The 144,179-nt window shown below is 39.8% G+C and overlaps 3 protein-coding genes and 1 long non-coding RNA gene across 12 annotated transcripts in view; 2 read left to right on the top strand and 2 right to left on the bottom strand.

Annotated features, from left to right (window-relative positions):
- ADSS1 (adenylosuccinate synthase 1) overlaps positions 1-28,920 on the top strand; it is a 31,526-nt gene extending 2,606 nt beyond the window's left edge. The window contains exons 2-13 of the mRNA XM_064512010.1: positions 12,253-12,355; positions 14,047-14,109; positions 14,908-14,958; positions 15,305-15,371; positions 16,596-16,703; positions 17,047-17,128; positions 18,112-18,238; positions 19,070-19,224; positions 20,357-20,481; positions 22,454-22,551; positions 23,960-24,109; positions 25,560-28,920. Coding sequence (XP_064368080.1) covers positions 12,253-12,355; positions 14,047-14,109; positions 14,908-14,958; positions 15,305-15,371; positions 16,596-16,703; positions 17,047-17,128; positions 18,112-18,238; positions 19,070-19,224; positions 20,357-20,481; positions 22,454-22,551; positions 23,960-24,109; positions 25,560-25,612 — 1,182 coding nt within the window. The 3' untranslated portion in view covers positions 25,613-28,920. The remainder of the gene's footprint in view (positions 1-12,252; positions 12,356-14,046; positions 14,110-14,907; positions 14,959-15,304; positions 15,372-16,595; positions 16,704-17,046; positions 17,129-18,111; positions 18,239-19,069; positions 19,225-20,356; positions 20,482-22,453; positions 22,552-23,959; positions 24,110-25,559) is intronic.
- Positions 28,921-36,020: 7,100 nt separating this feature from the next.
- LOC135328444 (uncharacterized) lies at positions 36,021-39,829 on the bottom strand. The gene is made up of 2 exons (XR_010389303.1): positions 38,310-39,829; positions 36,021-36,729 (listed from the first exon to the last, which is right to left on the bottom strand). It is a non-coding gene; the product is annotated as an uncharacterized LOC135328444 (long non-coding RNA).
- A 79-nt stretch (positions 39,830-39,908) lies between these two features.
- Positions 39,909-41,882, top strand: SIVA1 (SIVA1 apoptosis inducing factor). Its single transcript, XM_026112529.2, has 4 exons — positions 39,909-40,162; positions 40,378-40,584; positions 40,988-41,144; positions 41,650-41,882. The coding sequence occupies exons 1-4, from the start codon at positions 40,045-40,047 to the stop codon at positions 41,705-41,707; spliced, it is 540 nt and encodes a 179-aa protein (XP_025968314.1). The 5' UTR covers positions 39,909-40,044; the 3' UTR covers positions 41,708-41,882.
- An 18,657-nt stretch (positions 41,883-60,539) lies between these two features.
- AKT1 (AKT serine/threonine kinase 1) lies at positions 60,540-134,395 on the bottom strand. Of its 9 annotated transcripts, none has more exons than XM_064512002.1 (15): positions 134,265-134,394; positions 132,665-132,739; positions 127,111-127,286; positions 95,199-95,327; positions 88,464-88,575; positions 85,150-85,297; positions 83,239-83,370; positions 83,010-83,075; positions 81,209-81,277; positions 80,338-80,463; positions 79,201-79,329; positions 74,708-74,922; positions 67,863-67,950; positions 62,841-62,943; positions 60,540-62,155 (listed from the first exon to the last, which is right to left on the bottom strand). In XM_064512002.1, exons 3-15 carry the CDS (start codon positions 127,154-127,156, stop codon positions 62,076-62,078), a joined length of 1,443 nt encoding a protein of 480 aa, XP_064368072.1. In that variant the 5' UTR covers positions 127,157-127,286; positions 132,665-132,739; positions 134,265-134,394; the 3' UTR covers positions 60,540-62,075. The 9 variants fall into 9 exon arrangements, with proteins under 9 accessions (XP_064368072.1, XP_064368074.1, XP_064368073.1 ...); XM_064512004.1 differs by having other exon boundaries at positions 134,246-134,332; XM_064512003.1 differs by lacking the exon at positions 134,265-134,394 and adding an exon at positions 133,958-134,190.
- Between the last annotated feature and the right edge of the window lie 9,784 nt (positions 134,396-144,179).

The following is a 144,179-nucleotide window of genomic DNA, read 5'->3' as shown; positions in this document are numbered from 1 at the left end:
AGCTATACTTCTTAAGTAGTCCTTAGCAAAGTGAAAGAGAACACTAGAAAATGGATGACTAAAAATGAGGATGTTTGTTTATATCTTCTAAAACAACATCTGAACTGTATTAATTCTTTATCATGGTAGGATACTCTTTGGTGTAACATTTTTATAGTGCTTCTTTTCCTATTCTGAATAGAATTAAAATTCAGGGCTAAATCTGAATTTCAAGAGCCTTCTAAAAATAGTAATTCACCAGTATTTCTATGGAAGGAAGCATAACTTTTATTAAACACTTCTCTAGTATTTTTAGCATGTGGATTTAGTAAGGAAAAATTCTGTGACAGCTAGATTGAAACGGAGGAAATGAAATGGTATTTCCCAGGATACTATAAAAAAAGGCAAGCAAGTAAATAGTAGTAGGGATCCTTCACAGGCAGAGGGAAAGTTTCTAAATATATTAAATAAAGAAAATTCTGCATTCAAATCCTGGCCTCTAATTTTACTGTGTTTTCAAAATTTAATTTCACATGAAAAGTCTTGAATTGTTCATCATGTTTTAGTCTTTCTCAATACTTACATTGAGTCCTGTAATTCATTTCATTTTTAGTATTAGAGAAACTGACATTTAACAACTTCATATTTAGATTAAATTTCTAAGTTCTTGTAAAGTAATTGATTTCAGTGGGGCTAGCACTTCACCTGTATATTCATCAAAATCAAGCACTCTTTATGAAGAGGTTATTTCAATAAGGATAAAAGGTCTTTGTTCATATGTTCTCATAGATCATGCAAAGCAAAACTTTTTTTCCGGCTACTTTCATTAAAATACAAGATACGTGGGCACAAATACCCAAATAAACAATCAGAAAAGGTACTTTTAAATAAATGAATGACTGCAGACAGTTTAGGGTAGTTAGGTAACTGACTATGTTTATTCAAGTTAGGTAATTAATGGAGAACAACTAAAACATTTTCCCCCTAAATTTTACTTTCACCAAGCAAAGACATTCAGAAAAAGAGGAAGATAAAGGGGCTAATACTTCTTCCTTATTGTGGCCTCTTGAGGCATAGAACTGTCACATTTGTCATGTGCAATACTTCAAATCCCTACTGTGTTTTCAGGGAATGATACAATCAAAGAGTTCACCTGAAGATCTTTAAATAAAACGTGTGTGTGTGTGTGGCTTTTAATTGTTTGAATATCAGGCATAAAGAGGGAAGTTGACTTTTTTTACTTTACTTCTTGTAAAACAAGAAGTTCTAATATAAGTTTAAATAATTTGGTTGCATAGAAACAAATTAATGAAGAGGTTTGACCTTGTTCAAAATGTGGTTTCAGAGAGTGATTTCTGTAGTGACAGCTCTCATTCCAGCCATTCTTTTCTCACTTCACTGCCATAAGTGAGAAATTACTTTCTTCTGTGGCTACCTTCAAGACTAGAGTTTGTGGCAAGTTGTGTTTGTCTGCCTGTTTTTTAATTGGATAACTTCACAGATCTGGTTTAGAGCATGACCAAGGTGATGGACCTCTGGAGGCACTTAAACCTCACACACAGCTTATATACAGAACTGGTATAATAGCTTAATGTGGTGTTCACGGATAACTGAAGATAGCTGGTTGGTCAGTTCTAGCTGTTTCCTTCAGAGAAGCTGGAACTGCATAAAACACATTCTTAATGATTTTCTACTGAAGATATTTGCTGTACACATTTTGTATGGACATGAATGGCAGAGGAAATAGTATGCATTTTCATAAATGGTATGAGAAGTGTTATGCGTCCTTGCAAAGGCTTGAAAAATGACTTATGAGGTACTCTCTTTTATAATATAGGTGTGTGACAAGAATGTCCAAGTGTTACTGTTATAATGGAGGGTAAATAGGGTAAACAGTTCTGTTCTTCCTGATGAAGTTTTCTTGTGCAGAAAAAGTCTTTTTAAATTTTTCTTTTGTTTTTCAACAAAACATCCAAAAACGTTGGAGGAAAATGCCCCATAAAATATTCTATAAAGATTTTGAAGGCCAGGAAAGAGAAAAACATTTCCCAAAAGCTCAGTGTGTAAGATACAAAAAATACTGCTACTAAATTCTTAGTAGAGACCCTGTGATAATCATCGTTACGTGTGGTGGATTTGATTTCAGTTGTAGATTGACAAAATAGTTGCAGCACAAGTGCATGTCTTCCCTTCATTTCACACTGCAAGCAGGAACAATGATTCAGCAGCAGTGGGCTAGTCCAAGAGAGTTTTCAGATTTTCAAGCCTTGGTTTGGCACTGCTGTTGTAGTGCTGTTTATGCCAGCGCTAGATGTGTCGGACACGTGACACTGAGCTTCTGGAAGTCTGGAAACAATCTGCCTGATATTATCAGCATTCTTCAGTGGCATCAAAGAAGAAATGCTAAATTATAAGATCGTGATTGCAATAGGAATAGCTGGTAGATGAGAAGCTGGAAGAGGTCTTTACAGCTTAACAAACGTAATACTGAACGTGCTTTTATTTCTCCCTAAACATAGAGGGAACAATTGAAAAAGTATCTGTAACCAAGTCAGTCTGCTTTCAGGTTAAGAGTGGTGTCAGTTTTATAAAGAGATCATCTCTTTTTTTGGAGACAGAAGGACAAATTTGATGTTAATGTAATTGATGTTAATACTGAAGAAAAGTTGAGGTGATTGAAACAGGTAACAGAAAAATGTTTCTGTTAAGATGACTTGTGCTTGACTAGTTTGCAGTCATTCAGACAGGATAGATTTAACCAAATCAACTAAGGATGTTGAGTGACTGATTTCTCAATGCCATAGATTAAGAAAGGTTAGTCGGTCAGAGGAGCCTAATAAAGTTTTATGTTTGAAACATAATTGCAAAACTAGAGAACAATCTAGGCAAGAGAGAAAGGATGTGCCAGACCCGTAAGACAGAGGTAAGGAAACTGGCAGTAGTGTGCAACAGTGATTTCTTTGATTTAGTTTCTTAATGGATTTGTAACGAATACCATAGATAGTAGAAATGGTACTTTGAGCAATGTGAAGGAATATACTGTGGGCAAGTGATCAAATCATGAAAATCAAACATGGCAGAAACACCAGGCAAGAGGATTTTGTCCTCTGTGGTGAAGGTAGGAGGTAGGAATACTTCCTTTATTCCTCTGTTACACCACTGATGCAGTAGAGCGAAGCAGGCACACGTTGTCGTGACTGGCCCTATTGATCTTGAGTTATTGGCACTTCCATCCCATGTTTGCAACTGGAATTAAATGAGGGCATTTTTCTGTGCTGAGTGTACGAAGCTGCAGGGGGCTGTGGGCTACTATTTTTTTTGTGCGTCTGTATATGTATCATGTGTTCTTCACCTTTAGGTGAGAATTGGCCATAATGTTTAGTATAACTTCTTCCTGTGTGTATGTAAACACTTTCATTTCCTCATCATTTAGTGCTTATGATCATCACTGAAGAGACTGATGACCTTGGAGTCATCAGTGTGCAGTGACTACAGAACTGTTTTTGTTTTTCTCTGATGTTTTGTCAATAATCCTGTTTGCACACACGCATGCATTCATAAAGACGTATTGTTTCCTAAGTAATTTTTTAAGCCTCCCTGCAAATAAGCCAGTAGGTTTTATTTTGTTGTTCAGTGCAGAAGGGAGATGGTTTGTTAAACATGGGTATTGGTTTCTTCAGTTGCAATAAAGAAATCCACCCCTTCCGAACCGAAACCCTTTTGCAGCAATCTGTCACTTTTAAGATATCTTACCCTAAATTTTATTTTCATCTTGCTCATACCTGCTTACATGCTACACTGTATCGTTTGGGGATTTAGAACCACATGGTGACACTGATTGCTATTTTAAACTAGCCTCTCCTTTGGGTATCGGCAAGATCACCTCAGGGCCACCAGGATTATAAATACTGTATGAGAAGGTCAGGTTTAAAGTTTCGAAATCTCTATAAGAAAGCAGGCTTAGTTTCCAATCCCCTTTATAAAACCTGATGAATTTATTATCGTGTATGAGCATCAAAAGAAAACAGCTGAAAATTAAGATCAAATGACGTGTTCTGTTTCATTCCTGCTGTAACTCACAAGCTAATTTGTTTGTCACAGACTTGTTTACAGATATAAGAAAAGTTATGTTCATATCCTTGGATCATATTGCTTCCCACAGGGACATGACTACACTTCAAAAGAGAGGACTGAAGATGAGCTGACATCTATAGGCTGTTCATGTTTGACTTCCTTTATTTTAGGGATTCTGCTGCCCTTAATCAGAAGGCTTTGTCCAGTATAGCATTTTGAATCAATATACTTTAATTATTTTTTTGACATCATCTGCTGGAGTTCAATGTGTGTTTTATTGCTGTAGTGGTCTTTTATAGTAGAATTTTTACATGGTTTGACAAAGCCTTACATTTAGTTTGACAGAAAATAACTAAAGGTTAGGAGTGTCTAGTCTGCCCACACTGACTGCTGTTTAGAACCAGAGTGGAATTGGAGGTGGCTTTTCAAGTTCATTTTTCAGATATTTGGGAAGAGCTAGGTCTGCCTAGACGTTGGGGCCAATTTTCATTTTTAATAATATTACGTTACTAGTGCAAAATATGACTGATCTGCAGTTTAGGTTTTTACATTAGAAATACTTTGCATATTTCTTTAAAAGGTCAAAGACTTTGCTCAGCTCTTCTGAAGGGTACTTCTATTTACAATTGTAGTAGTTATCTCATTAGGCTGTTGAAGATCTCTTTTCATTGGAATTAGTTTCTGAAGAGATCAGTATTGTAATTAATAAGGTGGATTTTGTTAGTTATACTAGACAGTGAGAAGGGACACAGCAGAACAGATATGGGAATTAGATATATCTGTTTTATGCAGTGTTGTTCTTATTCAGAGCTAATATTGCAAATATAACCCTTGGAGAGAGAGACTAACTAGATTCAGCTGATCTGTGTCAGGAGGTAAACACTTGCAACTCACTCCAGTTCTTTGTCACTACTGTAGTTTAAAAAATCACTGCTCCTGGAGTTCTTCTGGTCTAAGTATATTTCTGATTATTCCCCCACCTAGATCTTTCCAATGATTTGGGTTTTTTTTTTTTAAAAAAAGTTCAGTTTCTTGGAGCTGAATTGGGATCATACTTAAACTGGAAGAAATTAGATAAGAAAAACTTGTAGCAAAGGAATCGGAGCAAGTGCCTGGGGCAGCAGTCTCCCAGCCTGAAGGTACAGCACTTCTAGTCTTCTAACAAAAGCTTTCATAAGCACATGATTTTTTCTGTAAGGGTCTGAGTGTTCAGAGCACTTAATGCATTATATTTGTGTGTTAGGTTTTTTTTTTTTTTTTTAACCGTTGACAGTCCATAGTATAAATAAGAGAAGTACCACGCAAGTCAATAGATTTACACTACTCTAAAATTCACGTAAAACCAGTTATTCTGACAATGCTTTAGCTACATTTATTCAAGTCAACTCCAGGCAATTATTAATGTAAATTAGAAGTAGCCATCATTTAATTAAATTGTAAAGCAAAAGAAGAAAGAAGAAAACTAATTTAATGGTGTTCTTATTTATTCAGAATCAAGTATGAAATACTATAAATGCAGGAAAAATGCTCAATCCAGATAAGAAGATGGAAAAATTTCATAGTATGTTTCATAGCATAATAAAAGGTGTTTGGCCTGCAGATGCAGTTAAATGCCCAAAACTGCTTTACTTTGATGGCTGGTAGAATTAGTGCTGGGATACATATTATTCACGGAGGTGGCCATGAATCATAGAATGTGTTTTCAGATCCAGACTTCCCCAAATTGTTATGTTGCAGCTGCCATTCTAATTCATAGATTATGGATCCATAGATTATAATTCCAGAAGGGGTCATTTTGTAATCTTGTCTTGACTACCAAGGGCACCGTGTTCTAGTAGCAGTTGCACCACTGCGAAAAGGAGAGGTAATATGATCCCTCTACTACTTGATATTCCCATTTATACATGCAAGGGTCATATTAGGCACGTAAGCCAATGTACTGTAACTGTGTTCAGGTGCCTCTGTATACTTCCTAGCATAGAGAGTTCCCATCCAAAATTTGACCTACCTTTTTGTTTCTAAGTTATTTGTTTTAAATGTCATAACAAATTATATATTTTTTTCTCATACCAATTGACTGCAGAGCTCAGATTGCTGTGTACTGATGGTTTAGCACTCAAACAATATTTATGTCAGCTGCAAATCTTCAGTAATCAGTTTCTTTTATACCTGTGACATTGAGTAACATTGTTAACTAGTAGAGGGTGAGAACTGATCACTGCTGGGAGCTGTCAGAAACATAGCTGCTTGATGTTCATCATCTAGTTACAGTTACATTTTGAAGCTATCGGTCAGCTTTTAGGGCAGTTAATATGTGCTGTGATGATTTTCATACCTGTCTAGTTTGTTATTCAAGTTATGTCCAGGCAGTCTGGGGAGCATTGAGTAAATGAAAGACCTTGAAAGCAACAGTGCACTAACCAGTGGAAGCCAGTGCTGCATCTGGAAACACTTCTCCCACCACGTGTGCCCAGCAGGCCAGAAGAGCCATATGCAAATGCACATACACAGCTGAGACCATAGGCAAAATCCACCATATACTGTACAGATTGCAATCTGTTGCACGCTGCCTGGCTGTTTGGAGCAGGCAGAGATGCATCTGAGCATCAGGATACACTTTGCCTCGATTCAGACATATGTAGCATGAGGTTAAATGGGGGCAAATAGTTCCTGCTGCAGATGCTGAACAATGTCGTTATGGCTCTGAATGGAAATTCTTTGTTCTGCCTTGGGATGTTTCGCCTTCAAAGAATAATAAAAGTGTGTGTGTTTGTGTATATATATATATATGTATATATAAACATAAGGAAACACCAATTTTGAAATCTCGGGACACTCTGGAAGGTGGATTTGTTGCGCCGTGGTTTTTGCAAGTGCTACTAAAAAAATAAGACCGCATGTTCCTCTCTGTCAGCCTATTCATAATAACTATTAATTCCTTGAAAGACAGTATTTATACCTGCATACAGTTAATGCTTTTAAGATGTGATAGCTTCTCAATGTATTGTGCTGTTACAGTGTTTGTGTCCACATACTATAGAGCTTTGAGATGCAAGAATCAGTTACCGCAAAAAGGTTATCGCCTAAAAAGCTTGGAAAAGCATATTATAAATAAGCCACTGTACTAAAAAAAGTATATTTTATGAAGTAATGTGAGCTCCTATAACTCCTTCTTACACTAGCACAATATGTAGCTTTACGTTCTCTCTGTGATTATTTGAAGAAAAGTCCAAAAATACAGTCTAATCTTTTGAAGAACTCAATTTTATTTAAATATAATAAAATGTATACATTCTTAAAAAAAATGCAAGTCTGCATGTAGGATTATTCTGCTCTGCAAATAATGCCTAATACATTGCCTGTTGCTTAACTCAAGAAAGCAGCATGTTACAGCTCTTTTTATTAATTTACACTGAAGTTTATCTTCCAACATAGAATATGACAGGCATTGCTGAATTTAGATCACATTGTTGGTGGTCTGCTGGTTTTTAGAAGGGAGATATAACTTAAAGTGGCACAAAATAATAGAGATTCCTGAGGCAGAATATACTGAAGTAATACATGTTTAATGCTATTAATAAAGCCTCAACTTCTAGAGCTTTCAAAGTTAATAAAAATGGGTTTGTAAGTAACATAGGCTGTTTTGAAATGCTGACTGCTGACTTTTCCACTGCAGGCTATGAATGACTTCAATGAAAGTTGTCTTTTCCTAGGTACGTGATTTAAATGTGAAGACCTTTAACATCTGCCAAATACTGTTAGGAACGAGCACTTACCAGCTTTGAAACTTAAAACTAATACAACTGGTACAAAGAATAAGAGCCATTTCCTGTAGTCAAAAAGTACTGCTGTATCTAGGCAAGGCCTACAAGAGAGGGATTTTGTGTGTGTTCTTGAGATGGCCTTCCTAAATGATATTTACCTTTTCTTATTACTACAGTGAGATAGCTGTCATGTAGTTCTTGGCATGCTTAATAATTTCTAGTTCTCTAGTCCTGTTTCATCAGCTTTTGCCTCTGTAATGTACCTGGTGGGTTTCCTGCACTTGTTACAGTTTTAGCAGAATCACTAGCAGAGATATATCTTTGCTAGTGACTCTACAACCTAAAGGACACGAGCGCTACAGAACATCTCAGAATTACTACAGGAGCAGTAAGGAATATTTCAGGTTGAAGTGGATACTAATGCTTAATATGCTGGCATCATCCCAGTTACTCTCTTAAGTTCTTTCAGAGCTTCAGCAGCTCCCTTAATGGTTCCTTCTTGGGAGCAGAACTTCCCAAACCAAAGTAGCTTAATGGGAATGTCCCTGCTTTCAAGATTTTGGGAACAAACACTTATCGTTATTTCTGGTTATACCATCATTTCACAATATAGATGATGCCAAAGTGGCAGGGGTGATTAATCTGTCTGGAGAAGTCACTTTAGCCTTCTACAAAGTACTGTCACTCTGTGCATTAGTGCTGACACTGCTATCATGAAATACCATTTGAGAAGAGGAAGAGAATTTACATGGTTGAGGTATCCTGGGTAGCTTTCTCCATCTTCCATGATGTAATCATGATGTAATCATGTAATCTCCATCATGTAATCATCTTCCGTCCTGTAATCAGAGCATTAGATAGCCCATGCTATCTAATGTGGTATATTCATCTAATGTATTGAATGCAAAAGAGTGGCAAACTACACAAAAGTTAGTGTAATCAGGCCCGTTCAGCGTGAGAGAACATAAATGAGAAATTCTCCTTCTCCCCTGATAAGGGGCAGCATCTTTTCTGTAACTGTTTGAGGCTAACTGATCCTGTCTCTCACTGTCAAAAATATCATCTTTCCACATGGTAGTGGCTGATCACATGGCCCTGACTTGATTGAGGAGCTTCTATCAATTTTATAGGCGTAAGACTTTGCCAATATAGTTAACATTCCTACCAAATGCAGGCCCATATCCAAGGCTGTGGATGGGTCTCTGCTCCCCTCAAGCCATCATTTGAAAGATGATCCCACTCTAAGTGAAAATCTTGGAATCCTGCATTTGGTCTGAGCCAGTTACCTCCTTTCTTTAACCGTGCTGGGGGTCGAGTAGCTGTCCTTGTAAATTCTCTTGTTCTTTTGAGTCAGGGACTAGTTACATTCAGTTCTGATTTTTGCCTCCAGCAGTGTGTTTAGCTGGAGCAACATGAGGTTCATTACAGCCTTCGAATCAAATTGTGCTACATAGGTCCAGTTTAGAAAATAAGTACCTACTATTACCAAAGGTTACCAAGATATATTTAATAAAAAGAGATAAATGCTGCAGGCATACAGAATGTACAGTTGTCTCACTGATTTAAGTTGAGATGTGGATATTCCCTGTAAGAGCCAAAGCTCAGAGCATTCAAGAATTGATATTTCATTCAGGTATCTCTCTGGAAATGCGTTTCAATACTTTATTTGGCCCTCAGCCTTAAGGCTCCATTTGTACTTTGTTAGCAAAAGAAATGGCTCTTATCCACCCTATGCTGACTCTCAAAAATTAGGTAAGATTAGCCCAGGAAAAAGACATCTTTGATAACTGAGGTGTCTGACTGCCAATATGCTGCTAAAATATCTATGAAGCTGAGCTTGAGAAATGTATTTCATGAAGATGACCAGGTAATAAACAGAAAGCAGTCCTTCAGGCCGGATATATGTTTTGCATGTTTGATCATCTCTTTGGGGCTATTCAATACTCCACTCCCATTTTAATTCTATTAGTAGAAATTTAATAAATACAGTTGTAAAAGTATACTCAGAAAACACTGTTTTAGGAAACACAGACCAACAAGGGAAGCATATAAAAGCAGTTCTAGAGCTGTCAACACTAGCTTTAAATTTGAAAAGTGCTATTTGGTAAGATCTGTCACTGTTATCTGTCCATCGGGACCAAAAGGTATTCCAAAATTTTGGCAAATACAGGCTGCATGATACCTGCTGATATTTCTGTGCTTCAGTTTTTTTGAGTTTTTTATAATGTATGCCAGCTTTCAGTGCTGATTAAGAAATTAAAATTAATGTCCTTTCTTAAGGATTTGCTAAAGAAAGGGACAGAGTTTGTTTGGATGTGAGTTGTTCAAGAAACATTTAGAAATCATAAACTGTCTTTTATAAACACACCCTGGTATATCCCAAATTCTAAAATTTTATCATACAAGAAAATACTTCTGACTGTAATTTAGGAGTGATATTATCTCAAATTGTGAGTCCTCAAGTCTGATCTCATTTATTCATATTCCTGTTGATTAATAAAAGCAGAGTATAACTATAGTATTAGCCACAACTACTACTTTAAGGAGCCCGATTCCCCATATTTTCAGAAAGTGTGAAAATTGGTGTTTGTAGTAGAGACTGTTAAACCAGATGGAGTTCATTCTTTCAAATTTGTTGTTCATCTTGTACAGGCAAACAGAATAGAAAAGCTAATTGTCTCAGAAGCAGAAGTTATGTAGGCTCTTTCCCAAGCCCTATATTTCTATAATAAAATAAGCTAGCGTTTCAACCACTGCAGTCCATCCAATCCCTGGCCACTCAAATATCATGTAAAAGAGTCTCCTGCATGATTTTTTAGCCTGCAAGATAGTTTGGTACCTTTAACTAAATCCTGATTCTTACAAGCAGCTTATTATATCTGAGAGGCAAGCTAAATACCCAAGAAGACATTCTTCATTAACAAGACACTTGGGAGTCCTTCCCAGCCAAATGATCAGCTATGCAGCAGTTTCCTAAATCAAATGAAATTTGTGCATGTGTGAATTATCCATGTGCCGAGATATAGGCCTGTTACAACTCATACTCAGCCCTTCCATATCAGGTTATCTTTTTAAAAATCATTGTTGAGCTCACACCTTCCAAAAGTTGAGAATGACTTTTGTCATATTTAAAGGTGTATTTCTTAATGCTTCCTTCCATCCCTTGGCTTAAAAAAAAAACCCAAAACACTCGAGCTTTTCATAACCTACATCATTTATTTGCTTTATGTTGTGACTAGAAGTTTCAGTGTATATCCATATTTTGAAAGGAATATCAGTTGCTATTTTCCTGTGTATTACATGCAAACAATTAAATGAAACTCTGGAATAGTGTGTGTTAGATTATCAATTGTTATGGCTGGGTATCCTTTCTCGCAGAGTTAGCATATAACAACTTCGCTCATCCAGACAAAGCTCTTTGTTTGCACAATCTCCGTTCTCATTTCAGTAGATTCCACCATTCCAGACATGTCTACATCATTCAGACTTCATAGCAGATTCACTAAGATTTGTAGTCCTTTCTGGAAAAAAAGAAGGCCTGTAGCACCAGAGCAGACCAGTGTCAGGTTTCAGTCAGGTTTCTCCAGCCTTATCAGTAGGGAAGAAGTTGTGTCACTGCAAAACATCTACATCTAGAAAACTGGACCTTTAATTTTTAAGCCTCTTTGCTGTTTCAATTTAAATCAATTCATAACCTTGATTTAATCACCTCTTTGCAAGTTTAGCAGTTGTCTCATCATCCTCTCTTAAAGACCTTTTGCAAAGATCAATTTCCTGAGAAAATATCAGCTGCACTCTTACGTTTGGTAGATGATCACACAAGGTGTGATTTCCAGCAGACTCTATAAAAGTTGTTGAACTTGTTGCTGTTGTTGACTGGGAAGATCCTCCCTTGCCTGGGAGATTCTGTGAAGCTGCAAAGGCTATACATGCTCCCAACTTTCTATAGACCTTCCATCTTGAACACCCAGGGCAGCATTAACCATTTTGTGGGTTGGCAGGAAGAGCTTCCATTTGAAGGAAAATATTGGGTGTTGTAGGCTTAACACCACAGACATCACAGTGCACAGAAGATGCTCAAAAAGGCATGTGAGGCACTGCTTCATGGGTGGTAGATAAATTAAGTTTTGTTCCCAGAACGCTTCAGTTCTTTTTTAGTTCCCACTCCGCATTTGTTCTGCCCCAGTCCTGCCTTAACTTCACAGTATTAACCTACTTCCCAATCCTACACAGTGCTGCTGAAATCTTCAGGCCTTTTAATTGTCCTAAGCCCTTTTTACAATACTACAGCTTACTAAGAAACTGCAACAAGGTGGAGAAAAGAGTGACCTAAGCCATGAAAGCATAAATAAAAAAGAATACCTTGCCAAATCATTTGCTGAGAGTTTAAAGGGGTGGTAGAAGTCCATTAATCTTGTGTTTCTTTCTGTTGCAGGGTGGGAATAACGCAGGCCATACTGTGGTTGTTGATGGGAAAGAATATGATTTCCACCTATTTCCTAGTGGCATCATTAATCCAAAGGCAATTTCTTTTATTGGTAAGACACATTCTGTACTTACTAGAGGAAATAACGTGGGTAGCTGCAACCACAGCAGCAAGCAAAGGACAACTTACAGATGACTGTCAGTGGGATTTGCTTTAGCTTCAGCTGTTTGGCTTTTATTTCACCACTGCTTTAAAATGAAGAGTTATTCTACATTCAGTGTCATTTTAGTCTCTTACTAGAAAGATGAAAGTAAGAACCCCTCTTTTTATCTTGGTCTTTCTTACTATGCCTCACAATACAAGTTTGAATCCTGCCCTCTACTCGCACATTCCTTTTATACATTCAGAAATATGAATGCTCTACTTTGAGGATGCAAAAACTAGCACTTAGGCTAAATAAATAATACTGTATAACTCTAGCTTTTCTTTCCTGACTTTCCAGAAATAGGCCCTAAGATGCAAGGATCTGCTTGGAAGGTCATGCTTCAGTTTCTCTCTTTTTGCTCACATTACCAGCTCTTTTAGCTAATGTCATATTTTACTGTAATATTTGTAAGATCAGGTTGCAAATGGCATCGTAAAAAAGTTTGCATTCCTTACTGGACATTGCAAGTCTAAATTCTTAAGATTTTACTTAGCCTTTTTATAAATAATGATTATCTTTAGTACAAACTGCACCTTTCACAAGGATGATCTAAAATATAAATAAATATAAATAAATGCATGCATAGGTTTTACCCCAAATTTGGTAAGTCTGTTTCTCTTCAAAGAAATTGTTTGTGGTATTTCAATAATCTATGCTCTTTTGGCCTAATTTATGTATCTGAGTTTTAAAATCTGGCACTGGGCATTAAGAGTGTATTTAAGTGATAGGAAAACTGAAATGTTATACTTGTCCAAAATTAGGATGCTTTCTGAAAGAAAAAATATGTACAGAATATGCAAGAAATGAATGTAAGCTTTACTGAGTCTCAGATCTCTAGTTCCACTTTTGCTCCATTTGATAATTTCCAAACAGGTGATTGAAATATATGAAACACTTTTGAATTTTTTTTTTCTGATGAATATTGTGTATTGTCTTGCTTTCCAATTCACCCTTCTGTCAGTAAGCAAGGAATAGAAGTAAGTTATCCTAAATTTAGGCTGAAAGAAACTGTTGTGGGTATTTCTGATGTTCCCAAGAAGGAAGTAGCAGCTGTTTTCAGCCCACTACATCTAATCTTCCACATCTCATCAGTATACTATGTATTCCTTGTGGATTTTAAATTGAAGCTCAGTAGCAGGGAGAAAGCATTGCTGATGTATTACAGCACAATTTTGAGCTGAGTTTAAAAATCAGGTGAATATGAAAAAAGATTAAATACTATAACTCAGACTTGCCAGTGTTGTGAGGCCGCTGATTTCTTTGAGCTTGCACCAGTGAACAGTTGAGACTAAAGACCTGGTGCAAAGTCCACCACAATCAAATAAAGGAAGCCCCTTAGTTCAGCTGGTTTTGGAGCAGCCCTACACTCAAATCTGAAATAAGCAACTTCTATATTTCTGATTTCAGCAGGCTTGTAGCTTTTTACCCAAAATGAAAATTTATCTATAAAAGTTCTCAGGAGCACTTCATGAGAAATGTGAGAAACTTAGTCTTACTTTTTTAAATAAGATTTTAGACAGCAAGTGTTTAAAGGCATTACGTGCTAAGAATGGGTATTTTACTTCTTGCTTTAAAATAAATCATTTATGTTCCCAAAGGTAATGGAGTGGTTATACATTTACCAGGCTTGTTTGAAGAAGCTGAAAAGAATGAAAAGAAAGGTTTGTATCAAGTAATTTTTAACCTTTCCTTATAATGGCATCTATTTGAGGGCTTTTTTAAACCTTAGTTTCTGACCATAAATATTCAGCACAATAACATTCAGGATTTTAAATAATGAAGAAAACAGTTTTAAAAATATTGAATTGTTTTGTAGCCTTTAGACAGATTTTCAAAAGCAATGTTTTCGTAGAATTTCATGGATTTTATGGCATTTGATACCACATTAAGTAGAAGATAAAATCCTGAAGTTTATGGCAAAGCTTCCCTTGATCTCGAAGTTGACAATTTAACCCAGAGTTTCTTTGTCCCAGTTTCTGTTAGCCCTGCTTTGAGCAAGGATTTGGACCAGATAACCTACTGGCGTCCCTTCCAACTTAAATTATTCTGTGTTTCTATATGTAAATTCTATACTTTCTGAGATACAAACAGACCTTAAGTAATTTATCACATTAATAATTAAGCAAGAAACTTATTTCCTTAAAAAAAGAAAGGATTCATCTTATTCAATTTATAAGAAATATATGTGAACCATAGCATTGTTACTGTAAAGAAAAAATGAATATCTTTGTCTATAAAAAAGAGAAAGCTGAAAACAATAAAAATGAAAAAGTGTGTTATCAAAAACATCATTGCCAAAGTTTGATATTCATCTATGTTTTATCCATTTTGTCTACAGTATACTTAACAAGAAGCTATAGAAACTAGAAGAAAGATGTAGAAAAACTAAAAGTAAATCTCCAAGTTTGACCAGTCAAAGCAGCTGAAATCAGAACACTTTTCTTTATATCTTCTGACAGGTTTAAAAGATTGGGAGAAAAGACTTATTATATCAGATAGAGCACATATAGGTAAGTGATGATTGAAGGGGGAAGAAAATTCACAAATAATAGCTTAGCTCATGCTGCTAAACTACATTATCCTGTAAAGCAGTCGTATGTTTGATCTAATAGGGTTTCTTTTTAAGTTATGTACCTGAAACATAATATTGGAATTTGTACCCTCTAAAGAATGTTGTTTTACATGTTTTCACAGAATTTTAAGCAGTACTAGCTGTTTTCACCTGAGAAGGCCCACGCACTACCAACAATAACAAAGGCTGTGCATTTGGTCTTGAAATTATAGATGTCTGTGATTTCAAGAAGAATGTTTTTCTCCTTTTGTCTCCCATTGTGTTGTTTGGGTTTTCTGTTGCAGTGTTTGACTTTCACCAGGCAGTAGATGGGCTCCAGGAAGTACAACGTCAAGCACAAGAAGGAAAAAAGTAAATATCTTCAGCACCTTAATTTCATTAACAACTATGCAAATTTGAAAAATGGATAACAGAAATATAATACATCTGTAAAAAGACTTGCTGTTGTTGTTAATTATGTGGCTTTTTTCTGCTCCTGCTTATGTTTGTGAAAAAGCTCTTGAGGTATTACTGAAGACAGGATCAGAATTTTTCCATGTTTCCATTTTCCAGTTCTCTGCACCACAGACAGGCATCTTGAAATTCCTATTAAATCCTCAAATTTCATTTCCAATAAAACGATTCTTCCAGTTCAGTTTGATATCAGAATAGTGACGCTTTTCTGAATTGTGCCTGAAGTGTTGGCAGGATTAGGTTCCATACTGGTAGCCTTTTATTGCATATTCAGTTACTCTTCATGATGATATTAGTTTCTATTTTAATTTAGGTGTTATATATTAGCAGACTATGTAACTTAGCATACTTTATTATTATGACTTCTGAAAGAACAAAGGTTTATGTGAACACACTTGTCTACTTTTCTATTAGTTTCCTATCAATTTTTGATCCTGTTGGACAATTTCAACCAAATTTAAGACAAGTAGAGTTCTCAAAATGACTATATTTCTAAAATACATGTGAAAATAGGCATATGCATAGGGAAAGAGCTCTATTTTTATCCTTATCAAGGTAAAGGCTGCAGTAAGAGCTCATAGGGATAGAGATGGTATGAATAAAGCTTCAGTTGGAGTCTGAATCATAGTAAACAAAAAAGACTCAGCTGCAAGATTCAAAGCTATAGGAAACTCATTTTCGTCTCTCTGATCACTCACAAAACTGATTATTGTTTGCAGTATTTACACAGTGCTGCAACTGTGAAAATGTGAGAATTACATATGGTTCCTGTTGTTTTTTATGAAGGACATAGAAGTACAACAGGATAGCATAGTGATCATCATTAGTATATAATATATGTATATACACACTTAACTCTCAACTCAGCTTGTCTCAGCCTAACCCAAAGCTTAATCCTTTACTGCATACCATGAATATTAGCAATATTTATGCAAATCTGCTGAAGCATAAAAACTGATGTATATTTATTAATAAAAATTATAGAGTTTTAGTGGGTTTTTTATTGTCTCAGAACTCCTGCCCAATATATAGCATACTGAAGATCTTTAATAAAATTAAAGCTTAGCATAAAGCATATTTTTGCATATGTTCATTTATGTTTTGGGGCTTCTTTTTAATTAGTATTGGCACAACAAAGAAAGGGATTGGACCAACGTATTCTTCCAAAGCTGCACGAACAGGTCTTCGAATTTGCGACCTGCTTTCCGACTTTGATGAATTTTCTTCAAGGTAAAACTATTCTCACTGAGTAATATATTAAAGAGTGATAGATACATCTTGGATAACAGGTTTGCTTTTAAGGAGCTATTTTTAAATTTGTGTAAGAATTTTGTGTATAAATCTTCTAGAAGGAGAAGAAAATTGGAAAGAATGTGTGGATATTTCCTGTACTTCGTATGGTCTATCATTATTTAAAATGAAATTTTGTACATTGGGAAATGCTCTGATTGAGGTATCAAAGTTCTGTATACTTTCTCTTTATAGCTGTCAGTATATACACTGTATAATATAAATTGAGTTCTCGCCAAACTCAAGGAATGTTCTTCATAGACATCGTTTTGATGTTTTACAGATTCAAAAATCTGGCACAGCAATACAAGTCAATGTTTCCCACATTGGAAGTAGATATAGAAGGACAACTGAAAAAGCTAAAGGTAAGGACTTAACATTTGTAATGTTTGTTCAGTGTCAGGAAAATTATAGAGGAAAAAAATCATATTTATGTTAATAGAAAAATGTAAGCAGAGGTATAGCTAACCTATTTCTCATTAAAATAATTAATTTAAATGAAAAAACATATATTAAGGAAATATACATTGTCATTATTACAAAACCTTTTAATAGTAGTAGATATGTTTTGTAATAGAATATTATCTTAGTATGGGCATTAAATAGATTTTATGCTTGATATAATTATTAGTCTCATATAATGTTTTACTTTTTCAACCTAAGATAACTGTGTTGTATTAAAGTAGTAAGGAGAGCCCAGGGTGACACCTGCATTTAGCAGACTCTTTCGAGCCATGATTGAATTGTAGGCTGTCTGAACTTACTGAAGAGTTGTTGGTGGAAGTTATGTTACAAGAAGCTGGTGTTATAAGAATAGGTTCTTATAAATAAGTTCAGAATAGTCATTGGTAAAACATCTTCATGAATATATAAGAAAAGAGTATGCTAAAAAAATAATTTCTTTTACAAGGTCTGTCTGGTACTTGTTCAGAGCCGACACCTTACCTTTAAAGATATTTTTAAATATTCATACATAGTAATTCTTTTCTTTTGGAGCTTGCATTATTTCTAAGTCCCAGTCTCATCTATATATCCCTTAGTATGTCTAGGCTGTAGTCAATAAACAAAATGAGGTAGGTATATATCATCTTTGTGAATAGAAATGGTACAGAAATTATGGCATTCTAATAACAATTTGCATTCTATGTGAGTGATTGAATATATTCATTTGTTCTTTAATAGAATATAAGCTAATTGTTTTGTTTTTCAGGCAAAATACAGTTAATGAAGCTGGCATATTAAGGTTATCTGCATGTTCCCTATTTCAAAAGTGATCACAATGTTCTCTGCTTCCAGCCATTCAGCTAGCATTATTTGGGGAAGCTGACATTTACGTTCAAATTTGCAGGGGTATGCTGAAAAAATACGACCCATGGTTCGAGATGGTGTCTATTTTATGTATGAAGCTCTTCATGGCTCCCCAAAGAAAATTCTTGTTGAAGGGGCCAATGCAGCGTTACTTGATATTGACTTTGGTAAGTTAGATCATAAAGTTGGTTTAACTCCTAAAAGTTTAGTTTTATTTTGCTTTGCCTTTACATCCACTTTGGAAGCAGTAGGAAAATAGAGACACAAAACAATCTTTAATAGGAGCAGATCTCCCAAAAGTAAAACACAATAAGCCAGAGATTATGCTATTAGCAAGATTAAGCAGTTAGGGTTTAAATGCTAATCTTACTGAATTTTGTCCCCGTGGGGTTGAAATTTCACTCTAGATATTGTCTGTATTGCGTGTAAACTTGTGCGCGCACAGCAACACAGACCAAGCACCCATTGCAGTGCTGCTGAGTAATGGTATCGAGATCCTTTTAAATTTCATCATTATGGGCAGCCCTCAAAGAGAGTTTCAAAGGATGAATGCAGAAAAGCTTATGCATAGGAACAAATTGCACATACTTGAGGAAAGTACCACTTTAAGAAAGTAGTATTTTTTACTATTTGGCTGAGTGAACTTCTTGATCACTAAAATGTGCTTATAGAAAATACAGTGGTAAGTCCATTGGTAGGTCTTTATGTGGAAAAAGTTCTTCATTTTGGGGGTGATTCTGTGGAGTTTCACAAATACATAGCATTCACTACAGGAGAGAGCAAGCTGGGCAAGAACAGCTCAATTTGTTCTCTTAAAAGCAGAATGGGTATGTGTAGTAAGGAGAATTTACCCTGCTCTTTGGCTGCTTTTTAAGCTTACTTTAGCTCCTCATTGCAAAACATACAGGTGAAAATCTCCTTTGAATTAATAAATGAAAGTCAGTCTTTGTTTCCTATCACTGCTGAAACATGGTTGTGCTGTTTTGTTTTTCTGACAGGCACGTATCCTTTCGTGACTTCATCAAACTGCACCATAGGCGGTGTATGCACTGGACTTGGCGTCCCTCCCCAGCATATTGGCGACGTGTATGGCGTGGTGAAGGCATATACTACTAGGGTGGGAATTGGAGCCTTCCCCACCGAACAGATTAACGTAGGTTTAGTGTTACAAAATGCAATATATATAGTTGCCAAGAAATAAGGTCAATGGAATAGAATGTTTTAATAACAGGGTAAGGGTTTCCCACCAACAAATAAATGTCATAACAATGCTAAGCAGTCTCACTCACGACGACTGTAGAATTACCTGATGAACCTAAGGCATTTGTATTCAAAAGAGGGAAACTCCAGTGTGATGGTGTTGTATTACAGATTGCATTTATTGCTGTGCATTTCAGTGGCAAAAGCTTGTCATAGACTAGAACTGTGAATGCACCTCAGGAAAGCCTAAGTTACACGATACAGTTTTGTGCTTAACAGCCTCTATTCCAAATGATTTATAGAATAAATTTGGTTTGTACATCAGCCCAGTCATGCACAAATTGATCAATAAAAAGAGGAGGGAGAGATTTTGATTCTTTTAAACTGTATATTGTATTTTCATTATCAAGAAACTAGAAAGCTCAAAATATTGATTATGAGCTGTGCACACAGAATTCTCTAAGTGACTGATCTGAATCTGATTAAAGGATGTAGTCACTAAAATCCATTTTCTAATGGCTGCAAATGAATTGGTGATATCTTTCTATTTCATGAATCATAAGAGTAAAGTTTATTTCTTCTTAATTCTTTCTACAACACAAAAGTTGCCAACCCGAAGGGAACAACTGGCATTTTCATACTGTGGTAGTACAAAGGAGTCCTAGCCATGGACATTGCTCTTGTCCCAAGAATTCAGTCTGAACCCAAAAGCAGTAGATGCCAAAAGACCAGAGGAAGAAAGTAAACACAGACTCTTAAAAGAAAAAACAGGGCTGAATTGTCAAGGAAATCTTCCTATCGGATGGAAAATGAAGAAAGGGTCTCTCTGGAACATGAAACAGACATGTTAAACAAAGGTTCTGGAAAGACAGTGACTGAGATATATAAGTAGTGACTGTGATATAAGAATCCTGTGCATGTGGAGCTTTACTCTCCAACAAAGTCCCCTTTTAAGAAAACAGAACACTTTTTTTTTGTAAGGAATTGACTGACTATATATATATATTTTTTTTTTTTTTTTTTTTTTGCTATTTGTTTATTACCTTTTTTAGTGAAATGCCACCAGCATCCTTTTTATCTTTTAGGAAATTGGAGACCTTTTACAGTCCCGAGGCCATGAGTGGGGAGTAACCACGGGCAGAAAAAGACGCTGTGGCTGGTTAGATCTTGTCATTTTGAAATATGCTCATATGATCAACGGATTCACTGCGTAAGCATCACAGATTTTGCGCTACATTTGGAACTGATTATTTTGTGCTTCGCAGAATAAAATATGTAGGTAACATTAATGAAAATCCAGTAAAGTTTTACATTTTAAGCAATAAAATAATTGACAGTGGGCAACTTAAAATTGTCTTAATGATAATAATATCTATCTCCTAATACATTTTTTTCAAATCAAGTGACATGCCAACATCATGATAATGATTTTTTTATGATTTCATTTTGCTTACATCAGATGACCAATGTAGAATAAACCAATATATCAGTTAGTTTTCACTAAAATTGTTTACTGTAGTGTTGTTGATCCAGTGGTTTCGTATTGGCTTATATCATGATTTAAAGTGCACTGATTTTTAGGCTTCTGTTGACTCTAGTGGATCAGATTTACAGAACTAAATTCTGCATCATCACAGAGTGTTCAGGAGCTGACCCACCTTTCATTCCAGTCTTACAGATCCATTTATCTACAGAGATGTATTCTAATACTGTATTATAAGAGTTGCTTTTAGTGGGCTGAGAGTTGGGACTTAGCAACTTGTTTGGCTGATAAATTATTTTATAATTCAAAGTATATTTTAAATTGCCAGGATAAAGTGGCTGTTTAAATGAATTGTTTAAGTGCATAATACCATCAAAATAGCTTTTGTATTATGCTAAAGATACGAGCTAAAAGGAATAACTATCATAAGCTGTTAATTTAAAACTAATAATCTGCCTTTCTGGATAAAGTTGAAAAATTTTCAGTAAAACTGTGTTCATATAAGGTGTAGACTTACACATCCATTCAGATAAACATGTTCGTATATACAAACATATGAACCTGGGCATTTTGCTAGTTTATAAGCTGCAACTTAACTGGTATTGTTTTTACTAATAATCTTATAAAGGAACAAAATACAAAAAGATCTTTGTGCATTATTTATCAAAGGGCTTTTGAAATATTTTTTTACTAGGCTTTATATTTTGCTTTAACTTATACAGTTCTAGTTTATGTGGAAATAGCATTAGGAAGCCGTTTTGTTTCCTTCTATTCAGTTCTATACAATTGCTGCACTTCCATCAATAAAACTGTGTCAGCTCTGATAACTGACATTTAAAAAACAAGTGGAGATGAGTCCTTCAAAAAAGGCAAAAAAAAAAAAAAGGCTCTATGCTGCTTCTTTCCCACAAGGCCTTTTATTTTAATCTTTGTGTTCATTATATCGTTACTGAGCAAAAAATGTAACATTGACAATATATGTGCAAACCTGGCTACATCCTTAGCTATTAACATTTTTACCAACCAAGGTCTGGCATATTGTTTCTAGAGAATTTGACAAGTTTTAAAATGCAGTTTTACTTTGATCAGTGGTTGCTACAATGTTTTCTTCATGTTCCATTTTTGTGTCTCAGTATGTTCATGCCAAAGATGAAAAAGGTTCATTAAACTGCCGACACTGATAGCTTAGCCAGAGCACTGAAAGTCAGACTGGGGTCTTTCCTACTGTATTTCATACATGATTAGCAGGCCAGATTATGCTTGCAAAGTCTTGTTTTAAAAATGGAATTTAGTAAATAAGTCTGTCTCATAGCTGTTGTGAATCTGTAGGAATAACAGGAATAATGATAGTAGTGAGATAAAGTGACATGCCATTGTATACACCCAAACCACGTCTAATAAACGCCACTTTACATAGTCACCTTTCATTTTAAAGGGATATAGCTGAACACTGTGCACCTGTATGAGCAGCCAAGCATTTAGAAATCAATCTTAGTAACTCAGTCATGCATTCATCCCAGAGGCATGAAATCAATTAACAATGTTCATAGCTTAATATATTTCCATATTTCTGCTTGCTGGGTTGCCTGAGTTGGATCTGTGAATATAAAACTAGAAAAAACAGGTGGAAAGGATTAAGGAGGATGATGATAGAAAGGTTCATCATATGTGTAACTCTATCCAATGTTTTTCTGGACAGTTTGGCATTAACAAAACTGGATATTCTTGATGTGCTTGATGAGATTAAAATTGGTGTTGCTTACAAATTGGGTGGAAAAAGAATTCCATATTTTCCAGGTATGTTGTTAAATGTTTATGTTCATTTTTCTCTTTCCCACCTGTTCAGTTTTACATGTTAGGAAAAACTGTTTGATTTTTAAAACTATATTTGATTCTTTTCTGCTATAGCTCACATAGAAATTTGCAGAACTGTAGTATCAGTATAAAGATTACTGTATCAGTATAATAGTATTTTCCATTCACCTTATGTCTGTATAAATGATGACAAGAAATTCAGAGCAAATGAAATCTTGTCTTAGAGCTTCTGTCTGGTCCCATTAGATTTTTTTATTGACAACACCGTTATTCCACTAGAAATCTGAAAGTCAATAAGATCTAAGTTGGTGTCTGTGTATCACTGGCAGTAGTCTTTAATGAAGTAAAGTAAAAATAAAAGTAGTGCTTAAGCTGTGTAAAGATGAGATGGATACAAGCAAAGTAGAACTGCTATATTATAGGCTATCATCATATAACTACAATTAACAGCAATAACTTTGTAGTTAATTAAAACATATGTCTTTCAATACACCTTGTGATAAAACTCATAGGATGTAATAATATTAATTAAATAATACTTAATTTTCTTACAAGAATGATGTTTTCAAGATTAAATACTCCTATCCTTTTTCATTTTCACACCTCCATCTAAAATGCCCTGCACTGTATCACATTATTATTCAGTGAAGACTTTTGAATACCCTATAGGCAGTAGATTTCTGTTGAACTTAAGGCTGGATGGCTGTCTCTTCAGGCTTTCAGTTTAACTCTCTAAACTAATAAAAAGCAAGCAGACACCTTCTTCAATGATATGTTTCCTGCTTCCATGAAGAATCTGCATCTTCTTGTTCATGCTGCAGAAGCACACCTAACTTACAGTTTTTTGTTTGTCTGCTTCACAGTGACTCTGCTGTGAGACAGGGTATTCTGGAGGGATGGGGGAGGTTGGCAGCAGCCAACTTTTCCACCATGCCTACTAGTTTCCAGCTGTAGACCACAGTATAATAACAATTCTAATGGGGCTTGCAAACATCGATGTTTTTAGTAAGCCTGATTTAACCCTGTTCCATACAGGTAAAGTGTAGTGCCTTGTCTACAGGAGGATTTCTATTTTATTATGTGCAAATCTAAACCAAAAAATGGAACTACTGTAAACTTAAAACACTGTGTTTTCTCAAAATATTACTATAGTCTTCTGACAACATACACCGCATCATAAAGTTTTGACAGGAGGAAACTGGACTACTGGGTTCTCTTGAATCAGTCATCTTCCTCAGTAATGGAAGCCAATCTAACTTAAGAATGAATGAATTTACCAACATTAGAAATACTGTTTTTTTCATATATCGGATTATAAATTTTGTTAAAAGACTTTGAAGATCATGGTGGATCAGCTAAATTCAACTGTGATAAAAATGTTCTTCCACAGCTAATCAGGAGATACTACAGAAGGTGGAAGTAGAGTATGAAACAATGCCTGGGTGGAAGACTGACACAACTGGTGCACGAAAATGGGAGGACCTCCCACCCAAGGCCCAGAATTACATCCGATGTGTGGAAAACCATGTTGGAGTGCCAGGTAAATCTTTCTTCAGACGTGCATGAGGATGCTACACCACATAGAAACAGCTATGGAAAATGCTCATTTCATTAGCCAGACAGTCGCCTGATTTGAGTTGGACGCAACAGAAGCACTTATGGTTGGGATGATGATGGTAAATGACAACTTGCACAGAAGCAGCAAAGAGCAGTATTCTGTGGGCAGTTCTGTGGCATTGTGGACAGCCACAGGCTGTTGCTGGCAAGGACTTAACCAGAGGAGAGGTGGCCATGTACTGTGCTTGGCAAGCTGCTGCCTTTTGTCAGTGACAGCTCAGGGAGCTCTGCACCATGCTTCAGTGCATAGTTAGTCTAATGTCCTCCCTTTGCTAATTTCTTCCTTTCACGTTACTTCCTGTATCACTGCTTGAAGACAAACTTGTCTTGTTTTCCCCTTCTCTTGCACATTTATCATTATGAGGAGATGTATTGCTTAATAGATACAGGTACCAGGGACTGTTTAGCCTGCTTCTGCCACTTTGGAAATTAGGTATTAACATGACCAGCCTCCAGAGGCTAGTCCAGTTTTCATCAAAACCAGTTGCTGAAGTTCAAGAGGTACCAGGGGCTAGGTGTGGCATGAACGCTGGAGTTTGGAAGGGATTTTCCGCTATAGCAACTTAGAAAGCTAGCATGTAGATTTTTATTTTCCATAAAGCACCTCAAACATCAGATTTGAGGAGTATGAACTAGTTGCAACTGTGGCAATTCCAATGTTGTTCATGGATTAGAAAGTATCTGATAGCAGTACCTGAAACTCAGCAAATGGCCTATGTGTGGTCATGGACACAGATGTGACTGGATATGTAAATAAATCTCCCTTATTCTATTTCTTGAGTTCTCAGTGTGAAGGCAGGGGACCCCAGCGTGCCTTGAGAGGTTTGATGGCTGAAGGCGACGAACTTCCAGTCAGTTTTACAGTATCCATGAACAATGAAAACTGCACTGGCACAATCATAGAGGGGTATTTAGGGTGGTTGCTCCCAGGGGATAATGTTTTTAATTGAAGCCTTACGTTTAACAATATTATAGCACATGTGCATCACTGTTTGCAGTTGCACAGCAAGAAAAGTTTACAGACAGAGCTCTTGCTTCCTCTCTGCAGGGATTTAGCTAAACATCCTATCACTCAAGATAATGGTAACTAGACATGCAACAGACGTGCCTCACCTTCTATTAGGCCTTCAATCTGCGATGCTTTCTGTTTATGGTATAATTATTCCATGCTATCAAAGTTCAGTATACTGCACTTCTATTCTGGAAATACAGCAGGAGTAAAGTAATATTTGACAGTAAATTTCCCTGGCATTTTGTTTCAGCACAGAACTGGCCAGTTTGTACTAAAACATTATGAGAGGATGAAAATGATAACAATTCATTATGATGCATACTCTCAGTAATTGTTCTAATAGTTGTTTTTTTCTCACCAGTTAAATGGGTTGGAGTCGGAAAATCAAGAGAGTCAATGATCCAGCTATTTTAAACAAACGAAGAACTTCAGTGATGAGAAGCACAATTTAGTGTTCATCTGTTCCTTACTGCTTCCTCTTTAAATGGAGATGCTATTTAAAGGCAACATGTTCTTCTAGGAATTGAATAGAAACAAAACATATATTCTGTATTGTAACATTTTATTTATCTTGAAGCTCTCAGCAAATTCAGTGTAAAATCTACTTGGTGGCCACCATTAACAACTCAAAAAGTATTACAAATTCATAACAAAATAAGGAAAAAATGATTTTTTTAAAATTCAAGCCATGTTACTGTTCAAAAGTGTTTTACATCCATATGGAGTTACTTCTTCATGCTGAAACCAGTATTAAAAGATTTTCCAGTTGTTACTGGGTGACTGTAGAATTGTAAAGCTTTATTCTTCAAGTATTAAAACATCTGTGTTTTTGGGCTGGCAGTAAAAAGACAGATACCATGTACTGAATGGATTGGATTATACAGATCTTCAGTTCCTAAAATACAGTGAGGTTAGGTAGGTTTATTTGACCACACAATGCAAAGCAATTATCACAATTATCCATATGCCTGTGATTTTTTTAATAACCCACAAAAACAAATGGAGAGAAGCTAGAGTGCTTTTATCACAGAGTACAATCTAGTAGCTGAGATAACATCAGTAGATGGGCAGAATTGGAAAAAGCTGACCTGTTTAATGATTCTTTCAAATATTTAATATATTAGCAGACACTCCCCATGGAGACTGTTGGACATGCTGCCTTTATTTTATGCAGTAGGGAAGAAGTGAATAAAGGTGGAAGCAAAGAGAGTCCTCAGGCTACAAAACACACAGGGAGAGTGGAGCCAAGACAGCGTACTGTATTTTCTCAATGAACCTGAGACATGTCTTCCTGCTAACTCTGTGATTCTAATTTCCAAAGTTTTACTGTAGGTATCTGGTGAGGAACCTGGGACTTGCAGCTCTGTATGGCACACTCGCTTTCACAGCTTCTAGATTTCCAAGAATAAATCAATGCATGATTTAATGATGACTGTTGCAGTATTTACACCCTTTGCACATTTTGACCTTCCTCAGCAAAATCTAATATCTATAGCAGGGGAGAACGTATGGCAGCTAGGGTTGGGACAGGGAGAAGCAACAAAGAAGTCTCCAGATTTTCCAGGAGTACACTTGAATTTCTTTGTGGATCTTCAAATTTATAATGGCTATACCTCAAGATCTCTCAAAAGGCCTGAGGCCTACCTCTTGTAGAGGGAAAAGAATATGCTAGAAACTGAGTTATTCCAAAAACATGGAATTTTCAGAGTAAATATTCCTTTTCTATAAATATCTCAGAGAGCTATAACACAATGTATTTATATCATTTCCAGATGCTGTGGAAATGGTATCACAACCCTAGCAATGCTGTTATGTTGTATGTGAATATATCCCCTTTCTGAGATAGTAACTCCAAGGATACAAAAAGAGGACATTCTTTGCATCAGAGATAGGGAAAAATAAAAACCTATCAATGGGCTTTCTAGCACATAGAGTTTATCTCATGTGCACTCATCCACTTTGTCTTCGTTTGCTCAGTTATCAAATAACTGTTAATGTTCAAAATCATGTGTGTTAAGAAAAAAATATGAAAGGACTGGTATAAGGACATAGTAAGCACTTAATTTAACTGCTTACAGATATATTGCTGCTTGTAGTGCAGAATTCTTCTTACACCCTCTGGCTGCAGTGCAGTCTCTTCATACCTCAGTTCACCACAGACTGTGGCTTTATACCACCATCAAATACACTTATGTCTAATAAAAAGAGCCCAAAGGTGTGAATCCTGAGCTCAGCTATGACTCCTTTGATCATCTTGGACAAGTCATTTAACCTCCCTGCTACTGCTTTATAATCTGTTAAATGGTGATTAGGAATAATTCCTTACCTTTTTTATACTGCTTTTTTAAGGACTGTGGGTCAAGTCCTGTATTCCTTACTCTACACTGATGAGGAGGTACTCCCCCTGCATATTTATGGGTGTTATAATGAAAGAACAATGGGATTTCTGACCGTATTTAATGTTTGTAAAGCGCTTTTGAAAGGTGCTGAAAAAGTGCTTAAATATTACAAGCACTGTGAAATGTACCTCATTTGTATGAGGTAATTTAAGCATAAAGATGCTTGGAGATACACTAATCAAGTTTTAATTTCAGTGTGGCTCAACTTTATGACATTTGCCTACTGGATGATACAGGCCTATTGCTTTTCTTGGCTTCATCTTCATCAGTGCATTTGTGTCAGGGGATGGCCACTACGTTTAAGCTCTGGTTGATTTATAGACTATGTATGTCCGCAGTGACTAACAAGCCACTCAGTGTGCTGAATAACTGGATTAAATGATCAACTCTAAATGAAGTATTTGGCATATTGAAAAATTTAGTTCTCATAGCTTAATTTTCCCAGGTTTATTGTCTCTTGTTCACTTAATCTTTCAGTTTCCATTAAGTTGCCTGTCTTTGCATTCAAGGACTCTTCAAAAACCCAGTGTTGTTGTCAATGGGCATCATACAATAGACAATTATCCTGTGACTGACTCTGTTACAGTAAAAACAATATTGTGCATTTCATTTCATAGCATGGATTTTTTTTAAATGAAAGTTCTTCTCTGACTGATTTTCATATGTATTGTCATTGAGTTAAATATGAATAAGTTCAGGCTTTTATTTAAAAGCTCTTTAGTCTACTGAGTGACACAACCCTTAATAAGAACATTTTTAATGTAAATTTGCATTCATTTTGACTGTTTCCCATGTGGATTATTTAGTATTGTTTGGGATTTCATTTTAATAACAATCACTGTGATGAATTTAATTTCTTCTTTCTACCCAGCCAAATGCAATAATAATGACTAAAATTGGTTGATGCATCATCCTGTTAGATATCTTGATAGAAGAATAAGGGTAAATGTCTACTAAAATGGCATAATTTGTTTTAAAGATTATAGTTTTTAAAAAGCAGCAATTACTGAGTCACTTATGCACATTAATGTATTTGACATATTTTCTCACACTTACCTTTATAACGTGGCCTTCCTATTCAGGTGTGTGCTTCACATGCAGTATAGGGTTTTGAAGCTTTTAATTTTTAATTTGGCTACATATGGTCTTACAGTTCTGGCATGATGCAATTTATAAAATGAAAGAAAAGAAATTAAGCATTTCTTTAGTAATATGCAAACTATACTTACACCTTTCCCTCTATGCAGATTTTTCAGACAAATTTTGGATCCACACTTTTATTCTGTCTTGAAAGACATATTAAAATTAATTTAAAATAACAATGCTCTCTTTCTCTCTCTCTCTCTCTTTTTTTTTTTAACAAAATGCACTACATACAAAATCCTGGTTCAGTATTTCATGAATTTAAAAAAATAACTAGCAGGAATTACCCAGAGAATGAATATTTTCTTTCAATCTGTGAGAAAGATTCTGATTGTTGGGATTTCTTTTACTTACTCTGTAAACTTGATCAGGCTTTGCTGGTTACAAACTTAGTAATGATCCATCTTTACCAATGCGTATCCATGGTTAGTCATCTTTAGTTAGTGAACAATAATTTTATAATGAAACGGAACATTTCTCTCTGTGAATTTCCTGACTGATGCAAAAAAAAGGTCTTTCCAGAAGAGATGGCTCAAAATAACACACATGAACTCCATATAGTTCTTTACCAACAGCACTGTACTGAGAAAGGGGAGATAGACATGAGCTCAAACATCATAGTGATCATCCCTAAAATGTGGAAGGGCTTCAAACCAGTATGGTTAGGGTCTTTCAGAAGCCTTTACAGAAATTACTCTTTCTCAGCCATTTTATGAGGACTCTGGAATAACAGGTGAGTGAGCTGGGCAGTAAACAAGACAGCAGGTTAGTACGCAATTCAAGGCAATGTCTGAGAGATGTATGAGAACTTCTTTGCTAATTGACTAATGTTTCTTCATACCCTTTGCACTGATTATATATAAATACTTGCAGAAAAGTCTTTGATTGCTAGCTGAGGCATCTGAAGCAGTTTCATCGAACTCCATGTGATATTGGCACTGCCCAAGGCAAAAAAAAAAAAAAAAAAAAAAGGAGTAAGTCTCTCTCTGCTGAAATTACCCACTGGGAAAACATTCTGTTTTGTAACTGGTCCATCTGTTGTCTGTCAGCTGGAGAATGGAGGCTTGAGGCTGGGAGGGAGGAAAGAAGATACACAGCCTGGTAAAAATGGGAACAATGTGACCATCTTGCCTTTGCAGGGTTGCAATTAATGTATGACTTCCCTGCTCCTACCTGCTTCTAATAATAGTTTATATGGGCCTGAGCCTTACACCACTCCTTATTCCTCATGGAAGTGGCCCAGGCACCTCCAGAGTAGCATGTTTCATATCCATCAGAGGGCCAATTTCAAGCTCTGGATGTCTGCAAAAAGGATGGGCTGACCACTCTTTCAACTAGACATCAGGCAAGAAAATATAGCTCCTACCATGTTATCTTTGGAAGAGGTCCCCATTTGCGGTATAATCACTGTACCAAGGGAATAGCCTATGGATTTGTTAGATACTAATGTGATAGCTAAATTTGTTAGTGCTGGTTTCATGTTTCTGTTAGATCCATGTTGCCAGTGAAGAAGGAGGTACCTGAGGCATGGAGCCTTGGTCATCATAGTACTAAGCAGGATTCATGATATGGGAGAACTGGTATTATGCAGCCTGCTTCATGGAGGTAAGAAATTTGGTTCTTTTCTTTGCAAGCTGTCAAATAGAAACTTTGTTAAGGAAAACCTTGCAGAAGCTCCTTCCCATTGGTTTTACTCTGGAATGGGGCTAGCTGAACCCTTGCATATTGCTCAAATTTAAGTTAAGTAATTATCCACGTGGATGTCAGCAATAGAGTGAGGCATTGAAAAACAAAGCCTGAATAAGGATTTCAAGATTTAGCCTTTTAATCAGCTATATTTACAGGAAATCATTTGTCCTAAAATACCTTTGTGTGTTATTAATTAATATCTGTTCAGTTCTGCAACAGAAACCGTGCATTAAATATTTGCCCACCAGCCCTTTGAGACTATCTGTATGCAAAAATATCAGGAAACAAGATCTTCTGTAAGCACATACAGTTTATAGCTTCCTTTAATGTAGTAAATTTTGGGCAACAGCTGCATTTTTCAAAAGGTTGGAAATAGTATGGATTTTTACACCGTATCCATAAATGTCAAGAACATGTCTTTGTCAGGAAAAAAAGAACACTCAGGTATTTGAATGTTTTTGCAGTCTTGAGAAAACGTATCCTTATTCTGACAGGCATTACCTTTCAGAAGTTGAGTACATACACCAGAGTTTACACTACAGACCTCTAAATAGTTTCTCAGACAACAGTGTTAGGTTTCAAGAGATACCTTTACAGTGCTTGATAAGTGGCAGAGTATTCCAGACAGTATCTGGTGGTCGCTGCAATCCTTAAAATACCCTGAGCAGAGGACTAGTGATTTGTTTATTAAGGACTAGAGAATAGAGTCAACTATCACTGCCCTTACATTTAGCAGAGATGTCATCATGCATCTTCATCTTTGCCTTTAATCAGACAAAACTTTAACGTAACTGCTAACTAAGCCTAATTCTTCTTCAATTGAAACTCACCTCCAAACAATACTTCTTCTAGGGATGGATCTACATTAATGTTTTAGCTCAGATCAGGACTGCAATTCTAGTGCAAATCTCTCAGTTCTCCCCTTTGCCTCTGCTCGGGTTTGCACTATGGAGTGGTGTCAGCATGGAAATTAGATTCATTTTGGATGAAACTAAACCAGGGATGCTCTCTAGCAGTGTCTCCACTATGCTCCAGGTGCTAATCAGAGTTCACTAGAGCGGGCCAGACAAGACAAGACCAGAAGTAACCCTCCATCTGTAGTGTGGATATGGGGTCCTCAGCACCAACTGCTTTGCAGATTTGTTCCTGTTGGGCTGCACTACTGACATAGCTTTTGAATATCAGCCATTCCAACTAACCAGTTCCTTGTTCACTTCATACTAATCCCTAACTTACAACTAATTATTCCCTGCATGGTTTATATCAAATGCTTAATGAAGTCTACATAAGTTATAGCTGTTGTATTTCCTGTGTCCACAAAATCAGCCATTTTCAAAGAAAGATAAGTTACTCAGGGGTCATCTATTTTTGCTAAGTCCATTTTGCATTTTATCCTGTTTTGCATTTGCCTCCATGTTTTTAACGAGCCTTCCCTTCAAAATATTCCTAGAGTCTTGCAGACTACTGAAACTATGATGTCAGGCCTCTGGTTGTCAGCATAATTGTTTTGCCTCCTTAAAAATTAGTATTACATTTTCTGTTCTCCAATAATATGATTCTGCTACCAATTTGAAAGACTTTTTAAAAACATTTCCTCCTGACTTGCAATCGCATATGCCCCTTCTTTCAGAATTCTGGAATGCAGTTCATTTCTATACCAACCAGGCTGTAAACATATCTATACCAGAGAAAACATAGTTTGAACAGCATTAAGTTTCTATCTAAAGCTTCTAAAGAAGATTACTGGAAAGAATAGCTAAGAAACCAAACCGCATTTGCTGAAGGGAAATTTGTGGAGACAGTGTAAAAATGTCCACTGATTTTAAGTTCTGGATAAGGAATATACATTCTGCAGACAAAATATGAATATACCTTCAATGATCTTTACTTGCCTGTATTGGATAGTGAAATAAATAGAGGCTTGACAAAGCAGCATCTCCAACATTGCTGAAAAAATTGAAGTTAGAATAAAACAGCAACAAACTGATGCAGAACACAGCTGGGTGCTGAACTTGGCCCAAAGAATTACCAGTGTCTGGGATGAACGTTGAAGTGAATTTTGAAGAGCTAGGAGGAATATTAGGATACTCTGTTTCATCACTCAATACCAGTCTTAAAGAGGAATCATTCTACAGTTCTACATTTGCACCATTTCAGTGGTGATGTATTTGTATGGTAGTTTATTTGTAGAGTTTAGTGATAAAGAATCAGTATTAGAGACAGAGACAGTACTGAACATCTTCGCGATCAATCTGGAGATGTTCCCAAGCTTGAAGACATGAAAGATCCATCGGAAGAAAAGAAAATATGATTATCTCTCACATCAGTATCTTCTCTGAAATTCCCATACAGAAAAAAAAAAATAAAAAGGAAGAGCAAAAGACGAGAGATTGCATATAAGTGGGAGAAATGTATTGAGCATAAATGTATAGAATATAATATAATGAATGTTAATACAAGAAGAAAAGGTCACAGAAATAAAAGAAATAAGCTGGTTAAGGGATTACAAATGGAGTAAGACATTTTGTCTGTTAGGGATTGATTTGCATCAGACAACATCATTAAAAACACAAGGCTGATACTGATGAATGTCTGAGCTCTGTGCAAAAGGTATTGATGATTTCTATTCTGGGGAAACATGCCAGCAGCACAAGTCTCATTCTGTTAATTAGCACCCTGAATGGTAGGCCTAAGACTGAACATTACTTTTATGGCTTATACCACACCACTCACATAAACTCAGTAAAGAGCAACCAGATAGAACGTGTGCTGTGCAGACTCCACAATGTAAACAGATTTCCACCTAAAAGGCTATACAAAGAGAATTTCCACATTAGCTCTAGCGATGGTTACTGTAACTATAGCTGTGACATGTTATTCTGGCAATAATCAGAGACTGACTCCCTTTGACTGCGCAGTTTCTGTTTTCCAGACAGAGACCTTCTATATACAGGACTGACAATACAGTCACACGTACTTAAAATAAACACTGCTTCTGTGGAATCGTTTGTTATACATGGTGAGTGCAGAGAGCCAGATTCTTTGCCAGTATATGCTGACACAGTTCCTTTTGAGATGAATTGATGTACCTTGAGTTATTCCAGCTAAATGGCTACCACGGGGAACGAATACAGGAGAAGCATGCAAAACAAAACATACAAAGCTGTCCTGAAACAAAGATTTGTTCCACAACAAAATGATAACAAGAGCAAGGCTGGTTGCAGCTGCAATGTGGAGGGAGGGAGTTTGCCCAGCTCTTCCCATGCCATGTGAAAAAAGTGTGTTATACTGTGCAGGAATAGTGAAAGGGCCCAGGTACTTCTAGCCTCTCACAGGTAAGTCCATACCAAATAATTTCTTGGACACAGATTTAAAGAATTCTTAGGACAGTCACCTAAAATGATATAAAAAATATTCAGTCACCCGCTGAGGAAGAAACCAAAACATCCTGCCATCACATGAGGTCCGTAATGGTAGTTATCATTGTCAGAGCTCAGCTGGCAGATGTGGGCATAGCACTGCTCTCATATCCAGACACTCATTCAACTTGACACAGTGGGCTGGTTATACGAAACTCCTAAATCCATGCACAACACAGGGACATGCAAAACTGGGCTCTTAGAGGGAATAACTGAGGAAATGAACTGCTAATTCAGTATCCATTAAGTGTTTGCTTGGTGAGTGTGCTCAGGCTCACAGTTTCATCCCCAAATGCATAGGTTGGTTGCTTTCTTCTTTTCTTGATAGATTAAAATAATTTGGAGATAGACAAAATAAGAAGAACTTGTCTGCACAAGAAATGAAGGTACACAACTAGAAAGGCTAGGAAAAAAAAAGCAAATGTGGAAAGAAGCCCCCTGTAAATCTTTTATGTCAGCAGAACAATACCATCTTTTTAATAGCAGTAATAATTTACAGTCTTGAGAGTGCCCTCTAGCGTAAGTGGGACCTTCAAGTATTTTGATCTACTGAACTATACTGAACATCTATGTTGTATCTCATAGCTGACAGAATAGTAACATGCTATGAAATTCATCCATGCCACGCTAATTTAACAGCACGTACTGGCTACCATGCCAAGATGGCAGAATTTTGGCCAGTAACTGCAAGCTTCAAGAGCCAGTCCTTAATTCTGCCCATCATTCGCTTATTGAACCCTTTTTGATGTGTGAAATAATTCATCAGGATTAGAACATGAACTATTTTGCCAACTGGTCATAGTAAAATCACATGCAACTGTATTCTGGCACTTGCTAACAGATAATGGCTGAATCATGTTTAGCCCTTTGATATAAATTGGGAACATGTTGACTGTTAAGGCTGACATGCTATAATATGATAGGAAAATAAAAGGACACAGAAGAAAGGGAACAGCTTTAAGCTGTTCTGTTACTGTTCTACCACTGTTCTACAGCTACTCGACTGTTCTTCAGTGTTCCACCTCCACCTCCTAGTGTTTCAATTTATTTCTAAATGACCTAATAATGAAAGACTAGAATAAATGTGGATTTTTTTTATTACAAGTACATGGAGGGGAAGGCCTGGGCACAAAGGAAACTAGAAAGAAAGATAAAATATTTTTAAGCTCCCCCCTCAGTGCTTAAGAGAATCCAATATTTAGGCATTTAGAACAGTTTAAAAGTTAGTAAAATCTTCTGGATTTTCACCTACTCCTAAAGTGGAATACTTTGCTATGTTAAAAGGTAAAGGTTGCTTGCAAAATGAGGCATTGATGTGAAGCTTGAAGGCTGATGAATATTTAGATTCACAAAGCCAAAACAGCCATTCTGGATATTTTGTCTGATACCCTGCTTAAAACAGAAGGCAGAATTTTCCTCAGTTTGTTCTTTTCCAAACAAGGTAAGCTCTTCTTTTAAGAAAGCATCCAGCTTAGATTTACAATGTCTATGATTTACAATGTCTGTGATTTTGATTCCCATGTACTTGGTTAGTTCTAACTACTACAAAATTATATTTTGGGGTAGTTGGAAGCATGGCTGATAGCAAACATTTAGCATGATTTGTGTTACAGATGGATCAGAAACAAAACTTTTAAATTCTCTCATTGCTTATTGGGGTCTAAAATCTAAATCTGTACCTTTTGTGAGTGAAGTGTATTGTAGTACAGGTCTGAATGTGATGTATGTGTTGGTCTCAAAGCCAAAGGAATGTGACACCAATTATTACAAAGGGGTCAGTATGATCCTGGGGAATATATACTAGTAAACCTCACTTACTCGCTGAGTAAATTGGTAGAAAGTCTCATAGAGACTAGACTTAGTAGACACATGGATAAATATGAGAATAAATATGAGAAATTGGGAAATGGTCAACATGTCTCAAAAACATTTTAGAAATCTGTGAAGGAATTAATAAGCATGTGGATATGAGTGATCCAAATAATACATGTGCTTACAGTTTCAATTTTTTTTTTTGACAAAGTCTTTCACAAAAAGCTCTTTTAAAAACCATCTGCCACAAAACAAGAGCAAAGAATTTCCCATATTAGTATCTCATTAAAAGACAGGAAACAAATGGTAGGAATAAATGGTCAATTTTCACAGTAAAGGAAGGTTCTGGCAAGACGTCTGTGCAATTTGATGAATTTATAAATATTCTGAGAAAGGGGGTGAGCAGTGAGGTACTAGTGTTTGCTGAATTATCGTTAAAAGTCAAATCTAAAAGCCAACTGGGAAGAGCTGCAGCTGTGTGTTTTCCAGGCTCTCACTATACTAAACTGGCGATAAAATGGCAATGTCAGTATGCAGTATGCAGTAACACATATGGGGGAAATACAACCTCAATTATATATATACAATGATGGGCTCTAAATTAGTGATTATCACTCAGGGGAGTCATCTTGGGAGTCATTTATGAATAATTTCCTGAAAACATCAGTTCAGTACTCAGTAGTAATAAAAATGACAAATCAGATGTTGGGAATTGTTAGGGAAGGAACCAAGAAGAAATCATCTTTAGATTTATGCTACCCGGGTTCATATCATGCCCACAGCTGTAATACCGGCCACCAAACTTCAGAAAGTGTGTTGTAGGATACGAAAGGTACAGAAAAGGACATCTGTGGCTGTACATACACTACAAGTTAGGTATGCTGCTTATACTTAATCACGTAGTCCCCCATCGTCCAATGCAGAGGTCCTCTTGGAGCACACCAGGGCTCCCTCCCTTCCCACACACTTCAGTCGCTTTCCAGAGGAACGGTGTGTCTTCAAGTCTTTCCATGCTGTGCACCAGGATGTGGCACAGGTGATGTGGGCTGGGGCACACTGCTAAGGCCTGCTTCAATGTGACAAAAAGTTTCAGCTTGAATAAAAGATAAATGAGGAATATATGGCAGATGTCTTTATAGTCATGAATGTTACGAAGAGAACTAATATGGAATGATTATTCATTATTCTTCATAAAACCAGGCACAGGAGACACCCAATGAAACTAACAGATAGCATACCAGAAACAAACCAGAACCAGCATTTTCTCAAATAATAAACATATTGCTAAGTTGTAGACCTTGCTAGACAAAATAAGAAAGTAAATGTGTTTCTGGTTTCAAGAAGGGGATTGGACAAACTCGTAAAGAATGGGTCTACTGACACTATGATCCAGATGAAACTCCTGGCTCCAAAGATTTCTAAACTGCTAGAAGCAACAAAGGTAAACTAGGACCAGAAGCCCTCTGTATGTGCCCTTTCTTGAAGCATCTCCTACTGGCAGAAATGGAGTATTAGGAGAGACAGACTATAACTATGGTCTAGTCCATTTAGCTTTTGAAATTTGCTTACTGGAAATAGAAAATGCTAAACAAAATTCTAACGCAATTTTCTTTGTTCTGTAAGTTAGAAAGCCATTAACCAGGCCATTTGTCTGTAATATTCACAAATAGGCACAGGAAAAGTAAAGTAGCAAGAAAAAGATTGTGTCATTTTTATTTCCTGTTTTCTTTCACAAACATGTTTTCAAGGATAAACCAAAATTATCATATTTCACAATTACTATTAGTGGTTTGGGATTTGCTTGGGGATTTTGCATATTCAGAAGCTGTGTAACATAATACACAAATTCATTAATTAACTTTGAAATTGTCAGCATTAATTTTCATGAATGCTCAATGCCAGCAAGCTTTGCCAGATCAAATCTCAGCCTTTCTTCCAAATTACCAATGAATCTTCCTCAAAGCTTACTGCTATGAAATTAATGAAATGCTCGGCAATCATCCTGACTGGCAGATGAACCAATTCCCTCCTTATAGGATGATAAGCTATGCTGATGGAGACAAAACAGAATTATTCTGCCTTTTAGATTCCAAATAGAAAATATCTGATCAGTAACAGATGTTGTTAAGGTTGAGGCTTGCAAAGCAATTAAAGAAGAGGTGTCACCACCTGAGGCTGACTCAGATTGCTGCAACAGATTTCTGCATTTGCCCTGCAGTGGAGTGGTGGTGGTGGCGTGTTGCAAATGTAATCATAGCAGAACATCTTGACAATGTCATGTGTCAGCCCTCGGGGAAAGTGCCCTTAAATTTACCCTTCAGTGAAAGTTTCAGCAGCACTGCTACAGCACATGCTGCTCCCTTTCAAAACTATATCATATGCTAAGATCGGAGTTTCAGAGCATTCTTTGTCACACGCGGAACAGCGCTTTTAACTTTTTTCTTTGTATCTCATCCAGTTCTCAAACAGGTGAACTTCATCCATACTTATCTTACGCCATCTTAATGAAATGTGTGATCTAGTGCTCTCTATCCTAAAAGGCAGCAGCAATCTGACTGGGATTAGATTTTGATTCATCCATACTCCCCAGAGAGCTTCAGGGACATCAGAGCATATATTTAGTGATAATTTGCAAAGACATTTCCTTACCCAGAAATAGAGAGAAGACCATGAGTTTTCAATGTGCAGTGGAATATTTTCCACCGAACATCTTTAAGAATGCATTTGCAAGAACAGGCATAAGAAGCCAAAGTAGAGTTCTTCACAGTCAAGGAACATCTGGCAAGAGGCAGACCTTGCAGCACAGAAGATATTTTTGTAAATTACTGTGCATTACAACCATAGCTTCCATTCCACAGACCGCAAGGGCTAGGCTGATCAAGAAGACCTACAGGAAAAAAAAAAAGTAACATTAAACTGTATGAAATCATTGTGATTGTCCCTGTGTCCTAGTAGCACCAGTGATTCAGCAACTAATGGAAAGAAACATCATTTCAGTGCTCATTGATGTAAAAATCACTCCTATACTTGTTCACGATTCTGTCCAGAATCCTCATGTACATAACAGGAAAAAGCTTGAATTCAGAAACTTCTTTGAAAAAAAAATGCAACTGTTGTGACCGATTGTTCTTGGAATAGTACAAAACCAGACAAATCACAGCACCTCTGCCAGGATCACCAACACCAGTTTTAAAGGTCTTGTTTGCGTTAAGGAAAACAAATTTTCAAAACATATACAGGCTGATGGCTACTTGGAATTGAATGTGATGCTTTTAAAATATATCATTATATGTGGACTGCTATACAGCTTACCTACAGAGAATTAATTGTAGTTTTTCAGGTTACACAATGAAGCAGAAAGTCTCTGAAACATTAGTGAACTGCTCCTAGCAAAGCTACTTTTGTTAGTACCAGATACTGACAAGGGTCCCTGGCTAGTATGAGTTTCTATGCCTGTTTTTAAAAAGTAAACTCTTACATCTGTGCACATTTTCATTGGTTCTAGGGCATTTAGATACCTCAAATTTTGACAGGAGCAGGTTGAGGAAGAATTACCTGAAACTGAAAAACAATATGCAAGATTTTTACAGAGGAAAATTGAGTATAAAGTGCTAACAAGTTTCAGGAGAGTTTATTGAAAAGCCTGAATTTCAAAATCTGGTTTTGTTTTAACTTGCAGTGCTCTTTGCAAGAAGAAATAGGTGCTTGAATAAAAATGATGCCAGGTAATTAAGCTGCATTAAGAGAGATCGTGAGTAACATACTCAGCAATGCCCAGAATAGTAACACATATCAAAGCCACCAGCTGACAAAAGTACTACGGAGAGACAAAAAAAACCCCTCATATATTAAGAGATTTGTTAAGAAAATGAAGTAAGAATAAAGTTTCGCTGCACACAAAGCGAGCCCAACTCCCTGCAAAGAGCATTACAAAAATACGAAGTTGGGAAACTTGGGAGACTTTGGCTTTTTTCCCTGGTGACGAAGCTGATTTCAGCTTTCCCCGCTCATCCTCCCGCACAGCCTCCTCAGAGGGGCTGCCCGGCTCCCAGCTCACCCTGTGGACAAGTGCCCCGGCCCCTCACTCCCAGCCGCCATTTCCCACCCACCTCCCCTCACCACAGCCGCTCCCCGTCCCACACTCGCGCTTCCTCTTCCCGCACCCAGCTGCCCTCGCCCCGCCCCCGCCTCCCCATTGGCCAGAAGCCGAGATGACGTATAGGAGAAAGGCGGGCGCTGGCGGCTGCGGTTGGTCAGTGCTGCTGTCGCTGTGTGGGTCTCGTGCCGCGCCTACCTGTGGAGGGGGGCGGGCGGGGGCGGTGCCGCCGCCACGGCGGTTCCTGCCTGCGCTCCGCTGCGCTGCCGCCCCCGCCGCGGGCCCGCGATGCCGAAGCGCTCCTGCCCCTTCGGGGACGCGGCCCCGCTCCAGCTGAAGACCCGCGTGGGGCTGCGCGAGCTGAGCCGCGGGGTGCGGGGCGAGGAGTACCGGCGGGAGGTCTTCGGTGAGGAGGCGGGCGGGCCGGCGGAGGGAGGGGGGAGGCGGCGCGCCGGGCCCGGCCTGTGCCCCCAGTGCTGCCCCAACCGCCTCTAACGGCCGTTCCAACCGCCGCCCCCGCGGCGCCCCCTCCCTCAGCCCGGCTGCCCCGCGGCGCTGGCCGGAGCCGGCCCCGGCGCGGCGGTAGCTGCCTGTAACGCGCCTCTTCTCTCCCGCCGGCAGAGAGGACCCGGCGGCTGCTCTTCCGGGGCGCCCAGGCGTACATGGAGGGCGCCTGGCCCGCCGGCGCCCCGGGCCCTGGCGCTGTCAGCCGCTCGCCGGAGCCGGGCGGAGAGGCCCAGGACACCCGCTCGGGGCGCCGCTGGAGCGGGCAGCTGCTCATCGGCCACGACGGGAAACTGCTGAGGCGCTCAGCGGCCATGGAGAAGGGTGAGTGGCCCCTCCGTGGCCAGGAGTCCCGTTCTGCCCCGTGCTGTTGGCGAGCAAGGCCTGCAGGCCCAGGGAGAGGGATTGTGGTTCCCTTTGTAGTGTGTTTTTTTTTTTTTTTTTAAAGAAGTTTTTAAAGGTTTAGAAACTGTTGCTACAATGGTGTATGTATGATTTGTGTGATAACTGAACAGCCTTGTTATTGAAGGGGGAAAAAAGACAAAGCTGTAAGTGAGCTGTATGCTCTTGTCTGCAGTTGTGTTCTTCAAAGCACAACTCACTACAACTGTGCTAGTGAGGGGAGGTAGCATGCTCTTCCTGCTCTTAGAGAACTTTTAGATGCTTTTTCAACTTCTCTGTTTTGCTATAAAGTGCATCCGCTCTTAAATGCGTCTTTTCCAAGCAGTTCCACCAGTGGGAGTTTCCAAAGCCTGTTCCACGTGTGTAAGAATGGCTGACATCAAGGAGGCATGTACACAGTGCGACCAGTTCGTATGCCAGAACTGCAGCAGGCTCTGCAGCTCCTGTAACACAGTTACCTGTTCTTTGTGCTCGATTATTGAGTAAGTACCTAACAAACTCTTCAAGCTTCTTCTTCTTTCTTTTTTTTTTTTAATTACATATGCCCTGAAAATTGTCTTTAGTGTATGAAGACCCAACAGATATCTAGCTCTTCCACTTAATGGATTTAAGTACTTCTTGTATTGCATTAGCTGTAGTGAAGCTATCTGAAACATGGAAAATAAAATGCCTGTGTGGAGTAATCTTATCAATCTTAGTGTAAGTCTAGTTCAGTTTCTCAGTTAAATGTTCCAGGAGACAAAAAAAATTCCTCTTGCTTTCCTGCTAGCAATATAGTATGCAGGCTGATGACGAATGAATACACTCCTGTGAACTAATTTTGAAGTTTTTTTGCCATCATTGTTAATAGCCTTGTAATATAAAGCAAAATTGTGAGTGTTGTGTGAGAGTCCTGTGGTTACAGTTGATAGTAGAAAAGGACATTCTTTGTAATCCAGAAGCACTAGACACTCTGACTTTGTTTTTTGGTTTTGTTTTTTTCCCTAGTTATGGTGATGTTGGTGAACAAGTTCTCTGCAATGGCTGTTCAATATTTCAGGTCTGAAACTTGATGAAATATTCCTTAGCCATAAGATGTCCATAAATTTCATGAAGTCTCTTTGTGGCTCGTCAATTAATACTTTTAGCATGTGAATTAATTATGGAATTTCTGTGTTTTATATCTTTATATGTACTTTTTAATATTGTAGCTAAATAAACTTTTATATTTTGAGGATTTATAGATTGAGTCAACTTCCTGGTATGTCATATGTCTATCTGAAGGGTGGTCCTCTTGTTTTTTTGGCTGATAATCTTTATGTTATAGAATCCAGAACATCTGTTCAGTGTCTCTCCACTTGTTGCTCATGTCAGGACACTCTTTTTGTGGGTTAGAATAGAAACCAGGAGTTCCTGTTGTGCTTTCATGTAAGTGTATGTTTTCTGGATGCACAGCCTTTCATTTGTGAGCTAACTGGCACAGTTGGCCAAACCTAAAGGTTTTTTTAAAAAAGAGAAATTGCGGATTTCTATTTTAATTTTTATAAACTTTCACAAACATCTTATGGTTACTGGCAGCTTGAATGTTTTGATTGTTCTTTCCATAACAACTTTGTAGAAATAACACTGATGCATCAGCCTCTGAACAAAAAACCTTTATTCAACACTTAAGTGTCAAAGATGAGTTTTGCTGGACCCTCCTTGCAAGGTCTCTTTCTTAAGAAGCAGCGAATTTGTATAACATTGTATTTTCCTGAGTATGCCCTCAAAAATAGCTCATGAAGTGATCTGAAAAATGGTCACCACCTTTGCTCAAAAATACATCTCCACAAACCAGCTCAGTCCTCAATGTCTATTCAGATCTTGTTGCAGAGACCTGTTTGCTTAGTATTTTTTGTGCTGTAGGAGTGAGACTATCATTTATGTGCTACTGGAAAGCCTCTCAAGGTAACTTTCATTTGCTACGCTACTGTGTTTAAAAAAAAGGGGGGGGGGGGCTTTTTACCATTAGAAAATAATGACTTAAATAGCTGATTTCAAACTGTAGGAAAAAGATGGGGGGGAGGGGGCCTCTAATGGCACTCATAGCTAAAGCTCCATTTTCTAAATTATTTGCTCTGAATTCCCAAAGCAAACTCTATTGCTCATGCTTCCCAGTCTTCTCAACTGAAATTGTTATATTTTGTATGAAGTAACTTATTCTTACCCTTCACTCATTAAATTTGCAGAAATTGCCTCTTTAGAGGAATGGCTCTTGTAATGCTAGCTCAGTTGAGAGACTTAGTTCTCACTTGTAGGAATGCATCTTAATCCTTTCTATTTAATAAGCTGCTGCAAGCATATTGCATATTTTCAGAATTTCAGAATAAATATTGCAGCTGGCTGAACAGAATAGTAATCCTTTAACAAAGGGTGGTATGACACCCATTGCTGAATAGCAACCCTTCGTAGTTGCAGATTGTACCTCATACATCCAAAGCCAAGCAATTAGGAGCAGGATGACACAATTTCAGGCCTAGCATAATACCTTGCATAACAAACTAGAGATGCTGTGGAAGTGTTTGTGCCCTTTAGGGTATCCTCGGTGGGTTGCTTTACTACTGAGTCAACCATTTGTACATCATCATCACCTATGTGACATGCCGTGGTTTGTTTCCCTGTTTTGCCTACTTTGTAGCCAGTTAGAAGGGGAAAGTTTACTTATTGTAGTAGCTGATAGACTTGATTTTGAGCAGTTGTAAAACAAATCTTGTCCCCACCGCTAAAGCAAACAAACAAAAAAATCTACATGAGAAATTCTGAATAAGTAAATCAGGTGAGCTAGCAGTAGAAACTGTCAGTGTGTGCAGTAATTTCGAAGTACTGGCTATCTTTTTTCAAAACTACAATAGATTAACACAGAATGAGGGCACAACCCAGTTACCAGGTTTCATAGGGCAGATAAAAACATTGTTTCTATGGTAAGCAGCTTAAAACATAAAGCTGAGCTTTCTTGAATGGGAAGCATCCCTAGGTTACTGTGTTTAAATGTTACTTTTAGGAACAAATTTTAAAGTTTGTTTGTATTTCATTTGAAGCTCTGAGCAGTGAACGGAAATGTCTTTCAGTTAGGTTTATTTTGCAAACTGAAACCTTTAAGTATGTATCTACTTTTCCTTGTTCTCCCCTGAGGGTGAGAAACTGAAAGTACTGTTTTGTTTCCAGGCTCCTGGAGAGAGGAGGCAGGTTGTTTGCAAACGATTTGTGTTTCAGAGTAGTTGATAGATATGTTTTTGGCTCATTTAGACAACACTGTATTTCATAGAAAGCTGTGCTCTGTAAACAATGATATGGATTTCTTGGCTTAAATTTCTTACTTATTATCCTCTAGCCAGCCCCTTTGAAATAGGCTTGCTCATTAGGGCAGACACCTTTTGCAGAATAAAGAGTTAGAAGGAAAAAAATGAGGGAGAATCAGGAGGGAAATGGTTAGAGATTAGGGTGGGTAGAGCAGGAAAATCACGTAATAGTATGGAAAACTTCTGCGTTGGGATGGTGCATCATACCCATAAATAGTTTGGTTTTTTTTTAATGGTTACCAACTTTTTTTGTTTCTGTAGATTCAGAAGATCTGAGAACATTTTTTTCATGTGCTTGTGTTTCAATCCCATTATTGAGGAAAGCTCCTGCTTTAGTTCTGTAGTTCTTAGATGAACAGTGAGTGGTAGGAAATGGGACCATTTTTAGACCTTTTTATATTGCCTACCAAAAAACTTGTAAAAGGGAAGACTCTCCAAGTGAGAAGTCCAAAGCTTTTCTCTTTGTTTTGTTAACTCCTATTCAAAAGGCCCTGTCCATTGTCACTGGTCACAGAGCTGTACACTGTGTACTCTTAGGACTGCATATTGGAACTAGACAAGCTGTCTGTTTTATTAAATAAGCAGGATTTTTTTTGTTGTGTTTTGTTCTGTTATTATTAATATAAATTCTTCCCCTCCTCTTCAGTGCAAGGTGTCAGAAAATCAAAGTTTGGATGGGCTTCAGAGGGAAGCTCTGAGGAGATAGCATATTGATGGGTGAAGATATCCTGCAGTAATGATTTTGCAGATGGATAGTAAACTTATTCAGAGGCCTGGTGAAATTACTGATGAAGTAATTTTAAAGAGCAGAGTTTTTGTCTACAAAGAAAGCAAGCTGATCAGATCAGGATAAAACAATTTCCTTAGAGCCTAATATGTCAGTGAATATTAGAAATGCATGACTTCAGAGATTGCTCTTAAAAGAAAATCTGGAATCTAAGATGGTAAATTGCTTCAGTAGTCTCTGGTGTTTACAACCTGCATTAGAACAAAACCACCCAATACTTTGAAGAACATCAGTGAAAAGATTACATAGATTTGAGAATTTCCTTTAACAGCATGTGTCCGTAACATACATCCCTCATAGCAGTGCTGTGATCTTGATGGGTAGATCAAATTTGGTGGGTATGCAAATAACCTCAGTCCTATGCAAACAGTAAGCAATTCTTGTATAGTAGTTGGAGCAGATCAACAGCCTATTTGCTTTCCAAGACAGATGATTTCTACAGCTGGTCCAGAAACCCTTAAAAAAAAAAAAAATCTTATACTAGGAGTTGCAAATCTGACCAGTGCCCTTGTGTGGTTAGTATCTCTTCTACTTAATACAGCCAACACCTAGCTGTTAGAAGCCTCTTCCCCTCCTTTGGCTGTGAGTCAGGGTCCAAGTGGGTAGGAGGCTGAAACCAATTTATTACCTTTCTTTTCTTTCTGAGCAGATGATAACTAGGTGCAGCTAGATTTTTATTTCAGGTCAGAGCATAAAAATGAAGTTATTTAGGTGCAAGTGGAGGATGATCCTTTTTTTTTTTTTTTTTTCCTTTATCAATATGGATAAGACATTTTTGCTTGATCTGTGCCATGAGATACTAAAAAATGGCAGAAATCTAGAAGTGTTTTAAATGCTCTGAATCTTTTCTGAAGGTATGCAACCCAAAAGCAGAAATGGAAACAGTATCTTTGTCCTCAGTTTCTCAGCTCTGATTCTTTTGAAACCTGGCAACGAGCCTCTAAGTGAATTGGTAAGACAACAGCAAATGCTAGCGCTATGTAAATAATACATACTTCTCTCTTTCACCACACAGAACCATACTAGTAGTAGCATGATTGTTGTGTGTTTTGACAAGATCAGACTGTGGATAAAAATTAAATCCTAGCAAAACTTAATTGATATTAAACTCCCACCTACACTGTATGTGTATAAGCTTACATATACTGCTCCACTGTAATTTTTGGTTGGTTGTAATACTGTTTCATCACGAGAGATGACGTTGTCTCTTAGATATTAGTACCTTCTTTACCTTTCAGCAAGACTTCCGTAGTGTGGAGTACGTAGGCATGAAATCTTCAGTGCTTAGGAAATTCCAGATAATACAGAGAATGGCAGTATGTCTCCACAGATTATTCTGTGTACATCAAGCTTGTCCTGTGTTCTATACCGTGGTTTCCCATAAATTGTCAGACTAAGCTTGGATCCCAGTCTATTGTAGAAATAGGCTTGTCCTTGCGGGGGGGAAAAAACCCTCAAATCATCCAATAGAAGCACTCTACTGATGAGTAGAATGAAACTGCTGCAGCAGTGCAAAGATGGCATAGCCAAACTTTGTAGCATAATTTTGGGTATTACTTGTTTGTAGATGTGAAATGTGTCCTCTGCGATATAAGATATGAGTGGGTTGGTTGATCTTCCAAGAGATCACCCTTTCTCCTGTAGGCTTTTTTTGTGAGAACAGATAAGACTAGGGGGGAAGGGGAAAAAAAAAAAAAAAAAAGCCTGTTCCTTGATGTTTGGTTTTCTTCTGCTTTTTTCCTGCTTTCTTTAGGGTTTTTACTTACTGACATTTACAGGGGAGGGCTGCAAAGCTTTGAACATTGTGTTATTGTTCATATTGAAGGAAATTGGTTATCCTATTAAAAGTAGCCAAGAGACTTCAGAAAATATTAGTGTTTCTTTAGAAAATAAATAGAAGCCATATAATTTTAAGACCAACATTGCTTGTGGATGGATAATTGGAAGAAAATCAATCTAAATGCTACTTTCTAATTTACATTAATAAAACTGCAATAGAGAAAGGCTGAAAATGCCTGGATATTCACTATACATTTTATAATGTTTTAATGACTATCACTTAGTTATGTATGTAATTTTTCTATCACTTTTCATTTTGCATAAATAATTAATCTCCAGAGATGCTCAAATGTCATACTTCTTATGGTTAACTTGCATTTTGAGCTACTACTATTTTAATATAAGTTATAGTATTAGAAAACATCATTATGTTTTTTTTCTTAAAACCTCAGCTCCTGAGATCAAAAGTTTATAGCTAACTTTCTTAAATACAGGTTTTTAGTTCTCATGGTTGTGATTTCCATTAAAAACCAGTGATCTTTGCAAGAGATAAGTAATATACTTAAAGATTTTTTGATTTCAGGATTTGCTTTAAAATTTAGGATTTATACGTGTAACTATTATCTTACATAGTTTTGTTCAAATGTAATAGTTGAAATTAGAAACCCCATTCTCACTGGTTGTGCTGTCTGTTTATTTCTGTAGGCAATTAATATTTTCCCATTTCTTATTTCTTTGACAGAAATAGAGTTGCAGGTAGTGGGCCAGATGTCCACTTGATAAACCTGCACAACAATACAAAGATCAATGTAGATGTGTCAGGCAGTATTCTGATCTGTTCTCCATATATATGCCTTTAAATTTATACTGGAGTTGCAAAAAATGCCAGAGGCTCCCTGTACAGAAGTCCATTTTAATCTGATTAGAGAATTAGGATGAATGGTTGTGTTTTATCTTTAAGTTTTTAGAAGGAATCCACATACATGATAGCAGATACATACATTCAGTTTCATGTTATATCCACAAGGTGGCATCACTATGTTAGTTTTGCATAGATTCTCACCTATGTTCTTAATCATAGTTTGATACTGTCATGATTGAGCTGACATTTTTAGTTTGTTTAAAAAAGAAAAGGAGAAACCTAGTCTGTAGGTCCAAAACAAATGTTTCCATACTTTAAAAACTGTATCGATAGAATTATTTATCCAAAGAACTTTGTAGTCTGTATAAAACATAGCCCGAAATTCAAAATGGACCTTTTTGCTGTCTGCAAAGAGAAAAGTAAAATTGTACATCATGTGTGTAACATTAAAGTAAACTTTAAAGAAACATTAATTTGGCCTAAGGTATCAGTAACATAATATCAGTAACATACATGAATGAACATAGGTTACATTGCTCTTTCCTTTTAAAAACATATTGCATTGCACTCCACAATTTGTTGCATTAAGTTAGCATATTTCACATCTTTATGAGAAGTAACTTTTATGTGATCATATAGGGTTTGCTATGCCTGTAGTAGAATTTTAGGTGGGGAATTTCAAAAGCACCTAAAGGTGCTGAGGAAGCAGGCTAATATCACTAACCAGGCTGCTGCCTATCATCTTTGAAAGGTTGTGGCAACTGAGGGAAATTCCTGATGATTGTGTAAAGGTGAATGTCTTGCCCATCTTCAAAGATGACAGTCTGAGGAATTACAGACTGGTCAGCCTAACCTCAGTCTGCAGGGAGATTATGGGGCAAATCTTCACAAAAGTTATGTCCAATGCAAGAATGTGTTTGGGAACAGCCAGTGTGGATTTATCAAGAGCCAGTCATGCCTGACCAACCTGGTGGCCTTCTGTGATGAGAGGAGAGCAGCAGATATCATTTACTTTAACTTTAGCAAGGCTTTCAACTCAGTCAGTCACCCCAAGTACTCTTGTAGAACCTATGTAGGAGAGGTATAGTTTGGACAGATGAACTACAAGGTGGGCAGAAAATTCACTGGACTGCCAGGTTCAAAGAGCTTTGGTTGGCAGTACAAAATCCAACCAGCAGCTGGTTACTAGTGGCCTTCCTCAGGGGTTGTTACTGGAACTGATTCTGATGTCTTCAGTAATAACTGGGATGATGGGACAGAAGGGACCTTAGCAAGTTCCTGGATGATAGCAGATTGGAGGCAGTGGTTGATACTTGAAGGGTGGCAGCTGGAGCCTCAACAAGCTGGAGAAATGGACTGGCAGGGGCCTCCTGAAGTTCAGTAAAGGTAGGGCAAAGTCCTGCACCTGGGACAGAGTAACTCCATCCCACATCGCAGGCTGGTTAGAAAAGCTTTGCAGGAAAGGACCTGGTTGTCCTGGTGGACAAGGTGCGTGTGACTCAGTGGTGTCTTTGCTATGACAAAGATTAACCATGTCGGGCTTTTGCAAGAGCATAAGCAGGAGATCTAGGGAAGCGATTCTTTCTATCCACTACTCATGATGCTGCATCTGAAGCACTGTGTCCAGTCTGGGGCTCCCCAGGACAAGGAAGTTATTGATATGAGTGAGCCCAGGGAAAGGGATGTACAAGGAGAGGCTGAGAGAACTGTGTTCAATCAGCCTGGAGAAGGCAAGGCAAGGCTGAGGGGAGATTCATTTTTGTCTTCCATCACCTAATGAAGTGTGTTAAAAGGAGATAGAAGCCAGACTCTTTTCAGAGATTCACAGTGAAAGGACAGGGGGCAACAGATGTAAGTTTATTGCAAAGGAGGTCCTATTAGATATAAGGCAAATATTTTTTATTGCAACAGGGTGTAAGCATTGGAAGAGGCTACCTGCAGAGGTATTTGAGAGTCCATCCTTGGAACTAATTCAAATCCCATGGAAAATGTCCTGAGCCTCCTAGAATAACTTCAAATTTGTCTTTGCCTTGAGCAGGGGATTGGACCTAATAACCTTCCGACATTTCCAACCTGAAGTATTTTATGATTTTCCTTGAGGTATAAAGCTGAGTCTTCATGTATTCCCTGTGGTGTTTTTGAAAACTTAGGAACTTATAAGCTTATGGTACTCTTAAAACTCATCAACACTTTTGACCTGCTCTATTCTTCTACTGTTCTCCTAAGCGTTAACTACTGACCACGGCCAGAAATATGGAACTGGTAAATAGATATGTGGTCTGGCAATGTCCAGCATCATGTTTACTCTGATAGAACTAATCATATGATGAAACTAAAGTGTATCCTTAAGTGTTTAGCTGGGTTGTGCTGTAGAGTGCAGCACTCTGCAGGACATAGATCCAAGAGCCTAAAGAAATAATTTTTTAACCAAGTAGCTTGCATACAAATGTTAATGTACTTTTATATATCTCAGGCTCAGTGAGTTTCATTTTAGCAGCTTGATTCTCCCACGCTTTCTTGCACTGAGTAATATCTCACTAAATGAGTAATCTGATTGTTCTGATTTCTCTTTCCATGATACCAAGGTTATTTACTGCCACAAATTAGATTTAAAAATATTTTTAAACTGAGTAAAAACAAGCTAAGAAACCTGGAGCTGTAGTCCTTTTGGTTGAACAGCATTAATTTTCATGGTCTCAAAAGCTTGTTAAAAGAAGAAAGCCAGTGTGCTCAGTTATTTTTTTTTTCCTTCATTCCTTGTTTCATTTTTTTCTGAGCAGTTTAACTCAAGGTTGTTCTAAAAGTCCTCCTTTCTCTGAAAATGAGAGAAATTCATTGAGGGTAATTACATGTATCATCATTATACAGCTGGTTAAGACACCTGTGTATTTAGATGGTTCGGGTTTTCACATGAATGCAACACCTTTCTTATTCAGCAATCATTTGGTGTAAAGAAATTCTACAGAAAACTGATCCATTTGTGTGCGAGTTCAACTATCAATCACCACTGTTCAATATGAGCTTCTGTAACTCCTGAAAATATCTTTGAGTGCTTCCTGACTCGTTTTCTTCACAGCCTACTGAGTGCATTGTCTTAGTGAGACCAAGAACTGGAAGTTACTGAAACCAAATTACAGGGACTTTCATTCCCCACTATTACAATTCTCCCACTCTATTTACTCCACACTTTCATATGTTCACTTACTGGGTGATAGAATTATAACTCCACATTGTTCTTCATTTATCTTCTCCTGCCTTTCTCTTCCTTCTGTGCTGATACTACTGACTTGGGTACAGCCAAGGCTTGTGCATTTCTGTCCACCTTAATGCTGACAAATGTTCTATTAGTTGCTGAAATGCTGTCCTTTGCTTCAATGAAGAAATGATCTGAGCTCACGATGCTGTCCCTTCGTTGCTGCTGGTGCTTGCCATCTACTGCAAAATGACGCAAACTGTTGCGGGTCCTTCGTCTTTTCCTCAGTGCCAGGTATTGTCTTTGGTTGTGTTTTACAGAGCAAATACAGCTTAGTGTGCAAACTTCATCTGAAATTTCTGTAACCTAAATTTCTTAGGTAGTCTCCTGTGTCCAAATTAAATGAAAACTTTCATGAGTCCTTCAGACACACTTACTGTCAAAAAATAAGACTATGTTTTAATGTTAGTGGCCTACATCACTTGCAGATGGAAACTAGTTCAAATTTCCCCATTTGTTCTCTGTATTTTCTGGAGAGATTCAGGGCTTTTAACTTTATTTCTCCACTCAGAATGTTTTCTCAGTTTGCTTAACTCGTGCTACCATCTGTTGTTCCGTAACTACTTAGAGCCAAGACATCTGACGAAGATCCGAGTTCTCTTAGATCAGCACTTGGCACCAGAATCTTTTTCACCACCCAGCAAGCAGTTCCAACAGCTGCATGCATGAATCACTTAAGTTATAGTACCCTGCAGCACTCAGTAAGAATGGTTTTTGACAATCTGGTCATATGCCACACAAGCAAAAGTGCTATGAACTGAGCTCCTTGGATGGTGTGACATAAATTGAAGATCATTATTTTGATACTTATTTTAACATCATGTACTCCAAAGTTTTGTTATTGTTCAGAAAGCTTTGGAAATACCCAGAAGGTCCCACATAAGGACTTATCATTAATTACTAAACTTCAGTAGGTCAGGAGTTTTTTTTTTTGTTGTTTATGTATTATAGCAAACTATTCTGACATGTCCCCTCTTTCATATTCCTAAGACAATTTGCCCCAGCAGCAGAATGTCTCTTCACATGCTCTTGAGTCAGTCTATATTTAAACCTGTCTCCATCAGTATTTTGTTTCAGTTTTAGTCTGGTTTGCTTAGCTGTGGATACATTCTTGATTATGCTCTGTTTGTGAGATTTGCTATCATTTACTGCTCTTGCGAATGTTACTAAAACCTCATTTCATTCAGCGTTTAGCAAGATACAAGAGCACTTATTTAAGAGTTGCAAGGGGACAGCATGGATTCCTTGTTCGTTTTGTAGCAGTTAGCTGATTGCACTAACAGCCCAGAGGACTGACTTGTCAGCTAGTGTAAATCAGCCTTGTGTCACTGAGCAAATGGAGCTATGCAGATGAGGATCTGATCCTGTATACAATTTGGGTTATGCTCTAGTGCTGTCATTTGTTTAATGATAACCATTGATTTAGCTGAATATTAAACACAGGCCCATTCGCAGAAGAATTTATAGAGTCCATATGTTTGCATTTCAACATTTAACTGCCTCTAGAAGGAGAGGGAGGGGAAGACACAATAGGGAGGTTATGTTGTCTCGATTTTATTTTGAAGCTGTGTTTGCAGACTAGCTGGAGCCAAGCAGGGTTACTACAGGATCCAATAGTATCATCCAGGAATTGGGTGTTGAAGCTTCTTGGGTGACTTCCATAAAGCTGCCTGGCAGGACTTCCCCCAGTTCCTCTTGGAACATTAGATCAGTAGGTACCTAGGGGATAATGAGGGAGGGGTGCCAAAGATGGAGAGCCTCAGTTGTTCAGCAGAAGTAAGATAGCCTCAGAGGATCGGCAGAAGTGGGGTGGGAAATGACATGATTGTCCTGTGTTCCAAGAGTTTAACCAATTTTTTGGATTAAGGCTGCAAACTTTTCATGCCATTGGAAAAGTGGATGAAGTATATCTCAAGCTGTACAGCCTGCAGACTGATGCAATGCATTTGATAGCTGAAGAAGGCTTGGTGTCCATTTCCAGATTTTTAAAGAGTTTTTAAGAGTCTGTAAGTGCCTGCATATATATGTGGGTACATATAAATATGTAAATATCTTTCTTCCATCAGACATTTTCAGTTATCTCCTATCAGGGCTCCAATTGCATTTTTACAGAGAATTCTGGATAGGTTAAACTTTATAGTTTGTACCACTGTGGAAAGATAAACTAGATAAAGGATAGAGAAATGGTCTGTTTTGCCTTCCCCAAATTTCTTACATTTACCACCTGGAAGACTAAGCACACAAATTTAGGGATGCCCTGGAACAGAAAGGGACACCAGATAGAGCAATGACCAGATTTTTTCTCTAAAGCAACTGACTTCCTTCTGACTCTACTAAAGAAATAGAACTGAATGATGAAAGGTGTTGAACAGTTGTTTCCCCTTTCCTACTCTAGTGATTTCCAGTTGTGCTTACACCACAGGATTGATACTGAAAATATAAACAGAAACAGGAAATCACTAAAACTCAGGGGGAATCATGCTCTTTGCTTTGTTTAGGTCAGTAATTCATCCCTAAATGCATCTGTCAAGAGTCTACAGGCAGCCCTTAGGATTGGTCAGCCTAAGGTAACCCTTACACTATAGTCAGGACTTTCTCCTAGGACATAGAAGCCCATGTGCCATATCAGATATTATTAATGGGAGAAAGGAGGACTACACTACAGGCTTTAGCTAGCATGCCTCCTTTCTCCCATTAAATCCGCACTTGTCTAAGAGACCAAGGAAAAGAGGGTGTTGCAACTTCCTTAGACGTTTAAAAGGGAGCCTAGATGCGCATTGGACCTCTCATGTCTCCACAGGAAGCTAAGGAGCATCTACCATCAGCACACTGTACAAGAGAAAATAATTCTTTAAGAGTCAGGTAATCCAGCAAGTTCATAACACACCCTCTAGAGGGGACTCCAGAGGATGATTTGAAGCAGACTAAGGCAGCATAAATCAGAATGAGAGAAGGTAGGGAAAGGAAGAAGTCCATTGATTACTTCATAGTTGCTGGAAAGAGACAGGGAAAGGAGGAAGGTATCATAAGGAGAAGACTACTTAAAGGACGAAAATAAAGAGATTAGATGTTCAGACAAAACTGACTAAAGCCAGTTGCCCCAGTAGGCAAACTGGGGTGCAGAAGAGAGGCCTATTCCCTATAGGTAACACACAGCAATCTACAGCCAATCTCAGTGCAGCAGGGAAGTGAAAGTCCACCTCAATGTGCCAGTTTTTTTCTGCTCCCAAGAGAGAAGATTGACTCTGCAGAAGACAGACAGATGGCAATACCATTCCCTGTGATCCTGTGGGGGATTTTTCCAGATGGGGAGTTGGAAGCTTCTTTGTGCTGTTACGTACAGCCTTCCTCTCTAGCACTTCTTGACTGCTACGGGCCTCCACTAGTCCCTTTACCAGTATCATATTCCACATACATACACACATGCTCTTGTGTGAACTTTAGTTCTATGTAAATTTGAGTTAGCCTATTAGAAAAATAGGTAAATGTATTTGGATCTAGTTTTCTTTTTTCATACTGGAAAAGTTCCCTTGCTGACTTTTACTTTCCTTTAATGTGCCTGTGTTTTATTATCAAGACTGCTAACAAAAACAGTTTCCAGCATTGATCTTATAAAAGACAGTTGGTATGTTTTGCACAGAGGAATCACAGACAACACTATTTTGCTCTTACATATTAATTTCAATCTCAGCACTCTACTGTAGTGTTAGAATACTTATTCCATCCTTGAAATCTGAAGCACAGACGTGACAACTTTCTCAAAGTAATCCAGAAAAAACATTGGTCAACCTAGGAATAGAATGCATCACCTTCATCACCACCCAATGATCTGTCTACAAGGGAAAGCAAGGCAAATCTAAGGAATGGTATTTTTAAATAACAAGCAGACACCTTTGATCTTCACTTCCTTGACAATGGAGCAAATTAGCACAGAAAGTAATACTTTAGAAAGGTAACACGATTTCAGGTTTTACAGTTTCAAGTAAAGGGAGATGCTAAATTTAATTGCTTTATCGTGGTTGCACATTAAATTTATGACAACCCCACCTCTGTAAATAAGTACATTTTGTACTGCTTTCTTACACTTCCCCTCCTCTGCAACTTTTCAGTCTCCATTTGCAAAAAGGGACCTCCCTCCTTCCACTCCATTTTCATTCAGTTCCATTTTATACTTGTTATTGGACTGTCAAATATTCCTGTTTTCCTATTTAGATTCTCCTTTCCCCCCCAATAACGTCAGAAAGAGGAACAATTGTGGCAGCTGAAAATATATGGAAAGCCTACTATATCCTGCATCCATCTGTCTTTCTAAGAATAATAATGAAAATGCAGAGAGTGATACTAAAGTTCATAAAAGGGCTTATGTTTTGATCCTTCTACATATTCAGAAAGTCTTTAAAATCATCAGAATGATTTACTGAACACATTAGAAAAGTTCATTAGCTATCATTTAAAAAAAAAGAAAGAAAAACACACACCCAAACTTTGTATCATCCCATATACCAGGCCTGAGCATGGGAAAAGGTGTTGCAATTGTTCCTCAAAGTCAGATTTGCACTTCATTGAATTCAAACTAAAAAGCAAATTTCAAACTAAGGAGCCTCTGCTGAAATGTGGAGAGCTGCTGGATTCAGTTATGTCAAGAGCCCTAAGTCAAACTGGCATTTTCAGCTGCAGTCACAAAACTACAAGCATGTGCAAATCCATGGGGTACAGCTATAAAACACCAGGTGCAAGCTACCTTAAGGGAGCTGGCAGCTACAGCCTGCACTAGAAACAATTTCTGAGTGACCATATCAGATAGGTGTAAAGAACATTAAAGGAAGCTATTTTGGGCATGACACACTGTGGAGAGGAAAAGCTGCAACCAGCAAAATGAAGCAGAGCAGGAAGTGACTAGTGGTGAGGCTGTTCATGCATCTTTTCAGAAACAGCCAAAGGATCCTCTTAGGTTGCGAATCCTACCACAAAACAGGCATACGCCTTCCCTTGGAAGCGTAAATATCACCTAGGGTTTTGTCTCACAGTCATGGCAGAAGCAACTCTAGACTACTCAGCCAGCCTGCTCCCATCTCAAACACCACAAGGGCCACACTGGTGTTCCTGCTTTAGAGGTAAGCTCCCATAGCCTCCAGTTCAATAAGTAACAAAATACTAGAATACAATGTACTGTTGTTATCACTGAGAAAATTACTTACAGGAAAGAACTCCAACTATAATACAATTAAGTGTGTAGGAACTGAACAAAGACATGTGTTTTGCTTGAAACAAATAGTGAACTAGGAATGACCAGGGCCAATGATATACAAGAAAACTAGAAAAATTTGGTATTTGTACAACTGGAAGCTATTAAAGCAAGGATAGTGCTGATTTATATTGATCATATGATGTTTTCAATCAATTACATTTTCACATCAATCCCATAAAATATTCTCCAAAGTCATATACTGGTCTTGTCAGTCTTGAGGTATAAACACACACCAGAGACAGAAAAATATATCAAGACCTTCCCTCATTAAAGCATGTTCTCTCAAAATCAGGGCCTAAACCATTTCGTAGAATCACAGAATCACCAAAGGATTGAGGTTGGGAGGCCCTCTGAAGACCATGTAGTCTAACCCCTCCTGCTCAAAGCAGGGTAAGAAAGAGCAGCTTGCTCAGGACGTTTGTCCAGCTGGGTTTTGAGTATCTCCACAAACAGAGGCACTACAACCTCTGCGGGCATCCCAATCCAGTATTCAATCACCCTTACAGTTAAAAAGGTGGGGTTTTTTGGTTTTTTTTGTTTTTTTTTAATGTTTAAATGAAGTTTCTTATACTTCAATTTGTTGCCCAAATTGACTTTTAAAACACCAATTTGTTTTAATTGCTCTGCATCAATAAACTGAATGAGTAACAGTAATTACCATTTCAGCTTTTTTCCAAAAAAATTTAAAGTTTAAGAACTTTTTTTTGTTCATTTCAATCAAATTTCAATGAATTCCCAGATACAGTATTGAAGAGCAGAATACTGTTTTTTCTGATGTGAGTTTTCTTGGTACTGCACAACAGAGTTGTCTGGCTGACAGCATCAGTACTGTAAGAAAATAAACAATGATGAAAGGAAATAGAGATGATATAAAGAGTTTACAAAGAACTGAAGATCATAACATTTGGGGTAGCAATTGTGTGTTTTGTTTCTGTGAAGAATTTGTAGTCTCATACTCAAAATAACTAGCATCTTCTGTGGCATGAAAATATGTATCATTTAATCAACACGCAGAATCGTGAAGACCCTCAGAATTCTGAAAGTAGAGCAACCACAGTCTGCGAGGTCACTGCCTTCTTCAGGCAAACTCAAAGATCTGATGAAGATGCAAAATACAAACAAGTATTGCAACATGATAGAAGATAGGAAGAAGCAATGTGAAAATGTCACAAAAATAGGATCTTAACACAGAGTGGAATTACATTTAGCACAGGAAGAAGTTCACAAAGCCCAATAAGAGCTTAAGAGCAGTAAGAGGCAGAAGACCGACCACATGAAGCAATGTTTCAGTGAAGGAAAAGCTGACAACTGGGCTATGAGCACTATGAAGAACCACAGAGATAAGTAGTGTTTTCACAAAGTCCTTAACCTAGTACTCAAGAGAGGATCCACCACACTCACAAAACTAGGAGGGTAACAAGCAGTTAAAAAAAGCCACATAGGAAGGGGGTACTGAAGTAAAACGGTTTTGTTTAAAATGTTTTCAGACACAGAGCAACTAGTCATCACCTGATTAGAATGCAACATATGTTCCATTAGACAGAGCTAAGAAATGTCTGTACACTCAGCTGCATTTGGGATAATAAGCGCTCATTTGCTATAGGCACTGTGTGTTCTTTTAGTCTTACTTCTAGTGGCAATTAACCTCCCTGTTATTAAGAAAATTGAGCTAAAAGTGGAAGACAAACACACTCATTTGCAATATATAGCACTGGAGAAACAAGATCCCTCTAACATAGGCTCTTTTCTTCAAATGTGTTTTTACCTCTACAAGGTTCTTTTAGATATAGCCAAGCAAACCAAACCTTCCTCCAAACATCAATTCCCAAACTTCTCAGGTAGAAACTCCATGCAGCTCTCACAGGCACTTATGCCAAGTCAGATATTTGTCTCCAGTAGCAGGATTTAGGATGTTGGTCCAAAACTAGAGGTCACAATCCATAGTAGGGATGGAAATCCAAAACAGACTGAGTCACAGAGGAGAAGCTTACTAACATATGTTCTCTGCAAAGCAAAGAGTGTTTTCTGTGTTTTAAGTATACAGTACTCTTAAATGTATGTAAACATTCTAATTGTCACAAAAGAAAATTCATAATAAAGCAAAGATCGCCACACTTAAAAAAAAAGTTTTTACCTCAAACATCTAAAACTATGGTAATTAGTTTCTTAAGTGGAAAACTGGGATTAAATTCAAACAGCAGAAAAGATGCTTTAGGCCTCAATGAGAGTGGTGCAGCAGCTGGGGAGCATGTGGAGCTTACCTTCTGGAAAGATGATGATGCAGAAAGAAAAATGAAGAAATAGCAGTTTGTTTTACTGTGGGGGCGAGAGGTCATAGCTCGTACAGAGTTTTGAGTGCTATAAACGAGTGATCTTTTCCCAGTTTGAAGAGAGAGCAATCTGACATATCCTAATGGGATCGTAGTAGATGCTTTAGTTTGTCAGAAATGTACGAAATGGAATTTGCACAATCACCTGGCTTCTGCCAAAGTCTCTTAACCCCAAATAGCACAAGCAGCAGTGTATCTCTGCTTCTACCAACGTTCAGCTGACCTTGTCTTCTCCTAACTGCAGTCAACACTAAACAGACAACTGAGTATACTTATTTACAGTTGCAAAGGGTTTTTTTTTCCCTGCAACCTGAGTTCATAACCAAGTTCCTGGGCTTGAACACATGTGTACTACCAGTGGTCTGCAGATAGCTGTTTTACCATTTACTTTACTATAGCACCTAGAATACCTCATCTTCACCACAAACCAGGATTCCACTGCACTAAGCTCTGCACACACTTTGGGTGTGAGGATTAAGTACAAGGCAAAAAGCAACAGGGAAAAGCGAGGAGACAGCACAGGTCAGTTCGACCAGCAGCAATACCTGAGCTGACATCACAGCAAGGAGAGTTTTAAACACGATTTCAAGGAAGGCAACAGTTTGATAGGTGTTTGCAGGACATTCCTCCCAAGTACAAAGGCCAACATGAAGATAAAAACAGCTGTGCAGAAATACAAAATAGTGAGCACTGATACCAATATTTCAGCAGTAGCATGCAAAAAGTGACAGGCAACGCAGGAACAGTCTACGAAAAGGAAGACCAGTAGCCTGGTCCAGCAGAGGAATAGTCGTCAATATAGGAAAAAAACACAGAAAGAGGAATGGAGTTGTTAAACCAACAGGCTAGTAAAACTTTCTTTGCTGCAATGGATAAAACCAGAGCAAGGATGACATCTGTAAATGCCAGAGGGAAGAATGAGAAAGTTTTGGCTGCACAAATAGAGAAGTATTTTTTAATATATGATCTAAAAGAATCTGCAAGCTTTAAGCAGTCTCTGCATGTAAGGTATGAAAGTAATCCGAGGTGAAGGAGATACTCGGGCACAGACTTTCTTGACAGAGAAGGACAACAGTATGTTAACAATGATGGATATGCTGCTACTCATTTTCTCTGCTAAATCAGAATTTAAAGAACATACTTTACCTTTCCAGGTAGACAGCTGTAATGGCAATAATCATTCAATCACAGATGACAAGCAAGGTGTTCTGAATAATCCCAGGTGAAATGGGGAAAAATATCCATAAGACACTGCAGGTGTTGCCCTCCCAGTTTCACCACTGCTAACAGTACTAAGTTTATTAGATTCTGACAGCATTTTTGTTGTTACTGTTGTTCCACCTTACATACGGTAGTTAGAACAAAATCCAATGGCAACAACTGGCAAAAAATAACCCTTTGAGACAATCAGCCTCACCAGAACAATCTGATCTGTATCTGTTTCTGCACTTGGAAGACCAGGTTTTCCTTGGCGGAGATTATGGTAACCTCTGCACATTTGTATTGCCTATATCTGGATGCATAAAGTACGTTAGCTCAGAACTTGCCACAGCTTGTAGAGCGGCAGAAGAGTTCTTTGGACTTAGCATTCTGGCTGGCTGCAAACTCAGATGCAGGTTTAGAAGCAATGGAGCAGTAGGAGAGTTATGAGATCAGACTTGCAGAATGGGATGGGTTATCTGGGCATTGAAGTACTCTCTACAGGATATGGATCCCTCCTTCCACCTTCCATTCTTGCATAACTTGCAGTAAATTCTCCTGGGAATTATAGCCTGTTTCTTGAACCCCAAAATATTTTAGATACTTAACATCTTACTGCAGTTGCAAGTTCTGTGCTTAGTTTGAAGCATACTGTAATTCTTGTAATTTTTTTTCTGTATTCTCTTCTTAGAAGGACATTCCAGCCTCACATAGCTAGCTCCTAGAAACAATTAATACTAGCCTCTAGAAATGAGATGTAGTATTATATATTGCACCTTGACCCCAGTGACTGGAATAGAAATAACTCTGAAGGTTAGGGCCTCAGTAACACAATCTCACTGGCACCAGGAGGACAGCAAGATGAGGCCTGTCCTCATTCACCTCAACACAAAGTATTTCTGGCACAGGGTGCATTACTTAAACTTTTTCCAAAATTATCTTTGAATAATGGTCAGCACAGAGATGAAACAACCAATGAAGGACAGAAAAGGCTAAGTCCCTCAACAGAGGTGCATACTTCAGAGACTTGAGAAACTGGAGAGCACTTGTTACATCTCTACAAATCCAGAAGGCTCCTACCACAAGAAATAAGAACCTAACTTGTTAAAGCAAATTTTATTTAGTATGTTGAGGGAAACTTTCATATCATAAGTAAAAATACTAGAGTTCAACGTTGTTAAAAAAAAAAAAAAGTCAAGGTGATGGGCTCTCTGTGCAAACAGCAGTTTCTGATGGAAAGGGGAAGTGAGGGTTTTCATAATATACTCCCTTTCAAATAAAAAAATTAAATGCTAGTTAACTGCAGTACATGTCATCATTTTTATACAGTCAAGAGAATGAAAAACAAAAAAAAGCAATTTAAGAGAACGCAACCTACACTGGAATAAGTTCATTCGCAGTAGAGACAGAATAAGACTGCTTTTATGAAAATTACAAAGAAACATGATACAACAAAAAATAGGGTGTGGGGAATTTTTCACTAAGATTAAAAATGAAAACAAAAAAATTCACTTTTTGAACACCATTATTATTCAAACACATATGAAGTTTCAACCTAGCTTTTTTCCTACACATGGGAAACACTGTTAAAGTGAATCTTCAAGAGTGAGAAGGCACCATTAACTGTCAGCTGATACCTTTAATGCACACTCAAGAAAGAGGAAATGATCTGGCATGATGCAAAAAAATCTTTAAGTGTTTATATATATTCATATATCTTTTCATAAAAAAAGCGGCAACAAGTCATTACTTCAGTGCCAAAACGTACTTTTGTCTGGCTGACTCACTCATTAAGACGATTTCTCACTTCGACCTGTATGGTATTTTTATACACTGGTGAAAGTGGGTGATTTTGCGCTGTTGCATTTCAGATTAGATTGGTCAATGTTTGCCTTTTTTGAGAAGCCAATCCTATTAAGTATTCCCAAACTCTAGGCAAATGGAGTAATTAAATGCACTGTCTTGAATGGAATACTCATCTGTACAATGTAGCAATGGACTAGATTCCACTGAATTCAATTTGATATGTAATGTCTTGCAGCAGATGTTATAACAAAAATAACTTTTGCTTTTTGATTTACCTCACTGAGGCCATTAATGCTGTTCCTATAGTTGGTTTTCTGGAGTAAGATGACACTTCACTGCTGTCCAAAATGAGTTTGAACCTTAAACCTCCAGAGTTTTGTTCACTTTGTTGCTTATATTATTGCACTAGCTACTAAAGTCTTATATCTTCCTATATAAATCTAATTGTTCAGAGTGCAGATTCTATATTTAGATAATGAACTGTATGAAATAAATAAAATAAGGGAATTTTCTGGTCAGAATTGCTGATATGTTGAATACCTTAATTATTTCTAAAGTAAACAGTTTTGGTGTATATTCTTAAAAACCTATGGTCATTCAGCATAAAAGCCTTGACTTAATACTTTAAGAATGGATTTGTTTCCTTCTCAAAAATGCATCAAAGAATTGTTTTAAATACAGAATCTGTGAGGCTTCCTACAAATTCATCTAAATTGTAATACAAACACAGTTTGTAATTCAGATAATATAGAAAGTTCTCTAGTGTCCATTGAAATAAGGTCCCCAAAATGCAGTCTGTTTTGTTTCTGAATGGGAAAACATTGCAAAACATTAAGCGGTTCCACTGGCTGAATAGGAGAACTGAGGAAAATGAGGTCTTCTCTCGTTATCTACACAATCCATGCTGTCATCTGAGAACAGAAAAACATTAGACAACACTTGGTACTTTTTCATTTTAAAAAAAGCAAGCAGTAAGATAAGGCACTGTTAAGTTCTTTCAACAAATTCACTGCTGCTTTTTTCTTCCACAGCTTGACAAGACAAAAACACACACAAAAAAACCCAAGAAGTCTTAAATCTCACACCACGAAATCGGCATCACAGAAGATCAGTTGTTCTGATGTCCATTTAATATCACTAGAAGTTGCACCGCTTACATCTGTATTCACTGTTCCAAATTTTTGGTAGTCACCATTTCAGAGTATCAAACATGCTCAGTTACCACGAAATTATGTTTTGACTGAATATAGACCACACTCAGTTGACTGCTTAGATATATACACAATGTGTGTACATACGTACACGTGCAAAACTCAAACAGCATTATTTTCCAGTGGGAATAGGCAGGCTTTGAAGACACTGCACAAATAATCACAATACCTTCTAAAACAGTTTTTTTTTTCCTTTCCCAAGTTGGAAAGATTTGTGAAAAGTTTCACATCAATTTACCAATTTCTAGTTCAAATGCATGTATGGAAAAACACACAAGTATTAACTGATGTTTCGTTCACATGTTCTAAAGAGACCGGACAGCATCACAGCAAATTATTTTGGGTTGTCTAGGGAAGATAGTGGGAAACATTTGGGAAACTTTACCTTGGTCAGGAGGAGTGATTGTAATCATCTGTGCCGTAAATTCTTCATCAAAGTATCTTGTGTCTGTTTCAGATGTAACTTGTGGCTTAAACGGAGGTACAAGCTATAAAAAGTAGAAAAATACTGTCCATCTACAGGTTCTTAAAGTACAGTTTGAAACAGGTAAGATCTCAAGTAGTGTTATACGCTACTACGGCTAATCCTGTATTACTAAAACAAATAAAAAACCTGGTTCATATAAAATGAACAGTATGCAGTATATTTGTTTAGGTGTACATGTGCTGTTTGTGGGACATGTAAGGAGTTTTTCCCCTAGAAGCTATTTACACAAAGAAAATCTTAGGCTCCTAATGTTTCTTCAAGTAAGAAATTATGTGCTTATAAATGTTAAAGATTAGTAGTATATGCTGTTTTAACACTTAATTATATGCAAACTGCAGACCGCGTCTTGTCTGATTTGAGCTTGGAGAGGATGAAAAGGAAAAAGAAACAGGCTTAGTGATACCAAATCAATCAGCTAGACTTGTGTATCATCCTGAAAGTTTCAACTTCACAGAAAACCCCAAACTACAGAGCCACTGTGTTTATATAGCTCAGTGCGCAACTGTGCAGCGGATCTGACCAACACAGGATAATCTAGGACAAGGTAGCAACCTTAAGCATTATACTCTAGGTCCTCAAAAAGCAGTTTGATATCAACTCTGAACTTCAGAAATTTGGAGTGTTTACAAGAAACAGGCACGTTCAGCAGAAAACATCCTCCTCTTGTTAAACCACAAGTTGCGCTATCTGGGTCCTAATCTTGCAACTCACTTGGGCAGAAGGGCTAGAAATCATCCATGTGTACGGAGGCAAGCCCTGGCAACAGGAACTCCAGATGGAGCTGAGCTGCTTGACTGGGGCTGGAGGAGGAGAAAGCCTGGGAAGCAGCGCAGCGGAGCTGGTTGTATACAGATGCGCGGAGTTGGAACACGTACAGTTTTGGAGGGCAATGTAGCTGGGATGCAGACCTTGCTCACCTCCCCACTGCACCATACAGTGGAAACAGAACGTAAACACTGTTTCCAGCCCTCCCACTGAGGACATGTAATAGCTCTCAGTGCTGGGCTTCAATTCGCCCACCACTGGGGTTAAACATGGCCATCTTTTAATAGCACAGAGCCACACTAGGCAACAATTTAGGAGCGTGATTGAGGAAGTATATGGCTTCCAAACTGAAACGGCGGGCAAAAGTTGATCTAGGCAAATGGTAAATTGCTCCAAATGGAATTAAGCAGTGACACAGACTTGCACTCTTTGCTGGTACAGAAATAAACACTACACCAAGAGAAGCTGCTACCTAGAAAATATCAGCAAATCTCAAAGGTACAAAACATCTTTCTTCCACCCCCATTTTTTCCCCCTCAATGTAGATTTAAAGAATCATTTGCTTGACAAGTCAATCGGTTGATAAGAAAAGCACTGGCTTCAAGCTCCTTGTCACCAGGATCATCTTTCTGATCTGTTTTGGGAACACTTGAGAGTGTTATCCTGCCTTACAAACAAAAAGGAATACAATAAAGCTCCTTTATTTTCAATGTAAATATTTTAAGAAGGGCAATCTACACATATGGTGGTATTTCCAAATACAAAGAAACAGTCTACAATTTAAAAAAAAATGTTTAAGCATTAAGGATATAAACATTTTAAGTGCTTATTGTGCTACAACTATGCTATCCTGTATGTTCATCATCATTTTTTAAAATTACTAATGATTGTATGTGCCCATGGATGTCCTAAAGGAGCCTGACAAACGCTCCTAGGGGAAAAAAAAGAAAAAGAAAAAAAAATCAGGTCTTCAAGTGGATTTATGTTCTGAATTTAAAAATGAAAGTGTTCTGAATTTAAAAATGAAAATAAAACAGGATATCCCAAAGCCGTAAGTCCCTTGGCCTTATATTCCTCCTTAAGCTATCAAAGAGGGAATGCTTCACATGATGTTACCTCTGTTCTCAATCAAGTCATACCAGGATGTTAGGTATAAAAACCTTGTTGAGGATGGGTATTCTCTCTCTCCCATTTTAAAACTCTATTCTCTTTATCCTTGCAGCAGCTTTCTGCCTATTCCTTAAAGTGAACCTTGCTTTGGTTTTTGACAATATATGCGTGCATATGGGTGTATGAAGTTCTATCCTGCCCTTTAAGCTAATGGTGTTTTTGGCACTTGTACTGCTCCCAGTTGCTCTAACTGGCTGTGTGCACCACAGTGATTTAGGACTTTGGCACTGCAGCAGATGCCTGAACTATGCACATCAGAATGACTCGGAACAGCAGCCGTAAGTCCGAACGTGTGCATAACAGGCAAGGGCTGCCTACATTTTTTTTTTCCTTAATATCTTTTAAAAACAATTTGAGAGAGAGCAAAATGCACCCACACGACAAAGTTTTTTCCTAACTGCCAAATCCAGAACGTTAAGCTGGGAAACACACAGGAAGCAGCAGAAAGCTGTAACACTAGTTCTACCCAGCAAATACCTTGTTTCACTGGAAAGCTCTCACTGCAATAGCTCTGCAGTCCAGTAGGCAGAGAGGTGCCACCTGTAGTCTCCCACTGCTGCAGACCAGCATGAGACCTGCAGGCTTATGTTGGGTTGGGGAGGGGTTACCCCCACACAGAAAACACACATGATTAAAGTCTCCCCGTGTACGTTTTGCTGGTGGGTGAGCAAAATAGTGCAAATTAAACTGCATCTTTCTTTACACCAGAGACAAAACAGCACCAGTTTTCCAGGATTTTCTAATGAAGATTTTAAATTCTTGGGACAACCCCAGTTATTCAAAACTCCTCATAATTCAAAGCAAAGCTATGTTTCCAAAAAGCTTAATTACAAAGTAAGTGGTCTCGATTACCCCAAGCCTATATTCATAAACATATTCACCATTATCTGGAGATAGTGGGTAACCAAGCTTAGCACATAAACACCGCTAGGCCGCTGACAAAATTCAGCTCATCTCTGCGAGACTGCATTCCAGGTACAAGCTCCCCTCTGGACCACTCAGAACGTACAACAGCAACTACTCACAGGCTTTCCAAAATCTCTTAATTTGCACAGCATAGTTATTTCTGCAATAGTTAATGGTTTACATCCAATTGCAGATGTACCTACTAACTGGACAGGAGCAAAACCAGAATCTAACCTGCTTGGATAAGCTAAAGACAGAAAAAGTCTCAGCTGGCACACAATTTTCTCCAAAATACTTAATATTTGGAGTTCTCTGGTAGTTTCCACAACAATCTGAGTCAGCATGGCATGTATCCTTTAGGAAAATTTTCACAGCACTACTAAAGATTATTTTATGAAGGTTTTCTCAGTCTTATAAATAAATCAGCTGCTCCAGCTTGTTTGATTTCTCCTCCATTCAGGTAAGGAGAACTACCATCATACTTGTTAACAAATAATTGCACCAAAGATATTTGAGCCCCATTATCAACTTTTAACCTTAAATTGCAGAAAATTACCAGAACTCCATGTATTCAGTTTGCCAGTTGAGTCAAGAGACAGTAGCCTCAAGTTTACAACAGTAATTCAGACATACTCTTTACATTATGCTGGATAGACTCCATGCAATTCCCTCCTGCCCTACCCACTTCATGGTTGCATCCAGCTCTCTTGCAAGAAATGCTTTGAAAGGCCAGAGGTCTAAGCTCTAAGTACACTTCAAAGGGCACAAAGAACTAATTATTTTTTAATTTTGCAGTTCCCTTTAGCCACACACATCTGTGAGGAAGTGAAGAAAGAGGAGAAGGAAACTGAGTGCCCTCTGTAATCGTATATAAGCACTGGACAATTCTCCCAATGAGATATGGAAGCCAGCAGTATTACTCTATGTTTTAGAATATGGGAATTGCTAATAGATCACAGTTTTATCAGAAGTTCTGAGAGTTTTATCAGAATAATCCAAAGAATTTAAACTCGGAACAGATTAAATGCTGTATTTATTAAAAAGCTTTTGTAATTTTAAGCAGCAGCATACTACTGGGGCACAGGAGTTTCTTGGCTGCTCCTACCAATTGGAGGGAGAACTAAACCTTATTTAGAAATTAAACTCTATCTGATGTCATAAGAAGCCGCAGAGGGAAGGCTGAGGCAGGACAAGACCACGTGGCTTCAGTAGATGGAAGCCTTGAATCACCAGACTGAAGTTCTAGGTAGCTGCATTTCACATGAGTGTTACAGAGAATGTGGCTAGTGAGAAGCAAAAGGAAGAGGACAACAGCAGATCACCCTGAAAGGGGTGAGCAGAACATCTTGGATGAGCGGAGTAAGTTATTTGTGGATGAATGGGGCAGCGAGACAACAAGAACTGATGAAATATATCCATACTGAATGAGTCAGCATCTTTGATTTCAGTGGCTCCCATTGGAAAGCCTACAAACTAAACAGGTCTCAAAGAACACTGATAAGAAAAATCAAATACTTCACAGCATTCCTCTGTCATGAGAAAAATTAGACTTGAACTGATATAAAAGCCTACGCTTCTTTGTGCTAGCCTAATTCAATCTAATTTTGTTATTCAAGCCAAGACTATAGAAAGGGAACAGCTACTTTTCCACTACTGCTTCTAGGCACTTTTACTTCCACATGCTCAGGAACCAGTGATAACTCACTTCTGGGCTCCATAAATTATAGGGGATAATTCAACTGATAGTGAGAAATGGAAACAAGAATTCACAGGAAAAGCAGTTTTATAAGCTTATATACTGTCTAAATTTGGAAGCAATTTAGGTCACACCCTATTTACTCAGTCACAGAAACAAGTATCTCATTGAGAGATACTTCTCTTATTGAGGAAATAAAAAGCTTTGGTTCAGAAGTAATCCAACTACAGTACTTAAGGAATGAAGTAATTTAGCTCTGTTAAAAAGCAATTGCAAACCTCTTTCAGGCAGGTCTTCTGAGTACCTTATAAAGGGCAATAAAGTTGAAATATTCAATATATCTACAAACAGAATTCACCACAGCAGAACAGTTACACAAGTACCTTTTTCTCGTATACATCTTGCCAAACAATGCCAGCAAAGAACTTGTGTTGCATGATCTCCTTCGCATCATCAGGACCACCACCTAACCTGTTTGGGGTAAAATAAATAAATGTTTGAGTATAGCTATTTTTCTCATATAATTTTCATAAAATAGGAGAGAAGTTGTTCTGAGTTTACATGATACATTTGAGAGTTCTAGCATTTGCGTTTTGCATGTGTTTCTTGTACAAGGGCTGCAGGAATGACAGGTCTTGATAGTCTATTTTAGACTTTAACAGGTCCACTATAAGATTTGAAAACACGCTAAGATATCTTTAGTGATATAGAATTAAGATTTCTCTTAAAACAAAGCAACACAACACTTCAAAAGATCTTGCCTTCAGAAAGGATGCTGTACTAGGTACTGGAGCAGATCCTGGAAATAAAAGGTCTTAGTCTTCTCTCCTTCTAAATTAAACAGTGACCACCCCTTACAGTTTTCTAGAGTGATGCCAGCAGGAAAATTGAATTTGATTTTGAAGAGCAAAAGAGGCAAGGATTTTTAAGACAAACTGATTTATGTAATCTGATTTAAATTTCCATTAAGGAAAACAGCTGACAATTGCAGTGATATCATCACATTGTATGGAAATCTTTCCTCCTCCTTGGCTTCAAGGAAGCACAAAGGGTGTTTTATTGACTTCAGGTACATCAAGATAAAGCACTTTTATTCCAAAATAAAATTGTCCACACAGCTTACAGATGCAATCAGTTTAGTTGCAGTCTTGAGTTAGCAAATGCTTGAATTTTGCTGTGGAGGTTAAAGTGTTCTCTAGAAGACTTAACCACATCTGCACGCAAAGACATGCACCGAGAGAACAAAACACATACTGAATAATCAGCAGGACACTTACTTTCGGGTAACGAGGTTGAGATTCAGGATTTTAAATGCAAAAGGTACTATCGCATTCATCCCAGCTAACATGTAGTATTTCAGTGTTCAGTGATTCTTGGTGCATATTCCTCAAATTCTACTGGCAAACTGGGAAATTATCCCTATTTTAAATACCCAGGATTGTGTCTCAGAGATTAAGGGTATAACTATACTGCTAAATAAAAAAGGGCCAAGGACTTTCTCTGAACCTGAAGCCAAGCAGCCTGGCCTCATCCACGTTACACAGCACTTGGCCCTGAATTTCCTCCACATCACACGGTAAGCCTGTAGTCCCAACACAGCATTATTTGGGGTGGAGGGAAGGGGTTCAGTTCAAAATATCAGAAATAATGTGAAGGCTGTGGTACAGTCCATTAGAGCGATACTTTTACAGCTTGAGCCTAGGGGAACGAACTGAATGTTCTCAGACATAGTAAGGGGTACACAAGTATGCTTGAAGGCACAATGCCTTCTGGAACAGTGTTGGGCAACTGCTTAGAGCAGAGGGAGTCAAACATGATGAAGTTTTGTCCATACTGCCTGTTGGGAATGGATCCTGGTGTACACAGTCCTCAGTCATGTCCAAGCGCTATTTTCAGAGAGTACAAGTCAGCACAGGCTACAACTGTACCAGAGAAACTAAGCAACAGAGGTGACTGGTAGTTCAGAGTTCACGCATGCTTTCTGGTCCCATTTTATCTAGCAGTAGAGTAACCTACAGGTTTTTCTCACGTCCATTCAGAAAATATGCAGTGTAACAGGGAACTGATCCCAAGGCTTTAAGTCGCAAAGCCCTGGGAAGTAACACTTCCCCTCCCCAGGTCAAATCTAAGACCAAGCCTAAGTTCACCCTAGCAGGCCAAAAACAAGCTGGCCAATGGCTCCACCATCTACCTGATAGCATGTTACATGACTGCAGAGCAGCCTGGAACAGAGACAAGCTACAGGCTAGCCTGGGAACAGAGACAAACTCTGCGAGCAGTCCCTTGGCTGGTTCCCCACAGTTCTAGATGCTCTGCCAAGTCTATATCAGGCTCCTCATTGCTTCCCCAGCACAGGTGAAGATCTTCAGTGAAGGAGAGGGGGGAGTCAATTAATCCTATCCTCCTTATTCACAGATGTCACCATCCTGCACTTCTGCATCGAAGTTCAGGAGTTATGAAGTGAATATGAGCTAAGAAAAACCCAGTGTTTTGCACAAGTATGCAGAAAGGGCTAGCTGATCGCAGCCATATATAAGTGCTTTGCAGAATATATTATCTAATATGAGCCCTCCCTCCATGAAGGGCAAACACATACTCACAGAAATGCTGAGAGACAGCCCAGATGTTGTACTTGCCTTTTAAAAATCCATTCCATTAAACAAATCCATTCATATCAAATGGGAAAACTACAATAGAAAATCCATGTTTTGGGTGTGAACTTATTTTGAAATACACTTGCTTTTCAGAGACTTATTACCAAAGGACTCTCTCAAGGTGAACTAAGCTAAATTAGCCCTTAATACAATAAATCATCTCTAAGAAACATGGAGAATTAAAAAGAGCAACAGATTGCACTCTTGCAAGGACACCTAACAACTCAAGAAAAATGCAGCATGAATTAAGTCTTGAAAACCTCGTGTACAATAAAGTTACTGCATTTATGTCCTCAGACAGAACCAAGAATAGCATAAATAGGACTTAGAAGGAAGAAGCCACTGAAGTTTACCATATACAGGGATATATTACAGAAAACGAAGAAGTTAAGAAGCAATAAGAGAAACTTTTGTCTGGATCTCCCAACTGGTAACAACCGATTACTATATTTTTACAACAGCCACATCCAAAATGTCAAGAAAAACTGTCAAGTTCTACCTTCTTTCTCAAATTTATGCAAGTAAATATGGTGTGAAAAAAGATCAGATAGTCTAAAAATTCATTCTGGCCTTAAGTTAGGAATTCTTCACTTTCCAGAAGCGTTGCAGAGACCTGTTCTGCCCTGGCAGTAGCCTCGCAGCTCCCAAGCACCATGGGACACAAGGAGAAGAATTCCTCCTGCTCCCTGCTTGTGAGGCTGTGAAAACTCACTGCTTCATGAGCACCTTCCACTCACATGTTGCCAAAATCAGCATAGGCCTGTCTCATTACAAGGTCTTAATGTGATGCCCTCTGACACTGCCCCCAAACTCGTTTCTACAGCAATTTAAACATACCCACTGGGCTCAAGAAAACCACTGCTGGAAAAGCTGTTTGTGTTCACCAGGGCAGAGTACACAGATGCACAATTCACCTTATACAATCAGGAAGGAAACTAGTAACTTATTTTACTATGGCTTTTACCCTCACAGGCCTCTAGTAGCAACATGCAGGCATTTAGGAATTGCATTTACATTGCTTTCCTGTGACCAGTATTAGGCACCATGGAGAAAGCAGCTGTGGTGGGGTTCTGTAACACCACAATTTGTTAAATGCCAATTTGGAAAGAAATAGCTGTATTCTACCCAAACCCACATATAAACAGCCTTTGGGGCTTTCCTGTTCAGAGATTAAGACTTGGAAAATCTAATGGAACCTCCACCTCCATGCTGAACATTACTTCCCCACTTCTTCTCTTACAAGATGCATGTGAAACAGAAGTAATGACCCTGCAGCACTGCAAAAGCATCTCCTTTCTCTCATTCTTCCTAAATGGCAAGATCCAAAAGCACCATGAAAGCAAAAAGTGAAACAACTTGTGATAAACACCATTCAAAAGAGTCTGAACACTGGGGGCCACCTTTACCTAGAGACAGGGAGCGTTATGGCACAGAATTAAATTGGACGTGATTAGATTTCAGAGAAAACATCTCAAAGTTCCTTCAAGTTTAGAAAGGGCTAAGATTCAGAGTTTGCTAGACACTCTTTGCTGATTACATACACCCTCACCCATCTAAATTCAGCCAGTTTATATGGACAGTTCTGACCCATGCCCACTTTCACATGTTCCCATCTCCATAGTCAGAGAAAGAATATAGAAGTACTTTAAGAACTTTGTTGTTTTACATATAGAAATACTCTATAATTACCTCCTCCCACTTGATAGATGGCACAAAGCAGCAAAGGAGAATTTCAGGTCACATTAAAAAGAAGTGTTTGTAGAATAGCTTTTTCCTTTTTAGGAAAACGAAGGCTCACATTACAAGATTAATAAATTTATATCAATCCCAAAAGAAACTTCAAAATTCCTTTACTCTTACAAAAGGGATTTTATATGACCAAATTTAGAAAAAAGTCATGATTAAAAGCAGAACGCAATTTATTGTTCTTCATGTTTTCTCCATATGCCTATGAGCTTGAAACTGAAGTGCTATTATTGAAAGTGGAATACTAAGATTGTTCCAGTATTTCCAGATCAGGTACAACAGGTAATTTTTAAGATTTAATTCACCGATCCAGGTCAAGACTCAGTAGTTCTTGGGTATCTAACTTAAAGCTTCCTCATCACCAAGCTTCATTATATCAACTTTTTAAAAAAAATTTTACTGGAAGGGTGAAAGTCTCCTGGTTTCATTTTCCTGGTGCTTTTGGCTGTCTCCTGTGTCCCACTTAACCTCACTAGCAGTAACTAAATGCTGCCAATTCTGCTGTTTTTGGCCGCGAACAACTTCATGACAACACCGACTTCCGCCAAGCACTTGGCTTTGTGAAGGAGGGGATTTCTGTGGTATTGCACGGTGGCTCCCCAAAGCGTTGCCTAAGGACTAATGTCAACTGGACTACCACACACACTTACCATTTAACTTTTCACTGAATACATTTGCCAGGCTATCTGACTGTTTTTCTTAATATGGCTCCATGAACTCCCTCTGAGGCAATTGCCAAGCACTCAAGGCCCCCGCTCCAGCACACCGACCACATTGAGAGTGCTGCTGACTTAATGAAAAAGACATAAAACTGCAAGGCCAGGATTCGTGAATTCTACCCCTAGCGCTTCTGCCTCACTGTTTCCAGTATTGCCTGAAACACATGAAGTGCAGTGCATTTGCAGAATCGCATCTTCAGTTAAAAAGCTAGGTGAATGGCAACTGGCGAGAAACCAGTATTTAAGAACATTCCACAACCCAAAAAGCTTGGGACGCACCAGTGTAATTAGCAAGCTGCAGGCGCGCGTGCATGCTTGTCTAGTCTATAGTTATTTCTATCAACAACACGGAAATCATCTGTCCAACAGATCAGTGCATCATTGGTTCCCAGCCTGCTGAAGACGCATGTGAAGAAGTGGCTATTTGTATAAAATGAGCATATTGTGGAGTAATTATTGGCATTGGAGAAACCTTGTAATTAGAAACAAGTGGGCGTTCTTTGTTTGTAAACAAATTGCATTTTGGTTCATCAGAGATGCTCCTTTAAGAACAAATTACAGCAGATGCTGCTTGTATTTCTAGTGATTGAAAGGCCCCACCTGAATAAGCTACAAAAGGGTCAGGATTCTATTTAACCCAGCACATTCCCGGACAGTAATCCTGTTGGCAGGGGCTGCAACCACATTTGCAGAGCACAGTGCCTGGGGGCTTTGCTAATCAATTACACAACCTTTTCCTGGAAGTCCCATTGCAACTCCTGCCTGGTTCAAGAGGGACGTAAAGCTGTTCCCACCTAGTACCAGCCTGGCCATTTTCATGTCTACGACTGTTCCTGGTTCCCCATGTGACCAGTAAGTTGAACCATCTGGTAGTACAAACTACGCCTTTGCATCACAAGGCCCTTCAGGAGTATTTTCTATTAAAAAATAGTGATGGAAATAGTCCATAGTGATGAAAAAAATCCCTTGCTTAACTTTGTGAGAAGTGGCAAAAACAATTTACATACTATGTGCTGGCATACAGATTAAACAAACACCAAAAAACAAACCAGAGTGCCCTACCTGCACCTCCCATGAGATCTCCTCATTGGGGCCCATTTAAAGAGGAAAGGTTCAGGATGGGAGATCAGGGGTAGAGTCATGATTTTTATTTGTTTAAAAACTTTCTGGGTTGACAAGATGGCAGGTTCCTAAACTGGTGTTTGTTTTAGCGGGATGGTTGACGTTCTTTTTGGATCTTGTTCTATTTCCTGTTTGTTAGCCACTAAGAGTTTTTTTGTTTGTTTTTTGTTTTTTAAATGAAGGATTACTTTTTAAATAAGAAAGCAAAGCAAAAAAATAACAAAAAAAGGAGGAAATAGGAAAAGTAGATTAAGCCTGGTACACACTCCATCACAAACATGGCACAAACACCACCACCTACTGTCCAAAGCAGGATGCTAAATCAATGGCATAGATTTAATAGAAAATTCAGAAAACGGAAATCAGCAGATAGAAGGTGAAAACAATCACTAGAGAGCAGTTTACAACCCACAGTCACCATCTCTGTAATTGTGACCTAAAGCAAGTTAACCTTGCTTTGTCCAGGGCTATAGTTTTGTGTTAACAGGAGCCACCATATTCTAAAACTTGGCCTTCTGATTACCAGCTTAGCTTGGTGTTGCTATCTGCAGCATCAGCTTGTGTCAAAAGTTAAAACAAAAATGAATACGTCTGTTTGCTACATTTTATCTGTTATTCTTGGTAGATGATAACTTTGAAGTGCTTAGAAACAAAACCAGGATTTTTCCTGAAACACTTTCCTCACCTTTAAACAAAGAAAACAAAGACTGGAATGCATGTATCTAATAGCCCTTCGCACAGTATCATTTCCAAATTTTTTCAGTGATGTTGCTATGGGTCTTTCATACAGCAGCATAGAAACAAACTGTTTTTAAGTCACTGGCCTTGAGAACAGTTCCCTCTCACTGACATGGCTTGAAATAGCACAATTGTTAATTTTTTGTGAAGACTTTAATGGAATTGTTTTTGTTTGGAGGTATTTTTTAATTTTGTTATTTCTGAGGGCACAAGTGTTTAAAAACGCAAATATTAAAACAAGCGTCTCACCTTTGCTTAGGATCTTTCTTCAGCAAACCTGACAAAAGAGATTTTGCTTCAGGCGACAAAGTGCGTGGAAATCTAATCTCCTCCATGAGGATCAGTTCAAAGAGCTTTTCGTGGTCCTGATTGTAGAAAGGGAGCCGACCACACATCATCTCATACATCACAACTCCTAAACCCCACCAGTCCACTGCACGACCGTAGTCATTATCTTCCAGCACCTGCAGAAATGTAAGGAAAAGGCTTTATAAAACATTCCTAGATCAGGAACAAACACGGACCTCAAGAGGCAAAATTCACACCCGTAAATTCATGTTCTTGCATTTCACTGCTGAATCTATCAGCACAAGTATTTGCAGAAGATCTCTTTGAAAACAATTGGCATCCAAGTTCACCAATCAACAGACCATTGCAGGAGAGCAAGAGGGGAAAAAGGAGAAAGAGTGAGTATGTTATGGCAGCTTCCTTCTCTTCCCTGCACCCTCCCCTCACCTTACCTCCAAGATAAGCACGACCTTCTGAAGCCTAAAGGCTAAGAACTGTTCTCACATTACAAAGTCAGCTGTTAAATTCTCACTTATTCATTATAAACTGTTCCAAATGGGTTCCCATAAGGAGGAAAAAAAAAAGCCATTTTGGGGAGAGAAGAAGGGACTATCAACCTATTACTTTTGAAGCAACAAAGCATACACCAGTCATCCCTGTATTAACCTGTACCCACCCATTGGGTCACACTGCACAGCAAGATCACCTGCAAATATCAAAACAAATCACTAATCCAAATAAAACATCAAGAGCCACAGCACCGCCCCTAACATTCGACTGAGTGCAAGGCTGTAAAATGGCAGCCAAATTGTCTCGGAAAACTTCCCTTCCTCCAGCCCCTCCCCCCCCCCCGGCAAATGCTCTGCACTTCTGCACTGTCTCTAACATGTCTTCATTTGCAGCCCTCTAACCAGACACAAACTGCCAGCAGGGCGAACGCCTTTCAGTTCACACAGTGGAACAAGGGCAGCACCCTTCGCTTTTCCCTTCTCCGGGGTGTTTCTACCTAACAAACCCCAGTTACTGCCAGGACTCAGGACCGCAGCAGCACCCGGCTCTCCCGGCTTGCTTGGCAGAAGCAATATAATGGTGCATTTCTGATCATCCAAAGGTTGCAGAAGAGAGTTGAGAGTGTTTTGTGGCTTGTGGGCGTCTATGTGGAGCTGATGTTACGAGGACTTCTCTAGACTTGATGTCTCCTCCACAGTTGTCTGTAGCTGACACGGTCTCATATTCCAGATTCTGTCCTCAGGTTTTAGTTATCATCTTCACTCTTTTTACAGGTCTGCAGTCAACTGCTTAGTATCGATAGGATTTAAAACCACCACTGCGCTACCATTGTTCCTGCTTGTTGCATGGCATCTGCATAAGCTCACTTTACATTGATATAATTCAGAATATTTATGTTCAAAATTAAAAGACTCAAAGAGCCAACCAAAGTCAATGCAAATTTTCTCTTTAATAAAAGCAGGATCTGAACCTCTTACAAATCATTATAAAGGTCTTATGCACAGAAAAGAAGTATCAAGATACTGTGCAACAACTGCTTGCACTCTGCCTCCTTTTATTCTCTAATTATTTTCCTTAATTATCTAAATGAGGGAAAGGGCCTGCAGTAAAAATCAAAAGGCTGCCAGGTATTAGATTACCCCACATAGGTCTATTTACAGCATCCCCTGCCGTATGATTCACACCAAACGACAGCTGGCTCTACAGCTGCCCCATATATGTATAAGACGGACACAGCTGCGGGGCTGCCAGGATTCCCGGAGCCAGCCTCATCCTCTCGGAGGAATCGCGGCCCCGCAGTTCCAGGCGAGATAGTGTGACAGCACAGTTAGCCGGACTTGTGAGTCACCCTCCTTCGCAAAGCGCTTCCTGTCTGCACGACCCTGCGCTTGGCTTACCTAAAATAAAATAGACACGTTGTCTTCCATTTTTTTTCCCTTTTGTTTTTAAACTGCTGCAGGAGATACACGAGGAAAGAACTGGAAGAAAAATGCCGCAGAGATTGTTTGTGCATGTAGCAAGTGCTACAGGTACTTCCAAAATGCAGCAAGTAAACTGCAGACACTAAACTAGTCAAGACAGCAACGCTCTGCTTCAAACCAGGTTACTAACTAGAACTCTGTATCCTTCACCTCCACTACACTGCTAAATAAAGATATAAACATTTTATATTTTGAAGTGAACAGTGCTTTATCACAAATAGCATGTACTCATATTAGTGATTGCACAAAACCAACAATGGTGCTAGTGTTAAAAATATACCTTAAAAAAAATTACCGTGACATGCATGATAGCTGGGAAGCAGTAAAGTAACAAGGTCATTTCGCTCACATTAAAGGATGATCAATTCATAACGAGCAGCTCTAGACTGCGGTGAGATGGAATTTGAAAGAGAAGGCACGACAGCTGTAAACATCGCACTCATTGATGCATCAAATTTGACACAGCTCCGTCACTGTCATCCATGCACAAGATGCCAATATGAACCTAAAAACAACTACGCAACAACTGTACAAACACGCTGCTACGCTGGATTCAAGTAACAGATACAGACAAGAAGAACGAGACCCCTACTTTTAAGGATGTATGACCTTAAACACACAGAATACTCACTCACACACAATTTCCAGATTTTTCGCATGCTATCAAGCAGATGACAAAAAGCCTTCAGAATTTAACACTCCAGCTCGCGGATGGGATTTGCAAGTAAGGGAAAGAGCTTGGGTAATCAAAGGGATTTGTCCTTCAGGGTTTTGGATGAACCACCTCATTATAAATATTAACATGAAAAATAACAGCAAATAACATGACTGAAAGAACAACCTAATATATCTCCACAGGGAATCCCCACATTCCAAGTCAGGAAAAACACCAAACCAAACCAATATTTTTAAGTCATCTCACAGAAGCCTTCAAGAGAAACTGAAGTTCAGCTACTGATTTTTTACAAGGGGAGCTACCAAATAAAAACCATGTTTGTGAATAATAAACACTGTCATACTGCTAATTACTCCCTGCATCAGTGATTCTCAAATTGAGGTGCACAGACCCCAATTTAGATTCACTGAAGACTTCTGGTGATCCATGGATTGCTGGCAGCTATCACGAGACTGGCTCCACCTCCTTGCTGCAAGCTACTTTGACAGGTGCCCACATTCTTCATCATTATGAAGAGACTGGAGGCCCCCGAAAGCAGCTGCAAGTTAAAATATAAAACAAAACACAAAAACCCCAAACAAACAAAAAACAAAGCGTACAACTGCCTCCACTGCCACCACTACACAAGAACTCAAAGGCACTGATCAGCAAAGCCAGCAGCTCTCAGCAGAAATGTACCTTCGCCACTTCGGCTTTCCACGCTTTGTACTTCTACATACTGCAACTGAAGACAGGTTTGCAATGCGCAGCTCTCCCACCTATGACAAAGGATACCGTCTGGGTGTGCCTTTAATATAAATTCTGCCAGCAGCCCAAAGCTTGCTGCTGCCTGTGCTCTGAGAGCTGGATGCAAGTCTCGTAACTACGGGCAGCAAAGCACCCACTGCAAGGCAATAAGGCCTTCTGCAAGGCACAGCGTATTAGCTTGGCCTCGGCACCCTACCAGTACAGCAACTCTGCCTCCAGACAGCTCAGCGTGGGCTGCGTAAACTAGCGTCTGCCTGCAAAATACCATGTATACGCATCCTCCGTCATGCAATTTCACTTTTGATCTGCCCTTAGCTAACTCACTGCTGCAACACCACCTCCACTGCACAACTTGCAGTAGGAATAGTTCTGGGATGAAAGTTACACACACACATTTGCATTTTACACCTTGCAAAAAAGTTTCAGTGCAACAAGAAAGGCGCAGTTTGGGGATTCAAGTCCCCTGCTTGGAAATATTTGTGTTGAAACAGAGAAGTTCAACATTAACATTGAGGAACATCTCAGGTTTTTACAGTCATGAAGTGATCAGCACTTTTAATGCATGCAGTGCTAACTACTGGGAGAGAAAAAGAGAGGAAAAAAAGCCTGTTGCTGACCTCCTGAAATGCATGCCACTTTATACTGTCTTCAAACAGGTTTACTCTTTGATCAAGTCCTGACAATAGCTTTCAACTAGGCCAATATATGGCAAACATAAATTGCAAATTACCTATTCATCAAGTAGTATTTTAAGTGATTTGAAGGATTTTTAAATCAGACTTCTGACACGAGAAGCAGTGTAAAGTGTAAATATTCCCTAAAGTAGAAGGTAAATGCTACCCTGCCTGAAGATTATCACACTTCTTTATACTTAAGAAATGCCCCAGAACATGACGAAGAAAAGATTTTTAGCATGTGTTGTTATATAACAGTAGTTACTACATGAACACATCACAGCATAGGAATTACTCTGTATCAATCCTGCTATCATGGATGGCATTTAAGAATATAATTTAGTACAATAGCCCGCACAAACACACCTCTGGTGCGAGATATTCTGGAGTGCCACAGAAAGTCTTCATCGTTGCTCCATCTTTTATACCTTCTTTACATAGTCCAAAGTCTGTTATTTTTATGTGTCCATCTTTATCCAGCATAAGATTTTCCAACTGAAATGAAAATCCAAATGCAAGACACTATTAAATATAACATACAGTGTTTCTGAGCAAGTCAATAGAAGACAATTTCTGCAGATCAGTTTACAATCTTGTTCTCACTGGGTTCAGTAGTAGCTGCCAAAGGATAATGCAAATATATATTTACATTATATATATAATATTTATATATATCACTTTCCTTAGTTCTTTATGGAACATTAGGTTTGTAGCTTGCCATCTTTGTGAAACTACCATATACACAGCAAGAATACAAAAGGTAAATATTGCATTTATGCTTCTAAAACACTATCACCAACAGAACACCAGATTCTTTTAAAAACATATTTAGTATCTCCTCCCAGAATTTCATCCCTTCCTCTTATTCTAAATGATTTTATAGAATATTCTGTACTAGAGCAGGACATCAATTGACACATTTGCCAAAGAGACTTCGTACATGAGAATTACTTTATATTCAGCACTTGATACTCATCGTAGTCTGCACCCCTAATTTCTGACAAAGCAATTCAGATTTCAGTAGAGTTTCGAATATTTCTGAAATAAAGCGCACTTTCAAAGGAATCAAGGTGTGGGCAACTGTAGGCAACTACTATGAGGATGGTGCTGCACAGGACATTGCAGGGAAGCACAATGTCCACACAGCATAAATCCGTATTTATCTGATATGACATAGGATGAAGAGCCCAGGATTATACTCCATTATACTCAGAAACGCCACCAAGGTTTCCCTTGGAACATAAGCAGCCAAGTGAAAACTCAACCCACATACCTCTTCATAGCCTCTGAAACACTGCCAGTGTCCTGATAAATGCATTATACATAGTGGTTTGATTATAAAAGCATTTAGACTTCCTGTAAAGTCAAGTCCAACAGCTGCAAAAACTGTTGTGTAAAAATTCAGTCAGAAGGTTTTCTTATGGTTAAGGATCATTTTCTTTTGTGTCTAAAAAACAAAAAGCCCAGACCCCAAAATCCTGTGAAATTAAGTTTTCTGTGTACCTTCAAATCTCTATAAACCACATTCTTCTCTGAATGCAGGTAATCCAGTGCTGAAACAATCTCAGCTCCATAAAACCGAGCCCGGTCTTCAGAAAAGACACGCTCTCTTGACAGATGGAAAAACAACTACAAGAACAATAATTTGGTACATTTATATTATGTGTGGTTCTGAGTTAGGTATAACACTTTGCAGACCATCCTGCTATGAATCCAATATTACCTAAGAGAAAACCTCCTTCCTATCCTAACCCAGCTGTGTTCCCAAATGTTTTAAAAAGCACTATAGCACTATAAATTAAAAGACTAAACAATTATATCTCATATTCGCAGTTGCACACTGATAATCTGATTATGTGCTGCACATTCTTATATGTATACAAAATAATAAACATCATTTTAATTGAACTACAATGTTATATTAAAACTACAGCTAAAGCATGACATGAGACACTGATATTTAATTTTTCCTTCTTAAATGTCTAACAGTACTTTCCTATATTTCTAGTTCTCTCTCCAAAATAACATGTGCTCACAATATTGATTAAAAAGTTCTTAAGATGTCTGGAGAACAACTAGAAACTAATCTTGTTTTTTTGAACTACTAAATGTCAGATTACAGTATGTCACTGTCTTATGCAAGATATGAACTTACACCCAAGAACTGTATTCTCTAAAAATTGAGTTAACAAAATTTAGAGTCTTAACGCTTAATAGGAGTTCAGATTGCAAAGAGCAAAAGCTCTGTTTAACTGAGACAATTCAGATTAGCTAGAAGTTCAAACATGGACCCTAGCTAAATAATGCCAAGCAGAATGAGTAGTAGTAGTTCACGAAAATCCTAAGGTATTAAACATTATTACATTTCCCTTACCTCCCCTCCATTAGCATACTCCATAACAAAACACAAGCGATCATGTGTCTGAAAGGAATACTTTAAAGCCTGAAACAGATTAAATCAAAGTTTAGAAGAAAGAACACACTGACAGTTATAAAAGCACTTTGAATTAATTTTCAGAAAGATAGACAAACATGAAATTTTGTACTTAATTTTATTTATTGTTCTTCACTCTTATATAATACTTTTCCTTTACTGTTGCTGCTGAGTACTGACGCACTGCCAACTTATTTTTATTACAATATATTGTAATAAAACATTAACACATCCGCTCACGGAGGTTAGCAGTGCTGCCTATAATGCTGTGGAACAAAATCCTTGCCTATTAACAATGATGCAATATCTACTGGTAGTAACAGAAGTATCCTGCCCAGGCCACAGTCTCCCACAGCTCCACCTCAGAGACAAGAGGATACGACCCAACCCAAGAGCACAAGGTTTACTGCGCTGGCTACAAGCCTGCTTATACAACAGCGGTGCATTTACACACGCCAGCCCCCAGTTGCTGCCCTGCCGACTGCACTGCTCTGTGTTGACAGCCTGCCAGAGGATTGAGCAATGCTGCCAATATCAATTTGCTAGCAATTCACAAAAGCAGAGCAGACAGAGGGTGTGATGGAGTGTCACAAGGTGCCTTTGTACAGTCATGTCGTGTATTCTTGCAGCAAGAGTAACATCAATTTGTTTGCCATGGTCTTCAATTTCTTGGTCATAACCCAGTCTCATAGCTGGCTTCTCAGGACAGCCCTTGTTTCGGATATTTGGGTTTATGAAAACATTAAAATGAAAATACCACACACAATAACATTGTCTTCTTTACTAGGAGAGGCATTTTTAAACCAGTCATACTTTTGCAGAGAAAGAGAGGATCGGGTTTTAAACATGTCAGCAAACATCTACTGATTGTACCCAATATAGCCAATATTTACTTCCACAGGCCACGTTTAAAAGGTCTAAATTCCAATTAAACCTTTGTGTATCTGGACAAAGGAAGTCACCAGCATCCTACACAGGTCTCTGAAGAGCAAGTTAGAGGGCTTAAGTGGTTGGAAGCAATTTAGAGCCAACTTATAATACATACTAGAAAAAAATCCTTGCGTGGAACTTAGGTATCTGAATTAAATCCAGAGTCTGCTGGTGTTGGAGGTCCAAACTGAGGGTATGGTTTGATTTTACAGCTAAGCTGAGCTAACAGGAAAGCAGCAAGTAAAGCATAGTCCTGCTCTCCCTTATCCTGTCACTTAGGCTCTCACCACTATCCTTATCCTTGGGCTGGCAGTACCAGCACTGTGACTCTATGGTGGGCAGCTTCTGGGAGCTTAAAAACAAAACAAAACAACTTGACAAAAGGTTAAAAGGTTTTTTCACACTCTATCTTCCTGAATTCGTTTGCCATAAGGTCAGGGTCACCCTTGCTTCTGCCACAAAGAGGAGACCAAGCATTTGGAGGTCACGGAAAGCAGACACTTCTCAGAGATAGCAAGCTGTTAAATGGGTGAACTGTAAAGCTGAACCACATTCTGAGATGCTATGGAAAAATCTCTGATTTCAAGAGGTACTGAGGACCCACTCCGCAAAAATCCGGAGACTCAAAAAAGCATTTTAATTTGTGCTTCCCAAAAATGGAAAGATACAAAAATAAACACCCACTCTGAAAACACAGATCTGAGATGTATTATATAAATAACACAAAAAGAAGTACAGTCTTAGTTGTCATGATGTCAAGTTACACTGAGAAGAAGTATCAAAAAAGGGGGGAGGAGGGAGAAATACTTACTGTTAAGAATGGGTGCCGCGAGTTCTGTAAAACACGGTTTTCTGTCAGCGTGTGCGCTACTTCATCCTGCAACACAAGCAGCAGGGAATCAGCAGTGTGATCCCCCAGATTAGGGGTCCCATTTCAAACAGTGAGTAATTATTTTCAAGTGTTCAGGGTATCCTTGCTATGACTTCCCATAAGGCAGCATCAAGGGTTAACCACATTCCCAACTTTCCCATCTACTCACTTTTGCTACTATAACTTCTTTCTTCAAAATTTTCATAGCATAATACCGTCCAGTTGCTTTTTCTTTAACTAAAATGACCTTTCCAAAAGTGCCTTTTCCCAGAAGCTTCAGGTATTCAAACTCATTCATGGTCTGTTAATGATACAGATAAACAAGAACTAAATTAGAGGAACTAACAATAAATATATTATCATTAGACTAGAATTTCTCATTCATGTGAGAATATGATGCATATGTGTGTTTTTAACGCTTTTGCTTTGTGCTATTCAGAAATGATTCTTCCATAAAAATGGATACTAGTATGCTTCCCAAAGATAACCAATCAAACCTATTGGAGAAAACCATAAACTGTCTATTAACAGGAAACTCCTTCACATGACTCAACACTGTGTGTGCAAATACCACTCAACATACTGCTACTAATCTGTAGATGTTTTGACCACTTTCTCAGTGCATTGGCTCACGTTGTTCTGATTCTATGGAATTAAACATATATCTTTTCTCTGATGTTCCCCACCTCTCTAGAGGTCAGCTTTCTTGTGCTTCATTGAATAGCACCAAAAACCACAGACAAACCAAACTGTCTCATAGATGAGCCACCTCTTTCTTGTTTGTTTCTCCATTAGGAAAAATAATGGAGAAAAAATCAGAATGTACTGCAGATTGAGGAAAGTCTCTCTCACAATACTAATGACTGTTACCGGCTTGGTAACAGTAAGCTTTATACAGCCAAAAGCTACTCTAGCCTCTGCTTGGGAGGAATTAAAAGATGCTTCCAATAGCAAACTTTCTCCATATTCTTCCCTAGAGCTGGCTGAGGAGACTTTCTGTTAATTGTTCAATATGGTTGATTTCAAGACCACAAAAATCATCTCTGCTATCCTCACTCACATGTCCAGAGTGAGACTCTGTCTCAGAGGAATATCCGTATCTGACCAACCTGGAGAGGCTATTCTTGTATTTCTATCGAGCCACTCAGCAAGATTACAGGTATCTGTTCAGCCAAGGATACAAATAGCTAACAGCAGCTACAATTCAAAGTGACATGTAAGTAGGCTGGCACATGTGCTTGGTGATGACACTGGTGAACAGCTTTCTTTTTTTTCCTCCTTTAAAAACTGCATTGATTTTCCCAAAACTGAAGCAAACTTGTAGGAGTAAATGGGGCTGACAATGGTGAGATAAGGATGTAAAGAAATGCCTTGGCATAATCCACAGACACAGAAACTTCTGCCAGGCAAATACGATCAATTCTTTATTAGAAGAGCAAATGGGAATGCTTTGGAAAATGGAAACCCAAATAGAAGATACTGATAGAATGGAGAGGAAGGAAGGGAGGTTGAAGAGAGACACCTAAAAGGGATCCATGGAGCAGAGATCTGCTCTGGCACATATTCCTTGCACACAAGGCCACTGCTGAGCTGGCTCTGTGCATTCAGCCCATGCAGTACCTGATGCAATAACCCAAGCTCTAGGGACATGGTGGATAGGCACCCCACAGGCTGTCTGGGAACCAGCCCAGGCCTTTAATCCAGAGCGGTTAAATCTACTGGATCTACCCCAAGTCCTGCAAATTCACTGGAAAGTCTTTGTACCAGCCTGTGGGAGCACAGCACACAGAACAAGAGCTTACACAGTCACACAGTCCAGCAGGAGCTACAATTTCAGGCACCATACCACAGAAAAATCACTTCCAGACCTAAGGCCTTGAAACCCATGGAGTGCATCTGAGCTCAAACTCTGGTGGACCCAGTCAGGCTTTGCGTGCTCCCTGCTTGGCCAATTGCTACACCCACAACTTGCAACTACAACCACTTGTACCGTTATGGGAACACATGCGTCTTGATGGCTCTTCTTGCCTCCACTCAAGAAGAGCTAAAAATTACTGTTATTCCTGCTATGCTCACTTACCACTTTGTGTTTTGGTTTTGTCATAGAAACTTCCATTTCTTCAGCACCTGAATTATCACTAGGAGAACCAGATCTAAAATCCATCATTTCTTCCTCCTGTTTCTTGAGGCTGTCTGCTACAGTTTGGATGGCTTTTGTCCATTCTTCCCTGGGAAAATATAAGCAATGACATTTGTTACTTTGACTTCAGATTACCATCTGCCACGGCAAGGGTCACCAAGGAATACAGAGCAACCGATGTTCTCAGATACACCAATACAATATACACTGAATTCCATGCATTTTCAAGCATTGTAAAAATGCATGTCTGAGAGCACTTTTAACATATATCTTTATTAATCATACCAGAAACAAGAGACAACTGAAGTCCCCACAGTCAGAATACAATACAAGGCTCTTCAGCAAATGGAATTTCTAACATGCAGTCAGTCTTCAGGTCAAGATATGACCTGGTGATACGGAGTTTTACATAACAAAAGTAGACTTGCCAAAACCAAAATGCAAATGGGTATCCCATGCAGCACAAAGCAATTAAACACAGCTTCTCCATCCTATATGGGATGAAACACAAATACCCAACTGCTGGGGGCACTATGCCACCTCATCACACACACATCCCGAATTTCAAAGGTAAGAGGTGTTCTGGGATATGGTATTAATGCCCAGCATTCTTAGGTTACTCCTCTGATGTAGAGAGGATGAGAGAAGTACAGTAATTCTTGTGTAAAGTTTAGCAAGTTGTCAGCAAAAGCAGAGGCAATTTCTTCATTATTCTCACTACTTTTCAGTGACTTTTTATTTTTAAGCCCAGGTCTTGGTTACAAGAAAGTTTCTACAGTTATTTCAGCAACGGGTGCTCTAATACTAACCCCCTTCTACTCCTATGGAAACCACTTCCACTCCGGTGGAAGTGTCCTTTGGGAAATTTCACACCTTTGGAAACTACTGATGTGAAAGTTCTTGGCATTCATTTCACTGCAAACCTATCAGACAAAACCATCATCCAACTCACAAGGGCTTACAACGTTTTGGGAAGAGTTTTAAGGCATATAGGGGCTGAACAGATGTTCTATGGACTATGTGAATTTAGTGTTTCACCGTCTTTGATATCTGTAAGGAACAGGATGCAATGGTTTCAGTAATAGATTTGGACACTGGCTAAACTCTGCTCCCAAGGACGTCCCAGGTAAATTACTTTATAACTACATCAGGAACAGAAGTAGTCAATGCTGAACAAGTCCAAGGACAATCTGCAAAGTACCGCAGAAGCCATGCCATCATAATCAGTGTCAAATTTTTCAATGGTTCTTTGAAAGTATACTGTGTAGTAAACAGCTGTCACAGATGGGTACATTTGGGAACATATCCCATTGAATTACTGGATTGAAAAAATAAAATCCTATCTGACTATGGAAATTTCGGTTTGTGAAGGGTGGAAGAAGTGAAGCATTCCACAGAGCAAGCAAAGTCCAGGGGAAAAAGTAACTGACACAACATTCTAATAAAAACTACACCAAAGACAGGGAGGGCCTTTCATGGCCTATGCATTTTTTATTTTGAATGTTTTCTGAATAATGCACTATTCACTTCTGTGCTACAGACACAGAAGATATCTAGGGAAAATTCTCTCCAGCTTATCTCCAAAATGGGAGAAAGTCAGCAACACAGAATTACCAGGCTTGGGTTAAGAGAACCCATTTGACCTATTTATTTTCTTCAGCTAAGGTTCACCTGCATGATCTGCTTGGAGAAGGCTGGTCAACATACACTATGCAGCCCTGTCTGGTGCAGCAAGGGAATGCAGATCACATTTGTAAACCTAGTAACAGTTCTGAACATCCTCCCTAAGGTCCCAGCAGAGATCTTTTGTTCAACATCATGAACGCATTCCTTTGTGTTCTAGTCATTTTTAATATTCAGAATTTTTTCTTCTGTATTTGTATTGCACTCTTTCTCTCAGAAAAGAAATTTTGGTTTTTAAAGGCACAGAAAACTGAAGCATGTATCTACCTTCACATCTCTTCTTAGACTTGTTACTGACTTGGTTGAGACCTTGGCTCCCTGGAAGTCAGTATGTTTGATTTCTTGGGGACCACTATTTCACCCTCAGAGCTTACGTCCCAAGTGTGCACAACAGAGGTGACTAACACTCCAAGCCCTGAAGTGTCATAGAGCTGACTTAATTGGCTAGGAGGGAACAAAACAAGACTGAAATACAATCTTCCCCCAAGTGGAAACTGTTATTCATTCACTTTAGGGTCACTGACCACAAAGCTACTAAATGAAACAAGAATCAGGGTTTTTTTTTTCTTTCCTTTTAACTTGATTTCATCTTCTTCTGAACATTGTAACAGAATCAAAAGCAATAAACAGGAACCTTCTTCAAATCAGTGCATGAAAAGGCTACGTAAGAAACACACAAAGAACATCAAGCAGAATTTGCTGATCTTTAAAAAAAAAAAAAAAAAAAAGTATGTGCCAGTATCATAGGTATGGAGGACAAGGGATTTAAATACCCCTTCCCCTAGGGCAATGATACTGGAATAATTTAAGTTCGGTTCCTGAAGAGCAAGTAAATATTTAAATAGGCTGTAGTTGTAGAATAGTTGTGCTAGAAAACTCTTCTCTCGGGAGGAAAGAGATCAATTCTCCAATGACGAGAGCACAGGATGCATGCTCTTAGCTTTGTTTCCTAACAGATGAAATAGAAATCTGCACCTGCAGCAGGTAACTATCACCTTTATTATCTAATTTACATAAAACATTAGCAACCAGCAATGATGCAACTAACTTTTTCAAAAAAAAAAAAAAAAGGGGGGGGGGGGAGAGAGAGAGAGAGAGAGAGAGAGAGAGAGAGAGAGAGAAAAGACTTTAAAAGGTCAGTATTTTGATACAACTCAACTTTGCCTGAATCTCTTTCACTTGCGACCATCCTTCCAGGAATTCTCAGGTCAGAAACCCTTCATTTCACATACCGCAAAATTTCCAATGAGAAATAAACCTTAAGTTTCCAGAAATAACTACCTGTTTGCTGGCACGCAGATGCACCTGTCCTTTTTGGATACCCAACCTAACAGCATTTCATTCCCAAATACCACCCAAACCTCCCTCTCTGAAAAGCCAGCCACCTTTATGAGGTGTCTTTTATACTAGAACAGGCATTAAAACTAAGACACTCAAATTATTTGTCACTTTTAAGTCTAGACCTCTACCACCTGATAAATAAGAGCTTCAGGAAAGGACTTGCTATTAATGCTGAACGCTTGCAGCTGCTTTCTCAACTAGTTTATGTATTAAATATGAATGAAACATACCGCTCTTCTGGAGTCTCCACATGAAATGTTCTTTCAATTACTGTGGTCCACTGGAGGCATCTAATGATAAATGTGTTTGGTTTAGGTCGTTCTGTCTTCATCAGCTGGCACTCTACCACAATCAAGGAAGAAAGAGTCATGGTACATAAGCAGGTTTAAATAATCATTTGTCTTTATTCTTATCTAGCAAACTGTTGCGATTAATCAGCCATAGAAATCTCCATAAGTACTTCTTCAGGAGACTTGAGACAATTTACTGTGTTGATGAAACCAATAAATAGCTCAGTAAATAGTCATCTAAGCAGCACTCAAATCAAATTCTGCTTAGGAAGGCTCCCCAGCTGATCAGCCTGGAAAGGTAAGTAGAAATGTGAGGCGATACAGAAGCCATTCAGACACAGGTCCTCCACTCCAAAGGTCATCCCAAGCCAAGCACATGGACAAAGTCAGCTGATAATGAGGCAATAACACCCACTGAAATTAAAGCCAACCTTCCATCTCGCTTCCTTGGGATTTTACTGACATAAAGCCCTGTCCTTGGCTTTGAAGGAGCCCACAGAGTATATTTGGTCATTTTGCAGTGCCCTGACAAAGATCAGCCTCTACAGCAGAGCATTTCCAGTCCTCAAACACTAGAGGGAACATCAAACTGCAGAGGCACACCCCAGAAAAGACCCCGTTCACAAAGTGCCCTGGACAGCTGCCATCGAGCAGTTGGACGCTGGATAGACACGCAGCCAACACGTTACATCACTGCCAGTATTTAAACACAACCGACAAATTTTACAGAAACATGGATCATTTCAGCAGAGAAATCACAGCCTGAACATCTCATGGCTACATTCAAAAATACAAGTTTCTTCATAAAAACGCTCTCTCCCTTGGGAATTGAGCATTACATTTATTTTTAAAGCCACATCTACTAGTTTAAGCTTCACAGGATATTATGAGCATTTACCCCTTAAATTTGGCCTTGAAACAGGCACTCGATTAAGGGCCCACTGGCCATACTAAAGCAGAACAACTGAAAAACAAAAGAAAGCCAGTAAAATCATAACCGAGAGGCCAAAACACCACGTTTTTCAGATTTACATGAATGGAAACTCTAATACTAATTAGATAGCTCCTATTAAAGGAAAATCAAAATCAGAAACAAAGCTGCTGGGGAGAAAAATAAATAAAAAGATAAATAGATGTTCTTTTTATTACATTAAAATGTTTTCCTTGCAGTTAATGAAACCACAAGCTCACTATTATTTAGTCTTAAAGTTCTAAATTAACTTCCAAGTAAATAGATACAAGTAAATGCCAAGTAAATAGGCACTATAAAGACAAGGCAAAATTTCTGCTTACTGCTAGAGCTACAAACACGCTCTACTTCCAGTATCGTGTAAGTTGAAAACAGAATGCAGCCAGAATAACAGCACACATTACTAAGGCTACACTAGTATTGTTAGGTTAATTTTATTATTGCGGAAATTTAGAGTGCTCAGTTAGAGTGCTCAGTTTTAAATTCAGGTTCTTAATTAGCAGCAAGATAAAATATTTACTGCCAGTGTTTTTTGGTGCTGTATTTTTGGCAATATATTTCATGCCTCATTTGCTACTGGAATTATAAGCTTTTCAACGGGTAATTTTGCATTTTTCATGACAAGAAAATCTAATTTTTCTTTAATAGCGCACTGAGGTTATACTGCATCCTCCTAAAGCACTGCAATTAGATAAGAGAAAGTTTATTAATGAGTCATGAAGAGGTTTTAGTGTGATAAACGGCACTCCTTTATTCACCGAAATTAAAGAACTCTGACAAAAAGATGCAGCCATGCTTTCAGCGTGCCATAGTCAGTGCTCCAGCAACCTAGCTCCATCATCTTTTGCAGAATGGCAATTAATGCTGAATACAGCGGCGCGAGCTGGCACAGCCCAGTAAGCTGGGCTCTGAGAAATTTAACTCAAGAGGTCCCCCAGATCTGCCACCTTAGCTTAGCAGCTGCTGTTCCTCTTGACTGTTATACCTCTTTTTTTGCCTGCCTAACATGCTTAAATTAAAGCTGGGACTGTCCTCTATGAGTCTGCCCAATGCAGCCAGAAGCCTCAAAGAAGAAAATCAGACTATTTCTCATCTCATGCAGATCCAGAGCTGTTCTCTTACACTTATGAAGAAGCACAATATTATGAAAATACAAATTGAGAGAGGTTTGCTTTCTTAAAACAACCTTCAGATTCATATTTAGTCTCTTCCAATAAGTATTCTGAAGTAGCAGTACAGGTATTTAAGCTAATCTTGAACTCTAAACTTTAACTACTTAATTTCAGCATTATAAACCACACTAGGTGTTTCCAGTCATAGAAGGGGACCAATTAAATATCACCACTTTTCCTCTAAATCAGCACTGTCCATTGATATTTGTTAAGCTTGCTGATCCAGCAATCTTTAAGGCATAGAGCAAGATGAATAATAGAGATTTGGCAGTTAATAACCACTATAATTCAAGTATGTCACATAGAAGTGTTTTGTTTAGTGAACAATATGCTGTCTAATTACCCTGCTCAATCATAACAGCACATATCAAGAAATACAGACGGCTTTCTTTGTAACTTGCATTACCAAAGTGCTGTGCCACACAGGTTTCAAAAAGTTTGAAGCTATCACAAAGTTCTCCCTATATATAATTTAATCTCATGGATTTTTATCAATGAAACTATGAAGCATTAGGGGTTTTTTTTTCTTCTTACTTCTAAAACGGACTCTGTGTTATTTGCTGTTTCAGTTCGCAAGCTATAGAAGGCACCAAACCCAGCTTTTATAACCATGTACAGCAACAAGCACCACTAAAGCAAAGTACAGATACAGACTCTGTATAATATTAGGTCTGATTCATGGCATATGTAGAGGTTCTGCTATAAAAACACGTTTCAAATAGGGGCTGAGGGTCTCTTATCCACTTTGAAGACAATCTTTCCTGTCAAAATGCCAACATAAGTATTCCCCACTTGCAACAAAGTAAGTGCTATAAACAGCAGCCTGTTAAAAATGATTTAAATTGCTCTAAAGAACCTCTTGATTCTTTCCTGGCGTTTGGTCTTTTAAAGTAAGTAGGACAGAGAAATTGTTCCTAACAGGAATAGACATCAAGGCATTCAAATGTAAATGACCATTTTGTATTTGAAAGACACTTAGTATTATCCCAGTGACTTTCTAAAATGTCACAATATTTGCTTCCCCAGCACTTAAGCTAAAAGGCAGATTACTTGCGATGAAAGTGTCAAACTCTGCTCCCTATACAATGACATCACACTTTAAATCAATAATGTCAAGGAGGAGTCTTTCCCATTCCTGCTTTGGTTTAAGGAAGGGGAAGGAAAAAAAGGCAAGTCAGGACAGAAGAACGATGAATAAGTAAAACTTTGGAACAGCAAACAGGAATATTACATAGAGATGCTGTTTTTCTCTCAGCACCACTGAACAGACTCCCCCCTCCAAACATCTCAGCATGGCACAAGCGAGGATATGGGAGCCCAGACTTAGAGACTAAGGTGGCCCCGGGAGCAGCAGATACAAAAACGTGTCCACTATAATCTCGCCATCCTGTGCCCAGATGAATGCTTGACCGCAGATACACGTTCCTGTCCCAAAAGCAGCATTCATGTTGCTGAGCAATTACGTTTTCTACTGTACAACCAAACCACCAGTCTACATTTTTTTTGACAGTGGGAGAAATAATCCCTTCTGTCTAACAGGGATGAGTTCTCTTTCCATGTCATTTTTCACAGTATACCACACTTTTCAGATATATGGTTTCAGGGGCTTATAACCTAATAGGTAGACACACATGATACCCCGAGATTACAATCAGTATGAAGGCTACTTATCTAACAGATTTACAGCACAAGCTCTATTGCTTATTTATCTGCAGGGTCATAAATACCTACTTAGGTACAGACTCTTTCATTCCTTCTATCTTAGCGGTGAAATAAAGAACATGAACTCAAATATGACTCAAAATAGCAAGTTAGATACTCAGTAGGTTTACGTACTGTCTTTCAAAGGTTAAAAAAAATCACCAATAGGTAACTTCTGAGGAAAATAAACTCCTTAAGCATATTACTGGGCTACAGACATAGATATGCAGCTATTTTAAACAGGAAATTAGCTATTAAAAGATAAACTGAGCTTCTCTATCACAGGAGTTCTCTAAACAAGTTTTCACAGATATATGATCAAAAGTATCACAAACTGAAAGGAGAGGCTGGTTTCAGATAAAGGAGAGACTAACTGTTAAGGGAAAAGCCAAATCATCATTAGCTAATGCTTCCTTCTTTCACTGTTTTCTCATCAAATGAGTATTCCTACCTCTCACCAGTTGGCAAAGGCACTTCAAATGAATGCAACACTACAAGTCACATTCACAAAAAAAACACAACAAAAAACCACCTTCTACTTGCAATGACAAAAACCTACATGATTTTACAGCAGAAGAGGGTAAAGATTTTACACAGAAACATGGGACCACATCCAAAGAACAGACTGACAGAGACAGCCTGCCATCTCATTAAAAAAAGAAAAAAAAATCTAGTTCACTAATTAACAAGAAAGTCAGGGCTTCCATGGTCACATGAAAAAAAAAAAAAAAGTGATGAATTTTTACAAAGCATTTAGGCAAAAATCCACCCCCACTTTTGCTGGCAGCTACCTTCTGCAGGCTTTGTCTACAGTGTGAAAACTGCATCCTGGCCTGTTCCTCCAGAGATGCTTGAGTGCTCAACTCAAGAAGTTAACTCAAGTGAAAGTACAAGGCAAGCAGGTTCAAAAGGAAAACTCGTGGTGCAAAAGAAATCCAAATGATACATACAGGTGGGAAGGGTAACTAGAAGGAAACCACACATCAGACACTAACAGCACTGCACACCACTGCCTATATGAAAACTTAAATCCTGGTGAGGCAATAGCTGCTTCGGTGAGACCAAAACCACTACAGCAACTTCCAGCAAGGAGGCCTTCCCCATGATCATCGAGGCCTTCCAGCCCTGCCACTACAGCTCGATTGCCAGATAAGAGCCATTGCTAACCAAGAACATCCTCCCACCTACCGCCTTCCCCGCAGTCCCACTTATGGGGGCTACACCTTATTGTAGAGGCATGTGTCTTGTCTTTCTTGACAATGCTCTGATACCATGGTAACAACTTGTTTATATATAAATGCCAAGGCTGACAGGCTTAGTTTGCCAAAAAAGCAACATATTCCTGTTGTGAAAACCAATTTTAGTTAACCCTTTCTGAAAGCAACCTGAACAAAGAGAAGGGAACACACCCTTTTTTACTCCTTAGCACTGAGCTGCAGTAAATAATTACTTTAAGTAATGCAGTTAGCAGCAACAGAATGAAAGTGTCCTGCAAAAAGTGCATTTGTTAAAAGCTCCTGGCTACAGACCAAGTGCTTTAAAGGACAGTTTATGTATTAATGGCTTTCTGTTGCTTTTCTTTAGACTTAGGTCCTTATGGGTCAAGAAAGTAAAGAGGAAAGTACCATGTCATTACTGAGGTGCACATACTACATCAATTTTCTCCCTAAAATAGTTCAATGAGATAAAAATCCCTAAAGCATTCTGCACTGATGCAGTAGGCAACAGCATGTCCATTATTTATTCCTATCATCAGTCAGTATTAAAACTTCATTTAAAAAAAAGTGTATTTTGGGATGAGCAGGTATTGAAGCCACCAGGTAAAAGTGAAGATCTGCATTAATTTCTAAGGCTGCCCTGCCCTTTTCCAGGCACAAGGTGTTCTAAAATATAACTATTTAAAGGTGAAATATGAAGAAGAAACCCATATATTGCAAACTACCCCACCATGAAGAAGAAAAGCCCCCTACACTTCTCATTGCAGAACTTCCCTTCCACTAGTCATCAGGAACAGAACAGATCACTGTTAAAAATAGATCATTGTGGCACCTGTTATTAAGTGGTGGGACAAGATGCAAGCAGATCATGAGACAGGAAAGATTAAAAACAGGAGAAAATAAAAGCTGGAAGTATACAGGGAAAGGCTAAAAACATGAGCAAAAAAAGGAAATTCTCTTCAGGTTCTTCTATCACATGCTGTGCTGTAGCACCCGAGCAAAGTCGGAAATGTCTGCATCAGACAGAGTGCAGAGGTTAAGAGATTTTATTACTTCCCAACCCTTTGTTGGCTCTATTAGAAGAAAAATGGGCTTGTTTTCAAAATTAAGAAAAATTGAGTGCATTTCATTAAATCCAGCGCTCAATCCACCTTCTCTTATAGCAAACAAATTACTTTGATTTATGTTAATGTCACTTGAATCCAGACCTGATGGCAGAACAGAGGCTGAAACACTTTGGCTGTGCCTACCTGCCAAGTACCGAGACATGTACCTGGGTCAATTTTCGCCTTAAAGCAACCTGCTGAATAACAGACATACAAAATAATAATAAACCCCTTTTATTCTATAACCAGGAACAGTAAATCAATAGCAAACTGCAAAAAACAGACATGGACTGAGCATCCATACATCAAACCTATTCATCACATTCATTACTGAAACACAGTTCTGTTTTGTTTCTGTTTTAAATCATCTTAAATAAAAATAATTAGCGTTTAGATACATTGTCTGTTTTGGGCAGATTTGAACACTACTGATGCTGCTTACCAGCGCTGCAATTACAAGAAGACATCAAGCCCTAAACCGGATGAGGGAGCACATAAAAAACACTTACGAGCTACTGAGAAGTTATTTAAAGGCGATTCCCGTTGGTCAACATCCTGTGGTCGTTCCTTGTAGCCGATGAATGTGCCATCGTTCTTTAAAAGAAAATACCGCGGCCTCCATGTCTTTATGTATTCTCCTGGAAAAACAGAACGGGCAAAAGGGATCATCAGAAAACACCCCAAAATACAGACTTGCTGATAAAGACTCTTAAATATTGAAACTCTACGTCATCCTGACTTGCAGCGGTTTTAAGGACATTCAGTCCATTCTGCTACAAACAGCAGAAAAATACAGACACTGAGTCAGATATTGCTAGTGATGTTAACCATAAAAATGGGACTTGATAAAAGGTAAACAGCTATGTTTTGTTTTTCTATCTATTCCTATTTCCATTCCAATTCTGCAACATCTGCCTTAAATGCATTTTAAAATTTAAAAAAAATCAGAGCAGATGTCCTATGTATTATTTTTGCTATTGTCATTTTTCATACTGACAAGTGGAGAAATTTTTTTCATTTACATTTTGCAGCGCAAGTATTTTAAACATCAATGGGTAATTTACTAATTAGTCAACTGCTTTATCAAACCCACAGTCACTTTTGGAACATAAAAAGATAATTCTCTGCTTAAGTTACATAACATCACTCACTCCTCTCACATCTCAGGCATGAAACATGAGATGATATATCACAATACAAAGGGGAATATACTGGATGATGTAGAGCCACCAGAAAGATTAAACCAACCATGTATTCTGAAAAATACCTTTCTTTTTAAAGAAAACATCCCTCGATCACACCATGCTACTGCTCACCTGAGTAATTCCACGCAGATAACACGGTCACATAACTAGATTACAGCCACTTTCAAGGTCTCCAGCAGTAGAATAAAAAGAGTGGATCAAAACCTCAGTTGTTTACTGCATTTACTCATCAGAGACAGAAGATAGGGGTCCAACGCGCGGCTTTTCCGGGTGACTCTGCACAGGTTGGTGTGCCTCAGTTTCCCCCTTGCTCTTCGCCCATGTTATCATCTTTTTAGCCAGTCTCTCTAGACCCTCAATTAGCTTCACACAATGTAAAGTTGGGCCTCTAGGTCCTACCGAAAGGAACATTTCAGTTGTGCTGCATCAGAACAGCCACGGCCGAGGGCTACTCAAGTCAAGGCATCAACCTTGCTTCACAGAGCTTTGCTCCCACCCACCAACAACAGATTGAAAAATTATAATAATGAAATGAGATGGTGACGAGGTCTCTACAAAGTACCCAGAGCTGGGCAGGAGCTATGCGCTCCGACAGGCTTTCGTGTTTGCTCTTCTTGTTTGATTGCCACCAGGGAGAGGATGAGAGCCAGCCTAGAAACCTTGCTCCTGTCTGCTCCGTACGGAGAGGGCAGGCCCAAACACCTGCCCGAGCGCACCCCAGAGGGTCTGGCACCCGGCACTCATGGTGGCTCAGGCCAGTGGCAGGCTCTTCAACAACGGGCAAGAGCGGCAAGAAGAAAAGACTCCCGTGATTTATGGGCTAAGGCAGCCTTCTGGCACCATCTCTGTTCCCCCAGGCCCCGCGCGCACCTCCTCTCCCACTGCTCCACTTTCCTCCAGGGGCAATTTCTCCGCCAATGATGTGGCCCTGCCCCAGCAGTTCCCCTGCAGCCACTGTGCCTCACGCCTCTCCCCGCAGACCTCCTCTCCTGCGGCATGGCTTCAGCCTGCCTTGTGCACCAGCGTGTAATTTCTGCCCTCTCGTCCGACTCGTCCTTCTCTCTCATGCAAACAGCAATCAATGCAGCCCCGACGGCCGCTCCACACACCCCTGTGCGCACGCACCCTCAGCCAGACTTTCCCCTGTTTGGCCCTTGCCAGGCTTTTAACTTTTATTCTAAAGCAAGAAACCAAGAGCAGGGAGAACGGAGAGGAGATTCACATAATGGCTGAACTGGTATACTTGAAATAGCGGCCATGTATGCAGAGAACATCTATTTGCACCGATCGAGCAGCAAAGCGTTACTACTCAGGAAAAGATGCAAAGAAAAGGAATGTGCACAAATTACACAGGTTTTGTTTTAACTAAGTCTGCTCCAGCTGCAGGTTAAGTGTCGCACTAACCTGCAAGAGGTTTACAAAAGTGACATAAACGCTTTAGGGATTTCAGAAGAACTCACCTGTAGCTGTCTTGGCTTAACGTTCATAGACAAGGCAGTAAATTGAGAAGGCTTGGTTATCTTTTTTTTGTTTTAATTCTGACCTTAATTAAAAGCTAACAACTTCCTGGGCTCAGTAGCAGATTACGAAGCCTTTCACATTTAAGTTGCCAGACCAGAGAGATTATTCCAATCTCATTACACTGCAGTTGTAACTACAGGGATAAGAAATTACCTAGTGGACTCCATCTCGCTCTTACCGTAGAGGCTTGCCAGGTGTACAGACCAGGGCGGGCAGCCGTTTGGACTGTCGTGATTTTGGATCATATGTGTTACATACCTACTATTCCAGTGCTCATCCAAAAGCCATCCAAAGCCAGACTGCATGGCAAGAAAAAAAAACATCTGAAGACTGGCAAGGTAGGCTGCAGTTGCAGTTTCAGTTTTCCTTGCTCCGTTATCCATGCTACACGTCTTCCCAAATGGTATTTACAGAGGAGACTTTTTATAAACACAATCTGAAATTACTATCTGATTATTGTTTTCAGTGAAGCATGCAGGATTTTACACAAAATTACATTGAACCATCACAAGAGACTCCTCCTCTCCCTTACCCCATTTTATATTTTATTAGATACTTATGTTTGGCTCTCATTTTCTTACAGCTTTATTCCACTGATGTATGTTTGTTATGTATACAACATCTAATAGGATTAATCCTCAGTCTTCAAAATGGTGCATGCCATGTCTATGGCATCCTCCTCCACACTTGCCATTATTTACCATTCACTATCTCTACATGGAAAAAAGATAATAATAATTAAAAAAAAAATCAATGATTTCATTACTGTCAGACATTTTACATGGACCATTTTACTTGGACCTTTACCTATTCATCACTTTAGCTGGTTCTGGTTTCTGATCCACCCTGTTAAATTGCAAATTGGTAATAAATAAAGTTTTAAACTACTTTTGCCACATGTCTGGAGCTTAATGAATCCTGAAACATGGTAAATCTAAATATTCTGATTACTGCTCTTACAAAGGACATCAATACCCATGAATCAATGGCCTGCAGCAGTATAAGGCACCATAGCATCTACGGTATAAATGTATTATATAACACACTCTGAGGTTACACTTCTAAATCTTGCAGCAACTGGCATGCCACCGCCTTGTCTGTGACTACCCAATCAGATAATCTGCAAGCGCATCTTTATATTCAAGCCTAAGCAAACTATCGTTCCTCTGCACAAGCTCTGAAACACAGATTTGCCAATAGAGGCACGAGGAAAACATACAAAGTGCATATTCTCATGATGGGCACTACCCGGTGCTAGAACACTATAAACTTTCTGCAACCTGCGAGGAGTACCAAATTGCTCACGATAGCAAATCTGCGTATTTTAGGCAGAAAACAAATTTGTCAACATAGACAAAACGTAACCGCGTGGAACTGCTGGGACAAAGCTGATTGAAAAACATTAACACCTCTTCCTTCCTCAGTAAGCTGTCATTGCCTGAAGAGTGAAGTGAGCTGTTTTGATTTTTGTCCTGGTTTTTGTTCTTGTTGTGGTAGTGTTTTTAAGACTCATAAGCAAATTCACTGGAGTCACCAATAACATTACTTAGGTAATCTCGCTACAAGAAATTCACAAAGTACAGTAAGCACAAGCATGTGTGGCGATTCTATTAGACAACGGTGAAAAATAATAATAATAATGATGATGCACCATGGAAAACTGAACAATTTACAAAGCAAAACATTTTTTCCTCTGTGATTCATTGCTTGTGTAATGCCCTGGCAGAGCTTTCTTTGTTTTCAGTAACAGAATGCTAACACTGCAGAGACAAAAAAGCAAGAGCATGGGTTATAAATCCTACATATAAAACTCCAGCATCAAATAGACTCCTCTGAACTTGCCAGCTTTATTATTTAAAATCTTTATGTACCGTTCTGTTTACTCAAAGCAATTTTCAAATTGCAAAAACTCCCAAACTGTACATATCTGCAAATGTACGTGAAGATTGTTATAGACCGATTTCACTTTATTGCCTTGTATCTGCCCCCACCCTGCACATTACGATACTTAATATACACTTAGAATGTAAATCCATCTCACGCCAAAAAAGCTTTCCACAATAAGATGTACTGCAAAGCACACTTACATCTGAGTATTTCTGAAAGTTAAAAACAAAACTCTTTTGGTTCATGAAAAGTTAATTCTACAGAGGATTTAAAATAGTGCAGGGTTAGGTTATTTTGCTCTGCTCTCCACAACAGCATCTCACCGAATCTGGAGCTGTCTACCACTGATAGAGTGTCGAACATCAGAAACAGCTGCCACTCCCTGGGAAGCTTACGGGGTAAGTGGAGAATAATGAGCAGCAAGCACCAGCAGAACAAAAGAAAATCCATCTTTATTTACCAACTGCTGCATGCTTGTTGCTGCATCAAGCTCATTCAGAGCCAACACCACACCCTTTAATTCAGAACAGACTATATTTAAGAAGCCTTTGCTTATTTTTTTTTAAATCAACTCATACATACCAATGGTTTAAAAAAAATAAAATTGAAAAAAAAAATCATTAGGTTAACTAAAAAGCATCCAATGATATCCCTGATCCTATACAAAAGGTCTGGTCCAACTATTAACTTTCTTATGCCCCAAAACAACTAGAACAAGCCCAGGAGCACCATGTGAAAACAGCATCTCAGTTATGTTACGTGTGTTCAAGTGGCTACCACAAATCTATGGATATATAAAGTAGCACACTGTCAGCTTTGAGCATCAAAAGTAGCACCGTTCATTACAACTGAAGTTAACACTCCAAACGTTGCAGCGTTTCAGCTACGCGAGGCTCCCTTGCGTTCCCACGCTCGGAAAACGTGCTGCGTTCCTTGACGGTGCAGCACTTCAGCGCCCGAGCGAAACGCAGGGCAACGCCGACTGCCGGGCCAGCGCTCCCCTGGTCCAGGCAGCCTGACTCATCCCTCAAACTTCAAAGGCCACGAAAAGCGGTCTGCGTCCCGCCTGCCTAATAAGGTTTTGGCAAAACAGATGCCAGCTTCCTTAAAGACACGAGGCTTTCGGAAGCTGCCATCTCACACGCGTTGGCGCGCCTGGAGAACAGCACGCGGATTTACAGTTAGCTTCTGCCGCTGGAGTAAATATTGTAACGGTCCACTCAGAAATCAGCCAAAACCAAAACAGATTTTGGGAAGAAAAGGAAAAGAAAAAAAAAAAAGGAAGCAAGGTTTGAAAGTCATCTTTCCCTTTCTAAACCTCTCAGAAATAAGCTGTTTCCAAACAGTGAGCTAATTCCATATCATAAATACTTGATACTAAACAGTTAAAGGAATCCAGGGTGATTCAAATTAAAAAAAAAAAAATCTGAGCTCAAGTATTTTTTCTAGTAGCTGCACAGACATCTGTGGGGCTGCTGCAGCACCCCTCTCTTCCCTCGACACACCGTCAAAACCAGAGATTTAAAACCAGTGCCAGGTTTTAGGTAGCTTGGGGAAAGGAAAAAGAAAGAGTATGCTAATGCCTTTCCCACCGCGCTGGCTGGGAGAGGAGGACCTCTGCTTCGCCCGCCTATTCAGCGGAGTACAGAAGGGGGCCAGCTCTTTGATTGTGCTGCCGGTGCGGCCCGGGATGTGCTCGCAGCCCGCGCCTCCAGCGTACAGCTGCGGCCGGGGCGCCCGTGCCCTGCATCTCAATGAGGCGGCTCCCCCCGCGGCCCGGGGGGCTCCCCAACAGGGAGGTCAGGCCTGAGTCAGCAGCCTGTCTGCCCCGGCCCGGCGCGCGGCGCCTTCGCCCGCCTCAGCGCCTTTCACGGCCCATAGATGGGCCCCGCTGTCACAACGAGCTAATTCAGCGCCCCGCAAATCCGTTGCCGGCTTTATCCTCGCTCGCTTTCCATGCAGCTGGAGAGTGGTGCGTCGCGCTTAAAGGCCCACGGCGGCCCGCGTGACAGTGATTGACGGTACTGCCAACAGGTTAAGAAGAAATGCCTCCTCCTCGAGTGCGGCTCCGGCTATTCTCAACCGATTGCCGTTTCTCACGCTCGCACAAAGCTACGATATACGGCACCTGCTTAATTATCATATCTTCAGGGAATTTGGGGAGGGAGGGGAGGAAGAGGGAAGCTGGAGGTGGGGCAAAGGGGAATGATTACATGGTCTCATGTTCGGAGCCACAAAGGAAGATCCTCACGCCGTATCCAAACAGGAGCTCCCCCAACACAAGCAAGCTGCAGCTTACCATCACCTGGCACTGCACATCTGTAAATTAACTTCCAAAAACAACAAATAACATTGACTTGTCACTTCCTACAAAACTACACAGGCATTTTATACAAAAGTAAAGGTATCAGAAGCTACTTCTGTCTTTAGCTACGCAACAGCACAGATGTAAAATGCTTAGCGAAGGCAAGAAAAGGATGCTCTGATTCACGAATCATGTGAGAGATCAAAAGTCAGATTATGGAGAAAGAGAAATTCATTCTCACCTAATACCTCTTCCATGCAGGGGATGGACAACTACCATGGTTCCCGATTTCATCCCTCTCAAAGGTGTTGAGATCACCAGCCAATACCACCATTACAGAAGATGACACTTCTACTTCAGTTCACTGTACTTCAACTGCATGGTTATGTAAAACTCAGACATGGAGGTTTTCCTCCCCCACCCCCCCCTTCTTTTTTTTTTGCTGAATTTCGGTTTAGAAGGTCAAAAATGTTGCCATATTGCTTAGAGCAATCAATTTAAGCAATACCAGATATTCCCAAAGGAGTGAAAGAGAATTAATCAGCATATAAAAAACTCCTTACTCTTACCTTTGGCACAGCTTAGTCAGGCTAGTCCTAACCTACAGCTGTCTCTAGTGGGAGGAGATGCAAATGAAGTTTCATTAAAAACAGCAGTTTTAAGGATAGCTACATAAGTAACAGGAAAGTATAAAGCGATTTCTTAAGCTATGATGAAAACAACCTCGGAGTGAACTTCATCTCCATTACCTCATGGTGGGAGCAAAAGAAGTCAACACTACCACAGGGTGCCCAACACAATTTGAGAAATCTTTTCTCTAACAGGCTTACAAGCAGGTACAGCATTTTATCAAAATAAAACATTGCACTAACAAACAGAAAATGCTATCAGGTATTTCTCTGCTGTTGGCAGGTAGCCGACTCTCCCTCATTTGATACAAATAAAAATGACAGAAGATATGTCAGATGCACTAAGTTGAATTAAACACGTTTGGAGCAATTATTGCTCCCCAAGTAATTTTTGCTTTGACACTATGATGGAAAATAGCACAAGCAGCTAACAAGGCACTTAAGCTAATAAGCCTCCTCAACTTTTTAAGTACCTCCCCTTAGAGGAAGGAGGTACCTACAACTCTTCCTTGAGCTTAATTGGAAGTTAATACAATCACTGTTTTTGCAAATTAGGCTCTTAAATACACTGGATATATTTATATGAAAGGTGTGATACAGTGCTCTAAAAGACTTTATGTTCTCTATTAAAAATAGAAAGTTTTTTTTTTTTAAAACAAAAACAAACACCACACTGGTATATTTGAGCAAGAAAGGGCTTTTCCAGACATCATCTAAAAACTGATTATTTTACCCCTTAGAATAAGATACAGGCAGAAGCATCCTTAGCAGTGACTCTTGCACTTATCTGGACACATGCCTTCTTTGAACACAGCATATCCAATTTTGTTCTTCAGCAAAATCCTGCCTAGAGACTGACAGACAGTGAAAGAGGTGACAAACTACAAAGAAACACACAAAACCCAAAGCCTTTTCCATAAATTAAACAAAAACTCAAAAAGCATGATTATAGCTTGCATTCCTAAGACCGTCCACATGTAACACACACAGGACGTTCAAAAAAAGCACCATTAATTGAATAAAAGTTGATTCTGAGTCCCTTACCCCATTCTGGCCCATTAAGAAAAGATTAGGCGAGCCCAAGACTTGGGCGAGAGTGATTTTATGACGCATTTATTTGCTTTGGGGACATTAAACCTGGCAACCGCTGCACAGAGGCTCACCGCTAGCCTCCCAAAGTCAGCGAAGCCAAGCGAGGGGCTTTGTCAACTCCCAGGCGTGCGCGCACGGGAAAGCGAGGCCGCACACGGCCCCGGCCCGCTCGCCCAGGCTCGCATCGCTAGATCATTGTGTCACTCACAAAGCAAATCCAAACCTCGGGGAATTGTGAAGAAACCGTGAAAAAAGCCTAAAGCACATTGGAAGAGATTTACGGAAACGATGGCTTCCCTAAAACACATGATGCAGAGAAACTTCAGACAGTTTTAAACAGAAAACAAGTTGTGTTTGTAAAAACTAGACTGCAGAGCATGGACTTACATAAATAAGCAATTTATGGAGGGTAAGAAATTAACACATCAGATTGCTATCCTTTAGCTTCTAGGCTTGAGTACTAATTTTCACTATAAATAGAGAGTTGTTTCATGCCATTTACAATAAAACTCTGCCAGTAATTGTCTGACCATGCTGTGCATCAGAAAATTTCTTTAAAGAGGGGAAAAAAAAAAAATCAATGCAGAAGTTTAAACATATTTACACAAACAAAACAGTCACAGGCTAAATGTTTCATAGAAAGACACATAAAAGCCAAGTTTAACAAGCATTTCAATGATACAAAATAAGAAGCAACATTAAAAAGGGGGAGCTGTTTACATGGTCAAGGCTAATTTGGATTCCCCGTCTCCATTTGCTCACTAGGAAGCCGGCAAAACCCTGGAAGAGCATACAGAGACCACGTTAGCCCTAATCCAGTTTCAATTAACTTTAGCCATTTAACGGCCATCAGTGGAAAGCTCCAAGTGCTTTCCAGAAAAGAGTAAGACCTGCCCAACAGCACCGGGGAACAGAGTTGCTGCTCCAGGGCACCTCCAAACTCAGTACAGCTGCGTTCAGTGCCAGAAAGTACTGGCACAGAAAATCTCATTTCACTTTTTTTTTTTTTTTAAACAATGTTCCACTTGAATAACATATTTTTAACAATCCTCACCACCACTTCACAGCCTTGTCATCAAATTGATGAGAGAAATCAAGGAATGAAAGGACACGAAGTATCTGCTAGGGCCCCTTTTGCGGCTGGGACTGAGGTGTGTTGTCATTGCAGAGCAGAGCAGAATCTACACTGCCGCTGCATCAGGGTTGCAGGCTAAGGCAGACATGCATTACCGCCTTAAACACTATTAAAATTAATTTACTTTATAATATACAACAAAAATATTGAGCCTTACTATTACCAAACAGCAAAATTCCTACCGGATTACAATGATACCAGAATTTAGCCCTGTAATGTGAAAACAACTTATTTTTAGTAGTACATTCACGTAACACAAGCATGTTTTTAACCCCAAAGTCATCTATTCTAATAGTGGCTAATAGCCAGGTTCATCATACTTCCCCCTAACAGCTCCAAGCTCCAGGAGAGATGCATCCCATTTAGTCCCATGACAACTTTTCTTACACAAGGAGAAATGAAAAATACCTGATGCAGCTGAATAAAGACCCACCTATCTTCATGCTGTTATTGTGAATTAATTTTCATGATACAACAGCATCTCAGTATGTTAAAGCCACTATTCATTAAATAAAAGAATAAAAAATAGAAGGTATACACACAGAAGCAAAAAGCAAACGGGCACAGGAAGATGGGCATGAGAATTACATTTTCCAGACTGCTGTGCCCTATCCTGTTCTTTTGGGAACACGTGGCAAAAATGCCAGGCTCTTCTTAACACCGCTCATATTCCCAGAGGAAACACAAACAAACATTATCCCCGCTGCCATCCATCCCTAAGCGCACACCAGTTTCAGACCTGGCCTGTCCCCCACAGGATTTTCAGAGGTCAGGGACCACGGCATCAGGCCCACCTTTCATTAGCACCTGATTTTCCAAGCCCAGCGCACCACACGGGACTGCTCCTCACCACACACATCCCTCTGCCACCAGCCTCAGCCCAAAGAGACCCTGCCCTGTCCTCGCCAGAGTCCAGTCCCCCTAGCTCCCGTGCCCACTCTTTGTAAGAATTGTAACATGCCCCCAAAAAACAGAAGCAAAACGAACACCAAAACGCATCCCTAACCCAGCAAGATTATAGCCACCATTCAAGTCGGTAGGAGAACTTGTAATAACTATACCGGCTGTCCAGGGGAGTTTGATACCCTTATTTAAGTGTGAGAATACCAGACAGCCCTAAATAAAGCTCAAAACACACGAGCTGCCTTTTCTCCCTCTTCCCCTCCCTCCTTCCCCCCCCCCCCAAAAAAAAACTGAAGGTCACCTGGGGTAACGTTCCTGAGAAGGTCATCTGGGGCAGCGTTCATGCCTCAGGGACTTGTGCAAAGGGAGGAGCATGCATGCATACAGAAAACCGCACATGTAAACCCCACTTTGCAGTTCACTGCTTAGCGTGTGCTCTGGATGCAGTGTTTTTTTCCACTAGTCCCTGATATGATACTGTCATCTCATGCAGCAACTGCCAGGGGGTTTCTCTGCTGCTGCAAGGGTCAAAGCCAAGAAAGGCCACCCTGAAAATCCTGCTGCTGCCAGCAAGGTGGGAGCAGAGCTGGGTCCTGCTACGGCAATTCTGGCTGCAATCTGCTGCATCGGAGAGGATGCTGCTGACAAAAGGACGAGCTGGGTCTCTCCTGCTCAGGAGAGGGTGGCGCTGGGTTGCTGGAGAAGCAGCAGGGCCAGGAGGGACCTGCGTGGCACTGGCTGTGCCTGCCGCCCTTCCAGTGGGGCAGCTGGAAGGGCCGGGTTTGCCCTGCTGAGGGGGATGGTATTGCTCTGCGTTCAGGACCTCGTCCTTGGAACACGGCCAAATCTGACAAAGATAATTTTAAATAGCAAAGCTACATCCTTTGAACACAAACACATACACAAGTTTAAAAAAAAAAAAAAAAAAACAAACAAACACACACACACACACACACACACAGCCTGTGCACACACACAACATTGTAGTGCTGACCTAGCCCCTTCCCAGGCAAGGGCATGCAGAGCCAACGCTTGCTGTGAGATCTTCCAGCGGCCAGGTTGGCCAGGAAGCCTCAGCCCACCCTCTTGTTTGGGAGGGCTGTAAGTTTAGATTACTCCCAAATTAATGCCTTATTGCACTTATCTCCCCCTCCATACCACAAGGAGACCATTTTTGGATCAGGACTACAGTTTCAGTATCAAACCAAGAGACAAAGTGTTTTCCCAAAAAGCAGTCACGGCACCCTTGTAGAGGCTAATCTGCTATTTTCATTTATCTACAGCACACTAAGTCAATTTTTGCAGTGGGCAGACCTTCTTAAATTACAGTTTTCCAAATGAAGCCACGCTTAGGCACAGAAACTGGACACTACAGGTAACACAGAGCGCTTCCGTCTTTTGCCTTTTTTTTTAGAAGTACATTAATTTTCATGCAAGTTCTTTGTTCTGATATCCTACTTGGTAATAAAACTGCAGTTCAACTAAACAATCAACTAAGCACATGTTCCACTTCTGGGTCACTGTCATTAGTGTGAACCTACACTTCTTTACATACTTTTCCTCCTCGTTTAATCATCTCCCCTTTTCCAGAAGAAACGGGAGCTTTTTCAAACAATGAAGACATTTAGTTATTTAATCACAGGGGCAATAAAAGATTAAAATGGATTACAAAGATTAATCCAAACTAAATGTCTCCAATATGATAAAGTCTCCTAATGAAACTTAAATCAAAAGATTCCCGGTTTAAGGTATAAAATCTTATTAAAATTGCTGTTGCTTTGCAAAACTACCTCTCTCCACTGCCCCTCCCTATTAAAAAGGCAATCCAAATTGCTATTTCCATAAAGAAATATGTCCAATATTGACAGGAGTCTCATGAAAAATTCTTGACGGCCTGTAGGGACTCTTGTACTTAGCCAAAAGGTAAAATCTGCAGTAATTCATCATACAAAAATCAGCTGCTCTGCAGATCAGGCCTCAAGTTCTGGGCTTTAGCTGGAATTTTTACAAAAGGGAGAGTAACTAAATAGCTACATTTACAGCCCTCAGTTCTTTGCACCTAATTCATGACAAAACACAGAATGAACAGGAGGGTAGTTAGGGCACTCTGTATATACCTTAAAAGGTATGCTTCCCCTTTTCAATCTTTAGAAAGGAAATTATAAACAATAAGTTGCAAAAAGATTTATGATAAAACAGCAGCCAAAGAAAAAAAAGAGGAGGGAGAGGAAATTAAAATAATTATTAAAAAAAGATCACAGCATTACAAATGTTGGTTTCTTTTAGAAAAGAAGAGATCCAGCTACATTTCCCCCTTCCTTTGTACTGAAGTTTAATAAACATTTTCTCAGAGTTACCAATTTTAAGAAAATTGCTGGATAAACACTTGTGTTAACCCAGTGAAATGGCTCAGTGCCAAATGTAATGCCAAACTTCCCAGTTGCAAAACGAGCTGTTTTTACACACCAAAGTAACCACACAGCAGGCCTGTGGAGTCTGAAGACAGCTGACAGAGATGACTGTTGCTGTCCCCCCATTGCACCGACATCCATCCAAATACCAACATCTGCTGTGCTACAATTTACTTTTTACACAACATTTAGCAAAACAGTGCCTCTGACTGCAACATCATTAAGGAAGTAACAACAAATAAATCGCAAAGTCCCATCAGACAATTGTAAAATTAAAGCGTAGTTTGTCTTGCATACACTGAGCTTTAGTTCAGATGTATTTGACTTCAGAAATAATAAGCGTTAGGATCTGTTTTCTTTTATTAAGCACGCAGGACAAAATTCTATAAACTGTGACAAGAGTAATCCATCATTACAGTGAAAATTACAGTTTTGAGGATATTGACTTGACTCAACAGACAGAAAAGCAGATGTCTTTGAGGCATCCTGGCCTGCCCAGTATAATCTTGGCAATCCAAACTACTAAAAGGATTACACTATGCCTTGAAGCATAAGAAGTGCACTTCTAATTCAGGGCCCACTCCTTTTTAAGCGATCAGAAAGCGTATTTGTGTTTACGAAGTAAGGCATTAACATTCCTAAAACTAAAGCGATCCTCAATTTAAAAGCCGCGCGGAGCACGGGAGCCAGTGCAATCGGATCTGCCGCCGCAGAAGGGAGGCGGTAAAGCAGACCAGGGGAGCAAGTCCTTTTAAAAATGTGTAGCCTGGGGGCCCAAATCTGGATTTAGGTTCCCAAGTGAAAGCCGGGTTTGGTTACTGGTTTCACTTTACTGTCCAACAGACTACACACATCACAGGAGCCACTGTGTGATCTGACAACTGGCATCCTCGCGTTAGCCATCTTCCAAGCCAGCGCTAGCGAGGGTGCCGCAAGCCGCGGCGGCGCAGCTCTGCCAGTGCTGCCCGGCGAAGCCGCAGCCGCGGTGCCGAGGCTCACCCTTCATCAACACACATGCACAGGAGGAGGAAGAAAGCAATCTGTAAAACTGACTGGTATCGAAAAAAAACAATCCTTCCTACCACCTCCTGTCCTGCAATAACTTGACCGATGCTAAAAGAAGAAACTACAAATGTTTCGCTTTCTTTTAAAAAGCTGATTCTGGAGGAAAAGTTGCCATAAGACACAATTTCAATTCTCCATTAGGCAACAATTAAAGAGTTCCCCCCCCCAACCTTTCTATTCCCCACCACTGCCTTCAAATACAACCTAAAAATTCCTTAAGTTAAAAAATAATAATAATAATAATAATGGGAACAAACACTCCCCCCACACCTCTAGACAATGCGTCTGTTAGGAACAACAACATACCGAACACTCAGCTCAAGATACAAAAAAACTTGGCAGGCTGCATCTCAAAGCAGTTTCACCAAAACAATACAGTTTCCCTCAAATCACTATCAGCTTAATTGTGGAAGACAACAATATCGCAGATAACGCAGGCAGCAAACATCTTGGTAAGTTCAGTGGACACTCTTTATCCAATTTGCAGATAAAAAACAGTCGATATCCAAAGCCAGATTAACAAATGCACTTCGGTGCTTAATTCACGCTAAAGTCAAGGGGTTAGGTGCTTAAATACTTCTGGGGATTTTGGCCAATGTTAATTTGTCACAGGCGTTACGATGAAATGTGGTGATGCTGGGAGAGAGGAGCAGCAGTGCAAAGCACAGACTATGCACAGGCTCCCTCCCGAGCAGGGATTTACATGAACATTCCCCTCTCTGCTAAATACTACACAGCATTTGCACAACAGGAGTCAAGGTCCATCGGAAACCTATCTGAAGATTTGCTCCTGTGCAAACTTTAGGTTCAACCTCCGAGTTCAGAACTGAAACACTATTTGTTTGTCCATTAATCCCCTGGCACGGTTGGCTTTTTGTCAGACAGATGTATGCCACATGCAAGTCATTTCCCAACCTCGCCGCTCCACCTCCCTCCACGCGCTCTGCACACACTCTGACCTCTCAGCAAACGTTAGAGTAGAGGAGGAAGTGTTTCTGAGAGTTTGCATACTCTTCACAACAATTTTATTGCAGGGTATAAATGTTTTCTCTCACCCTCCACTCCCTTCTTGTAAAAAAAGAAAACAAAACAACCCCCTGCCACCACTTCCCAAACAACTGAATGCTCTAAGCCCAGCAGCAGGAAAGGAGAGGGGAGGGAAGGCGTGGAGAGGAAAGGACAGAGAGGCTGGATTACACTGAAGTTATTTTTGTCTTGTTCAAGTGGATGGGCAGAGACAACTAAATATAGAATTCACCAAAGCAGGTGAACAAGGAAGATGACAGGAGCCACAGGTTTCAACAAGCAGGCAATAAATGAAGTACCCTCCTACATCCTGGCTCACAAAGGGCCCCCCCCCAAAAAAAAAAAAAAAAAAAAAAACAACACACTTCCATTTGCTTGTGCAAGATTTGATTGAGCAAATATTCAACTCGCTGCAGCCTTCCCTTTGGACGTGTGACAATATGTGTTAAGCAGATGGGTTTCCTGTCTCTTACCTGCTTGTACTATATATATAAAGAGGCACTATGAAGCCCCTGTTAAAACGGAAAAAGTTTTGCACCTTCTGTGGTGTCTCGGTCAGAAATTCTTCAGAAGAAAATATGTTTGCATGTACCTCTGGGTAATAAAGCCCCACTTGAAATCAAACGTTAAGGAATGTTATGTTGTCAGTGGCAACACAAAGGATGTGGTTTCTATGAAATTTAACCAGTTATGTCAAGGACAATTGCTTTATTCTGGTCAGGCTGCAGTCCATGCCTTGCCCAGAGTAACTGCTGGATTAGTCTGAATTCCACAAGTGAAAATCCATTCACATTTTTAACTCCTTCCAGTGTTTGAGTTCGTCTGTGAAATGCACTGGGTGGATGTTAGCAGAAGCAGCTATCTGTTCAGTCACTGTTAGCAGTCCCCGTGGGCAAACACGAGTAGTAAGACTTACACAAGCTCTTGGGCTTTCAGATCCTGCAACCAGTGATGCAAACACCACCATTTGGTAAGGACATTGATTGCTTTGCTGCTATGCACGTGGTATTCAAGCAATGAAACATGGAAAAGGAAACACATTCGGGGAAGAGGCATGGTACCAGTCAAGTCATGGTGTAAGTGGAAACCACACTCACACCAGTGCTGTAACCCACAGCTGGGCTTAAAACAAGAGAAACCTTTTATGCAGAACATTTCCCTTCTTCCATCTGTGCCCCCAGTTACTACAGTATCCAAGAGCCCCGCAGTCTTAACTGCATTTGTCCTCCTGTCACCCCCGTGAAGGAGGGAAGTGCTCTTATCACCATTTTACAGATAGGGAACTGGGGCACAGAGAGATAAAAATAACCTTATCCGAGATGATCTCATAGGAGGAAGTTTGTGGCAGAAGAGGGGATGGCTGGCTACGATTGTTAGTTCCAGGACAGTACTCAAAAACACCAGTCACCTATTCAGCTATAAGATGCTCTGCCTTCAGTTTGACCTACTGATCTTCCCTGGGCAACAAGGAATGGGGAAAGCCTGCTCATTTTATTAACAGTATTTCCACTCCACCATAAACAGAAAAGGTGTCAGATGCAGGCACTATTTGCATTCAGAAGTCCAAATCTGAATAAAGAAAACAATTTCCAAAATAGTCAGCACTATCCTGGTATTGTGGTAAAAGGAAGGAAGATGCAATGAAGTTTTCAAAGCAGAAAAATAATCTGTGGCAGGTCATAAGTACAATTTTAAAATAATTAGTGAAAGTTTTAATAGGAAGATGATACTAGACGTGCATGCTTCAAGCACCTCCCTGCTCTGGAGATTTTGTGTCATAAAACATAAGAAATAAAAAAAAATCCCTTTGGGACTACAGCTATCTCTTTTCACACACAGATCTAAATGCAGATTTGATGTAGCTTCATACATAGAGCCTGGCTTTACACTACAATCTTGTCTCAGATAAAACAGATTCCAGAAGCTGCAGACTACTGAAGGTTTCTCATTTTTGGCACAGTCAGGCTTCAACCCTGCCCTCAAAGGCTCTCTCTTCCAAGTGAAATGACACCTCAGGTGCAGCATTTACTCTGTCCTCTGGGACTCTCCAGCTGCAGCCATCCAGAGCACCAGTTGTGAAACAAACTTCTACAACATAAAGGAATTCACAAAATGCCATTTAATGTCAACTGAGGTCACTATCATCCTGGTATAAACAGCAGAGATCCATGACCCTGTGGATCATCTGGTTTATCAAGTCTCACTCCAAAAGGTGACTCCTCAGCGTAGGAAGAAGGGCCCAAGGAATACAGACTGCTACTACACTGTCACCAACAGGCCTTGGGGAAGGACATCGACACTGTTCTGGTTGGGGTAAAGAAAGAAATTCTTGGGTTGGTATTAGCTGACGGCATAGGGTGTGAATCATCAGTGTCAGCCATGCTCAGCTTCCAGGTCACCTCTGCTAAACTAGCCTGTCAGTCTTTGCTGATAAACTGGACCTTACGGCCCAGGCTTCTACTTTTATAACAGGTTGTTGTTGTAAACTTGAACCACCATCAACACAAAGTGAACCTAGACCACACCTCCTCTGCTTCCTTCAGCCATGGTCAGAGACTCCAGGAGCTGCAGCCAGCCAGCTATAGCTGAAGTTGACCACAAAGGCACCCAATTTAACATCCACCAGTGACAAAAAATAATTGAAGTCATGCTTGGAGAGGATCAGAAAGAACTGAGCTAGTCCCACCATACATCCCGCTACTTGTATTTCATCCTGGAAAAACTCTTCTGCCCCTTCTTTCACAGCAGGGCTGCAGAAGGGCAAGAGGGAAAAAGCAGCATGAGGTTTCTTCCTACTTTCTGACAGCAAGCCTCATAACACTAAAGTAAAATTCCCAACAGCTTTAACACTACCTAGCATACTTAGTCAATAAGACATTCCAGTAATTAAAGCAAAAAACAATTTTTAAATCCAAAGTACAAACCTAGCATACTAACAAGTAGTGAACTAGTGAGGTGTGTTTATTACGTGGTTTGAACCTTTTCCTTTAAAAATCCCAACTTCTGTATTTGAACAGATCAGACAAAAATGACAAAGGATAAAGCCCGTTGACAACAGAGGAACTGCTACTTATTTTCTGTTTCATGGCCATCACAGGGAATATCAAAACTAAAACCAGACAGCTCTCATCTAGAAAGGGTTCTTACTCTCCTTCAAAATCAGACTCAGCTTTGCAAGAGATTTCCGGTTCCAACCGGGCCAAAAAATCATAGAATCACAGAATAATTTAGGATGGAAGGAACCACTAGAGGTGATCTGGTCTAACCTTTCACTCCAAGCAGAGCCGTACAAAATGCTGAAGGAAAAAAACGCAGCAGTAATACTACATGTAGGCAATCCAGTGGAACCATAGAACTACAAGGGGGGAAAAAAAGGAAAACCAAACCACTTTATCAAACTCCAACGTTCAAATCAAATTCGAGGAACAAAACCTCAAGTCTGCTTGGCTGTTTGCCCACATTTTAATCTTCTTGCCTCCAGTAACTAACTGGTTTGAGGACTGTAAAAGTCAGCAGAAAGATGAATATCAATAAATGTTCCCTGTGTGTAGTGGGCATAAAAAGGAGAAATGAATTCTGTGTTCTCCCATGTTTTATTTCACCACATGAATCGTGGGAGAAATAGCACAGGATAGTACATGGTGAAAAAGGCATGCACAGCCTCTGAAGTGTGAATATACATCTACAACCACACATCCTGTTGTGTGTCATTCCACTTCTAAAATGGTGTCTGAAAAGAGAAAAGTCTCCAGAAACATGAGGTTTTGCCATAATCACACCCAGTCTAGCCGAGGGAGTAAACAAACTTCTTCAAGAAAGCCCGTTCCTACCAGCCTGGAGCTGCTGCCAAGAAAGCTTTACTCTAGCTTTAGAGTAGAGCATTCTCCTAAAGTGGGAAGGAAACTTCCTATACACTGATTTTTGCACATTCTTGCCAGTTACCTGTTAGCCAGAACATTAATACTAAAAAGATAAAAGCTTTCACACATGCAAACAAAAATAAAACAGTAAATCTGATTTTTTAATCCTATTCTAAAGCTTTCTATAACATAATGATTTGTATCACTGCAGTACACTGCAATTTCAGATGCACATCTGGAGCTGAGCCACCTGCTGTACAAATAAAACAAAGAGACAGTCCCTGTTCTGTAGGGTTTACTGATCATAAGACAGGGACAATGGAAGGCTAGACAGACAGACAGACAAAAAAGGGGTAAGTACTGGGCATCACAGTGAACCGCAGTCTCAGCACATATACAGTGTAAGCTTGTCAAGGCCTTTTGTAAGCAACACAAGAAGCCAGAGCTTTGAAAGAGCACAATAAAGTGGTGCTGCAGATGTTTACACGGAGCATTTCCCAAGTGTGAAAGGGTAGCACATGAGAAAGCACAGAGGTACTTGCCTGCCCCCACATTATAGCCTCAGTATAGAGAGACTTCCTAGGGTAACTGAAGGCAGAAGTTAACATCTTAATAGCAAATTAGAGACAGTAAAAATAGGTATGGAAAGCAAAGCAGCTGCTTACATTTAGTGCTATAGAGGAACTAGCCGATGGCAACAAAGCAGGAGCCAAAGAGAACAAGCTTTGCAGCAGCACTCTGAACAGGGCAAGGTTACCTGTCAAGCATATAAAAATGCAAGATAATGCAAACCTAAGAAAAGTATAATCCCCCCGCAAAACCCATGTTTTGCTTTTGGTTTTCATTTCCATGAATAACAGTGTATTTCAACACTACAGCAACTCTGAAAACACCATTTTCTTTGAAGATCAAAAAATATCTGCTTTGCAGACAAACTGGTTGAAGTTGCTGCACAGCTGAGAGAAGCCACTATTCAGAAAGAAATTTGGCCACCTTCTCTTCTGAGCAGAGAAGGCGATATAGGTACACATGCAAAATCATGCCTTCCTCTGAAATTACAACTGATATTACACAGGGAGACTGACTAGACTGGGAAAAGTGCATAAACTCCAAATAGTACAGCTGTGATGAACTGAATTGTACATGGCTGGCTAATAGTCTTCACCTAGTTGTCACACATTTTGCCCATGTTAAAATATTTTTATATTATTCCCAGTGAACAATTGACTGCATTTTAGACCTTTGGCTCCCTTTGAAGTCAGGGGGTGCATATCAGAAAAGCTGGAACATCTCAGAATCACAGGCATTTAAAAAAAAAGTACCAGTTATTATGAAAGGATGAAACACCTGCAGAACAAAGGGCTCCTATTGCAGCAAGAACAGCACATTCTAACCCAATAAAAGACCTTACCGAGTCTAGAGTGTATTCAGAACCAGACCTGTTTACGCCAATGACAAGGTTAAAGTTTTATGCAACTCCTCCTAACGCAGCAGAGCCACCACAGCAGAGAGTAAGCTGTGCTGTTGCATCTGCACTTAACAGGACTGTCTACTACGTTCAAAACGTGAGGCCAAGTTTGGCTGCCACAGCTTTGCAATCTCATTGTGCAAAGGGGGAGAATTAACTCAGCTTGCAAAGCCAGAGCAAACTACCTCATTTTACCTGCAAACACTGGATCTGGAAACAGCTGACAGTCATGGAACACTCAGAACCCTTTAAAAATACACCAAGTCATTTATTATACTGGGACTGTACTTTATGTTGCACAATCCAAGCTTTTGTTTCAGGCAAGAAAATGTTTTCTAAATATTTTGTCACCATGACAGTCCAACCTTGGACTCAAATTCTGCCCTTGGTTACTCCGCGAAACCCCCGTGCCGTCAATTGTGTTGCAGAGCTCGTAACTACAAGTTCTCAGGCCTTGAGGAAGGTTCACCTTTCAGTGCAATTAGCTGCCTCCTCTCAGGCCTGCAAGTTCTGCAGGACTGTGTGATCCCAAGTTATTTTGCCTACTCGCAAAATAAAACATCAAAAAAAAAAACACCATAAAGAAACAACATCATCTTTAAGAGGAAGATCGTTTTGCAACTAAGAAATACTAAACATCTCCCCAGTAGGTTCAGCTTCATCCAAGGAATACTGGCAAAACAAAACAATTCTCAAGATACCAGAAATAAAATATTTTAAACACACAGAGAAAAAGAGACAAAGAACATCCAGGCTCTTTGAAGGCTCTCTTCCAAGTAACAACATTTCTTTCAGGGACATTAATTTGGCAAACTAAACCTGAGCAGATATACTCTAAGTCCACGCCACAGCTCAGAAAGCAGCGGCAGACCATTTGTGTGACTCAGGAAGTCCAGAGAAGCCTTCTGCAGAACAAGATCAACAGGGTGTTTATATACAGCCAGTGTCATGTGAACGGATGGTTTAGTTTGTGAAATGAATGTTTGCATTGTCAGTTAAAAAAAAAAAAAAAAAAGAAAGAAAGAAAAAAAACCCACCCTATTCCACACTTACAAGTTTCCAACATTAAAAACATAGCAGGGGAAGGAAGTACTCCAGCAGCCAAAATTTACAAATTCTTACCATAACTTTGGCACAGTAAACTTTTCTAGTGTCACAAAGGACTATTCTTCAGGGGGTTTTGTTGCCTCTTTTTCAGAAGGACTAATCCACATGTGAAGTATTATTAATAAAAAACACACATACAAGACACAAGCAGAAGCACAAACACACACACATTTTTTGTATTTTCAAAGTTACATCTGTCTTTTCTTACAAAGACAGACACCTAATAACAGTCAGCAGGCAAATATTTCTGCTTCTTCTCTTTTTACTAGAGAAGCTCTGTAAGCTTTCCCCTTCCTCAAAAGACTGCAATGCTATTTTACTTTAATTAAAAATTCAAGCCAGTGACAAAAATTCCTCCTCATGAATTGAATCAGCAGCTGGGTTCTAAGAATTTTAACAGAGATAAAAATATTTTAACATGGAGGTTTTTTTAACAAGAATAGAAACTCTTAACAGTAACCTTTTAATTGTTTGAGAGCATCATGCTAGAACCTAGAAGAAAATGCTAATACCCTAAGTAACACTTAGTATTACTGCACTGTAAAAACAAATCTAAGCTTTGAAAGTCAGCACTTTTTCCTCTTAAGCTATTAAAAAGCACCAATGTATATTTGAAAGAAATACAACAGAAAGTCCTGCCTGATCTAAATACATATAGCTAAATTTATCTCTCAGTTTTCAAAACACTGCTTAGTGCTTGGGCGTTTAGAGTTCTATTCACTAGCTAGAATAAAGCCAAACGATACTTTAAAAAAATCTGACTTTGAAATATCGTTTAGGAGAACACGGACGAGCTATGTAAACCCTAAAATTCTGTGGGTCTTTGTATTCACGATTATTGTCACAAACTAAAAGGCTCATATTCCCTACTAAGCAAACATTTACAATTAAATCCATTCTGCACAACACATTTGCATTTTGAGATAGAACAGTCAGTTGTTCAGCTGCTGTGATTTAGATGGATTGGTTCATTATTGCTGCAGTTCGTTTTCAGCTACACTGTATAACAAAGGGGTGCCAACGTAGTGTTGAATGGCTTTAAAGCTAAGTATTCTGGTATTCTTCCACGATGATGTAATTTAACTATCTCCCCATCTCTCCCCTTCTCTTGGATCAAGATATCTGGACTTCACAGGCTAAACTTTACCAAAAACAACAGAAACAAGCTGTCACAATAGCGTTCAATAGGCAATATAGCTGCAAGTCAACCGAAGGCTGTTGCTGGCAAGTTTTCAGTGATTTTCCATGTATGAAAAAGTATTTTTCCCAATTCTTATTTAAAATAAATACTTTTCCTGTCATGCAAGTAACAAGGCAACCTAAACTTCCAGGCCAAGAGATAAATCAGTTATATATCTTCATATGTTCATGTTATAGTAAAAAATTATCTGTACCAAAGAAGCAAGACCTAAAACTACAAATACCTCTGATGCAAAGAAAGTTTCAGGTTGAAAATCAACTATTATACTACTCCTTCAATCTCTGAAATATATTAATAAAAGCAAGAGTAAATAAGTGAAACAAGCTTTCTACTAAAGACCCCTTTAAAAAGACAAGGTTTCTTTAAAAATTAAGTTTTACTGATGAAAAAAACCACAATGATTAGTGGTGCTTAACCTACCACTCTAAAACATAGTCTCCTTGAGACATTGCCAAAGTATCAACAGCAACACAAAGAATGTTTATCACAGAATGGCGTGATTACTGAATTTATAGTGGCAAACGATTTATATCCTATGTCCAGGAATCAATTTCCACCTATAAAACTACTTCCAAGCCCCACAACCAACACTCTGTCATCATAAATTATCACAGCTAGATTCTAGTCTGGTCCATGCATAAACTTGCAGTAGAGTAAGAAGGATATAAGAGAGCTAAAACTATACAAATAAACATTTAGTCAAGTCTTGAATTAAGAAATAAAATGCCTTCAGTTGAAAAGTGATTGTTTCTCCTGGTGTTACCAAAGTTCAGTTTCTACTTAATGGTGGTGGGAAAGGAAGGAGATTACCTGATGGAAAGTTTAAAAAAAAAAAAAAAAAAAAATCAATGCAATAAAAACTTTTATTTATGTAACTGACTGTTATTTGTATTACTGGAAGGTTTACAGATCACAGGCAGGAGCCAGGACCCTGTATATGACACACACACCCCAATCCAGACAATCCATGCCTGGAGGTTCTTGAAATGCAACAGGCAAAACGTAAGGTAGCATTCCCACCTGCAGATGGGAAGAGGCCTAAAAATGAACGGATTTTGAACTGCTTAACTAGTTAGTTCAAGAGTGTAACTTTTTACTGACATTACAACTGTGAAACTCCAGCTCAGGCAGAGTCATGAATATATAAAATACTGTGCACCCCTGTATTTCAGGGCACAAGCCCTACTAGTGTAAATCTTTTCACACCAGTATAACTGCACCCTTATGCGGTGGCATTGTGTTGGCTGATGTAAAACTACACATACAAAGGCTCATAAAGGAAACACAGCAGAACTTTGAAAATAATTTTTTCTATTAAATATTGAGATTTAATTCAACTGGAGTTTCATGGATAAAAAAAGCAGTTTGAACAAAGTTTCATTATCTGCTTCTATTATTCATTAGATCCCTCAGGCCTCTTGCAGGAAATGCACAATACTAGCTTTCTGAAGTGTAGTATGAATATATTTCTTGATCTCCAGGTCCTTTCGCAGAACTGCGGAAATGTTAGGGTGTACTGCTTGGTCTCAGAATTTAGAAAAAAATCGAAAATAAAAATCACATCTAAATTATTATAAATCATGTAATTCTTTGAGATGTTTCACTAATAATTAAACAGCCCTTTGCCTTCCCCTTACTCTGAACTGTTAAGAAAGCACTCAGGTTGTGTTTTCCAGTTCTTCTCTACATCATGAAGATTAGTGAGCTCCTCTGTTTCAGAAAGAACAAAGGATGAAATTGTTAAATCTTGTGGTTTTCACAGGTGGGTATAAAGCCACAACAAACATAAGGCCTGCACTTAAAATTTGAGAATTAGCAACAAATGGTGCAAAGTAGCCACAATGCCCAGCAGCACCTGAAGTCTACTCAATCATCATCAGCATCAACCTCACAAGTGAGACTCCAGTATCCAAAAAATAATGCTTGTCTTGAAGACTGGAACCCACTCCTAAAACAGGTATTTTCCTGAAGGCCACATTTCACGACAGATACAAAACCCAGTTCGCTGGCACGCGTGTTCTACGACTGTCATTAAGAACACATTAATAAAGCCCCAAACCAGACTGATCTGATAGCCGTGCAAACGATTCGGATGCTGCACTCGGTCACACTAACCACGAAATACCACTGCAATCACGCACAGAGCCACTGACTCCCAGGTGCATTTCTACACGCAGTTCACCAAAGGGCTGCGCTTTGGACAGCACTTCAAAAGATGCCCTAACTTACCCAAGAGGCTCTAACAGACAACTCGCTTGCCTTGCCCACAGCCTGCAATGACTGTTTACCTCAGCTGTCCTCAAATACAACCGTGCACCTTTGAATAAATTGACAAATTTCACAACAGTGTTTGACCAGCTATCTTTTAACATTTTTGGCCCAACTTGGAGAGGTGGGAGAAGAATCCAAGAGCTGCAGCACATTGTTTCTAGCAGCACTCAAAGTCGGCCTTCGGTTTTTCCCCCTTTCGTTGCAGCGAGTATTTCTCACAGAAACCGACCACTTCACACCTAATATGGTGCTATTCTTTCTCCATTCTTTTTCTTCCTCTTTCCGCATATAGTTTCCTGGTTTTTGTTCCCCCTTTAAGAGGCACATTGTACCTGCAATATAATACAGTTTAAAATAATAATCCCTCCTCTGTCTTCCCCCCCCACGAGAGATGATTTTTTTTAATTAAGACTTAATTCATTTTTTCCTTAGTAAATCAGTTGTTTCAATAGGCAAAAGGGAAAAGAACGCAAGGCTGAGAATTCTTTTTTCAAGAATGCTCAGTTATTTAAAGTGCTTTCGAATGAAATGTTCAAATGTTATATAATCCTCCCTTCCCAACATGTATTAAGGTTGGTTTCCTGAATATTTCAGATACCACCAACCAACCCAGCAATTTTCAAGAGAATTTGCCAGTAAGACAAATGCTGTGGATAAAAGGAGATATACTACATGTCACCGTGTGTGGCTCTACGAGTATCGAAGTCCTTGCCAGCTTTTTCAGAATGTAAAGTCTAGGACTAATCATGCTAACATAGAGCAAGTTTAGGCAGGGGAAGCCTGGGGCACAGGCAGGGAGTGCAACCGCTGGTGCTTAGGCAGGGGAGCAGGCGCCGAAGGCAAAGCGACTGCTGGCACTCACAGAAGGGCTGCAGGGGAAGGAATTTTAAAGCAAGGACAAGGCGCCAAATTTAAAAGGCACAGCACAGCACCTTGCTCAAAAACATTCCTGCCAGAATGACGGGCATAGGTTTCTCTCTCCACTCTCTCCCCACCTCAAAATAACATACTCACAAGCATGATACATGTTTCTTCCCAAGTCCAAACCTGATGACCTCTCAATAAGCTTACTGGGAGAGAAAAAAAAAAAAAAAGAACAGAAAACCACACAAGGACAATTTTTTTTTTTTTTTTTTTTTTGCACAGGCCTATTTTTTCCCCTTCTCCTCCAAAATAAAGGAACCATGAAAGAGAGGATCAAAGACGACACAGGCAGGTTCTGTATAATACACTGCATAAAGCATTACGAGCTCACTTTAAACAAGGTTTGCCACGTCCTAGATCCCTCATTCCCAAATCTCTTTTAACAACGAGTAACAGAGTCATTTATGATGTTACCCCACTTTCAAAGATAAATTTGAGTCCTAGTTTGTTTAGCTTCTGATGAACAATAAAACAGAATATGAAAGTAAACTTCCAGAACTGACATAAGCAATCTGGGCATCTACATCTGAGCTCTTCCTCTGTCATTCAAACAGAGAATGCGTTCAGTATCACTCAAATATCACTTCCAGATAATCCGTTTATAAACGGAGAGAAAACTATCTAACCTAGCATGACTTCTCTAAAGACTTGATTAAAGTATTTTACAGAAAAGTGGGAAGAAAACTTAGAATACAGTTTTGGGGGGTAATTTTTATTGATAAAAAACACATGGACTTTGTCCTTCAAAAACATGAAGCTGTGGCTTAAAAAGTTTTCATGCACAAAAATGCTCTGGTCAGAAAGACTTCAGAAAGGACACTAAAGAGTACCAGAGAGGGGCAAAAATTTAAGCAGTCTGCTCCTTGGAAGATGAGCAATCTCTAGTCTATACTTGCTTTTTCAGCATTCAGAAATGTAGTACAGTACAGCTACATCGTATTAGGTATTTCTCAGCATCTGACTCCCTTGTCACAGCAGATTTTCTACAATCACTGTATCCAGCCTTTTTCCTATGATCTCTTCACAAATAATTCCATCAGACGAGATTTACCCTCCAAAACAGTCTAGCTGACTAGCCATTATCAGCTCCTATTCCTCCAGATGTTTCGTGATCTCATCCTTTCTTAATGTCTCTAGCATCTTGCCTACCACCAAGGTCAGATTTATTGGTCCACGATTTCCTGGTTCCTCCCCAATCCCCTTTTCCCAGAACAGGGCAAGCAAAATGAAAGCAATCAAGAGCTAGCATTGCAAAACTATTGCCCCTTGTGTTGAAAAAGAGACACACAAGAAAAAACACAAACTGATACAGCTTATATTTTACTTTCAATCAGAACAGCAACAGATTTCCCTGTGAACCCAAACCTTCGACTTTGGAAGCAGCATCAACTTCTTTCCCTCTGTTACAGACCTCTCCCCTCCCGTTCTTTGTTTAGCCCCTATCTTGTTTTCTTACCTTTCCTCTTCACCCCAGTTTTTCCTCTGAAGTAGCTGTGCCCTCTACAGCTGGCATCTTCAGAGTTCAGAGGTGTCTTAGGATCCTTTGTATCAAATGCCACAGCCAATCCTTTGAAATACCATGAAAGCCAGACGATCCTTGAACTAATCTGAACCTCAAGGGTTCTCCTTACACAGGTCATCAAGAAAGTACACTGCTACATCCCAGGGACCGCCAAAACCAATGTTTAAAACAAGAAAACAAAAAAGCACCCACACACAGAATACCCCAAAATAACACACACATACGTAGGAAAAGAGGTAGGGGACATGGTTAAAACAGAAAAGAAAGAAGAGGTGGAGGAAAACAGCAACACAAGACGCCCACTGGCTTGACAACCCCCCCTAAACGTTAACTCCTTGTCATATATCATATGAACCTGTTTTGATCCATACTAACCGAATACTGGAAGCATGAACCAGTGCTCAGAACAACAAAGCTAATGTTCACAGTCTGTGTTATTCTGCTAGATAAAGTCAGAAGAGCAGTAATACTTCACTTGTATTTTATATACAGCTCCTGCATTCATTTTATGCAGTGAAGCTACAGAAAGATAAATCAAGCCAGGATCTTTGCAACCACCAAGAACTACTGGTTATGTATCAGAACATCTGTATTACTCCATTTCATTACAGAAGTAACTCTAACAAAAATTAGTGCTTTTTCCAGCAGTAGAATAACTATCTTTTCTATAATTCCTCATGTAAAAACCTCTAGCAATTTTCATCTGTCAGGCAGCCAGACTTCAAATTAGCCAAATAATTGTATCTGCCTGAAGTCCACACTAGAGAAACGTGGAGGGCATGTTCCGGTTTTCACAGTTTACATTACTGTGCAGTGTTTATATACTATTAAAAAAAAAAAAACAAAACAAAAAAAAACAAAAAGAAAACACCCCCCCCAAAGTAGTTCCACATTTGCCGCTAAATATTAATGGCTGAGCATACAGGTCCCTTCTGTTGCTTGTAATTGCTTCAGAGTTCTCGGAGTGAGAAATCTAGATTTCTATTTCCTTTTTTAAATGTCAGTGTACATTCTTCCCTCCCCCTCTCTCTCCCAAAACACTCTTCTTTCTATAAGAGTTTATGCCCTAATAAGAAAACCGGACATACTGGGAAAGACAGAGATGACAGAGTATAAAAATGCACAATCCCACTCTTTGTTAGCCTTGCAGAAAGGCTAAAAAATAAAAAAATAAAAATAAAAGAAGACTGAAGACAACAGAAGGACCTTTACAGAACAGAGACCAGAGCAGAAAGATATGAGAAATCGAACAAGACCTTTAAAATGGATCAGGAAATTAGACAAAATACATTCAGGTACACCTTTTTTACCTAAAAATTCCCTGTCACAGGGCCAGAAGTTAGGATGCCCATGGCAGATACCTAGAAAATCAATAACCTCAGCATTTCAACAAGCAGCAACTAGGACAAATAATTTTCTCCTTGCTCCTTCATATTCAGTCATGATTATGGCACCTCAGCAGCCACCCCTCTTCCTTCATTCATTCCCAATAATCCTCCAACATAACACAGCCAGGGAGTACAAAGGCCAGACACATACACGGTACACCAACCCCAAAACTGAGTTTTCTCACCCCAAGTTTTCAATGTGTTTGTGTAACCACTTCAGCCACGCAGTTCTGAAAAAGCAGTTAGGATTTTAACTACTGCTTTTGTCTGCATGTAAGAGTCTATCGCTTCACTGTGATTAGAGTAACAGCACCAAGTGCTGCCAACCGGGAAAAGAAAAAACAGTTCATTCATGAATTCTTACATTTCTGCCTGCTTGAGGTTAGACATGTCATGGAGATGACTCTGGCCTCTGCACAAGCAAACATCTGTGCTACTGGAAGTAGAACTTCCTTTAAGCGATCGACTTACAGAACTGCCAAGAATTCTCGGCCAGGCAGAGATGTTTAATTTCATTTCTCCATTTGTATTTTTAATCTTGAAAACAACAACAGAAATCTAAAGCAAGCTGACAGAAGAAAACAACCCCAAATTCTAGAACGCCCTGCTATTTCCCTGCCAGGCCAGAACACCTGCTCCTGATAGCTTTATGCTTATATACACCTGCCATCCAGAAGGGCTCCAGAGCACTTTGAAGGCTGACTTATACGCACACAAATCATTAAAACCACCAAAATTAAGCCACTGCTGGGGTGAGATGTAGCAATTGTTTAACTGCACACATCCACACTGTTCAGCTGCTTAAGACAGGAACTAATAGATACCATATCCAACTGAAGCTACAGGGGGAATTTTAGGTAGACAGAACATAATTGCCCAATCTGGAGTTTGGCCAATCACTACTTAAAATATTTGCATGTGGAAAGCCCTAGGATCTTTAAAGGCCACAAGCAGTCCAACCCTCGGCTTTGTAAGTTATCCAAAAGACAAACGATACACTTTTCCTAGATCTGAAATCCTCCTTTAGCAGTCACTCCCTGTAGTAATTATTGTTTATGCCTTACTTCAGAAGTTCACAGTATCAGGCACCAGTTTGGGAAACATCTTGTGGCTGAAGCACTTAATCTTGCAGAGCTAGTAAACTGACAGGGTCTTTTTCAAGTGCAGATCTATCTGACAACAAATACAGATGACAAAAAAATCCTTTACGAAGCAGACAAACACATACAAGTGGATCGGTCTCCCTGCCCCCCTACCTCAAGCAAGAGAATTGAATTTCTCAATTGATCTGAAAACAGCTAAGAAAACTAAAAGAGTAACGGAGCTGACACAGATAGCATACCAGCAAGCCAAGAAGGAGACACAGTATTGCTTTCTGAAACCTCACATGGACAATATCAAATTAACCACCGCAAAAATCAACCAAGTGGAATGAAATACGTGTTACCGCATGTGTCAAGAAGGCAGAAAAGGGACAAGCACTGGGGAGCAGGTTAAAAAGATGGGGTTTACTGGCATCCAAAAAACACCAAGATGCTATTAATAATTTGGGCAGAAGTTTTCAATCTCAAGTATGCAAACCAGGCACAGTACCATTTTGAGGTGGGAGTAATGGAAATATGTTCAGCAGATAATCTTGTCATAATACTATCAGCAAGCCATCACAGATAATAATCTGTTTCTTTAACTAAAAAAAAAAAAAAAAAAAAAAAAAAAAAAAGGCAGATCTGGAGATCTGGCATCTTTTATGAACACCTCTTTCAGAAGTCTCCTTACTTGAAAGGAGTTATGATAATCCTAGAAATACAGAAAATTAGAAGTCTCAAGAGTAAATGCAAACAAGTTTGAAATACAAGACTGTTTTAAATGGTTCAGACACATCTGCCTCTGAATCATTCTGACAATACACGCAGTTTTCAATTCCATTTTCATGCTTTTTAAAATAAACATCTCCCCTAGAATTATGTACAGCGCTGCTCAAAATAACAAAATAATCTAAAATTTCCCTCCTATCTTTCAGTTACAGATAAATACTGAAAGAACTATAACAATAGAGGGTTAAAAAACCCTCAGGCCAAAAACATGATTTAAATCTAAAGTATCTCTTTGATTTAAAGAGTTTCTAGGATTAGAAATGGGAATGAGAAACAAAGTTTTCCATTTCTTTCTCCTGTTTTATCCAAACACAGCGTAATTCTCAAATACACTATCAGAACAAGATAGCCTGGCTTTACCAGAATTATCCAATGTGTTATTTAAAATAACTAATGGAAATTGGCATTCCTGTCCTAGCTTCTGATTGCAACAGATTGCAATAGACCAGAACAAAAAAAATGAAAAAACTGCACCAATGGTATCAAAGTGTTTTTTAAAATTGAGCATGAGACAACTTGCAAAACTAAACTGTATATCCAACTGTCACAGATATGCATTTCCACCCTTTTAAAACCTAGATTATCAACTTTACTGTTCTTGCAGAAGAACCAGCCACCTTTATCGAGGTTAGGATAACACACTTTCATTTTCTTCCAAAAATAATTATGCTGTACCTTTGCACCTCCAGGCAAGCTGTTGCAAACCCTCTAGAAAAATCCTGAGTCTGCAGAACCAGCAAGCTTCCTTACTGCTGGAGCACACAAATTCTGTTTTTGGTCCAAAAAAGACGAGATTACGGAAAGTACCTAACATCATCCTCTCCTCCTTTCCAAGAAGTGATAATACAATACAAAGAAACAGGTAAGCCAAGTACCCTCTAGGAGCAGCATCATAGTACTTGAAACAAACCAAAAAAAAAAATCCCTCAAACAACAAACCCAGTGTTTTGGTAATAAAACATCTAAGAATGCAAAAAGCATAATGATACATGTGACTACATTATTTCAGTTTCCCCACCCAGCCAAGAATAAAGACTTTTTATAAAAATCAGATTTCATTAGCAGTAAAACAGAAATGCACAGAGAGCACAAAACTCAAGGCTGTTCTTCATGTCTGGGACACTGGTACCAAGAGTGGTTCAGTCACAAACAAAACAACATTTTCTCTAGCGAGTCTCTCTGCAAGAGCACAGCATTGCTCACAAAATACAGGCATATTTTTCACTGTTCAAATGAAGATTTACCCCAAGACAATTCTACCTTCTAGTAGTGTACGCGCACAGAGAAGTTACAAACCTCCATGTAAAACAACAAAATCTGCTACAGTTTAGCTCTCCAAGTAGCATCTGTTTCTGACGCTATCTTTAAAATCATTTTCAAACTAAACAGTTGGCACAGTTTTCTGTATACATACACACACACAGAGAAAACCCCTTATACCTGTGCTTTCTCAAACGTAACAGAAAGTCATGCACACTCCTCATATGCAGTTTCCAATTATGAGGAACAGGAAAATAAGAATTCACCACTTAAAGATACATCATTAAATGAGAGATCACCCTGAGAGAGAAAGCCAATTTGCCAAATGACCAAACACCCAGTATTTCCGCAAGGAACAAACACTTACCTCGTTTGTGAAGCCACCCTTCCTTAACTATTGCTACTTCATTCATAATGGCAGGAATGTCTCTTGAAATACCAGTTTACGTCAAAAGATCGCTCTGTTGAAATTTCTGAACTCCAGCAGAAGGGTCCACGAAAAGGATGTTATTTTTTTTTCCTTTTTCTGCTTCCCGGCTATTTCTAAAAGGATGAAAAGAAGAGTGCACCATCATTTGGAAGCTTGTCACATACATACAGTAATGGATACAATGGGGAGTAGCTTTCATTGCTTTTTTTATTATTATTGTAAATACTAAATGAGGGCTTTGCTCTTCACACGGATTTTTATATCTTACAGGGTGGAGGTGCTGAAATAAGTGCCCGCTAAAGTCTTGCATCTTCAGTAAGCAGGTTGATCATGGGCACGCTCGCAGTAGCACTCACACTAGATCAGAGGTGGATGCGAGACTTTGCCCAGTAGACTTCTTCCATCCCTCCAGCAACATCAAACTCTTTCCAACAACAACAACAAAGACTTCTGAGATCTAACAAAGTCTAGTTTTAAATATTTCCTGGTATCGAGACTTCCAGAACTTCTTTTGAAGGGTCTCCTTACCATCCAATGCATCTCAGGCTATCAGCTAATACACAGCCCACCTTAGAGATATACTTCTGACAGGAAGAATTCCCAATATTCTGCTTCAGATTTTGCTAGCTTCAATCTCCTCCTGTTAATCCCACTCAAATCTCCTGGACTTTCTGCAAAAAATTGTCTTTTCTATCTTTGATATCTTAACTTCTACCTGTCTTAAACATACACAAAGAATCTCAGATAAGCTCATGTAACTTTCTTGTCAAAAATCAGCACCTACATCAGTTTTATTGTTCTTCTCTGAACACACCAGTTCGCTGCTGTCTTTCTAGCAATGAAATACATGCACGTAAACACAATTTAAGATTTTTACCACTCTGCTTTATGAGACGAAGTCCCTGTGTAAATAGCTCAAAATTCTTGCATCTTACCGAAAATGTGTTTAGTTTGTGGCTGCCTACCACAGAAACGTTCTTCACATTTCTCTTCCCTCACTGAAAATAATTTCTTCCCAGATGCATTAGCCTTTATTATTTTCCTAAATTGAATCTGATTATTTTTCTGCCTGTGGTGTAAATTTCTGTTTGTTTGTTTTTTAAATGACTTCTGTGCTCTCAGAAGTGTCCATACTTCCATTCCATTTGGTATTACTTGGGTGATCAAAAATGTAATTGGTGCCAAGTTGCTAGCAATAATTAAGAAATTTAATATAAATGAACCTAGCAGCATTCATAACACCCTTCCCTCCTTCAGCCAAAGACCTAGCTTTCATAGGAGTCTCTCCTCAAACGTGGAGAGACCACATTGCCCCCCCCCCCAACAAATATATGCCATCTCTGCATGGATTTGGCACATGTGCATCAATTATCTGCCAGTACACAGGTGATATCCATTCATCAGAAACAAGATTAAAAAGCACCTAACCCCACAAAACTCACTAAGACAACCTTGGATAGAAGCAACACAGGACCAAAACAAATCTAACCTAAGTCCCCAGCAGAGAGGGAAGGGACTGCACATTTCATTGCCGGTGCTCCAAAAGAGAGTCTTCCAAGCGAGGAAGATAAATGTGAACAATCTCAGTCACTGGAAACAGAAATTGACTGGAAGAAGCTGGGAAAGAAAGGAGGTCAGTCCATCGATACTCTTGCCTATGGACTTCCACTGCTCATCACTATCCCTCATCATCACCAGCAACATTTTTTTTCTTTTTTCCCCAGAAATATGCTGCTTTTTCCAAGTTACAAATCTGCCATATCTCACTGCTTATAATTACCAACTCCAAGAAACAGATAAGTGGTTTGCCTAAGGGAGGGAACACACACATAAAATATGACATTGGAACAGACACATAAGAATTCGTTGATTTCACAAACAAACATGAGAAAACCATAGGTTGTAGAATGGAGACCAGTAACCCACAGCTACCAGAGCTGTCTATGAACAAACTCCTTTAGAGGAGCAGTTAAAAATACAACTTCACCAACATGGCAGGCTTTCATTCTTCTTTCAAGAAACCATGCACAGTGGTCACGCGAGCTAGACTTACTTGTTGACGTCAACAGGAGACTAGGCCTCATTTAAAGGCTTCGTTTAAGCATCAAGTAATTTGTAAAGTGTTGAACAAAACCCTTAAAATTATCACAGCTTAAGTATGAAAATGGAACACCAAGGTGTGACAGTTAACGCTTATAACATCGTGCCAGAATATGGGGACTGTGCAACCTACCTCTGTGTTTTGAATTTAACAACTTAACTGCATTAAACAATCAACATCCTTTTCAATAATCATATGTAAAAAAGAAAGCTATGAACAAAGGTGGTTTGCAGAAAGGACAATCCCATTAGTAAAAACAGAAAAAGGGGAGGAGGCACAAAATTCTGGAATCATGAGTTAAATTTCTCCAGCTGTTTCTGGGTTAACACTTGCCCAGACTTCCACTTAGCAACCTCCCACTTGTCATAGGCTAAACTGTCATCTCACAATCTGAATTAGAATAACAATATAGCCCAGAAAACAGATCAGCAAAGAAAACCAAAGTTCAGAGGAACTATTTTTTCTAGCCTCTGTGGTGTCCCAGTAAGTTTGGCCTGACTTCTCTGTGCAATTTCTATGCAACAAATATTCCCCTACTTACTACTGTAACTCTGCTATCAGGGATGCATCTTTACCCACTCACCTCCTCCAAGGGGAAAGAGAAGGCAAAGGGGATATAACAAAGCAGCCGTGCACAGCAGATAGGTCTGCATGGTACAGTCAAGTGGGGCACGAAACATGCCCTAATGCCAACCTGCAACATGGGCTCCTGCTTGGTCCTTCAGTCAGCTATGGGGAAGTGTAATTTCATCAGGGGGGATTTTTCTCAAGCTATTTCAGAGCCAGGAACCTCTCACTATGCAATAAGATGTCCATACACAGCTCCAACAGCAGCAAACCCACTCTATCTGCTATATTTTACAATACACATTCAAATTGTGCCTAATATATTTTAATAAAGGACAGTATTGAAAACAGTGGCAGCAAGTAATAGCAATTTCTTGTAATGGAGAAGTAACTACAGGTCAATGTATTACTGAAGATGGTAAACCAGAGAAGGTTTCTTTTGCATAAAATCCTGAGGGAGGAGGGGGAAAAAAAAAAAAAAGAGGAATGATTACAGTCCTCATTTATGGCCATCTAGGAATGGTTCCCAGTGAACAGAGGGCATCTGAGGTAAGTATGACCTGACTGCTCCAGCCTGTGTCTGCACATGACTGAACGCTGTCAAAAGCTAAACAACTCTGTCTTTCTCTTAGCATTCAAACCCCTTTGCTTGTTTGGTCTCAATATACATTTCTGTAATACCTTTTTCAACAGCCAAATATTCCTTATGAGGCCGAAGTGCAGTAAATCATTATGCATATATTAATTCCTTAAAGGTTATTAAATTCTTCATAAATAATGAGATAACTCACTTCCCTATGCACTGCAACAGTGAAACCTACTCTAAAGACTCCAGCTGACCTTCCGACAAAAGGTGGAGCAGAACTGCCTTTCCCATATTTGGGATGGCTGCGTTAGGAAGAAGAGAATAAGATAAGGTGCTCTATTATGCTCCCCTTCCTTTGTCTCCAAACCCAAACAAAAGTGAAGAGAAGAATCTGTCCTCCTTGCCCTCTTCCCAAGGTGAAATTTTATATTCATTTCTATGTACACTCTAAAGCAGGGCAGGAAGAAAATGAATTCTTCCATAACACTGAAGCTGAAACTTTAGCTCACAGGATGCAGAAGTATCTATGATTATCACCTCACCTTCGTGAGGGAGAGTAAGCAAGAGATTTAAAGAGGAACACATCTCCTAACCTCAGTCCCGTCCCTGCCTCACCTGGCATGTTAGGCTGCGTCTAGACTGTACCAGCTCGCCTGGATCAGAAATCAGGTTAACACAAAGCATGTTCCTGGACTAACACTTTGCCCCATCACCGTGCCTGTCACTGGACACCCACTGCTCTGGTGTTGCACGGCTACAACATTCCCAGGACACCTTGCGCCCTAACATCCTACACGTTCTTGTAAAGCACAACACCGGGACCCCTCCAAAAAGGATCCAGCAGCCCCTGCCTGCCTACCTTGGCCGCATGACATTGTCACAAGAGCAGCCAAGATAAATAGCCAACTGCAGGGCAGCAGAAGCATGTGCACTTAGGCCCATGACAAGGGATATCATGAACAACCTAAGCTCTCTTCCTGCAGTACATCCCAGATCTCATTTTAAGCTCACAGCTGACAGCCAATTGCACGTAAACAGCATGGACACGACAAAGTTGGGCTCTAGCCAACATTTTAAGTAGAGCGTATAGATAGGTGTCCCCACCAGGCTTTGACCAGTGAAGCACATCTCCTGCAATATGCAAATCCTACCTTCAGCGTTTCACAGGTGCAGCAATGGTTCCAATGCTTTCAAGGCCCTCTAAACCCCCGGCAGCTTTGCGCCATGACCCACTTGCCAAATCCAGACAGAGAACTTTCCAAAAGCGTATGAGGACCAGTTGTTCCAGCATCTTAGCTTGCTTTACAAAAATGCATTGAGGGCCTCACATTAGGCGTGGTCACTAATATTTGCTATCAGCCCATGTGATGTTCCATTAAGAGTAACACCATGTCTAAACAGGTATTTAATGACAGCACATACAGCTTATCACAAGGTTTGGAAAAGCTGCTCTGAGAGCTATCGGAAAAATTGTAAACTGGGCACAAAAGAAAAATCTCTAAAGCCACGTCCACCTTCTTTCAACCTATGGGCATAATCTAGGTTAACAAAACTGCAGTTTGAAAAGCCTTGTGCTCTCATGTCTTTACTGATCAATAGACAGGAGGTTAATTTTGTTCAAGTGATGGGCCAGGATTATGATATTCAGCTGTCCAAGCTGCAACCACAGCTAGAGTTTGATAGGACAAACTAAGCTGCATGTTTCAAAACTGAGCAAGGGCAGAAAAGAGACAACTTCTTCATACTCTGTCAAAGACACAGCCTAGACAAAATCCTCTTTATGTTCCCAAACAAGAACAAGTCCTTTTACAGTTTATGCTCATATAAGAGCTGTGCTGCACAGAATTTTTGTACTAATTTAAGATGCAGTTAACCAAATTCCATTTTAAAGTGCTCATAACAAAAGTTTTGCTCTGTTCCCCAAACAAATGAAGTCAGCCACGGTCCTATTTAATTCTTACTGTAATAAGGGCATTTTATAAGCCAGAAAGTGAACGCTGGAGCTACAGGTTACATGCAGACATTGGATCGATTTTTAAATTTGATTTACCACTGCTGCACACCAAAAAGTTCCATAAACACCGTACACAGTGAAAACCCTCCTATTTAAAAAAATGAAAGCTATCTCCACAGTGTCTTTAAATCTATTAACTCAGACAAATGTTGTGGCTGTCATCAGGAAATTAACTACTACATAAAAGTAATTACTAGTCATGCAGTATGTCAAATTTATTTACCTGTAAACAAATATTCTTCTGAATTAAGTGTTAGTAACTCCCCTTTATAACTGTATTTTGAAATGTACATCCATCCTGCAGTATAAATAAAACAAACAAGAGCAAATCAGGGATTTGCTTCTCATTATATATTAGGGACGGTAGAAAAATCAAGCAAAAACACTTAAACACTCTCCCCAAGGGGAAAAAAAAATACTGATAAGGTGCAAAGACATTAGCATCAATACTGTATTGTTAGGAAAGTATATATTAAAGAAATCCCAGTATGCTCACATACTGGATTATGTTACGCGTTTTTACAAAGAAACAACAGAAAAAGTGTGCGAAATCTCCAAGAACATTTCAGTAACTGCAGAATTTCACCCGGGGTGGGGAGGAAGGGGGCATCTGCAGACAGCTAACCCAGAGGTCTGCGAAACACGGCCGCAGAAACCAAGCCCACCAGCGCTGCACACCAGCCCGCACACGCCGGGCGCCCCCGGGGCGGGGGGGCGTGGGGTGGGGATCGCGCCCCCGCCAGCAAACACCGGGGGCCGCAAGCCCGGACGGGCTCCACGACGCGGCTACGAAGGATAAGGGGGGAAACCCGGTGTGCGGTGGGAGCTGCCTCGGCTCCTCCGCTTCACCCCCAGCCCGCCGGGGGCCGCGGCTCGCCCCGCAGCGGCTCCGCGGGGGCCCGGGCCGGGGGCGCCGAGCGGCGGCGCGGCCGGGGAGGAAGGGCACGGCCGGCCCGACGGCCACCCCGCCCCGCAGCACTTTCATTTACCGCATCCCGGGGAAGCCAACAGCTTCCTGTTCGCCCCGAGCCCGCTCGCCCGGCTCCGCCGACAGGACGCCCGCCGGGGGCCGGCCGCAGCCTGCCCCCCCCCCTCCTCCTCCTCCCCCGAGGCCCGGCCGCGTTGGGGGGGGGGGGGGAGGCAGCCCCCCGCCCGCCCTCCGCCGCGGCCTAGGCGGGTCGCCGGCCGCCGCCCGGGCCCCGCGCTTCCCTGCCGGCAGCCCCGCACAGCGCGGCGGGCGCGGAGCGGAGCAGGCCCCGGCGCTTCCTTCCCCCAGCCCTTCCCAGCCGGGGACCGGGTCACTTACGTGCCTGGAGCCCGGGGAGAGGAGGTGATGGGAGGGTGGCGGCTGCCGGGGACGGGAAAGGGGAGGGCGGCGGGGAGGAGGGGAGGGAGGGAGGGAAGGGGGAGAGCAAGCGAGCGGGAGGGAGGGAGGGAGGGGGCGCGAGGCGGCCGCTCCCGCGGGCGCCGAGCTGCGGCCTAACTGGGCTCACGGCAGCCGCCGCCTCCTGCTCACCATCCCCGGGCGGCTGGCGGCGGGGCGGCTCCTCCTCCCCCTCTCGCAGGCGCTCGGCCCATGGGGCTCCCACACCCGGTCCGGCGGCCGGCCTGCCCGCGTTCCCCCGCCGCGCCGCGCCGCCTCGCCTCGCCGCCGGGAGAGGGAGGCTGCTGCCGCCTCCCCGCCGCGCGCTCGAGCCGGAGCCGCGGGGCGGCGGGTGCCCGCGCTGCCGCCCCCCCCCCCCCCCCCGCGCCGCGCCGCAGGGCCGCGCTCCCGCCGCCGCGGCCGGGCTCGTCCCACACGCGCCTCCGCGGCGCTCGCTCACATCCTCCGCGGCGGCCGCCGCCGGGTCCTGCCGCCGCCGCCGCCGCTTCCCGCCGCCCCCCGCGCAGCGGGGAGGGGAGGGGAGGCCGCGCCCGCCCCGCGCGGGGGCCGTTGGCGGCCGTTGCCTCCGCCAGCGTTGTTGCGGCCCCCCTCGGTGACGCCGTGAGGGGGGGAGGGGGGCACCAGCCTTAGCGGCGCTGGGGCTCTGGGCTCCCCCAAAACGACCGACTTCACCCCAAAGTGCCCCCAGCCCACAACAGGGGACAGGCCCAGGCCACCACCTCAGCATGTTTTCACCTCTACGAAGTATCTAAGGAAATTTTCACCTCTCTTAAAACTCTTCAGCTGGAACCAGCAACTCCTTCACCCTGGAGCACCACCTAAAGCCCTGACACAGCCACCAACCCACACACCCAAAGAAAGCCCTACCTTTACAGGCTTCCCTCATGCCTCATCAACACCAGCTCATTAAATAATTAGGCATCAGGGCACCTCTGAGAACATTTTAGCATCCCCAGCAGGAGCAGCAAAGTGATTTCCCAGGGGGGACCCTAGGGATGGCATGGCCAGGGTCACGGATGGGCACTCACCACCTTGCCACCACGCTAGGCCCCACCACATGCAGCAGCTGCAGGCAAAGCACCACAGATTGACACCGCAGGGTCATGCGGCATCATGCCCGGCACCACAGCGCTTGGTAAGGGCTTAAGGGCCGCTGCACTCGGGAAAATGATGTTGCTGAAATGCCTTTGATGGATTTGTTATTTCTCAGTACTTCCAGTATCAAGTTTGCCTCATTTGCTAATTAAAGGATTTTATTTATTTTCTAACTGATGGTGCTGTAAACTCTAACTGGGTTGTGAGAATTGACTTGATTTGTTCAGAGGCCTACAACTGCTGATGATCGCATCTCGGTAATTGAAAGCTGGTTAGAAGTTGCAAAGTGGTTCATCTTCCCACAGCTTTGCAGCATTGACAGAATAAAGGTGCATAAAATGCATTTACAGCAGCAAAGCTTGGGAACACGACCTTGCATTCACACTGGTAACAAATCTGTTTGGTGTAATAAGAGGCATTTCTACCATGGCATTTGAATGATTTTATGTGTTTACTGAAATTTACAGCTTATGTACTTTCTTCTTCCATTTTGAGCGCTGAGGTCTGTCTAAATAATTCTGTCTATCTCATGGGTGTCCAAGCATCAAATGAATCACTGGATTTTGCGTATGTCAGTGCTCTGGAGGAGCAAGGAATGAGAAAGGGGAGGAAAGGGTTCATACTCGCTCAGGATGGAGGGAGGGAGAGAGGGAGAGCGAGACCTCCTTTTCCATCAGTGGACAGGCCAGTTCCTCCCCGCAGAACGGCTAAGCCATTATTATATTTGTATGGCTTTCTTTTGGGTGGATTGGGGCCCTTAAATGCATTTAAAAATGTGCCGCTCAGCCAAGTTAGGCGAAGAAGCATACCCCATGTTACAGGGTACTGAGGTCAGGGTCAGATCCTCTACTGAAAGAGTGGAAAAATTTCTGTTGATATCAGGGGAGAGTGAAATGGCCATGGGAACTGTTCCCACGCCAATGTGCAAAGGCACTGGCAAAGAAAACTCTGCAATGGACTCGCCGGGATTGTGACCACGTTTCTGCATACCGTTTGTTAAGTTCAGAATATTGAGTGTACATTGAAACCTATTTAGGTACGAAAGATATCTTTCAAAGGAACTTAATCATCAGTGCGAGAGGCTTGCAGCATATTAAGGGGACATGTATAGAAATGAACGAAAAATAAGAAAATTCATTCATGAATTAATTTTGAGTCTTGAGCCTGCGATTATGCCTAGCAATAAAGAGCGCGTCTGAATAGAGGACTTCACTGGCTGTAGGAAACTTTTGTATAGGCAGAGGGACCTCTGGTAATAGATCTGATTGCAGGAGAGCTTTCTTGCCTCTCTGCCAAACCTTGTTCTGATTGATAAGCTCGCGGACTGTTGTCGTGAGCAAGGTCATTAGGACTTCCCCTGCAAACGAAGCAGCAGTTTAAAAAAATAAGGTCATACAGCAAGCATAGTTTTCAGTCCCAAAGAGAAGAAAATAAACCTCTGTTGTTTGCTAAAAAGGAAGTACAATTAAAAAAAAAGAAAAGCAACACGAGCAGATTGTTTAGAATTGCGAACTGTTGATTTACAACGATGAACGACAGGCCCAAACTAGAAAGTCTGGATCCAGATCTTGATCTGACATTCCCCAAAATGGGGCGGGGGGGGGGGGCACACTTAGATTTGTGGTTTGGTGTAAGGTTTATCTCTGAAATGCAGAAAAGTACTGTGGATAAAAATACCCAGGTAAAGTAGGAAGTGCCTGGTCTGCAACAACAAGGGTGACTTTGTAGCAACAATGAACAAAAGAAGTCTTTTTTTCCTCTGAGAACAATGAAATCACTCAAGAATTGTTATAAATGCAAACAATGTGGGTTTTATCATTCAGTTATCATCAATGGGATTATAGTCTATAAACTCTAATTTTCAGGGAAGTCCCTAGATTTCCCTGAGCGCTTCCTCAAATTTCGTATCTGTTTACTCTAATTTAGTAACTGGTACTGGATAAGGTGCATCGACTGTTCCTTGGTATTATATTACCATAAAATACTAAACATAGGGGTTAGTGGCAAAGAATGGTTGATTGTCAGACAATATATCAATCCCGTACCAGAAGAACACTCATGTTCTCACCCATTTTTAACAAATAAACAAGTAGCACATAATTTGATCTAACTTTTAAAACTTATTTTAAAACACGGAAATTATGCAGCTTTGGATAAAAAATATTTTTATCCAGTCAGGCATAAAAAGAAAGACTAGTATGGTAAGACGGAGTGTAATTATTGAATTAACCCCACTAGAACAAGTTCTGTTCCATGACTGCAAGTACTGACAGTGCTGTTATGTGCTAACTGGGAATTTATTCCTCCCTTTTTGAAAGGTGGGCTCTGCTCGAACAGGACTCAAAAAGAAAAGGCTATGTGAAATCCTATTAGAGTTATGGCACTAGTGTCTCAGTCTAGGCATTTGTAGCTTAAAGAAGCAGCTCATGTTTGATCTAAGATGGAAGCCTAGTTTAATAAAAATACAAATTAAAAGTGCATTTCATGCTGCCAAATATAATAAACATAGCTGTGCTTCTAAAATTGAAAAAATCCGATGTCTGAAGATATTTCTCAAGAGCAAAACAATAGTAGGCTATCTGGAGAAAAAAGAATAAATGTAATCATACTGAAACATTGTAATTTTGCTTTTTAGAAATTCATACTGTGAATAAATATGTGTATGATTTAGGTTGTACTTCTGTGGCAAATTCAATGAAAGACTATATAAGTGTTAGCTAAACTGATAACTGGAAGACCAGAGATCTGAGTTTTCCCTCTTTGCTAAAATGTTTTTTGGGAGCTCTTCCAGAGGGTTTATTAAAAACCCTCCGAGAGGTCAGACAGCAGACCTATGTTTGGTTTCTAGCTTCTGTTTCCTGGCCGCCAGCATGCTCAGGCTGGGCAGCGCTGGGGTTGGAGGATGTCTTCTCCAGCTGGAAAAGGAGGAAGAAGTCATACTTCGTAGTCCTTCCAAGAGCTTTTCTGGCTAAGTAATGAATGGTGCTGACGAACTCCAAAGTGAGAACCATGCAGTCCTCTTCCTCTGGAATAATGAGCATTGTGCCACAGGGCAGCAAACACACTAGGGGCAATTCAGTAAATAAACAGGAACTGAATTGGTTTGCATAGAAAATGCACTAGTTAGATATAGAACGTACAAAAATAGCAAATATATCAGTTCTGTCCCATGCAGCAACCGCAGTCATTTTTGTTGTTGCAGTAGTAACCACAAGTCCCATTTTGGACCAGGAAATGTTAGGCACGGCACAGACACATCAGAAGAAAGAGTCTTTGATCTGAAGGAAGTGAAGTCTACTCCAAATTGCTGATTTTTGCCCTCCTTGTTTGTAAAACATTTCTTGAGTTCTTAGTTTTGGGAAGATGCCCGAGAATGCTGAAACTCCAATAACCTGTTCAAAAAAAATCACAATCTTAACTATATTCAAAAATGAAAATCCTCTGACACTAAGATACTGAACTCGTATACACATATTATATACACATTTTTAAAAAGTAGAAAAATTAAGGCCTCTGCTGCATTCTCAACTCACACACCCAATGCCGGTTATGCTGTTGATCTAAAATTATACAGTTAAGTACAATGTGGGCAAATGAACTTGAGTGCAGTATTAGCAGTTGCCCTTGCAAATATCCCCAGGGAAATGTGGAAGGAGCAGCAGCCCTGCTGCCAGGTATGGGCACAGCAGTAGATCTGTTGGAGCACTGCAATCTAGATGTGCTGAGCTCCAGGTGGAAGCCAACAAAGAAAAACTCAGTCTTTCTCACCATCTTTACAATTTCCTTGAGATTAAGAGCTTTAAACTAGCTGTTAAGGTTTTTGGCATTATGGTGACAGAGGCTTCCTAGATCCTTTAAAATGTATTTACACATGACACTTTACCACTGCACTGACAGATTATTTTATTATTTGTACATAAATGCTAGAAGAGAAGGGATTGGTTTTAATTTCTTCAGTGCATTTTTAATGGCATCTGCATGCACACAAAAATCTGCTAGCATTTGAATCACCTCATCAAAACTTTATAGTTTGGAAACTTTTAAAGCCAAAAGTGACCATTCCAATATGATTCTGGTCTGAACCCCTGGATACTACAGCCATAAAATTGCATTTAGTCATGTCATCATCTGTATTCACACCTCGTAGGTAAAAGAGATGACGCTACCATGAACCGAATAAAAGTGGGCAAGGAGGAAGGGAGAGGAAAAACAAACTCATGTCTTTGGTGTTCTCTTTACTTCAGCGTCCTGGTGCAGCCTCCGTTCTGCAGTCATGCTCCTCAGAAACCCGCCAAAAATCAACAGCTTGCAGAGCAACGGCAGGGTAGAGTTTCTGCTTTATTTATAATACAAGTTTTACTGTGAAAGAACCCTGGTAACACGATTGCCTATGCAATCTTGTTGTGTTGGTTGCACTTGTGGGTGTCTAATGAGTGCAAATGCTCTTCAAAGCTTTCTCTGCAGTTTGGGCATCTCATGTGCTCCTTTGGTGTCTAACTGGGTTTGAGCTCATGCTACCACTTGCCTTCAGTAGAATTATCAATGTCTCCTCTTCAGCCTGACTTGCTGTTGTCACAAAACTTTTTTGAGTGCTTTTACTAGTCTTTGGTCACATCTATGCTGTTTCTGTCATCTGTGACTATGTGTGGGTTTGTGGCCATTCTGCCCTGTGGCCAGAGCCATTTAAATCCGTACTGCTTTTAGGGGCAGGGCTCCACTCCAAGTGCAAGCTGTGTTCCTCCCCACTCCTCACCTGAAGTTTCCTGTAGGTAACAAGCCTACAGAGATGTGCTCTGACTGCATTGTCAAGTGGTTTTTCTTGAGCGAGTGGATTTCTTGAGCATTTCAGATGGTGCTGAGGACCCCATCTTTGTTCCAGCGAAGTGGGGGAGCTTCAGCTGAGCTGTAGTTGTGTCCCATGGGCTGAATGCAGCAGTGGCTGGAGTCCACATGAACTATTCTGGAGGGCATCTTCTGGCTTAGATTCACTGGAAAGGAATCCAGTTCATGGACTTCAAGACTGGTCCATGATATGAACCAAGGCACAGGGAGTTGGCACGATCAGGAGATTACCTTCAAAAGCACATTCCTGATCCAGCCTAAAATGCTATGTAGACACAGCCATTGAAAACCCTGCTGCCAAATGAATTGAAAGTGTCCAGAAGTTTAAAAAAATATTAAGAATGAGAAACAGGCACGTGCACAAACAGCAAAATTCAGGCTAAAAAAACTCTGCATGTGTGCTTATAAAGAAAGTATCTATTTGGATGTTTCCTGGCCCCTGCCATAGTCAGTGCATAACACCAATTGTCTTGGACCCTGAGTCTGCAAATATTCCCTGTCTGCTTAATTTCCTATTCAGGCCCTGAATGGAGTAAAGCTGGGTGCACCAAAAGCCTGTGCAACACGGGACTGTGTAGGACAGGGACTGCCTCTAACACACTTAGGTACAGTGGCTAGCACAGGCTCGGAAGGAGCTTCGGAGTGCTCTTGTGACATGCATGCTGAATATTAAAACAACAAATGCACCTGCAAAAGAAAGCAACCCTTGACCTGCCTTGCCATATTTCCTGCCCGCAGGCTTGTCATCTGCATTTGGATGGAGTACTGCATTGAAGCTCTTCAGCCAATGCTCTTTGCCAGGCTGTGGGCAATTAGGCCCCCTGTATTTTCCTGCTGCATCCAGCCTGGCTTTTGTGCGGCGTTCCCGCTGCAGCCCCTGAGCCTGCCAGGGCAAGCTGGAAGTTGTAGAAAATTATGTCACCAGCTGGGCAGGGCTTCTTCACCACCTATAACATCTTAGCCGATGTCCTCTGAATGTGCTCATGGTTCTTCCCCTCATAGCATCTTTGTTTTCCCTTTTCCTTTCAGCCTTCCAGCTTTCAAGTTAGCAAAGAGGCTACTCTTTGGTAAAGACTGTTCATGTGAAAAAACAGGAAAGAGCTTTGTTGCAGTTGTTTTAAACATTTTTGAGTTATTCTTGAGCAGGAAAACAGTTCAATGCAGTAGAACACTAGGACCCAGATACTTCAAACACACAGGTACCAGACTCCCATTGAAAAAGTTTATGATTTTCCCTGGTTCATTTACCCTCTTTCAAAATAAAACAAGTAATCAACAAAGTCTCCACACTTCATACTTTATGCAGGCAATCCTGAGATCCTATTACCTCTAATCTGTTCCCCATAAATCCTGCACCACCTTCTGCATCTTGTCCCTCTTAAGGAAATCAGACCTACTCCAGGGTACCCTTCTGAATGTATAGAGGTCCACTGAAGTCAGTAGGGATCTGTTTAAGGACATGCCTGCAGAGAGCATTTGTTATTCTGTGTTTACACAGTTCCCAGCATAATAGGACATAAAACCTGATTAAAGCCTCCAATCGCTACTGCCATGGAAATCAGTCTTGTTATTGACTGATGACTCAACATGTCTGAATTTAGATGGAAGACAGTGGCTTTCAATTCCCAGTTCCTTTATAGACCCTCTGCATAACGGAGCCAAGTCATTTAATCTCTGTATCTCAGACACGCCTGTATTAAACACAGGGAAAGTCAGTAATTGATTAATGCCCTTCTCCCAGCCCCTTCTCGGTCTTGTGTTTCCAGATTATAGGATCTTTGGGGCAGACATCATCTCACGTGAGGTGCCTGGACGCCACCTAGCACAAGGGAGCTCTGGCAACACCACAAATGCTAAAATAACAATAATGTTCAGTAGCACAGAAACAGCTGTGATTACACTAATATTTGTCCTCGTAGAGTCACTTTTAGATTGAAAGCACACCTGGGATGATTCACTCCCAGAGTAGGCTCAAAGTGATGCTAGGAGTGTGACAGCCACAGAGTAACCTGAACTGCAACAGTTCCTCTAATGAAGTAAGAAAAAGTTAAATAAAAAGAGCTATACATTTTTTTAAAAAATAAAATGCAGTATGGATGGATTCAAATCTGGAGTAAAATGCCATCAGCCACACAGCTTTCCCTCTTTACAAGAACACATGTGGAAAGCTATTATTATAATTTGCAAATAATGTTACCCTCTTTATGTGTGCCGTTGGAGCTTTTTTATGACACATCTTCAGCTAGACAGCTTCTTACATAACAATGTTATTCTTTTTTTATTTCAGACATAGGTGTTGTTAGGTGGGGGGTTTCCAAGTATAGGTTCTGTTAATAAATAGCCACCTATTACATAGCTAGTTATCGCTAAAAAAATTTATACTTTGAAATTGCGAAGCTATTTCCTAGGTTAGTGTATTTGCCAAAAGCTATGCATAGGAGCAAACTCATATCCCTGCAGGTACGCCATGCAACTTGCACAAACCACCCTTATTAATAAAAATCGCTTCAATTAAAATTGACACATGAGATAATTAATACTATGTTGATTGATAAACAAGACCTTACTCATCTTCTCCAGGCGCTCATTAATTACCTGCCTGATGCCGCAGCTGACTGGCGAGGACACGCTCCTGCCCTAGGAACGTAGTGCTTTTCGTGTGCGTTCCAGTTTGCCACCGATGGGCTGCACCTTGAAAATAACACTATTTCTGAGCTATGGGATATCAAGTTTTGTGTCTACCTGTATGTCAGCTGGGAGACAGTATGCATTGGTTCATGCACAATAGGATAAATATTATCTGCCAGGTGATGCCACAGTGAATTCTCATGCTATTTCTCTCCCACCTTTTTTTTCTTCTCCCTCCCTCCTCCCTTTCCCCCCCCCAGCACGTTCGGCAGCGCCGGCAGGCTCCACAGCGCGCCGTACCCATGAGCACACTGCGACACTGTTGCAGGGGCTCCCTACGGCAGAGCCCTGCCAGTGCCATCGATCAAGCCACAAGCACTGGTTCAGCAACGCAGGGTTGTTCCGATTCCCTGACTCATCTCCTGCTCCCCCTGGAAATCACAAACGCGGGGCTGGAAACGGAGCTGCAGTCCTCTGCCTGCAGGAAGACTCAGTAACTTTGGTTGCTGAGTCACCACGTTGACCCACACAGCTCAAATTTCTGTCGAGAATTAGCAAGTCAAAAATGCTCATTGTAACCTTACCACCCTGGAGATAGTAACAGCATATTCTCCAGAAACGTGTTCAGCCTGGTTTTCTGCTTGGGACTCAGATTCTCCAAATCACTGTTTGTCTAATGTTTACAAAAACACATTTCATTTTAAGTAGCCCTGAATTAGTATATTCTTGGGGTCCTTTTTTTCATTCTCATGTCATCTTAGAGCTAATCAGCATTCCGGTCTTGTGTTTGCGACTGCTGAGAAAGTCAGATCTTAAAAAGCCATAACTCCCTGGCAATTTCTGCCTGCCAATAGCTCATATGCGCTGTTTGGACATAGTAAGTAGTGTGGAGGAAAACTGAAGATCAATTTATTTCCAGGTATGAATTAAATCTATTTCTTTGAAGCAGCCAACACGTCTCCCTGCTGTGCATGATGAAATTCTCCTTGTTATATACTGCATGTTTTTACAAACACTGCTATTTTTATGAGCATGATATATGTTTCTCAGCATCTGACTGAAATGTGTATTTCTGTACAGTTGCATCACTATGCAGTACTTCTGCTAATGTTATCTAATGAGTCCTACTGTTTTAGATATAACCCTTTGTTCTGGTCTGAAACATGACATGGGATGTATTTAATGTGTGCCTGACTGCAGAGAGAAATCAAAATGTAGAAACACTTGCATGCTACAGTTTGTTTATAAAATTAATCTTGACCGGTCAGCATAAAATGCACCATGCCAATGCAATTGCCATAATGCTCCCTCATTAGGAAAAATGATTCTTCTCGCACACAGTGCAAACAGTAGTTGACTGGGGATGCCCCAGCCGCCCTTTCAAACTGGCTGTTAGATAAAAGTCTGGTTACAATTCAAAGCAAAATATGAAAATAGATCGATGTAAATAAAGATGAAGGAAGAAGAGATTCACGTCAGAGAAAACACAAATGAAAAGGCATGTGACCGGTTTAAAATACGAATGAGCTGCTGTTGAAACAGCTCTCTTAAATGACCTTCTTTCTTGCCATGTGACCAAATTCTTCAATCAGGCATTGTAAAGTAAAGGAATGCTAAAATTGCCTCTATTTTCATTTTACATTTGGCCGGTATAGCATATACTTGCTGCATTCAGTTTATTGCCCAAATAAGCTCTCTGCTAAAGTTAAAAGGAGTCTTTCTTTTAACCCTTCTCCCGGTTTTCCTCTGTGCTGTAATAGCGTGGCCTGCCCTTTTAAAACCTGAGGGC

Source organism: Dromaius novaehollandiae, chromosome 5, assembly GCF_036370855.1.
Source record: "Dromaius novaehollandiae isolate bDroNov1 chromosome 5, bDroNov1.hap1, whole genome shotgun sequence".
Classification (NCBI taxonomy): domain Eukaryota; kingdom Metazoa; phylum Chordata; class Aves; order Casuariiformes; family Dromaiidae; genus Dromaius; species Dromaius novaehollandiae.
This window is presented reverse-complemented; position numbering and strand designations above follow the sequence as displayed.

What these genes read in the sequence shown, in the direction of transcription:
- SIVA1 (XM_026112529.2), top strand. Translation starts at nt 40,045, where the DNA reads ATGCCGAAGCGCTCCTGCCCCTTCGGGGACGCGGCCCCGCTCCAGCTG. An exon ending in GTACCGGCGGGAGGTCTTCG is followed by an intron (nt 40,163 to 40,377) that starts GTGAGGAGGCGG and finishes TCCCGCCGGCAG; the next exon opens with AGAGGACCCGGCGGCTGCTC. An exon ending in TCTTTGTGCTCGATTATTGA is followed by an intron (nt 41,145 to 41,649) that starts GTAAGTACCTAA and finishes TTTTTTCCCTAG; the next exon opens with TTATGGTGATGTTGGTGAAC.
- AKT1 (XM_064512007.1), bottom strand. Translation starts at nt 127,156, where the DNA reads ATGAATGAAGTAGCAATAGTTAAGGAAGGGTGGCTTCACAAACGAG. An exon ending in CAAAACCAAAACACAAAGTG is followed by an intron (nt 83,371 to 85,149) that starts GTAAGTGAGCAT and finishes TATCATTAACAG; the next exon opens with ACCATGAATGAGTTTGAATA. An exon ending in AGTATGCTAATGGAGGGGAG is followed by an intron (nt 80,464 to 81,208) that starts GTAAGGGAAATG and finishes TTGTTCTTGTAG; the next exon opens with TTGTTTTTCCATCTGTCAAG.